Here is a 144,179-nt window from a genome sequence, read left to right as displayed (position 1 = left end):
CTGGACCAGATGAGAGAGAACAGTTAGTTGTCACATCCATTTGCTGCCTAGAGCAATGTAGAACAAAGCTAGGAGAAATCTTTTGAGTGTGTTTGAGAAGAAAGAGGAAAGCAAAGATCAATAGCTCAGTCTCTGTTAAAATAAGGCTGGTCTGCCAATTTCCACATGACATTACATTATAATTGTTCCATCAGTTAAGGGGAAAGAAAAGAAAGAAAATCTCATATGAGCCCCAGGGAGGTCCTCGGGCTCATGGCATTTGGATACTGGGGCATTTGGCACAAAGTCCGTGCTTGAGCTGAGCTTGGCTTCTAATGAGAACTGGGCTCTTAGCCTTTTTCAAATGGCTGGGATTTACAGAGAGCCGACAGAGCAGCAGGCTCCATTAAATGATCTCCAATTATCAACTTCACAGGCAGGAAGGTGATTAAAATTTAATGACACATCCCAGCTTGTTGACATTCAATAGAGCTGCTGTCATCTTCCTTTCAGGGAGAATAAAGACGTGGGAAATGTTGAGAAAAAAGAAAAGGAATATTTTTAAGGTAAAATTCTTCAACTGACAAGTTAGGAGGATAAATCAGCCACAAAAAGAAATAGATCAAAAGTGATTTGCCTTATAATTACTGATTTAGAGTCCTCATGTCAAATGGTTGCTATTTTGGGATTTAATAGGGAAAGAAATTTTCAGTATATGCTTCAACCTCTAATATGCTTAGTCAGGACATTCTTATCAATTCTCCACACATTAAAATGCCCATGTTTTATACTTTTCTTAGTTAAATGGGCTCTAAATAAAGTTTTGCTGTAGTTTGAATGTGATGTATGACAAGGAAGTAAACAATGTGCCCTATGGTTCAAACTGAACCTCTGCAAACTTGTAAGAAGCAATGCCTGGACTGTTTGGGGCAGTTTTTTAAAAAAATATTTTTTATTGATTTCAGAGAGGAAGGGAGAGGCAGAAAGAGATAGAAACATCAATATGAGAGAGAATCATTGATCAGCTGTCTCCTGCACACCCCTACTGGGGATGGAGCCCGCAACCTAGGCACATGCCCTGAACAGGAATCAAACCCTTGACCTCCTGGTTCATAGGTTGATGCTCAACCACTGAGCCATGCCTGCCAGGCTGAGGCAGTTTTCTTCAGCAGCATCACTGGAGGAAGACACAGCCTCCAGGGTCAGCATCACCTTTTGCTACATCACCTTTTTAGAGGCAGGAGTTACCGCTAAAGCCATGAAGCCCGGGGCCCCCACAGTGGGAAGGCACAGGGGGCCCTAAGAAAGCCCTGAAGACAGGATACATCAGACTCTGGAGAAGAATTGGGATATGCACACATACATAAAGAGTCAGAAGCAAAGTGGCATTTCATTAGTTATTTTAAACATCAATGTGACAAAACCAGTAGCTTTCCCTGTATAATCACACCATGCAGGCTACAAGATATATTTTTTTCAAGTCCTGATTATACTTAATCTTCATGCCAAGTTATCACAGAGACAGATCTCAAGGCAACATCTACCTACAGGGAGCCAGCACCAACTGGTCTGAGGAGAACATCCTCACCCATCCCATGTGGTTGGTCCCAGATTGCTGCTCCAATCAGTGGGGTACCTCTTTTTTTGCTCTCTCCCACCCTCAATCTCTCTCTTCCTCCCTACTTCTGCCAAAGGATACATAAAGAATCCCATTGGTTAGCTATAACTGCTGCCTGGGCATTTCAGGATCCTTGTGCCAAGGGACCAGCAGGCGAAAAGAGTCACCATTCTAAGCAGGAATAATTGTACCTGATCATCGGTAAGTGGTGGGGTTGCTATTGCACAATAGAAATAGAGAGGGCTGTTTGGTGTCCAGGCAATCCACCAGCGTGCCTTTTGGAACTTCCTTACTTAATTTTTTTTATTATAATTGAGCAAGTGGAGCAACCAGACCTTAACAGGGGTGGGCAAACTTTTTGACTCGAGGGCCACAATGGGTTCTTAAACTGGACCGGAGGGCTGGAACAAAAGCATGGATGGAGTGTTTGTGTGAACTAATATAAATTCAAAGTAAAGGAGCAGAGGGGAGAGCAAGAGAACCCTCCGCTCTTTCGGCTCCGCGGGCCGGATAGAACAGCCAAACGGGCCGGATCCGGCCCGCGGGCCGTAGTTTGCCCACGGCTGCCTTAGAAGAACGTGATGATCAGGGCTGATTCTTGGGTGATAAGGGTCTGGGTTCGGCCACCAGGTAAACCACTAAGATGGACAGAGGTGCTAGCCGAATGTAAGAGGAAGAATGGGTACTAAAGAAATTGCGGCCCTGAGACCAGCTCCAGCAGTGAAGTTATGGTCTCATCTCACTCATAGTCCTCCCTCAAGTTCCCCCCAGGAAGAGGTCCACTGGAATTTTAGAACAGCCAATCCCAGAATGAATAGGAAAAACTGGATTCAAGCATTGTCAGGAGTGAATCGCCCAAATCTCCTTGTAGGAAATAACTCACTTGATGCTGAGAGTGCTGTCAAGCAAACTATTCAAGAATTGCCATAGAAACAGAGTGCTGCCTCATCCAAGGAAGGTCACGGCCCTCCTCAGAGTGGCCTGCATCCAATGACTGATCGATGGCCTGGCCATCTCAACCAACTCGGGACCAATCTGAAGGGCCATTCTAGCTAGAGAGCTCTCCGTGGGGTCAGCCTAGGCTGTCACTGGGCCTGTATCACACATCAGCAATTCCCTCTGTCCAATCCTGCTTCTGCCTACCCCCTTCTACATGTATTCATTCTTAAAAAACATGCTGCCCACTAAATTATGCCTGTGTCCCAGAAACCAACCAACAGGAGTCATCTAACCTCAGTGTCTTCAACTCTAAAATGAGGGAAATCCCTGCCCTGTTCATTTCATAGGGGTGAAAAAGCCAAATGGCACAATCTGTATTTTTGAAACCATAAAGACTTATAAAACTATAATGCTACAATTACTATTGTTATTATCTAAATAATCATGTCCTCAATTCTTCCATTTGCTATCTTTTTTTTTTTTTTTAGTATAATCCAGTTTTCTTATAATGCTAAAACTTAAAAACTATTAGCTGGTTCTAACTGAAGAGTAGATTTACTCCACTGAAAAGGAAAAAGGGTTTTGACTATAAACACAAATCTTATTTTTCCTTCACAAATTAAAAAGATACTGACTACCAACGTGTGTTTTTTTTTTCAGTTATGGACTTCTATCCTGTTGTCTGTGCATTGCTATGGCAACAGACAGAAAAAAATCCTTTATCTACCTTCACAGATTTTAAAAATAAACAAAACAAAATATTATCCAAAACCATTGGCCTTGATAAGACTGTTCTTCGCCATCAGTGTGAACCCAGTGAAGCAGAAGTGGTCACCACCTGTTCTCTCCCTGGGATGAGCAAACAGTCCAACTCCACTCTATTAATTAACTTGTGAGCAGGAATGGGTGTTAAGTAGGCTAACATCTTCCCACTGTGGACTCTAGTTTAAAAAGGTAGCCTACTGCTTTGCACATGGGTGCAGCTGCCTGAATCTGTTGCGATTGCTCTGGATAGACGATGAGGCAAGAATTTTCTGGATGAGCTAGTTATTTTCAAAATACCCAGTAGCCCCACTGATCGCCTATGAAGTATGCTATATCACTCTACTCTTCCCATTTGATTTAACTGTATTTGTTTAATGCCAGGTCCTGAGGTCATAGACATTTCCTAAATTTAAAATAAGCTGAGACTAGAGACTCAAATACAATTCTACCCATCTGCTAGGTCACTTGATATCGAAACACCCCAGAAAACTCATCAATACTTGCCCAGCCCTGCATCACATACAGGCCAAGGGCATCTGTGATGACAAACTCTGGTCATCACCCCTCTCATTTGCACAGTGCAGGGTAGCAGCCTGCCATGCAGAACAGCGGCCAGTGGGAGGATGTTACTTAGAAAGCTCAGCAGTACCCAGCATGGAGCCTGAATCACGTAAGGGTGCACATAAGAACTTTCCACTGGAGGTCAAGAATACAACCTCCATCCTCTTGTCCCCAGATCTTCTGAAATTTTTGGTACATACCTCATTAACTACTCTTGCAAAAAGTTTGAACCAGGTACAAATAACTTTTGGGTAAGTAATGTTAATATTTTAGATAACGAGTTTTTCAACTGTGTTATGTAGAAACTTAGAGTCTTGGAATGTGCTCCAGATATTCCATACAGGTTTAAGAATATATTTTCTCAGTTCGCACACTTGTGCTTTTTCCTCTTTGAATCCTTGCTTCTGATTACTGAGCCCAATACATAGGATCACCCAGTTGGGGACACCCTAGGAGACTCCAGGAAAAAGTTGTTTTTCTGGAATCTGGGGAACAGAGCAGGGAGTGACCATCGGAGAACCAGCTCTGGGGCAGCCCACTCCCACAAACCGGTATTGAGTGGAACAGGGAAAGCAGGATCTAAGCACAGGCTAGAGAGGACCTATAGACCCAGAGGTCAATCCAGAAACACTGCCACCCAGGGGCTAAATCACAAATTGACTCTTGTGTAATCACAAATAAAGGAATACAAGAAAGTAAGACACACCGCCTGCTTAAAAATCAGGACTGGCTTACAACACTGAGGAGCAGTGGAATGCAGGGAACTGCAGTACTGTCCTGACTGGGAAACAGGCGTGCCAAACAGAACAATAGAAGAAGTGAAAGACCTTCACTACTGCACATTTTAGTTTTATTTTTTTTTTCATCTTTTACTTAAGAAACTAATTTTTTTTCTTTTTTCCTCACTTGATTTTACCTTTTTAATTATTACATTTTTATTTTCAATCAGTGTTATTACTACTACTATTTTACCTTTTTTTTAAAAAAAGTATTTTATTTTCTCTATATTTGACTTTGAGATTAGTGTTCTACATTCTATTTTCATCTTTCCTTTAGCATCATTCTACTCTATCTCAACTCTACCTTTATGCCATCGCTCTCTTCCTAAATTTTCCCCTTTTGTTTTCCTGTTTCTCTTACCCTTTTCCTGCTTTAGATTTTCCCTATTCTTTCTTTTTACCCCCTGTTGAAATTTCACCCTACTTATATATCTCATTTCCAATCCCCTGCTCTGTGTTCATACACACCTCCCTCTTCTCTGTCTTCACTATCCAAAAAATTGTATTTCTCTCTGTCCTTTTCTTGTTGTTTGCTTGAATGTTGATTATATTGATTTTTTATGCTTGTTTGTGAGATTGTCTTGCTTATTCTTTTTTTGTTTGCTTTGTTTTTGTTTGTTTTTTGCATCTGTTTTCCCATGCCTCGCTTGATATTAGTTGTTGTTTGTAGTTTGTATTCATCTCCAGGTACTTGTTGCTGGCATTTGCTGGGATTAGTGGCTGTTCTATTGGAGTTTTCTCCCTATATATATAGTTTGTTCCCCTCTTCTTATTCTCTTTCTTTTCTCTCTTACTTTTTTTTCCTTTTCCCAATTTCATTTTGGCACTCCTTTCTTTCTTTCTTTTTTTCTCTTCTTCTTTCTCTCCTATCCCCTAATTTGCCTTTCTCTGGTGGTCACCTTTATTTGGGGTTATTAATATCGTGAATACATTTCTGTTCAGTGGCTTGTGTGTTGTACCTGGTTGTGTTGTATTTTGTGCCTTTAAATCAATGCAGGAGAGAGAGAACTACATAACCAGACACCCGGAGAAGAGAGACCATGGGGAGACAAAGATACAGCCCGCATATGAAAGAAAAGCAGGCATCACTAGAAAAAAAAGTAAACGAAATGGAGGCAAGCAACCTGCCAGAGAAAGAATTCAGAGAAATGGTCATAAGGTGGCTGAAAAGAATGGAAGACAAATTTGACAATATGTGTAAGAACCAAGAGGAAATGAAGAAGAACCAAGAAGAAATGAAAAAATGACATCGCTGTTGTAAAGAACTCAATAGAAAGCATCAAGGGTATACTAGAAGAAGCAGAGGACCACATCAGTGAGCTAGAAGACAAGGTAGGAAAAAATACCCAAGTAGAGCAGCTTCTAGGAAAAAAAAAAAATAAAAAGCAGGAGGAGAGCCTAAGGGAACTAGGGAACAACACAAAACAAAACAACATCCACATAAAGGGGTTCCAGAAGGAGAGGAAACTGAGCAAGGAATAGAAAACCTGTTTGAAGAAATAAAGACAGAAAACTTCCCTGATATAGGGAAGAAAAAAACCACACAAATCCAAGAAGCTCACAGAGTCCCAAGCAAAATGAACCCCAAAAGACCGACGCCAAGGCACATCATAATTAAATTGGCAAACACCAACAACAAAGTAAGAATCTTAAAAGTGGCCAGAGAGAGACAGAAAGTTACCTACAAAGGAACCCCCATCAGACTAGCCACTGATTTCTCAACAGAAACTCATCAGGCCAGAAGGGAATGGAATGAAATATACAAAGTCATGCAAAGGAAGGGTCTGAATCCAAGAATACTATACCCAGCAAGGCTATCAATCAAAATTGAAGGTGAAATCATGAGCTTCACAGACAAAAGAGGAATAAGGGAGTTTATTAACACCAAACCAGCAATGCAAGAAATGCTAAAGGGTCTGCTGTAAAAAAAAAAAAAAAAAAGAAAGAAATAGGAAGCAAAGAAGGAACACAGGGGTAAAGAATAAAAATGGCGACAAATAAGTACTATCAATAATAACTTTAAATGAAAATGGATTAAATGCCCAAATCAAAAGACATAGGGTAAGGGATTGGATAAGAAAACAAGACCCATATATCGGTTGTCTACAAGAAACCCACCTCAGAAAAAAAGACGCACACAGACTGAGGGTGAACGAATGGAAAAAGGTTTTTCAGGCGAATGGAAATGAAAAAAAAAGCTGGGGTAGCAATACTTATATCTGACAAATTAGATCTCAAAGTGAAGGACATAACAAGAAATAAGGAAGGCCACTTCATGATACTAAAGGGAGCAATCCAACAAGAAGAAATAACTCTGGTAAACATATACACACCCAATACAGGAGCACCCAAATACATAAAAAAACTGGAGGATATCAAAGGATATTGATTGACAGCAATACAATCATAGTAGGAGACTTTAATACCCCACTATCACCATTGGACAAATCTTCTAAACAAAAAATCAGCAAAGAAACATCAATCCTAAATGACTCACTAGACCAGATGAAATTAATTGACATCTTCAGAACATTTCACCCCAAAGCCACCGAATATACATTCTTCTCAAGTGCACATGGGTCATTTTCAAAGATAGACCATATTTGGGACATAGGCAAAGTCTCTTCAAATTCAAGAAGATAGAAATCGTATCAAGCATCTTCTCAGACCACAGTGGCATAAAACTGGAAATCAACTACAATAAAAACAACCCAAAGAAATCAAACACATGGAGACTAAACAGCATGCTATTAAACAATGACTGGGTTACCAGAGAGATCAAGGAAGAAATAAAAAAACATCATGGCAACAAATCACAATGAAAAGACAACAATCCAAAATCTATGGGACACAGCAAAAGCAGTCTTGAGAGGGAAGTACATAGCTCTACAAGCCTACTGCAAAAAACAAGAAACAATGGTAATAAAATACCTAACCCTACAACTCAAAGAGTTAGAAAGAGCAACAAAAAAATCCCAGTGTAAGCAGAAGGAAGAAAGATCAGAGCAGAGATAAATGACATTAAGACCAAAAAAACAATACAGAAGATCAACAAAACCAAGAGCTGGTTCTTTGAAAGGATAAACAAGATTGATGAACCTCTAGCCAGGCCCACCAAGAAGCAAAGAGAGAGGACTCAAATAAACAAAATCAGAAATGAAAGAGGTGAAATAACAACAGACCCCACTGAAATACAAAGGATTATTTAAAAATACTATAACAACTCTATTCCAACAAACTGGACAACCTGGAGGAAATGGACATATTCCTAGAAAAATATAACCTTCCAAAACTCAATCAGGAAGAATCTAAACATCTTAACAGGCCAATAACTATGGAAGAAATTGAAGCAGTCATCAAAAAGCTTCCAGCAAACAAAAGGCCCGGGCCAGATAGCTTCACAGGGGAGTTTTACCAAACATTCAAGGAAGAACTAAAACCTATCCTCCTCAGACTATTCAAAAAAATTCAAGAGGAAGGAACACTTCCAACCTCATTTATGAAGCCAGCATCACCCTAATACCAAAACCAGATAAAGACAACACAATGAAAGAATTACAGGCCAATATCCTTCATGAACATAGATGCCAAAATCTTCAACAAAATTATAGCAAATCAGATCCAGCAGTACATCAGAAAGATCATACACCATGACCAAGTAGGATTTATCCCAGGAATGTAAGGATGGTATAATATCGACAAATCAATAAATGTGATACATCACATAAACAAATTGAGAGGTAAAAATCACATAGTCATTATCAATTGATGCAAAAAAAGCATTTGACAAAATCCAACACCCTTTCTTGATAAAAACTCTCAACAAGGTGGGAAGAGAAGATCATACCTCAACATCAGAAAAGCTATATATGATAAACCCACAGCTAACATCATACTCAATGGGCAAAAACTAAAACCATTTCCCCTAAGAACAGGAACAAGACAGGGATGCCCACTCTCACAACTCCTGTTTGAAATAGTACTGGAAGTATTAGCCTTTGCAATTAGAGAAGAAGAAGAAATAAAAGGCATCCAAATTGGAAAAGAAGAAGTAAAGCTGTCCTTATTTGCAGATACATGATATTGTACATAAAAAAACCAAAAGACTCCATCAAAAAACTCATAGACTTAATAAATGAATTCGGCAATGTAGCAGGATACAAAATTAACACCAAGAAATCTATGGCATTTCTATACACCAATAGTGAACTTACAGAAAGAGAGACTAAAACACAAATCCCATTTACCATCATACCAAAAAAATTTAAGATACCTAGAAATAAACTTAGCTAAGGAGGTAAAAGATCTATACATGGAAAACTACAGGACACTGAAAAAAGAGATAGAGGAAGATGTAAACAGATGGAAGAACATACCATCTTCATGGATTGAGAGAATCAACATCATGAAAATGTCCATACTACCCAAAGCAATCTATAGATTCAATGCACTCCCCATTAAAATACCAACGGCATATTTCACAGACCTAGAAAGAACTCTCCAAAAATTCATCTGGAATAAAAAAAGACCCCGGATAGCTGCAGCAATCCTGAGAAAGAAGAACAAGGTTGGTGGGATCTCAATACCAGATTTCAAGCTGTATTACAAAGCCACTGTTCTCAAAACTGCCTGGTACTGGCACAAGAACAGACATATAGAGCAATGGAAGAGAATAGAGAATCCAGATATTGACCCAAATCACTATGCTCAATTAATATTTGACAAAGGAGGCATGAACATACAATGGAATCAAGACAGTCTCTTCAATTAAATGGTGTTGGGAAAATTGGACAGATACATGCAAAAAAATAAAACTAGACCACCAACTTACACCATACACAAAAATAAACTCAAAATGGACAAAGGACTTAAACATACGATGAGAAACCATAAAAATACTAGAGGAATCCACAGCCAGAAAAATCTCTGACATATGCCAAAGCAATTTCTTCACGGATACTGCTCCTAGGGCAATGGAAACTAAAGAGAAAATAAACAAATGGGACTACATCAAAATAAAAAGCTTTTGCACAGCAAAGGAGACCATCAATAAAACAACAAGAAAGCCCACTGCATGGGAGAACATATTTGCCAATGATATCAACGATAAAGGTTTAATCTCCAACATTTACAGGGAACTCATGCAGCTTAACAAAAAGAAGATAAACAACCCAATCAAAAAATGGGCAACTGATCTAAATAGACACTTTTCAAAAGAAGACAGAAGGAAGGCCAAGAGACATATGAAAACCTGCTCAAAGTCACTAATCAACAAAACAACAATGCGGTACCATCTCACACCTGTCAGAATGGCTATTATCAACAAATCAACAAATGACAAGTGCTGACGAGGATGCGGAGAAAAAGGAACCCTCGTGCACTGCTGGTGGAAATGCAGACTGGTACAGCCACTGTGGAGACAGTATGGAGTTTCCTCAAAAAACTAAAAATGGAACTCCCATTTGACCCAGTGATCCCACTTCTAGGAATATATCCCAAGAAACTAGAAACACCAATCAGAAAGGATATATGCACCTCTATCCTCATAGCAGCACAATTCACCATAGCTAAGATTTGGAAACAGCCTAAGTGCCCATCAGCAGATGAGTGGATTAAAAAACTGTGGTACATCTACACAATGGAATACTACGCTGCAGTAAAAAAGAAGGAGTTCTTACCATTTGCAACAACATGGATGGAGATGGAGAGCATTATGTTAAGTGAAATAAGCCAGGCAGAGAAAGATAAATATCACATGATCTCACTCATTTGTGGAATATAGTGAACAACATAAAATGATGAACAAAAATAGATCCAGAGACAGAGAAACATCAATCAGAACGTCAAACCTCACGGAAGGTAGAGGAGGGTGGGGGTAAAGGGGAGAGATCAACCAAAGGACTTATATGTATGCATGTAAGCCTAATCAATGGACACAGACAGCAGGGGGGTGGGGGCATGAATGGGAGGTGGGGGTAATGGGGGAATAAGGACACATATGTAATACCTTAATCAATAATGAAATTAAAAATATATATATATTTTTTTTCTCCCTAGCCGGTTTTGCTCAGTGCATAGAGCCTCAGCCTGGGGACCAAAGGGTCCCGGTTTTCATTCTGGTCAAGGGAATGTTCCTTGGTTGCAGACTCCTCCCCAGCCCAGGACCTGGTTGGGGCTCGTGCAGGAGGCAACCAATCAATGTCTTTCTCTCACATCGATGTTTTTCTCTGTCTTTCCCTCTCTTCCACTCTCCCTAAAAAAAATCAATGGAAAAATATCCTCGGGCAAGGATTAACAGAAACAAAACAAACAAAGAACGTATTTTCAATTTTAAAAAGTGATGATAAGAAAATAATAAAGGTATTCGAATGTATCATATACCAAAGGAGACCATCAATACATAAACTAATGCTCTGCCAGGTCATTAAAACCCCCCAAGCCTCCTCTGGGTAAAGCTGAACTCTTGGAAATGTGTCATTAATTTAGAGGCTATATTTTGCCTAAATCTTTATAAAATTCAGACTTGCCCATATTAGCTCGAGGTACAAGGAAAATATATAAGCAAGTGCAAGCTACACATAGGCATTCAGCTCAAATACCATGACACAAGGCTCAGAGGCACTCTCCACTGTTACAAGTAGTTGTCATTATTATAAATTTTCAGTGCTTTTTTACCTGAAAATCCACGGATATAATTTTACTTTAAACTCCCTGAGTTCATGGCTCAGTGAGCTTTTACTGGATATTAAACCACCCCCAACATCTAGTGGCTGAACATTTTTTATTTAGCACAGGATTGTGTTGGTCGGCAATCTGGATCTAGTTCTGCTTAGTGGTTCTTCTGGCTCTGTGGGCTCACTCAGTGCATCTGTGGCCCACAACCACATAGGTACTACTGATTTGGCTGATCTCTCTCCCATGTCTGGGGCCTCAGCTAGGACAGTTCCTTTGTGCTGTGTATGCTCTCTCCTTATCTCATCCTCCAGCAGGTGACCTGGGCTTGTTCACATGGTGACAGGGTTCAAAGAGGGTGAGCAAAGTACAGTATGCACAAAACCTTTTGTAGCCCAAGCTCAGAATGTCCCCTACTGCATCCATTCTATGGGACAAAGCAGGGCATGACACCAGCACAAATTCAAAGGCTGGAGAAGGAGAGTCCCCTCTTCATAGTAAGGGAAGAATTTGTGGTCATTTTTGTAATCACCTACTTGGTGATCTGATCTGTACATATAAGAAACTTCATACAAGTATATTAAATAGGATAACATGCAAAATTCACAGGCTACATTAGAAGTGTACCACAAATATCAGTGTCTTTCTCTCCTCCATTCCCTTTAGATTAAGAAAGGGGGGCCACAAAGCAAGGAGAAAAGTTTTCCTGTGTAGCTTATAGACATCATCTTATTAACTCTAAGTTTCATTGGAGGCTTTTTTTTTGTTACCTTTATTAACTTAATGAATATATTAATTATAAATCTATATAAAATCAGCTTAATTGTATGTGCACATATGTATTGATATCAAGTCACACACAAAGAGAAATTCTATACCAACATATACCATCATGAAAGCTTATCTCCAAAGAGATCTCAGTGTGCCAACTCTCCCCAGTATTCAGACCTGAACCTGAGCTAGCCCTGGGACTCACACAGGGGTGGGCAAACTTTTTTACTCCAGGGCCACAATGGGTTCTTAAACTGGACCGGAGGGCCGGAACAAAAGCATAGATGGAGTGTTTGTGTGAACTAATATAAATTCAAAGTAAAGGAGCGGAGGGGAGAGCAAGAGAACCCTCTGCTCTTTCGGCTCCGCGGGCCGGATCCGGCCTGCCGGCCGTAGTTTGCCCACGGCTGCACTAGGACTTACTAAATATGATGAAAGTAGTGCCGGTTCCCAGGCCCAGAACATGAGACTGGCAGCTTCCATCCACTATATCTTGGAAACTAATTCTTAGAGCCTGGGACCTTTATGTAAGAAGCCCAGCTATGCCCCCACTGCCTGTAGTCATTCCAGCCTTCAGCTATTTAAAGCAACACAGATGAGGCCTCAAGAGATGAGGCAGAGATAAATCATCCTTCCTATGCTCTGAATTCCTGACCCACAGAATCACAGATACAGAATAATAATAGAATGTTTTTAAGCCACTACACTTTAAGTAGTTTGCAATTCAGCAATAGATCATTGGAACAACCAGGAAAACTCTGTGCATAGCTGAATATTTTCACTGGGAACAGAGAACTGAAAGCTATTATAGTGCTGCTGCTAGAACACACAGTCCATTGATCCGTGAATCTGAGAGAAAGTGGAAATCAGGAAGGCCGGCACGATTTAAAGGAGGCGGGCAGGGGAGGGTGGTGTCACCGTGGTGTCAAGACCAGCTCCAACTCACAGTCTGTAAGGCCATGATTGTGAGCAGAGCAGCTTCAAGGCCCAGATCTGCTCCGTGTGCACAGGGGCTTCTTGAGCACTTAGCTCCGCATCACCTACAGGGCCTCCTGAAGGTTAAACAGAGAACCAGGCTCACCAGCAATGAGATCCTGGAGCAAAGCCAGGAGCCTGGGTCTGGATGAACATTCACTGCACATGTGGACATACAGACAACACCATGACCTGCAAGTGCTCCTGGGTGTAGCAAATTGGAATGAGGCGATCACACACTGGGCAAGCATGGCTCATGCTTTAGTGACATCCTGAAGCACTTCTCGTCACTTCACAGTCCAGTCAGGCACTACTGGGAGGCCAGGGCATCCGCACAATGTGCCAGCCCCACGAACCCCACCATAAAGACTGTAGCATCCCCAGAGCAGAGAGTGACAGAGGAAAAAAGTGTCAGAGTTGCGAACGCTGATGCCAGTCTGAAAGCCAATTACCATAGGAGTGAACACACTGAGAAGGGCTGTCCATCTGGCCTCGTCAGCCACCTCACTTCACTCAGACACAAGCACCAAGCATTGAGCACTCACCTGTGCTGCATTCTTTCTGGGTCCTCTCAGAGGATGGAGTCAGATTTCTGAAAAACAAGATGCCAGCAATCAACCACTACTAGCAACCACTATATGTCTACATGAGGAACACACCATGGTTCCATTAGCCAACTCCAGCAGTTCAACAATAGTTTTACTCAATGAACAAAAAAAAAATTTTTAAATACCACCTATTTGTCAGGTACTATGCAAGGAGTTTAAGATCCGAGGGACAGTCAAGACACCTGGAAACTACACACACTTTAATAAAGAGAACTAAGTGCCATGGGAAGACACTGAAGAAAGGGGGAAATGTAGACTGAAGACTGGGAAGGCTTCTTGGAAGAGCTGGCCTGTGAGCTGAGGACAGAGGAGGAGGATTTCAAACAAGCAGAAGTCAAGGAAGTATGCATTCAAGACCAGAGAGAAAAAGGTGCATTCTAGGCAGAGTGAGAAGGGGAGCAAAGGAACACGTGTCTACAATACGGGGTGTTTCTGGAAGGGGAAGCATAGGTAGAGTGACAAGAGAAGCAAGCGAATGAAAGGAGTGAGGGAGGATCACAAGAGGCAAAGCTGGAAGGGAAGTTGGGGCCACACTATGGAAAGTCTGGAATGCATGCTGAGACACGTGGAATTGATTGTATTAAAAGAAAGTGCTCAATTGTGAGGTGCTAGGAATCGCAGGAAGACCAATTCAAGATGATAAAAAAAAAAAAAATTCATGTAATGGGGCAAAAGTACTTCTGCTTCAAACTGCAAGCTACTACCACTAGGGAGCCTTCACATGCCCCTCTGGGGATCAGTACCACCAGGAGGGCGGGGCCAGGGTCCATCTCTATGGCTGCATCCCAGCTCCCCTCGGGGCTGTCTGACTTGTAGTGTGGATGTGAATACTTGTGATGATAAGGGGTAAATGAATTTCTCCCGTCTACCCAATTTTAAAGTTGTTTCTTTTGTTTGTATCACAGCGTACTGCTTGTTCCTGTAGCCATTTATAGGCTTCTGTGTTTTTCTCTGAGACTGTGAGCAATTGATGGGCAGGAACTAGGCTGTGGCTATTCACACCCCCTGACGCCTAGCAGAGTGCCTTAAAACAGAAGTTACTCATTATTTGTTGAGTGTATAAATAAGGTGGAAGATAAAATAGTCTAATTATGTCGTATCAACATGTTCATCTATGAAAAAAAAAAAAGTATTTAAATCTGCTGTTCATTTCTGGGTATATAGCCAAAGGAAATGAAATTACTATGTTGAAGAAATGGCTGCACTCCCATGTTCACCACAGTGTTATTTATAATAGCCAAGACATGGAATCAAGCTAAGTGTCCACCAATGGATAAATGGATAAAGAAGATACACGATGGCATATTATTCAGTCATAAAAAATGAAACCCTGCCATTATGACAACATTGATGGGCCTTCAGGACAGTATGCTAAGTGAAATAAGTCAGACAGAGAAAGACAAATACTGTATGATCTCATTTATATGTGGAATCTAAAAAAATTGAACTTATAGATATAGAGGAGACTGGTGGTTGCCAGAGATGAGTGTGGGAAATTGGTGGAAGTGGTTAAAAGGTAAAACCTTCTAGTTATAAGATACGAACTTCTAGTTATAAGATAAATAATTCCTGTTTATGAAAATTACAGTATGGTGACTATAGGTAACAATACTATAATGTATGTATGAAAGTTGCTAGAAGAGTAGACCTTAAAAGTTCTCATTACATGCCCTAAATGGTTTGGCTCAGTGGATAGAGCATCGGCCTGCAGACTGAAGGGTCCCGGGTTCGATTCCAGTCAAGGGCATGTACCCTGGTTGTGGGCACATCCCCAGTGTGGGGTATGCAGGAGGCAGCTGGTCGATGTTTCTGGCTCTCTATCCCTCTCCCTTCCTCTCTGTAAAAAATCAATAAAATATATTAAAAAAAAGTTCTCATCAGACAAAAAAATTGTAACTACCTGAGGTGACAGATATTAACTAAATTGTGACAATTGTTTCACAATATATACATATATCAAATCATCATATTGCACAATGTTGTATGCTGATATATCTCAATAAAACTTTTAAAAAATGATAGATTTTGCCATTATTTTTGTTATCATTTATGAATTTTGGTTTTTGTTCAGCACTTAACAATGAAGTGATACTTCCCATTACTCCGTTGTGTATGTGTATGTGTGTGTGTGTGTGTGTGTGTGTATACTTTTCCATCCCTTTGTCATCCATAAAATGCATCTTTTTTCCTATTTAATATTCTCCTTAGAAACCTGAACTGGAGTCTACTTAAATGAGTCTCCTCTTTTTCATTTCCTAGTGTAACTTGATTCCTCAAACAAGTTTTTTCACCTCCTTCCTACACCCCTCCCATCTTCTGTGAATGTAAATGGCCTTCTCTAACATTTTCCCCCAAGTAAATGTCCAACTCTCCAAGTACTTTGCTCTTCTATCTTGTTTCCGTGGATTCTTTTCTATTAGTGCCAAAGTGTGTTGAAACCTTTTTAAAAGGTCATTTTACTAATAGGACATTTGCCTTTCTTAGTCTTCAGTCTAAATTCTATCAGCTTGTGATCATATAGCCCAAGTCTTCCAAGGTTTAATGCACTCCCTCTCTGCAAGCTTTGACCCAGAGAGTTACCTGCCCTATTCACTTATTCTTTCTTCCAATAATTATCCTCACACTACTATTAGCTCATATTTTAACTAGAATAAAACTGTGTATGAGCTCTACTTTAAAAATAGAAAGACACTGCCTACAGAGAATGTCATGGGACATTCTATAGAACTTAAAGCATGGGTCTTGGGTCTTTTTTCCTCATGTATTTCCTAAAATAATTTCTTAAACTGTATTCAATTTCACCTTTTGAAATCAATACCTAAATTTTTTCATCATCGTTTTAATTACTTGAAAGGATGTTATTTCTAGTGTATCCTAAGTGCTGGTATTATAAAAGTGATATCACCTTATCACATGTACTTCATGAGATCTAAATGCAATAACAACTGAAGCCCAAGATCTTCTATTTACATAAATGTTAACAACCTCATTTTATATCCTTTTTTCCCCCTGAAAGTTATATTTCCACTAAAGGCCCGGTGCACAAAATTCGTGCACGAGGTGGGGGGGGTGTCCCTCAGCCCAGCCTGCACCCTCTCCAATCTGGGACCCCTCGAGGGATGTCCAACTGCCCGTTTGGATGTCCAACTGCCCAGTGGGATCGGGCCTAAACGGGCAGTCAGACATCCCTATCACAATCCAGGACTGCTGGCTCCCAATTGCTCGCCTGCTTGCCTTCCTGCTTGCCCCTAACTGCTTCTGCCTGCCAGACTGATCACCCCCTAACCACTCCCCTGACAGCCTGATTGATGCCTAACTGCTCCCCTGCCAGCCTGATTGCCCCTAACTACTTCTGCCTGCCAGCCTGATTGATGCCTAACTGCCTTCCCCTGCAGGCCTGGTCACCCCTAACTGCCCTCCCCTGCAGGCCTGGTCACCCCTGACTGCCCTCCCCTGCAGGCCTGGTCACCCCTAACTGCCCTCCCCTGCAGGCCTGGTACCCCCCAACTGCTCTCCCCTGCAGGCCTGGGTCCCCCCCAATTGCCCTTCCCTGCAGACCCAGTCACCCCCAACTTCCCTCCTCTGCCAGCCAGGTCACCCCTAACTGCCCTCCCCAGCAGGCCTGGTCCCTCCCAACTGCCCTCCCCTGCTGGCCATCTTGTGGTGGGGGGGGCAGGATCTTTGACCACATGGGGGCAGCCATCTTGTGTGTTGGAGTGATGGTCAATCTGCATATTATTCTTTTATTAGATAGGATAGAGGCCTGGTGCATGGGCGGGGGCCAGCTGGTTTGCCCTGAAGGGTGTCCCAGATCAGGGTGGGGGTTCCCTTGGGGTGTGGGGCAGCCTGGAAAAGGGACCTGTGGTGGTTTACAGGCAGGCCACGTCCCCCGGCAACCCAAGCAGAGGCCCTGGGATCTGGGATTTATTTATCTTCTACAAATGAAACTGTAGCCTGGAGTGGAGCCAAACCTTCTGCTCACTCCATGGCGGCAGCCATTTCTGTTGGGATTATGTATCGTCTATAATTGAAACTTTATAGCCTTAAGCAGAGGCCAAAGCAGGCCAGGGCTGCAGAAGCTTGGCTTCCTGCATCACCGCGGGCAACCCTAGCCTCCTGCTCTCTCCAGCTCCGTGGCTGCCACCATTTCTGTTGGGCTTTATTTATCTTCTATAATTGAAACTTTGTAGCATTGAGTGAAGGCCTGGACGAGCAAGGGCAGGTGGAAAGCTTGGCTTCCTCCATTTCCAGGGAAACCCAAACCTCCCTCCTGCTCTCTGTGGCTGCAGCCATCTTGGTTGGGTTTATTTGCATATTCCCTCCTGATTGGCTGGTGGGCGTGGCTGGTGGGTATAGCGGAGGTACGGTCAATTTGCATATTACTCTTTTATTAGATAGGATTTATTAGATAGGATTACATTTCCCTCTTAGCATTTTTTCTTACTGTAACATATTTTCATGCTTGAAATTCTTTTGCTATTTGTCCTATTTCTCTGTATCAAAATATGCACATAATTTTTTTTTCTTTTGACCATAAGGCTTTATAATTGTTAAAAATTATTTTGGATGAAGTTATCATTGCTGCTATTGTTAATACACCATCAACTTAACATAAATATATTATAATCTTTAAAACTAAGTGTTAAATATAAAATATGCACCTTTAACAAGATGGAGGTGGCTTTTGAATGTTTTGGGTTTGGTTTTGTTTGTTACTTCTTGTCTCTGAGATCACTATTACTTAATGCTGGAAGTAGAGAGCGTGCAACATCAACTCTACTAGTTCTTGTCTCTATAGATTGTTCATATGAACTAGTGAAAGTAGGAGGGGTTGTGTTACCGCAATGACTTAATTCTTTGAGCTCTTCCCATGTTATATGCCAAAAATTATATAATGGTCTATGTTCAAACATATATTTGTTAAGCTATCAGGTAACAACTCAGTAGATCCCCATTCCATTTGGTTGAAAGTAAATGAATGGAATCCACCATACTTGCTACACTGTTCTTAGATTCATTCACTTTTCAGATTCTGGGAAGTCCATAAAAAAAGCTTTGCCAACACTTAAGAAAATATTATCACTCACACCTGTTATTCTTTTATATAAAAGCACCTTATTTAACCAACATATTTTGGGGGAGGGGTGTCTCTAAATCTCTCCTGAGGAATACACTATCTCTAGCTTCCAAGGCTGTTTGCTATCCAAACATTTCCTCCACTCAGAAGGCTCAGATTCTGCTGGAATATAAACTATTCAGGGGAAAGTGTCTCCCTAACATGTACTTTGAATATTTTCATAAAAGCTGTTGAGCTGTAGCAATAATGGAAAATATTCTCCATACAATATAACAGGCAAGTCTTTCTTCATTATCAAATCAATTGGCCAAATAACACTTCTTGCTGTGAAAAAAGAAAGCTGACTTCATTTTTAAATTCAAATAAATGTATTTTCATAAGTCCCTATAACAACCAGCTCCCTTCTGAATTTCATTCATGCCAACACTGAGATGGGACAAACACAGGCATACCCCTTTTTTTTGTATTTCACTTTATTGTGATTCACAGATGCTGCAGTTTTTACAAATCAAAGGCAAGACCCTCCAACCCTAGATGGTTTGGCTCAGTGGATAGAGCATCAACCTGTGGACTTGAAGGGTCCCAGGTTCAATTCCAGTCAAGGGCATGTACCTTGGTTACGGGCACATCCCCAGTGTGGGGTGTGCAGAAGGCAGCTAATCAATGTTTCTCTCTCATCGATGTTTCTAGCTCTCTATTCCTCTCCCTTCCTCTCTGTAAAAAATCAATAAAATATATTTTTAAAAAGGCAAGACCCTCCATGTGCAAAACCATTATGACTCACATTATTGTGGTGGTCTGGAACAGAACCCCACAATGTCTCTGATGTGTGCCTGGATCCTATTTCCAATGCCATGCTTTACCCTTTACAGAAACAAGAATATAGTAGGGGATACAAAGGTGTTGTTGAAAGGAGGGCTTCAATAAGGGAGTAATGGGAAGTATCACTTCATTGTTAAGTGCTGAACAAAAAATAAAGATCATAAATTATAACAAAAATAATAGTAAATGAAAGGAAGGTTTGCTGACACCACTATTTCAAATTGTGTGCTTGTCTGGGGCTACCACAGTGTTTACACTTGTAGCACAACACCACTCTAGGTAGAGGCATATCTTACATTTGTAAACTGAGATCAAGGCAACTGTGGAAGAGAGAAAAGAAAGAACTAGTCCAATGTCACTGTTGCGGGTCCACATTCAAACAATTATAGGAAAACGGACATTGAGGCACTAGAAATATGTTCTTTTACAACTGTATCCCTTATAAAGTCTTTGTGTTTTCTCAACAATACAGGTACCCCAGCTGGGTTAGTGTAAATTAGCTGTGGGTACTGTGACAGGAAAAAAAAAAGTAGTCTCATAACACTGTCTTGGTGTATGATCAAAGGAAGGTCATTGATCTAGAATAATTATACTTTCTTATTTCCTTTTCTATCTTTTCTCTCTTTTCTTTTTTTTTTTTTTAGGTGCCCACTTGAATATTTTTCCATAGAAAAACAGCAAGTGGAACCAAAAGTAATATCTTGTCACTATTAATACAAAACTTAGCACTTCCAACATTTGTGAATATCGTTGAATCTTGGTAAGGAATAAAAATTATTCAATAATTTTAAAAGTTTAGCCCTGGGCTAATTTGACATACCGGCTTTTATATAAGTCTGGTTAATAGGAATGAATTATTTGATGATAATAGTAAACAGTTAATGCTTACTAAGTGCCAGACACTTTACATGTGTAATCATTACAACATCCCTGTGAGACAGATACCATTATCATCTCCATTTTACACACAAGGAAACCAAGGCATAACAAGTATAAATTAATTTGTCCAAAGTCACACAATTGCTAAGTGGTAGAGAGGAGATTTGTGCTTTCTAGACAAACAGGTCACATAATTTTTTCTGTCTTTCTCATTTGAAGAATGCCATGTCTACTTTCTTTGGTGATTACAGAGAATTCATGGTTCTGCATTAAAAATATTATAATTATAAAGGAATAGTGAGAAAAAATGCATAAATTTAAGAACAGGAATAATAACCCAGCATGATAGACAACTCAAAGGATGCTTGCTGCTTAAAACACTAAGGATCATGAAGTTTCTGCAATAAAAACTGTAGCCTTTGTTCTTACTTATAATGATAATGGTGGTTAATTAGAAAAGCAGTTGGTCCTGGGAGTACAATAAATGCAATTTTGAACACTAATAAAGGGAAGCTGTCAAGTAGATCCAGCTAATGATTTATTAAAGATACAGAAACCAGTGGAATTTTTGTTCTCTGCTCATCACATGTTATTTCAATTCAAGTGGAACATTTGATTTTAAGAGGGGGAAAGAGATAAATTTCATTTTTAGTGTATTTTGGGTCTACTATTCCATATTCCAATTATACTTACCACTTCAGTATGAACAGAGTAAATAGCAATAAGCAACACCATTAACAAAAAGTCCATGATTCTTGCAGCCTATTTTGTCATAAATGTGTGTCAACACAAGAGTCACTACACAGTGGAAAGTGATATTTGCTGCACAAAAATACATGTTTTGAATGCAATGTGATTCTTGCATTCAAAACATTCCAAACAGGGAAAGCAGAGGGAATCTGTTATTTATAAGGACAGCTATTCAATTAATAAGAATCACTCTAAAATCTGTTATTCTATATATTTGAGAAAATATCACTTTTTGTTCTAAACCAAATTGCAGGAAATAATTGCAAATGCAGTACAATACTATTTCAGGAAACTCTGATTCCAGATACACTGCACGCGGCAGATGCTGACCCAGTTCCTTCCTCATCCCACACATAGTGCACTCCCAGCCCTCCCACTCCTGAGCTTGCACTGTCAGGCTCTTCCTAACCTGCTGAATTTTCAAAGACAAGTCCTGTAGTGCTTCTGGGTCAGAGTCACAGAGACCAAAGATGTGGGGGGAAATCACTGAGCTTGTCCTGCTGTGATATACCTGAAACTGGGACAAACCAGGCGTGAGTGTGTCCTTTCACCCAGGGTTCCACAAGGAATCAACCTTCCAGATTATGCATCTGTACACACCATCTAATTACTGCCCCATGAGGGAATCCTCAGGCCATCAGAAGACTTATCAGTAGATTCTGCTGAGATTTAAAGAGATAGGCAAAACCATAACTATCTGAAAGTTTTATTAAAAGACTAGAGGCTTGGCACACAAAATTCATGCATGGGTACAGTCCCTAGGCCTGGCCTGCAATCAGGGCCATCTTCCCTGGCTGCCAACAGCTGGCGCCACCCCTGCCACCACCCATCCCGGCTGGGGGCAGCTCCTGCATTGAGCGTCTGCCCCCCTGGTGGTCAGTATATGTCATAGCGACCGATCATTCCACCATTTGGTCAATTTGTATATTACCCTTTTATTATATAGGATTACTAATATAAATCCCTACTGAACTGAGTAGCTGAATTATAAGATTACAAATATACTAATGAAAAAGAGAAAGAGAAACCTATTGTTCACTCTTAATAAAAAGAAAATCCTGAGATAGAAATGTTGAACAGAAACTTCTAAATGTTATCTTTGATTTTTTCTTTAAAACGGGCTATAAATTCCCAACTAAGAAATGTACATGCAGATGATGAAGAGCAAAGGGTAGAAGGTGTGGAGGAGAACATAGACACTCTCATTAAAGTTGTTTATACTGTCTAGACTCCAAACCATTTTATCAAAACAGTAGTATATGTCTTTATTCTCATGCCCTTGACATGCTTCTCTCATGCAAACACTTCCTCTGTGCCAAATGATTTGAGAATCTGGAAGTCTAGAATTTATATATGCTATATGCTTATACTAAATATCTATTATGCGGATAACGTGCAACCTACAGAATTTTGAACATCCCAGATTATAGTTTAGCAAGTCAATCTAATGAGAGTAGTGAAGGTCTTGGTTATCCACTTCATTTCCATTCCCACTGGCATACACTGAAGTAGTCATGTGTCCACCAAAAGCAGAAAAATTAAGTGTTGGGAAGGATCTAACAACCCCAGTGCTCTATAACGAGGCTTGACCCACTTGTATGTTGGAACAGCTTCTGTGTAACTCAGCTTTCTTCGGAGCCTCGATATCTAAGATGGAGGAAGGTGAGCCAGATGAAAGCCCAGTAAGGTAGACTGGTAGGACTTGTAAAGAGCAGTGACTAATGGTCCATGTCATCTGAAATGGAAACCTCAAGTATGTGAGTAAAGGGCTTCAGAACATGCCCCCCAAAATGAGCCACTGAGGCATGTGTACTATTTGGAGCCAAAGGCAATGGAGAACCTGCAGGCTGGAGAGAAACTTTTACCTCTCCCTTCAAGAACTTAAATTGGGGCCTTGCCCATAAGAGTTATCACCAGAAATAACTTTTTGTGACCTAGTTATAAGGCAGGGCAAACTTCTAATGAATGAACATCTGCTCTTCTCGTCCTCCTGCAAATGAGCTAGCTCTCTCACCTCTGAAGCTCCAAGGTGCCTTGCTTACTTCATCCTGAGCTCAGAAGGTCATATATACCTCATTTTAACTCTCTGTCTCTGTACCTCTCGTGTATGTAGGATCTCTGGCTGTCTCACATATATAGGGTTCCCATATGTGCATATGTAGTTAAATGTGTTTATTTTTCTCTTGTTAATCTGTCTCATGCAGATTTAATGATTAGACCAGCTGGAAGAACCCAGAAAGGCAGAGGAAAGTTTCTTCCTTCCCCCTACATGGGTAAGTGGATAGATGTGTGTGAGTGTATGTGTGTGAGTGCATGGATGTGAGTAAATGGATAAGTGTATGTGTACATATGCATGGATAGGTGAGTGGGATTAATGAAGAGTTCATGCAAACACACACATACATTGTGTTGCAAGTTTTCCTCAATTCCTCTCTTTTCCTGACCCCCTACATTAATGCTTTGTTGGATCCTTTTAACTTCTCCAAAGCATGTCCCCAATTTGTCTCTACTTCTCACCATCTCTATTACTGCCACCAGGTTGAAGCCACCATCACCTCTCACCTGGACCCAGCAGACACCTCCTAGCCAGTTGTATATTTTTATTCTCACTCCCTACAATTCATTTCCACACAAAGTCACAATGAATGTTTAAAACATAATTTAAATCACTCCATTCTTCTGCTTTAAATCCTCCAATGTACTACAACTAAGTGAAAACTCCCTGTCTGGCTTCCATCTTAATGCCTTTGAACTATCTGCACCCTTTGCCAGAATGGCCCTCACACAAGCACACACTTTTTGTCTTTTAGGTTAAACAATACCTCTGCTGAAGCCTTCTCTGAACACTCAATTTTAAGTTGTGATGTCTCACATCGCCTGATTTTAATATCTGTATGGCCCTCAGAAGATGAGACCGCCAGGAAACAAAAGCCATGCTAAGTATTTTAAGAGAGAATTTAAAATTATGTTAACCAGGTCTGAAGTTGTTTACTAGGTCAGTGATCGGCAAACTCATTAGTCAACAGAGCGGCAAACCACGGCTCGCGAGCCACAGTTTGCCGACCACTGTAATTAGGTAATTAGAAAGGGAAAAAAAGATACAACTGAAACTAATACAAAAGAATATTTAATGTAAACTGTAATTGGGAAAAAAATTTTAAGTAGGGGAAACTGAGTTGGAAGGAAAGGAATTGAAATAGCCTAGCCATTTATATCCCAAAAGTATAAAAACCACTTTTTTACTTTTTATTTTTAAGTTATGTGAAAATACTCCATAATAATAAATTACATAGAGAATAATATGATAAACTTTCTCTATCCCCATAACCAACATAAGAAATAAAATATGTTCAATACCAAAAACAATGGGGGAAAAACATAATGTATCAACTACTGGAAGCAGGTTCTAACCTTAGAACATAATTCATAGGGCTGAACAAAGAAATGAAAGAGGTTGGAATTATTCAAAAGAAGAAGCTCAGAATAGGAACCTGGCAGAGCTGAAATTAAGATCTCCGAGGAGGCAGCTGTGATTCAGCTGCTGCTACAGGGAGGCACCATGGCTGCAGCAAGAGGCCTGCTTGGGGTGACTGATGTTCACAGCAGACCCGAAGGTGAGGAAGCAGACAGGAAAGATGAGGCCGTTCTCCAGCATCGCAGGCTCACTCTCTCTCTCTCCTGTCTCCATTGGCACATCTAAGTAGGGATCCAGCTGGCAAAGCAGAAGTGTGGTTTGCACAGACCCATCCTCCACAACACAAAGATGAGTAGAGAAAGGTAGAGGAGGGTCCAGAGAGCAAAACAAATAGCTTGATAACAGGCACAAGTGTGTCTCACTTTTATTTTCCTTATTTATTCATTTATACATTTGTTTGTTGTCGGCCGCCCCCTGCTAGGAAGTTGAGCCATATGAAAATGCCATTTCTGAAATTCAAAAAACCTTTACATGTTAGCAATTTCATATGGTTCAACCTAATACGTAGATTATTAAGTACCTGTGGGCAGGAACTTCATCTGTCTTACTCAATAGTTTGTGCCCATCACCAAGATCAGTGTGTCAGCCTTAGAGTTGAACTACTTTTGCAAGCAGATAATCTCAACCTAAATTTTGGAAAAGCAATAAATACCCTCATGAAAGCTCCTCCCTGTTTTAATTTCAGGTGCCACTTATCAAAATTAAAGCTCTCTCAAACTTTTGCTGTCAAAACAAATGACAAATCCATGTTTTTCCATTCAAAGTTGATTTCACCACATGCTCGCTCACATTTCACAGGCATAGAGGGCCTTGAGTCACTCATTTGCCTCTGTTTAAAAACAAAAGGCAAAGATAAATTTACCTTTGATGAAGGGGAGGGCAAACCATCTCCCCTGCTGTTCCACACCATAAGGCCAACAGGATTTCAGAGTTAACTATCCTCAAGGAGACTGCCTGGTGTGGTTTTAAGAGCATGGAATTAGGAGTCAGACTGTCAGGTGAGGGCAATCCTGACCTGACCCTTCTTATTTGTGTCAATTGGGCAAGTCACTCAAATTCTCTGTGCCTCAGTTTCCACATGTGCTTATTTTAAATAATAATAGAACATAATCCATAGGGTAGCTGTGAGCATTGAATTGAATTAATACAAGTGAAAAACGTCAAACTCTAAGTGCTACATATACCCCACGGTTCTTAAGTTTCTAAGTATCTGAGATTCCCCAGGAGTTAGTCCTGTGACTGCAGATTTCCTAAACCCCACTCCACAAATTCTAATTCACTGCACCTGGAAGGGAGCCCAGAGATCTGCCTGTTTACTACGCATCTCAGTTAAATGAAGGCAGGCAGTTCCAAGACAATAAGCACAGGTCTACCAACTTAAGCGCAAGGTACAGAGTCAACAGCCACATTTTCCAGCCAAACCCAACACACATTCACTGCCATTTAAGCTAAATTCCAGCAAGAAAAAAGAAATATACTCTTTTATCATCTGTTTTTAGTGCCTGAAATGATGGGTTCTACAACACTTCCCGAGCGAGCTTCCGCAGCCCGATACTAAACACACAGCACATCCCCCTGTCTTTCTCTAAAGCCGCTGGTCTTTCTTCTTCCCCTTTTCTTGCCATCATCACAGCTCTCAGATGCTTATAAGTGGTTTCTATGGTCTCCTTAGAGCATTCAACCAATACATAACATCTGGTGCTTCTTGTTTTTTCTCTGAGGAGAGTCCCTCCGGCCCTCAATCATTTTGATTGCTCTTCTTCTGCATCCCTCCCAGGAATCTGTACCAGGAAAAATCAGCAAATCATCTTCACTTCATGTATCTGAAGTACAAAAGGATATGACTCCCAGGCACCAATACAAACATACAGAGCACTTGGAGGTGAAAGCAAAGTTCATGGTTGTGATCCAACTTTAATGCATGACACCCTCACATGCCTTTAAAGAAAAGGGATGGGGGAGCATCAGGAGGGAGAAAGGGGAGCTGGTGGAGAGGTGCCCATACTCATGGCCAAATTCAGGGGCAGTTACTGTCACTATTGTCACCTTAGTATTTACAATAACAACTACATCAAACAAGAGGTGTGGAAAACAAGGACAAGAAAGATCACTAACTCCATGTAGATTCTACATTGTAGAAGGTGGCAAATCCCAGAAAAAAAAAACAAGAAAAAAAAACCTCAGAAAAGGAAGTCAGGCCCTGGTCGTCTTGGCTCAGTGGATAGAGCGTTGGCCTGCGGACTGGGGGGTCCTGGGTTCAGTTCCAGTTGGGGGCACATGCCCAGGATTGCGGCCTCAGTCCCCAGTAGGAGGCGTGCAGGGGGCAGCTGATTGATAATTCTCTCTCATCATTGATGTTTCTCTCTCCCTCTCCCTCTCTGAAATCAATAAAAATATATTTTTTTTTAAAAAGAAAAGGAAGTCAGAAAATAATACCAGTTACATCAGAAAAACATTAAGAATCCTCTTTTTTTTTAATATATTTTATTGATTTTTTACAGAGAGGAAGGAAGAGGGATAGATAGCCAGAAACATCGATGAGAGAGAAACATCGATCAGCTGCCTCCTGCACACCTCCTACTGGGGATGTGCCCGCAACCAAGTCACATGCCCTTGACCGGAATCGAACCTGGGACCCTTCAGTCCGCAGGCCGACGCTCTATTCACCGAGCCAAACCGGTTTTGGCAAGAATCCTCTTTAAAAGTGATTGCAGGGTTGATGGGGTTTCGCAAAGGTTTGTTTGTTTGTTTGTTTGTTTTTCTCTTAAAGGTTGGTGATTGGTGGAGTGCTGTCAGGAGCAGGGATTCATGTTCATTGCTTTGAGGAGAAGCTATTTTCTGTCCCTTGTACTCTATTTAATCCAAGAGGAGGGGACATTCCCTGGCTTCCTGCATGTTGACTGAGAGAACAAAGAAATTTTTGACCCTCCACCATAAAGCAGGCTACCAACATAGCAGGAATTTAGTTCAGACTGAGTGGGGTAGGATTAAAACTCCCTGTAGTTCTGGGTTTGCCCTTAGGGTATTTATAGACTTAAACTTTAAAGCAGGATCCACCAACAGTCATGCTTCAATATGCTGGCCAGGAGGAAGTGCTGAAGACCCTCACCCTCCACGGAGAGTCACAGCCAGAACAGGTTCCAGCTGAAAGCCACAAGTGCCCTCCTGAGAATCAGAGCTTGCTCCTTCACTGCACAGGAACCAGGACTCTGGGATGTCCAGAGACATCCTAGTTAGGAACTAGTACCAAGGTAACTTTATACCAACAATTTAAAAAAAAAAAAAAAAGAAAGATAGAGGCAACCTTATTAATTATCTGGAAAAGTTCCTAAATATTCACAAAAGTAATCATTCATTCACTAACATTTAGTGAGCATCGATTCTGTGTGCAAGGACCTGTTCCAGGGCCTAGGGACACACCTCATGGAGCTTACATTATACTGGGGACAAACCTGGAGAATATCTGGGGGAAGAGAAAGCAGAACGTGCAGGCCCTGAAAGGGCAGTGTGCTTGAATGCACTTGGAATATACACGGAACAAGGGATCTAGAATGCAACAAGAGTGTGGAGTGAGCAAGTTGGAGGTGCGTAGAAAATTACATCTCAGAGGTCACCAGGGGTCAGATCAAACAGAGTCTATTAAACAGCCTATTAAACAGAAAGCATGGATTATCATGTGTGTGTGTTTGGAGGTGGGGGTGGAAGGAGATGCCATTGGCACAACCAACCGAGTGTTCCTTTTTTATTTTTTAAGTGGGATAACTGAGTGCTCAGAGTTAGGAAAAGTATAAATACTGCTCCCCAAGGAAGTGATAAAATTACTTACTTGATAAAAAGTAGATGGCTCCAGAGGATGCCTTCATCCAGAGCCTCACCAGATGATACACAGGAGCATCACCTTATCCAGGAGTATCACACTCCCATTTTTCTCCTGCATATGAAAGCTGAAATCTAAGGCATACACATTCAGTCTCCAGTCATTAACTCATCATCTCTGGATACCTCAGGTAATAATTAATTTTTCTCTGTAAAACTTCCATTGCCTTCAATATTGCTTTACCTGAGCTATATTACTGCAGACCCTTACCCCAAGGGCTAGAAGAATAACTAGACATAAAGTTATAAGTATCATAAGCACATAAATGTTATAAATATTTCTTGAATGATTGAATGAATGAATGAACAGTGTATTTGTCCATCTGTAACAGGGAGATGTGGTTCCCTGGGCCCAGTAAGATTTTTCTGATAACTGGGGGATGGTCTATATGCATTTAAGGCAAACAACCTAAAGGTCACCTACACCTTCCATAATTCTTTCTTCCTGAGGAAGACTTCCCTTTCCATATATATATATATATATATATGCCTAAGCAACTGGAATGACAGGACAACTGGAAGGACTGGTCACTATGATGCGCACTGACCACCAGGGGGCAGATACTCAACTCAGGAGCTGTCCCCTGGTGGTCAGTGCGCTCCCACAGCCAAACTCCCGGGCCAGCCAACCTCCATGGTCAGCTCCCCCAGGCAGGCTGGCCCAGATGGCACGATCGGGGCCTGCTGGCTAACCTCCTGTGGTCCCTCCCCCTCAGTGGCCAACCTCCTGTGGTCCCTCCCTATAGCCGGCAGGCCCTGATCGCCCAATTGGGACCCGCCCCCAGGCTGGGCCAGGGAACAGGGGGTGGATGGAGGCAGATGCGGCCCCTTTCCCAGGGGTGCTGAGGGCCAGCTCTCTCCTTGGGGCTGGCAGCCAATCTCCTGTGCTCCATCCCTCCTCCGGCTGGCATGGGCCCACTGCCCGCCAGCCACAGTGGGGGCATGGTGGTGAGGGAAGGAGGAGGGGGGGAGGCAGGGAACCTCGCTATGGCAGGTTGCCCACAATGGGGGTGTCAGCATCTGGTGTCCGTTTCTTCTGCGCCCGGCCCAGCTACCATCGCTTTCTTTCTAGCCTGGCCCTGATCGGCCTGTCCCTGATTGGCCCTGATTGCCAGCCAGGCTTAGGGACCCCACCCGTGCACGAATTTCGGGCAATGGGCTTCTAGTTGGTATATAATGGCACTGCTAACAGTCCAACCAGGACTTGTCATCAAGACCATGGCGGGAGCCCTAGTTGGTTTGGCTCAGTGGAGAGAGAGCATCTGCCTGTGGACTGACTGGTCCTTGTTAGATTCTAGCCAAGGTCATGTACCTGGCTTGTGGGCTCGATCCCAGTAGGAGGCAGCCGTTCAATGATTCTCTCTCATCCTCTCCTTTCCTCTCTGAAATCAATAAAAATATTTAAAAAAAAGACCATCATGGTTGTTTTATGCACTTGTAAATTATTCACACTAAAAATGCTGGACCGTGACAACAGAAATGCTGAAACAAAAATAATCAAAAATTATTTCGATTGGGAGGCCAGCACTAGGAAGCCTGCATGCCTCTGTGTTCCTTTACTACTTTGCATCTATTCCAGTCTTGATGGCAAACTTTTCTGATGGATTGGTGAGCCCCGGAGTGCACCAAAAGGTCGGGATCCTCTTTTCTCCAAAGTGCTTCCTTCTCAGCATCTGCAATGTTGCCCAGGAACCTACAAAAAATTCCCAACTTGGAAGCAGCGCCCCCACCCACCCAACCAAGGCCGAAGCGACCACGCAGGTCCTCTGCCGCCGTAGGTGGGGTCTGGCGGGTGGGGTGGGGATGTGTCCCAGCGCAGTACCTAAGGAAGAGCCGCGGGGATGCAGATTCCAGGGAAAACTCATTCCAGCTGCCCGAGGGGGCCCTCTGGAACTGCTGCAGGCGGGGCGCTAGAATCCGCCTGTGAAAATACAGGGCGTCTGTGTTTTGCCTGGCAAACCTAGGCCCAGACGCCCAGAGAAGACGGCGCGAGGAACTTACTGGACCGTGGCTGGCAGCGGGCATGGAGGGAAGGAAGGCAATAAAGGAAAAAGAGAAAGTGTGTGGGGGGGGTGGGGGGGCGGGATCCAGTCCAACAACTTGCTGGGAGAGAGAGAGAGAGAGAGAGAGAGAGAGAGAGAGAGAGAGAGAGAGAGAGAGAGAGAGAGAGAGAGTCCAACGCAAGCAGTTCCGCCAATTCCAATTCGTAGTGGTGCTTAGACCAAGGATGCTGTGCCCTGGCAGCCAGCAGCAAGACTTCCCGCGCAAGTGGAGCGAGGATCCTGGCACAGGGCCATCCAGAGAGGCAAAGAACAGGCACCAGGGTTCCCGCCTGCCCTGCCCGGCTATGCTCACCCCATCCCCTTTCTCTCCTTCCCCTAACGGGGCTGGGGAGGACCTCATCTGGCGGCACCTGGGGCCAGGGCGGGCTTAGCTGGGGCCGGAAATCCCCGCGCCCCTCCCTCAGACAGAAAAGTGGCCGCTGCCTCCCGGGAAGCTCCCGGGTTTCAGCACCCCGGACAACAGCAGCGCCTGGGCTGGGGACACAGGGACACCATCTCCCGCCTGCACCGCCTCGCGTCCCTTCGCCCTGTCCGCATCCCCTTCCCAGGCCCTTCTGTCCCCCACCCGGCCCTGCGTCCAGCGGTTGCAGCTGTGGGTGGAGGGGACCCCGGGGAAATGAGTGTCCCAAGCCCTTTTCTGAAAACCAGCCCTGCCCTGGTTGTCCTGAGGCTCCACTGGCTGTTAAAAAAAGACCCAGTTTCGATTTTTGGTTTGGGTCTGAACGCTGAACTGGCTTCTGCAACATATCCCATTTATTTTTTATTTAAACTCTTGAGGCAATCTGAGAGATGCCAGGCAAATTCCTCTTCCGTCTCCAAATGATCACTTGGGACTGATTGTTATTCCCTGGGCTTTGCAGGGGTTTGAACTGTTCCTGCTAACCATACCCAAAGAACTGTGGGAGTCATCTGGCTTTGGCCCCTAATCTGTCTTCTTCAAAGGTCGTTTTTCTTTTTAAAATGTGAGTTATAAGCTGTCAATAATTTGATATCCCAGAGTGCCTTGCACTAGATAAGTCTCTCTGTTGGAAAGTCTGTAAAGGACCTCTGCTGCAGGTGAATAGTAGTGGCCCCTGAGGAGTCCCCCAGATCTTCCCTCAGAGCTGCAGGACTTGTTTCCCCAGTTCCTGAGAGCCCTGAAGGCAGGAAGCCCTCAGGTGCCAGTTCTCTTCAGAGTCATCTCAACCAAGGTCATCTCAACCAAGGTCTTCTTCCCCTTCCAGGGGTAGCATGTATCCAATTGACCCTGGTCAGGAGGATAAGACAAGGCTGCTCTTCCATAAAGAAGCAGAGGGGAACATGTGATAAAGTCGGGTGATGCACTGGGTGCCTCTTGGTATTTCCTTGCCCAAATGTAACTGTAAATGACATTCACAGCAATGCTGGTCTAAGAAGGAGATGGTGATCTTTTTCCACACTATACTTTCCACTTTTGACCACCAAATGTGTGTGGGTTTTTCCCACACCAAGCAATTCTTCAACACCAGCTGGGTATCTATAATAATAAAAGCATAATATGCAAATCGACCAAATGGCCGAAGAGCAGAACAACCATCTAGACGATCATGTTATGACATGCACTGGTGCCAGGCCAGCCAAGGCGGGTGTGATGCGATTGGTGGGGGGCCCCACCATCGCCCCACAGAGGCCCAGGCTACCTGGCGAGGCGCTGTGGTGGGTGGGCGGGGCCTCTCTCTACGGGGCATTCAATTGCAGGGCTCCCGGACTGCGAGAGGGCACAGGCCAGGCTAAGGAACCCTCCCCCACGAATTTTGTGCATGGGGCCTCTAGTCCTATAATATAACTCAATCCTGACACTATTACCTAGAGACAGCATCAAACCCCACAAGTTAAGGGCTCAGTCCCACAAGACTGCCTCCACCTCAGAAGCCAGTGCAAGTCCAGGTTGTCACCTGTGCTTCTAACTTATGGGCTATAAATGGGAGGGTCCCACAATCCCCTCCTTGGGTTTAATAATTTGCCAGCATGGCTCCTAGAACTCAGGAAAACAGTTTACTTACTAGATTGCTAATTTAATGTAAAAGGATACAACTCAGAAGAGCAAGTTATGGTGGAAAGAGTGTGGAGTTTCTATGCCTTCTCCAGGCAGGCCAGGCTCCCAGCACCTCCATGTGTTCACCAATCGAAAGCTCTCTGAAGTTCAGTTAAAGGTTTTTACAGAGGATTTATTGCATAGACTTGACTGGTAAAATTATTGGTCATTGGTGATTAATTCAACCTCCAACCTCTCTCCCCTCCCTGGAGGTCAAGAGAGTGGAGCTGAAAATCCAGGCCCTCTACTCACTTGACTGGTTCCCCTGGCAACCAGTCCCCCATCCTTTGGGGCTTTCCAAAATTCATCAACATAAACTGAAGTGTGGTTGAAAGTCACTTATATATGGAATCTAAAGAAGAAAATAAAGGAACAAGCAAAATAGAAAAAGAATCATAGATATAGAGAACAGAGTGATGGTTGCAAGAGGGGAGGGAGGTTGGGGATCTGGGTGAAAAAGGTAAGAGATTAGGAACTACAAATTGGCAGTTACAAAACAGTCACAGGGATGTAAACTACAGCATAGGGAATAAGTCAATAATATTGCAATACCTATGTGCAGGGCCAGATGGGTACTTGAAATATCAGGAGGATCATTTTGTAAAGTATATGATTGTCTGACTACAGTGATGTAAACATGAAACTAATACAAAATAATATTGAATGTAACTGTAATTGAAAAATAAATTTAAAAGGGGGGGGGCTTGTTTTGAATAACAAATGACACTCTTTTCACCTTTATATCTCTTACTAGAGGCCCAGTGCACAAAATTCGTGCACTGGGGGGGGGGGTGTCCCTCAGCCCAGCCTGCACCCTCTCCAATCTGGAATCCCTTGGGGGATGTCCAATTGCCAGTTTAGGCCCCAGCCCGGTATACCGTCAGTCAGACATCCCTCTCACAATCCGGGACTGCTAGCTCTCAACTGCTCACCTGCCTGCCTGCCTGATTGCCCTTAACCACTTCTGCCTGCCAGCATGATCACCCCTAACCACTCCCCTGCCAGCCCGATTGCCCCCAACTGCCCTTCCCTGTTGGCCTGGTTGCCCCTAACTGCCCTCCCCTGACAGCCCAGTCCCCTCCAACTGCCCTCCCCTGCAGGTCTGGGTGCCCCTAACTGCCCTCCCCTGCCGGCCTGGTCACCCCTAACTGCTCTTCCCTGCCATCCTGGTCACCCATAACTGCCCTCCCCTGCTGGTCGCCCATAACTGCCCTCCCCTGCTGGTCGCCCATAACTGCCCTCCCCTGCCAGCCATCTTGTGGCAGCCATCTTGTGCAGGGGTGTGATGGTCAATTTGCATATTACCTCTTTATTATATAGGATCACTTAGGGATTTCCACAGGTTTTAGAAGCTCTGTTCTGGAAAAAGACTATATATATATATTCATGCACTGAAGGGTGGGTCCCTCAGCCTGGCCTGCCCCCTCTCACAGTCTGGGAGCCCTCAGGGGCAGGGGCTGATCTGGCAATCAGGGGAAGGCAACACCCCATCACACCTCTGCTGCTGCCACTGCTGGCAGCGCAAGCCTTGGCCAGCCCTGGTTACCTGAGCCTCAGGTGGCCCTGGGCAGCTGGGAAGCTGCAATATGAGGTTTGCCAGCACCTCAGGCCAGCCCTGGGCAGCTGGGCAGCCGCCATCCGAAGCTTGCCTGTGCCTTGGGCTGGCCCTGGGCAGCTGAGGAGCTAAGGGGACTGGGTGCCACCATTTTGTGGCTGTGGGTGCCGCCATCTTTGAGGGTGGTGCAGTCAATTAGTATATTCCCTCCTTATTAGCTGTGGGCATCCCCATCTTTGAGGGCGGGGCAGTCAATTAGCATATTCCCTTCTTATTGGCTGTGGGCGCTTCCATCTTTGTGATGGCATGAGGATCAATTAGCATATTTCCTCTTTCTTAGATACGATATTTATTATTATTATTATTACTAGTGGCCCAGTGCACGAAATTCATGCACATTAAAAGGGGGACCCAGAGTCAAGTCCCCGCCTACCCACATGCACCTCAAAATCACATGAGACCCAGACCTGGCTGCCCCCGCACCATTGGGTTAGATCCAGACCCAGCCAGTCCCACCCTTGTCAAGCCCCGCCAGGCAGGGGGCTTAGCCTCAGGTCCCCTGGCCTGGTGCCAGGAGGGGGGGGGCATGGCCTGAGGTTCCCCAGATGGGGTGGGGTGGGCATGCCTTGAGGTCCCCCGTCAAACCCCGCCAAGTGGGGGACACAGCCTGAGATCCCCTGTTAAGCCCCGCTGGGCGGGGGGCGCGGCCTGAGTTCCCCTGTCAAGTCCCACCAGGTGGGGGCACAGCCTGAGGTCCCCCAGCCTGGCGCTGGGGCGGGGGGGAGCAGCCTGAGGTCCCCTAGCCCAGCACCAAGATGGGAAGCGCATCTTGAGGTTCCCTGTCAAGCCCCATGGGGGCAGGGGAGGGTGTAGCCTCAGGTCCCTGCTGATTGCTTGTTAAGGCTCCTTATGGGAACTTGGCCTCAGCTGTGGGTGCAGCCACCTTTGTGATGGAGTGATGGTCAATTAGCATATTCCCTCTTTATTAGATAGGACTGGTGACCCGGTGCACGAAATTAGTGCCCGGGGGGAGGTTGTCCCTCAGCCTGGCCTGCATCCTCTCCAATCTGGGACCCATGTGGGATCAGGCCTAAACCGGCAGTTGGACAACCCCCTCACAGTCCAGGACTTCTGGCTCCTAACCACTCACCTGCCTGCCTGCTTGATTGCCCCTAACCACTCTGCCTGCTGGCCTGCTTGCCCCCAACTGCCCCCCCCCCTGCCAGCCTGATCACCCCAAACTGCCCTCCCCTCCTGGCCTGATCACCCCTAACCGCCTCTGCCTCGGCCCCGCCACCATGGCTTTGTCCAGAAGGACGTCTGGAAGGTCTCATGGTCTAATTAGCATATTACCCTTTTATTAATATAGATAGGATATGACATACTGCCATAACTATAACATATCTACCAGTATTACTCTATGAGAATACATACTTCACGCAATAGGAAGGCATCTAATACATTACATTGTATATGTTGTAAGTAGTAGGATATAGTGTATTCATAGCAATAATATACACCCTGTGACTTCCCTTCCTGATTTGGGAATGGTTCCCCAGTTCTTTGAACATTTCCTGGCCCCTAATGTATTTTTTTTTTTGTCATTCAGTGTAACTTTATTTACTGTTTATTGCACATGATTTAATTTCTAACCACCAATGATTCAAAGGACTATTTTTTCCATGAAGTTTAACATTAACATTAGTGAATTTATGTATTCATCTGTTTTTATTGTAAACATCTGAATTATTCACATTGTTATAGATCCTGAACTCATAAGCATGGACCATGCACAGACTGGCAGCAAGCCAGGAAGCCATTCTGCAAGAAAACAGTTACTCTGCATAAGAAGAAAAGCCATAGCACAACATTTAATGTCCAACTGAGTCACCTCAGAATGTTATATATATTGACTTCTTAATTCATATAGTATCAGGAACTCAACTGCTTGGTTGGTGACGGGATTGACCTGGTTTCAGGAGGATTATTCCTGAAATAATTAAGGAAAGGGGGGCTCAATCTTTCTTCTTGGTTGCTTGCTCCTCCCCAGCACCTTCATCTTTCTTCTCATCCTCAGCTTCTTGGGCATCTTCTCCTTTACCTTCACCTCCTTCTTCCTCCTTTGCATCCTCAAATTCTTCCTTGGCAACTTCTTCCTTTTCCTCTCCTTCCTCTTCCTCAGTCACTTCCTTCTCCTTCTCCTCCTCTTCAGCTTCTCCTTCAGAGGAGGGCTTCATCCTTAGCTTCCTCAGCTTTTGCAGCCTCAACGGTCTCCTCCACCTTGATCTGCTCCTCCTGGACGTGGCTGGTGTATTAAGAATGGAAGGAGCAAGCGGACATCAAGTAGGAGCTGGTCTGTAAACCACCTTAGGCAGATTGACCAAAGATCTGGGAACTCTGGGAGTAGCCACTGGCTATGCTTCCCACGGTGGTGAAACTGAGCCGGGTCTCCTCACCTTCCAAGAGTTTCCTGTAAGCTGTAATGTCAATGTCCAAAACCATCTTCACGTTGAGGAGGTCCTGGTATTCTTTTAAATATCGTGCCATTTCACTCTTTGTAGTTCTCAACTCATTTTCTAATTTGTTGATTGTGTCCTGCATAGCACTAACGTTGGCATTCTGCTTATCCTCCAGCTCTTGCAGCTGCTTTCCCAACGCTTCGTTCATGCCCCAGCTTGCTTCGATCTCCAGGGTCTTGGCCTTGAGCAGGCGGAGGCTCTCGGACACCTTGTCCTTGGCGGCGCGCACCGCGTAGGTGTTCTTGTCAGCACTCTCGGTCAGCACGGTGAAGCAGCTCTTGTACCATTCTTCAGCATTCTGCATGTTCTTGGCAGCCAGCTTCTCATACTGGGCGCGGATGTCCTTGAGCGCGGCGGAAGGTCGGACTTGGAGAACACATCCATCTCCATGGAGATCTGAGCGTACTGGATCTGTGCCTGCAGCTTGGCGATCTCCTCTTTGTGCACCTTCTTCAGAAAGGCGATTTCGTCTATCAGGCTGTCGATGCGCTTTTCGAGCTCAGCGCTGGTGAGAGCCGCCTCCTCTGCACCTTTGTGCGCCTCCATCAGCCAGCCCTCGGCGTCCTCATGGTTCAGCACCTCTTCCTGGTAGCGCGCCTGTAGGTTGCTCCCAGTCCCTTCCCAGCTCCGGTGCCTCCTAACTGCCCACTGCCCTCTCCTCACCAGGGACGGGGCCCGGTGGGGCGGTGCACAGGCATCCCATTTTCATTAATGTTCAACCCGGGTCTGCTCCACCGGTGCCCACAGGTGGCCCGGGGGCAGACAGTGATCCCAGAGACGCTGCAGGCGGCATCAGGCACTACCCGCCCGGCCTGCATATGCAAATTTACCTTCCATCTTGGTGGGTTAATTTGCATATCACTCCTGATTGGCTGGTGGGCGTAGCGGAAGTACGGTCAATTAGCATCTTTCTCTTTTATTAGTGTAGATTATTATAACTCACAATATCCCACAGGTTAAACCACCAAGACATGTAGAAGTGAAAGGTGAAGGTGAGGATTTAGAATGGATAATGGAGGAGTTAAGACAATGAGTACCAATTGCAGCATTAAGAATAACCACAAAAATAAAAGCTGTTGTTTATCCTACACACATTCCACTGCCTCTCTTAGGAGAACCCTTTAATTGCATTTAGTGCTCACCCAGATAATCTAGAATTATTTACCCATCCTAGATCTTTAACTTAATTACACCTGCAAAACCCCTTTTTCTAAATAGTTAGCATTAACAGTTTCCAGGGATATCTTTGGGGCCATAATTCAACCTACTTCAAGGGGCAAACCAGCTGAGCAGGCTCTTGACAACAAGAATATCCAGATAGCTGTCAGATTCTCTCACATCACTTCCAAGCTAGAATTCTATAAAAATTGGTATTCTTCGAGTTACATATTATAGGAACAATATAACAGTCTTTTGTGATCATTTATTATTGTTTGGGGGATAATTTGAAAACTTTAACAACAAAGTTTATTGTTAAAATCTGAAGTGAGAAAATAAATAAGAGAAGATGGAAATAAAAATGTAGACATTGAGAATAAGAAAGATAATACAGAATCAGGGGAGTAAGAAAAAGGAGACACAGGTAATATGAAAAATTGTTTATACAATAAACTGAGGACTAAAGTTTCTTGAGATGGTACCTGTGAATACATTTATTTCCCTGTGGAAGTCTTAAAATCATCACCTCAGTGAATACTAAGTAATTGGGCAAATTGAATCTCCATGTTATGTCATGGGACCATAAACAGTCTACAGATCACAATTAGTCCACTTATAAGGAAGGCTCAGTTTTCTATGATCACACAGAGCAAATAACAAATTATGTAAAAAGTTTTCTTAATACAGGAATACAAAGGAATAAATCCCTCCCTATCTGCCTGTCTATCTCTATCTCTCTGTGTCTCTCTCTATCTCTATCTCTTGTTATACCACTGACTCAGTGAACGAACTTATGCAAGAGATCACATAGGCCCCAGTTGCTGGCCCAGATCCTCCCTCAGGGCCCAGTAAACTGGAAGAGCAAATTTTGCAAGTGCTCACCTGAATAGACTCCTAACCCTTATTGTCACAGCTCCAGAAGTGCCTCACTTCCTCCTAGAGCGCAGTTCTGACATTAAATTGTTAGGGAATATTAGAGTTAATAATTGAGAAAATACACCTGGTGAGATGGTTATTAAATAAAATATTACTCATTAGGTTGCTTTAATCTCTCCCATTATGTGGCAAGTAGGAACTGAAAATGGCTTAACTCATAAATCTGTTTAATATAATTTGTAACATAAAAGCATCAAATTTCATTCCACATTACAGTAAGCATTTTGGTGCAAAGCTTTGGGCTGAGTACTGGGCCAATCAACAGAGGCGAGGCCACACCCTGGAGTTGCTTAAATTTTACCTGAAATTAAAAAACACACTGGTATACAACAAAGGTCTGTGGTCCAGGGCAAAAAACCATTGACCTTGAAGATGGAAGACTCTGTTTCCAGAACTACCACTGAGGAACTCTCACCTCCCCCACCCCTGTGCCTACACTTCTAAATGTGTAAATGAGAGAAATAATAGAACAGTTTCTAATATCTCTTTCAGCTCAAAGATAAAATGGTTTTGTTCTATACATAAACCAAATGCTCTAAATTAATCAGGAAAGACATGGTAGCAAGAAGGGTAGCTAACTTTTGTTGCGTTTTATTATATGCCAGGCAATGAGCTAAAAATCTTCACAGGCTTTGAACCATTTAAGCCTTACAACAACTATTTAGAACAGGTACTATTATTATATTCTGTTGTCAATGAAAGAATGTCCAGCCTAAGAAAAAGTCTTCTAAGAGTTTATTTGAGCCAAACTGATGACAATTGCCCAGAAGCAAAATCTCAACAGATTGAGAAAATGTTCTGGAGAGTGGAGGTTTTGCCGCTTAGTTTATGCATTAGAATCAAAGGAGGAGATGTAAGGAGGGTTGCATGAATTCATTGTTGGTAGATTAGGGAATCAGGAGAAAGCAAATCAGGAATATCTCTGCAATTGGATAAATAGTAAAACAAAGAGACTTACACTTTTCTTAGGTTGGTGGGTGCAGGATAGTTAACATTTCCAGCACATAGAGATGGTATATGGGCAACAAGTACAATGAAGGGTTCTGTGGTCTCCTGCTCTGGCCGCATGTGGTTCCGCCTTCGAGGAATCTGGGGAAAACACTATTCTGAGACTTCAAAGATATGTTATTTTAGAAGCACAAAGACAATAGGCAATTTCAAAGGCCTTTGTCAAGGAAGCTCCAGGCCTAGACTGTGGCTACCCACCATGAGCCACTTTTAGTTAGATTTTTATGTTCATAGCACTCTGTGTGGTTACTTTTGGTCTCTGGGTTTGTCAGGCATCCCCTGAGCATGTCAGGTGTAGTGTGTGGCCCCTTTTTATCCACATCTTTTAGAAATGGGAAAAAACAAATTAGTAATAGGTTTTGGACATTCACAGCTAGAGTGGTGGGTCACATAGCTAGACATGGTCATTCAAGTGGGAATTAAAGGTAAACAAACTGGTAGAAAACTTAGGAACAATGCATTTCTGATAAGTGTGGGGGATACCCACCTCCTAAATTGATTGCAGAATTACTTATTTTAACTCCATCTCCATGGCCAAGACCCTGCTTTAAGCCCTCATCATCTCCCACCAGGACGCTTGCACAGGCTCCGACAGACCATCATTGATCTCTATTCTCAGTCAGAACAGATACACAAACATTACTTGAATCTCATACTGAATCAGGCAATGTTACACTTTGGTAAACAGTAAATGAGATGGAGTTAAAATAATTACTTATTTTAACTCCATCTCCATGGCCAAGACCCTGCTTTAAGCCCTCATCATCTCCCACCAGGACACTTGCACAGGCTCCGACAGACCATACCACAGCTTCCCTTGGACACCCAGCCCCAATCCAGCATGATCTTTCCAAAACTCTCATCTGATGTTGCCTTTCCTCAATAAATATTTGCTGAATTAATCTGTGAAACTTATAGATCACTCATGTTAAAAATTAGGAACTGATTGTTGATGAAAAGAAAGTAGTGATGGTCCCCAAGACAGGTAGGAGAATTGGGACTGAAGTAATAAAACAAAGGGAACCTCTGCAGATCCCCAGCCCAGGAAATGGCATGAGAAAAGCCCTTTGAGGAACTCCATTTCTCCAGTGGGTAAGGAACACAGTGAAGGAAAGAAAGAAAGACCAGTCGGGGGGCTCTGGAACAGCAGCCGTGACACGGTAATGCCGCAACCTTTTGCAGCAAGGATTCAGAATCTGGAGAAGGGGCCATGTGCAAATGGATATACTAGATAAGAAATATAAATTTGCAAGGCATTGGGAGAACCAGGCAGAGGCTCTTCTCTAGTGGAATGGCTCCCTGAATGTCCAGACCCATAGCTTTTTATTTACTAGAATATATCTTTGCCCTTTAGCAAAGCAAACAGTCATTTCAATGGGTTTGGTAAACAGTAAAGGATTATCAGGTTAGGGGATTGCCTTCAGCCATTCAGCCAACAGCAGGATAATACAATGCTGATTCTTAGCCCTGGCTGATTATCAAAGTCCATCAGCCTTCTGAGGACTTCTCGCATTTATATGTTAACTACTTGTTGGTCTTAGCCTTCAGTACCATAACACCAAGTTTTTCAATCTTTTCACAGTTACAAGGTTTCTAAAACCCCAATATGTAACTAGAAGTCCTTTCTAGGAACAAAAAGAAACCATAAAAAATTTTTTTTTATTAAACGGATAGCTCATTGATGATGAACATCTTCGTCTATTTCTAACGTTTTATTATTTCAACATAGTAAGTACATATTCTTGGAGTAAACATTTGCTGGAATTAGGTCAAGCACCCAATTCTCAGTCTCCACCTATATTTTAACCTCCATAATATTATATTAATACCAATGTGAATGACACTTTATCTTATTTTTAAAAATAATAGCAACATATAAAACATATTCCCTTAATTCCTAACCTGTTCATTCCAAGAAGAAAGTTATAATGTTTTCTTCATCATTGATCTCTATTCTCGGTCAGAACAGATACACAAACATTACTTGAATCTCATACTGAATCAGGCAATGTTACACTTTTCAGTATGTGCTATTTTGGTTCAGTGAATTTCATTTCAATTCAATTCTTTTTCTGCTATGTCTGGTTTCACAATATGATTAATGACCACACTTGTCTTGGTCTTCCAACAATTGCCTTGAGAATCTGCAATACTGGATTTATTCACTTACTATAAATTCAAAACCAAGATGCAATTTTCAATGTAAATGTTGCCCTTAGAATACACAGATATTTATCATAGACTGTTTTTTTAAACCAGTTTCTTACCTTTTTGCACACAGACGTGTTCTATGTGGTAACCATTAACTTTTTAAAATAAATATCATCTGTGAAAAGTATCAGATTAACATTTGCAAATTAAACTCTATTTAGTTAAGACAGCATCATGGTAGAAACCTGTCCACCCACTTAATATGTCCTCGGAATTCTACCTCAGAAAGACCAAGAATTATTTTCCCAGAGGTGGGGAATATTAATTAGAATTTTAATAATAAAGTAATTTATAAAGTGAATGTCATAAGAAAATTGACATCACATTATTCCAATGATCAACGTGAGAAACCACTGGACTTTTTTCCCCTTTGAATTCTCTTACCAGAACCCACTGGCATTCATTTCTCTGAATCCTCATACATAGGTGCCTGTGCAGCATCACTGCCATTCCAGAATGAGCAATATTCAAAACCCATTCCCAACTGCAGGCTTTTGCAGTGGTTCTGGTCCCAGCTCAGGCACAGCTGGGCTCAGCGGGTCCCCCTCGGCCTCCAAGTCTGGATTTCAACTACACAAAAACGTTACCAATTCCTCCTCCTTGCCAGGCCTTTCACTTCCAGACCGGCATACATGTTGTTCACATGGGAACATTTCTAGTACCTTTTCTGGTGTGGCTAGCTCCCCTTGGCCTTCAGGTCCCTGCTAAAAGGTCAATTCTTCACCTAGGTCTTAGTTGCCCCTGAGACTAGATTTGGTCCCCCTGATATGTGTTCTCATAGCTCCCCGTTTTAGCATCACAGGGATCATACTTTCATTAATGTCTGCCTTCTCCTTAGACTATAAGCTCCTTAAGAGCTGGTAGTCATTAGGTGTTCAATAAGAGGTGGTTTGCATAACTATTTTAAGAATAAAATGAGATATGTTATAACATGCACAAACACGTAGAGTAAGGATTTATTAAATAAAACCTGTTTTATTTTTATTATAGCAGTTTACATGTTCAGTGACATTTGTTAATATGATAGCAAATCTGTAAAGCCACTAAACCAAACAAAGGTCACTTCCAAGTACCCAGCTTATGAAGAATGGAACGGCCATATCCCTAGGAAATTATCAAAGCCAAGCTCGGTTGCCATGGCATCCATTTGGCCCAACTTTTGCAGCCCCAGTTGCCCTTTAAAAACATGACTTACTATACATTTCCACCTTTCAGTTAAAAAAATAGTAAGAAATATGATCAGAACAAGGTTAATGAACTACAAGTTAATTCTGAAATAATTTGTGTGTTTCACAGGATAAAACAAATACAGGATGGGGCAAAAATAGGTTTACAGTTGTATGCGAAACAATTTATTCTTGTATTATTATTTATTATTATATTATTTTCCATACGAACAACTGTAAACCTACATTTGCTGACCCTGTAAGTTAATCACATCAATGTAGATGGGAAAGAGGACTTCCAGGATAAGAAGACAGAGATTATTAACTGCAATAAAGTGGAACCAACCACTAACAAATAAAACGATCCAGGTGAAATTTCAAATGCGTTATGCAAAGTGATAAAAGATACAGAATACAGCCCTAACTGGTTTGGCTCAGTGGATAGAGCATCGGCCTGCAGACTTAAGGGTCCCAGGTTCGATTCCGATCAAGGGCATGTACCTTGGTTGCGGGCACATACTCAGTACGGAGTGTGCAGGAGGCAGCTGATCGATGTTTCTCTCTCTCACCGATGTTTCTAACTCTCTATCCCTCTCCCTTCCTCTCTGTAGAAAATCAATAAAATATATTTTTTAAAAAGATACAGAATACATAATACATAATTTCGTTTGTATGAATTTCCAGATGAGACGAAACTAATCTATGGTGATAGAAAGCTGACTGGTGGTTCTATGGAACAAGAACAGTTGGGCAGAATGTAGACAAGCATGAGGGAACATTTTGGAGGTTATGCAAATATTCTGTATCTTCATTGGAGTGGAGTTTACATGGGATTTGCATTTGTCATAACACTGAACTATACCTTTAAAGAGGTACATTTTACCATATGTAAACTATACAACAAAAAGTTAAAAAATTATTTACAAAAGAGACTTCATGGTGCTGAAAGATACTATCACGTGTTTTTTTAGAAACATAGAGGTTTAAAGTAATCGCTGTAGAAAATTTCACATGTGTGTAGTGTGTGTATGCATAAGTATGTAAGTGTGTGTGTGTGTGCACATATGTGTTTCAGTTTGCTATTATTCCTGAACTGCAAAACACCCTGTATCTCATTAGTAACTTAAAATGTATTAAGTCACCCTAACCAGTTTGGCTCAGTGGATAAAGCGTCAGCCTGTGGACTCAAGAGTCCCAGGTTTGATTCCGGTCAAGGGCATGTACCTTGGTTGTGGGCACATACTCAGTGGGGAGTGTGCAGGAGGCAGCTGATCGATGTTTCTCTCTCATCGATGTTTCTAACTATCCCTCTCCCTTCCTCTCTGTAAAAAAAAAATCAATAAAATATATTTTTTAAAAATAAAAATAAAATGTATTAAGTCAATTAGGGCAATGTGACTCTGAGGCCACTCATGGCCCTGTTTTGCACTACCTCAGCTTTTGTTATCTGAATGCCTCAACAACTCACATTATCTAAAGAGTCATAGCTCAGTAACAAGAGGTGCTAGTGGAAGCTGCTCTCCTGATTGAGCCCAGGTCCTCTCTTGTATGTAGATCAGAGAAACTTACCGTAGCTCGAATAGAACTAGGCACAGGCGACTTTCCACTGTCTTTCTCATATACCACGTGAAAAATAGACCCAGTACATGTGGGAAATATAGGAACACCTCTAATACCTCCAAAACAGCTGGGAAAGGTTTCAAAGCTTGTCAAGCCCCAAACACTTCTTTGACACCACACAACTAGAGCCATCCCAACCTGTCTCTCAGCTGGAGCAATGTGGGCCGTGGCCCACCATATGCTGGATTCTAAGCGGCATTGATCTTCCTCGTCACTTCCCTTCAAGTGCAGATGCAACGGAAGTTTCAAAAGTAGTGAGAGAGTCCTAGTTCTATTGAGAGTATCATTATAAGACAGGCATTCTCCTTAGCTTCATATGATAAAAATCAGATGTGATGTTTTCCTATTTATATAAATAAAGTTTCCACTGAAATCCATGACTGAGAGATTAAAGCAGTTAACAGTTACACAGAAGTTTGGCTTTGCTGGAACTGAGGTAAGTCAAGAGGACGTTACCCAGCCAGTGCCTCATTCTAAGCTTGCTCCAGAGGCTCCTGGTACATACCAGAGGACCAAACAATAACAGTAATAATAATCTCAGTGGAAAGCAGATGGGTTACTTTGCTGGCTTAGTTCCAGTCACTGGGAGAGGCACAAACCTTCAGGGTTCTCTTAGATACATCTGGTTTGCTTAGGAAATCTAAAGCTCTCTGAATCTCACTACTCCCCCCATTTTTAACACAGAAAACGTGATCTGAAAGAAAAAGAGGAGTGCATTTGAAGCTTAGTTGAAATGTAGCTGCAGGAAAATCATTCAACATAAGAGAAAAAAGGCTCTAAAACACTGTAAGCTTTCTAATTGTTTCTTAGTGTTAAATTATAAGATGTATTGCATTGTTTTCCGAAGCTACTAGTATAGTCATAGTTTAAGTCTTTCAAGGTCCTGGATTCTTAAATATTTCAAAAGCAATTTGTTAAATAACCTGACCAATAGAATTTTAGCAGGAATTCTGTATCTGCTGCTCTCTGGCTCAATAAACCTGAGCCCTCGGCCTCTCCAAATGTCAGTGCTTTTATGATTAAGAAATAGACCTGGCACATTCAGGGGCATAGGACCTGGCTTGAAAACAGCAAACAAAAGTATCTAGGAGTTTACCTGCATTATCCCTCTTAATCCTTCAAACAACTATGAGGTAGTGCTTAGTAACTCCATTTTTACATATGAGGAAACGGAGGCCATGAAAAGTTAAGTGACTTTCTTGTGGCCACAAAGCTACTAAGAGGAGGGGCAAGGTTGCTACGAAACACAAGCCTGCCTGTTTTCAAAGCCCTTACCCTGCCCACTTTCTCCTCCTGCCTCTCTCCTCCTCTTTTAATAAGGACAACGAGGCCAACATGCCGTATTTTTCACTTTTCACAGTAGCCTCATATACGTGGTCTCATTTGATAATTACAACTCCTCTAGATGATAGGGAAGGACAGTGATTTTTGTTCGGTAATACAGGTGTGGGAACAGGGGCTTAGAAACTTCCCAAGGTCACGACACTAAGAAATGTCAAATTAGGCACTGAATTCAGTCTCCTAATCTCATGTCAATGTGCTTTTTTGTTGTTGCTGTTGCGGTTTTTGTTAATCCTCACCCAAGTATATTTTTTCCATTGATTTTTTACAGAGAGTGGAGGGAGGGAAAAGGGGGCAGGAAGGAGAGAAAGAGAGAAACATCCACGTGAAAGAGACACATCAATTGGTTGCCTTATACACACACCCTGACAGGGCCAGGGATCAAACCTGCAACCTGGTACATGCCCTTGACCGGGAATCAAACCTGAGACCTTCAGGTGTGCAATCTGATGCTCTAACCATTGGTAATACTGGCCAGGGCATTTCGATGTGCTTTTCATTACATCTTATTTTTAAAAATAAAATTGACCCTAAATATACACTGAGTGGCCAGATTATTATGATCTCTGAATGCATAATAATCTGGCCACTCAGTGTACTTCTCTTGAGTACCTCATTTATTCGATATCAAAGATACTATATATCGTGCACCTGATCAGTTTTCCCTTTTGCACTGGCTGATAGAAAGCTCAGGGCAAATAGGTGGTTGATCTCCAACAAAAGTCTAGAATACCTTTGGTACCCATTTAAGATACAAATACACTGAGTGGCCAGATTATTATGTGTTCAGAGATCATAATAATCTGGCCACTCAGTGTATAACACCTATACATTTCTCATCTATTTCCATACTCTGTGAATTCTTGAGCCCTGTGTGATCCTTTAGCAAAAATTTGCTTTTCAGTGGCACCGAGATTCTTGTGTAGAAGAGTACAAAGTTCTTGGCCCAGCACTTCCAACTCTGAGACATATCAGAGCCAGCTAGGGTTAAGGGCAGTGTGAGTATTCAAGTCAGAAAGAAATCTGTGGCAAATGTATCTGTACACACTTTAATGTCTTAAATGTTTGATTCCCACAGTATTTTTCACTGGACTTTCTGGTTCTTCCCATTCCTTGCTTTCACTATTCTAGGGAGCAAATCTTTTAGCACATCTGAATCATTTCCTTCCTGATGTTTTGGAAGAGAAAACCACAAAATAAAATACAGCCCTTGTTTATGGTGTTTGATTGCATTTCCCAAGACACAGAGGACTGTGGCTACTTATCATTTATGAGAAATTCTAAAAACCCTTCTCTCCTGTGCTCATCAGTAACGCCAAGAGGTAATAGCACCATCTCCTTCCAGGGTCATTTCCCATCTCTGTGAAATACAGTAAGTGATTGGGAGGTTCACTGAAGATGCTAGGCTAAAGAAGTAAATAGGAAATACCCAGCCACTCCTGAGTCATGTCCTAGCCAAACCTTATTAGATGCTTTTAGCAAGGCACTTTTCTTAAAGCTGGGACTGCCATCACTCACCCCACTGGCAGTGAGGTACATGAAATGAGAGTGGGTTGTGGAGAGCTTATGAACTGTCAGTGCTTACTATTCACGTGCATCACTTTCGTGATCCTCACTACTTACTCCTCACACTGCATGAAAAGTATTTTTCCTCCACATTTTTCAGATGTGGAAACTGGGGCTTGGAAACATTAAGTAATGGGCTCAAGATCATTCACCTAACATATGATTGGACCACAATTTGAAAAGTAAGCCTGTGATTCCAGAGTTGTTGTTTTAACTACTATGCAGCTCTGTACTGTACTGGACTACTCTAGAATATATCACTCTAATATATACTTTATATATTACTGTATGCCCTGCTGTACTATATCATATCACACTATGATATGCTATACCATAATATACCACTCTAATATGTAACATACAATGTAATATAATATACCACAATATATTATCCGTACATGGATATACATCCATATAAGCTATATGAATACTATAATATGTTACACTATGCTATAGTATTTAGCATAAGGCATTTTAACAACTTAATTTAAATTAAATTAAATTAAATTAAATTAAATTAAATCAGCATCACTGTAGCTGGAGCATGCATACATGGAAGAGGTGACTAACGTTCCAGAATGGTTTACTGATCACATGGACAAGCCCACAGGATACCTGGATGAGGTGGGAAAGCTGCAGCATCAGAGAGTCTATTACCTGGGAAATGTTTCTTGGTTTTGCTCAGGAAATGCCACCGCATTTGGCTAATTGGAGATCCATTTTCACTTTGGGCTCCCAACTGAAAGATTTGGGAGGAACATTTTTCCCTAAACAGATTGTAAACACCCCTAATTTTCATAGTCATGGAAGAATATATCCTATCGTGGAATATATAAGAGAATGCTGCATAAAGAACTCTTTTTATAATGTTAAAGAAAATTATTCTAAAATAAAGAATAATTTACCAAGTTATACAACCTTAGAAAATCAGCTTTTCTTATATTTTTCCCTTCAGCTTGTGCTCAAATGAATATTTTTACATGTTCAAATGATAGCACAGAACTGATTTTATATTCAGCCTTCATTATACCAAGCTTTAGTTTTTTAAAGTATTTTAATAGGAGGATAAAGGTGCTTCAGGGGTCATATCAAAGATGAAAAGCCTGGTGAGGAGGCATGCCCAGAACTTGAACACGTTCAGTACCTAGCAACCTCAAAATACAAAGAAAAGAAAGATCAACCTCATCTAATGGTTTATTTCCTTGGATTTAAGCCACAAATTTAGAACCATGTTTACACTGACAGTGAACGAAAGCAAGCAAGTAAAGCCCAGGAAATAATTCCTGTTCTTCGGCCATGAAACCTTTGGCTTGTTCAAAGTTAAATGTTAGCCACCTGTGTGGAATTCACAGTCCTTCAATAACCTGCTAATGTTCATAAAATACCCGAGAACTAGCCAAGAAGGTATACTAAAATCTGAAGCTTCTGTCTGTAGAAAAGGCACATCAATAGACAAGTGTGAGTGCTGGGACAGCATAAAAAGCAGAGAGAGTTATAGCTGACAAACGTGAATGAATGAATGAATGAATGAGCCTGCACTGTGCACTTTGTGGCAGCTAGAATGTCATGGTTATGTATGTTGTGCTATGTATCATGTGGCCATCTGTCCCTTCACCCCCCACCCCAAATAGGAGCTTCTTGGGGAAACATTAATAGCTATGTTTCCAAAAGTGTTTAAAAATTAGTTAACAAAAAGTGTTAAAACCAGCTTGGGATAATGAAGGCACATGTATGAGAGTGATGAATGCCTCCCCGGGGAGCTCTCAGAGAAGCCAGCATGGAGTCGTGAGAATTGGTATTAGGTCCAGTCAGAACTTGACATCTTCACTAACGATCTGGAAAAGGGAGTGAATGACTCATTAATAAAATTCGCAGTTGAAGTGGAATGATTAATTGGATGCAAGAAAGCAGAGAAATTAGTGATGTTAGTAAAATGAGATGCAACTAAGGAAAATGCTCACTCATCTATGTAGACAGAAATCACCATTTGAAACTCAGTTAACGGGACCAATCAGTCTGGAAAGTGCGGCTGCCAGCAGAGGCCTGGAGGTGATGAGGGAAGAAGGTTAGACAGGAGACGGGAGGCCAAGCCAGTATAATCTGAGCTTCTCTCTGGATAGACCTCATGACAGCTGGCCAGGATTCACGTGTCTCTCACAGGTCCTGACCCCAAGCCAGCCTCTGATGTCCACTCTGCCTCTGCCTGGTGGCCAGCCTGTCCTCTGACTTCTAGCTCTGGCTTGGAAAGATGACTCCAGATGGGCTTTCCATCACTGCTCTGCACAATGAGAACTTCCTGGTGACCAACACTTTGTTGCTTTGAGGCAAGTATCTAGGTCAAGGGCAGAGGTATGGACCCAGACCCAGGAATGAAGGTTAGGGGTATTCCTGGGTAGACCTGGAAATTGTGTCTTCATCAGTGGCCTATAGCTTATTACAAGTTTTCTAAGGTAAAGGTGGAACCAACCAAGGCTCAAACCACTTTTCATTCCAGCATTCTTAGCAAGTACATCATGGACTATCTGCTGTTTGCTGCTGGGTATCCCATCCATCAGCTTCTAGGCAAACCCAAGTTATTCTGAATAAAATTTACATTTGGATTTACACTTGCCTTCAGCTCTATGCTGACCTTATTCCTTTTAGCTACCCTATTAGTGGCCACTCCTGCTCAGGTCCTGCAGTGATTGCTGCTCATTAGTTAAGAAACAGTCATTTTAGCCATGGGACAGGAAAGTGGGGAAGGAAACCACTAGCTCCTCATTAATATGTATACTCTCTCTCTCCCCAGTACATGGGTACACAAATCATTGTACTTAATTTTTCCAAATCAAGTCAAATCTGCATGTATTGGGAAGATGTCTAATATCTTAATTGACAAGAAGCTTGAGGGATGGATACAATGCAGGAAAATTAAAGGGGTGCTTCTGGTCTCAAGTCCATTATGGTTGCCACCAAGAGGGTCACTTGATGTTAAAGCTCATGTCCTGCCTCAAAGGTAGGTGTCATTGCTATTCACAGTCCTGTTACATATGGCACCCACTGCTTCTGTGACCACATGGCTTGGCTACTGGTCCTACTAAGACCTTTAAGGCTAAAGCACCGTGGGTTCACCCTGAGACAAGGGAACTTTATGCCTCTAGACCAAGAGCCTTCTCACCCTCTTGAATGAGAGAGGGGGTGGGGAAATTTCTCCTTTCTCATTGTTGAGTGAATGTCTTCATTGTGCTATCATATCATAGGGAATTCCTTATGTTATCCTGCCATATGGCTATATATACTGACACTGAGTTTAATGCTTATGATTTTTAAACCCTAAAAATAAAAATAGAAAGTTTCAGAATAAGATCTGGTCCATTATTTAATCAAAATCCCATTGAAAGAAAGTATCCTTATTTTATTAAGTCATCCATACAGCTTATTTTAAATTTATGGTTATTTAACATTTGGAACAGATAAGGATTAACCGTGCGAACATGAATATGAAGTAGTATATGCCAAAGTTTAGTTTGCCAAAGAAGAAATGGTAATGGTAAGCAGAATCAATATAGTTCTATGCATCTTAAATCAGAAAGCATCTGACAAGCTGTGGACTTGGATGGGGCCTTTCAGAGTTAAGGTTAAGATTAATTGGTTACTGGTCCAAAACTGACTTGTAGGACAAAGACCCCTAGAAGCTCCTCACATCACTTTAGTCCAGACCTCCTTCTGCTGAGTGTCTCTTTAGGGCGCTGTGTCCAGGACACACATCCCTTCTTTTCTTGAACATTAAAAGACCCCGTTTGAAGGCACAGCCCTCTGAGAATGCAGTGTGTGGACAATGCCTGGACCAGCTCTGATGGACTTAACTATGGAGGAGCCTTCTCTAGGTTCGTAGTGGCTACTGGAGCCAGAAGCATTGCTTTTTAAATCATCACTAGATGCCTCCGTCCAAGGTTTCAGAGGAAAAGACCTGACACTTCTGAATCCCTGCAGCCATGGCTTCTCCTTTTCTGACAGGAAGCCTCCACTGTGGCCGGCCCAGAGCCCAGCTCCAGTGGTCCTTCCCTTGGAACCAGTACCGAGGCTGCTGCTGAGAGTACATTGACTGTCACCCTCAATTAACCTGACAGGATACAGCCTGCCCAAACCCTCCTGGGACCGAGAGAAAAGAAGAGGCTTGGGGTGGGAAAGTAAAAAAGGTTTTTGTGTTCCTGGCTTTTCTTGCAGGTAAACTCTTAGAAAATTGCTGTCTTTATTGTTTCCAGGCACTTGGCTCATGTTATACCAACACAAGTCTAGAAGGCTCTGTCAGCCCATTCATCAGCTTTCACGGGATGAAGGCCTCTGGGAAACGTGGAAACCACTCAACAAATTGGGAATGTTAATGACAGGGTCCAAGGACACACCACATCTTGGACATTTCCTTCCTGGGCCTCCCCCCACAGCGTAAAAGGATATGGAACATTATTGCGAAGGAAAGTTTTTTTTTAAAGCACATGTGAGTGTGTGTGCCTGTGCATGTGTACACGGGCTCAAAGGGGAGGACAGCCAAAGCCACGGGGGATTTCTAAAGGAAGTGAATCTTTCCCAGAGAACCATTTTCCCCTCTGGAAATGGACAGTACACCCCCCCCCCAAATTATTACAATCTTTCCTGCAGTGATCGGTCATCATATATTTCCCCATATGTAAATGAGTCTTATTACTTAATCACTTTCTACTTGTTCTCCACACATCTGAATTTAGCTGAAAGATAAACCCTCTTCTAATTTTAGAATATGTTGAGCATTTTTACAATAAATTTACAATTTATAATTATTTCCCTGACTAATATCAACCATCCCAAGGTAGTGAGTCCAACCAACTTCACCTAACCGGCTCTTGATGTAAGTCGCACATCAGTAGTCACACAATGCTCCAGCTTGCCATTTAGAAGTTAACTGATGGTTGGCTTTCAGTGAGGAACACAGCTGGAAAAATTGGGAAAGACTGAATTGTGGCTATGTTGTCACTGTTCTTCCAGGTTGGCATATTTACTTTTGCTGCTTTTATTCCAATAAATGGAAACTTTACCCTAATTCTGTAATTATGGGCCTAAATGTTTTGTTCCTCTAAGACTTCCTGTCCACAGTAGGCCTCTTACTTGCTCCAACGCAGCCACAGTGAGCACACAATGAGACAAATATCTGAAACAAGAATTTCATGCAAACATTTGGAACTGACTCTAGCTGTTGTAATTGTGACTAAACGCTAGTTGTTGTTTTTTAAAAATAAGTTGTCTACATTAAATAAGTGACATTATTGTATCTTATATTGTTAAGAAGGGAACCTTGAGTTTGATTTGAAGTACATATTCTCATTTTTCTTGGGAAGTTTTCAGCAAGTTGTCTGTAGGCCTAAAAATTTTGATGTTTTATTTACACTCAGAAGTAGAGGAAAATACATATTTTTTTTACTCATAAATTATTATTAAAATCGGGTTCTAAGAAGTTTCTGAGGATATTTTACTCAGAATATGTGGGACATATGTGGTAGGAATAAGGAAACACCAAGTAATAAAAACCTAAAAATTATGATAGAAATGGCACTCAAAGATTTTTTTTCCAGTTTCAATTACCCATCAGTAGTTTTTAAGAGAGTGGGATACTGTAGGGGAATGAATATATCTGTAGTTTGAAAATGTTCTTCCCATTAAGATACAGATTTTACTGAAGCTGTTGGCAAGCATCCTCTTTCAAAAATGAATGGAAGTGATTATAAAAGAATATAAAATATCTCAGTGATTTTTTTGATGTTGATTATAGGTTGAAATACTGAACATACTGAACATATTGACTTAATTAAAATACATTTTAATATTAATTTTACTTCCCTCTTTTTATTTTTAACAAGATTACTAAAACATTTACAATTACATATGTGACAACATACAATATATTTTTTTGGACAGTGCTAGTCTAGACTTGGACTTCCAGAGGCAATTTACCAAAAAGGAGGAATTTGCATAACAGATGTAAGTGAAGGTACTAGGATAAAGACTAGACTACTGTTTTGGTGAAATGCTTTAGTGTATAGACATTAATAGACAATATCTGTTAGGGTATATGTCCCCCCCTCCCCCCACTACCACCACCATGCTTTCTATGTGTGTATTTTTCCCCCTGCAAAAACATTGATTCAGTTGGGAACGTTATGACTTGGTAATTTAATGCAAACTTCAGAAATCTCTTTTTTTCTGGATCTCTAGCTCAAGAAATGTTTAAAGACATTAAATATTGTGCTTCTTTCTTTCTTTATTTGGGGGGAGGGCTGGTTTGACAACTGCAATCTTACAATTCAGGGTCTCAGATGAGTGGGTATTTCTGTAAAAGGGCCTTTAGTGAAAATTCTGAAAGTTCCATGTTTGCTCATTCCATTTACTTCAGCTATAACTACCAGGAAGCTCTCTGATGCCCTGAAGTGTGCTGGTGAGGTGGGAACTACTAGCAATAGTGCTTCCATATGCATCATTCCCCTCCCGCTCTGCTCCGCAGGACTTGCCTTTTGGGCTGTCATTGGCTCAGGAAGAACCCAGCAATGAGAGAGGAGAAGTAGTTGGGGTTTGGGTTGCATTACATGTGGAGTGATGAGGAAAAAATGGCTCAGCACCCTTCTTCCTGTTCCTTCCATGACACCCACAATTTTTGAAAATTGGTACCCAGAGGTGTTTTAAGCAGCAAGTATCACATGAGGTGCCTAGTAACAGGCTGACTCACTACTGTGTTTGCAGAGATCTCCCCACCATTATGGGATACAGAAAAATAATACATATTCAAATTTATAGAATAATTGGACGTTGGGAATAATTTTCACTGACCCATTGAATAGCTTATCTTTATAAATGATCGAGTTTTTTCTGCTTTTCTCGTGGCATTTTAATGGTATTTATATCTCTTTATAGCTAATGCAGATTCTTTATTTGGGGGTGTTTCTCCTGCTAAAAATATTTTTGACAGGCATGAACCCATCCTACTTCTATTCAGTAAATATAATTTTACACTGCCTTGTGGCTCTTGAGCTGATATATAACTGTGAAAAAGCTGTCAAGAATTGTGAACTAGCTTTTGTTACGTATTGCTTTTCACTGTGCACTCCATTCACACCGAGGAACTCAATAACAGACAAAGCTAAATTGATTTTTTTCTCTCTACTTGAATTCAAACAATACCTGGTGAACAGGAATTAAAAAGCCACTAAAGCATTCTCCCTATCTTTATAAATGATATACTACATACCTGCTTGCAATTTATCTTTGTGAGCACAATTGCCTTTATTGAACATACAAGATGAACAGGTTCTTTAAAGTTATTAAACATCATAATCATTAGACATATGAATGAAGGTCCACGGTCTTTTATTGCAGAAAATTGGTACCCTAAGGTGTTTTAAGCAGCAAGCATCATTTGAGGTGCCTACTAACAAGCTGACTCACTATTCTTGGTCTAAATTTATATTTTACCTTTTCCTCACCCTGCCTTTCTGTTCATAGTATTTATGATGCAGACTTATGAATGCTCTGAGAGGACCATAAAAAAGTTAGTATGGCAGACTATGTGACCTAGATATTATATTCCAAGTTACTTTATATAACAATTCCAGTTAATCTGGGGGAACAAAAATGAAGTTATTGATTTCTAAGGTAGAGAGATTCTATCTTTAACCTTCTGCTGATGATTCAGTTGGGATAATGTTCCCAGCTGATGGAATTGTCTGGCTCCCACCCATATGCCCATCACAAAAACCATAGGCAGTCTATGCTAAGCCAGCTAGAAAAGCTACCTGTACATCTCAAGTAGGACAAAGACTTCCCTGGGGACACATAGGCATGACACACTAGGAAATCAGTTCCCAGAGCCTTAACTTCCATCTGTATGCTTTCTAAAATTGGCCAGCCTCAGAACGTACCATAGGCATGGCACCATGATGATTCTCTGCTCCCTCTTCCCTGTTCACAGAGAAATATAATGTTATTGATTTCAGAGAGGAAGAGAGAGGGGGGGGGAGAGAGAGAGAGAGAGAGACATCAGTGATGAGAATCATTGATTGGTTGCCTCTTGCATGTCCCCTACTGGGGACCAAACCCACAACCCAGGCATGTACCCTGACTGGGAATTGAACCATGATCACCTGGTTCATAGGTCAATGCTCAACCACTGAGCCACACCAGCCAGGCTAGAGAACTTCTCTTCTTTATAAACATAATTCAGCATTCTCACTCATCCAGTATTAAGTCCTCTCACTCACCCAGTACTAAGTCCTCACTTACAACTCTGATGCAAAAACCTGAGGCACCAGCAAAAGGACAATTTGAAGTGCTTGGGTCAACAAAACCTCCCTTCACCAAGGCCCAAAAATACCAATGTGCACCTCATCTCTTTCTCCCAGTCTCTTTCTCAAAAGGGTAAAGCATGGCATTAGAAATTGGGCTTTTTGGCCTGTGTTGGGAATGTTCTTAATTCAGAAGGGAAACAGTTATCACAAAAATGGGTATCATAAGTTTATTAGAATTAAAAATATAAAACTAGACTTAGTGACAGAAAGCACATCCGATTTGCAATTGGTTTCATAATAAAAACTGACTTTGTTCATTAAGCTGGTAGATATCCTTCATAAATTGAATGAGTTAAGTCTCCATGTTTTAATAAGAATCTTTAACGCATAATATTTGTATTATATGCAAATTATAATAAATACTAGGGGCCCAGTGCACAAATTCATGCACCTTGAAAGGAACTGTGGGCCACGAGGCTGCAGTGGGTACAGGGGCAGGTCTCAGCCCATCCTTTACACCCCAGCCTGGCTCCTCCCACCATGGCCCCCAGGCCCCTCTCTGCTGGCAGCCCTACTCCCGCCATTGCAGCTCCCACGTGCTGATGGCACCAGCCCCACTCGCACCCGCTGATGGCTCAGAGCAATTGGGGCCAGCACCAGCAGTGGGTGCAAGTGGCAGTTGCTGCCCCGATCACCCCTCAGGAGCAGGGGAAGGTAGAGAAGCCCTCAGGGGCAATCAGGACTGGCAGCCACTACTCACACCCACTGACAGCGCTGAGCGATCCGGACCAGTGCCAGGTGCCGGCAATGGGTGCAAGCAGGGCTGTCACCAGCAGTGGGTGTAAGAGGCAGCCACTGGCCCCAATCACTCCTCAGAAGCAGGGGGAGAAGGAGAAACCTTGAGGGGTGATCAGGGCCAGTGCTGGACACTGGCATTGGATGTGAGTGCCGGGCAGGCCCACAGTGTGTGGGAGCAAAGAATTTTCAGTAACCACCAGAGGCTTGCCCTGATGACAGCAACTGGCGCCCTGCCTTGGCCTGACACCCCCGCTCACCTGCTCCACCATCCTGCCGCAGCCGATACCTACCATGTTCCTACTGGGGATGTGCCCACAACCAAGGTACATGCCCTTGATCGGAATCAAACCTGGGACCCTTCAGGTTTGATGCTGCCTGCTGCCAAAGCCCACCATGTTATGCGCATGTCCCCTGGTGGGCAGCGCACGTCATAGTGACCAGTTGTTCAGTTGTTTGGTTGTTCTGCCGTTTGGTCTATTTGCATATTAGGGTTTTATATATATAGATATTTTTAAATGTTTTATTTAAAATATTTTATATTTTTAAAGTATTCTTTTAAAGGTGTAGGAAAAAAACAGTATTTCCATTTTACAACCCATTCTAAGTTTGAGGGATTAATCAAGTTGACTCTAAGTGACAGATATTAGATATAAGTAAAAATTCTTTTGCTAAAGGTAAAGCTTTATGGAATATTTCTCATAAATTGGGCCAATGAATGACTCTAATAACAGTTACAAATCATTTTGCATCAGGTGGGTTCCACTTATTTGCTTTCAACAAAGGAATTGAGCCGAAACCGGTTTGGCTCAGTGGATAGAGCGTCGGCCTGCGGACTGAAGGGTCCCGGGTTCGATTCCGGTCAAGGGCATGTACCTTGGTTGCGGGCACATCCCCAGTGGGAGGTGTGCAGGAGGCAGCTGATCGATGTTTCTCTCTCATCGATGTTTCTAGCTCTCTATCCCTCTCCCTTCCTCTCTGTAAAATATCAATAAAATATATTTTAAAAAAAAAACACAAAGGAATTGAGTTGTCAGCTGCTACAACATTAAAAACAATTTTTGATGATAAACCACTATGTGAATTTTGGCACTATGAAAGGAGTTCAAAGAACTGAGTCATTGCTAGCATACAATTCCTCCCATTCTCTTATGCATGAACAACCTGTTAAAAAAAAAAAAAAAAAAAAAGGAAAAAATTGTTGATACTGCCCACTGTTTTGTTCTGCCAATAGGTAATATTCATCCACAGATAGAAGATCAACAGCCCCAAAAGTGCATCTCTACATTTAATATTTCATTCTCAAAACGTGTTGTGTGTATGTGTGTGTGGTTGGATCAAATATGTATTAATAACAAAGGTAATGACAACTTAAGTCAAATTAAACACTGTTTAAACCATTACAGCCTTACAACTACAGGAAATTAAAATTGTTAAATTTATATACATATCTATGATAAGAAATAAAGCAATTAATACAAGATTTTTCCAATATAAATACATATTACAACAAGATAAAGTAGGAATAATGGAACAGAAATATTTCTTTCAAAGAAAAAAGGATATCCCAGTTATTAAGTAAGAGTTTCTTCACATTTGTTCAAATGAAAGATGAAGGAGTTTCACATCCCTGTGGCATTTAGATTCCACTGAGTACATTTAACACAGGGATATTAAGGTTTTATTTTAAAATGTCAGATATACAATGAACTGAAAATCCTTTCTATTTAAAATTATTAGGCATATTTAAACATTTATCTAAAAATGAGAGGTTTTCTTTAAATATATTTTATTGATTTTTACAGAGAGGAAGGGAGAGGGATAGAGAGTTAGAAACATCGATCAGCTGCCTCCTGCACAGTCCCTACTGGGGATGTGCCCGCAACCAAGGTACATGCCCTTGATCGGAATCAAACCTGGGACCCTTCAGTCTGCAGGCCGATGCTCTATCCACTGAGCCAAACCGGTTAGAGCTAGATGAGAGTTTTTAAAAATTCTTTTATGAGCCAAAAAGGTAAATTGCTTCTGCTGTAAACTCTAGAATTTCTGACAAGTGTTTTTTTTTTTGTTTTGTTTTTTTTTTTAGTCGAGTGGAAAATAGTGCTCGGGGTACCTTAGAACAATTAGTAGGAGAAGGAACAAATGAGTAGGGCAGGTAACCATCTTAGTACAACACGTGCTGAGTGTGCATGAAACTTCAAGTAACCTTGGGCAGAGTGATCTCAAGTTCATAGGGTGTAGGTTGGATTCTAAGGAAAATCCTATCAGTAAAATAGTCTGTTTAAAAGTTTCAGCAGGTTTGGGTACTAAATGAAAAGAATCTATGGGCATAAGAGGAAAGGGCCAAAAGATCCTGGGAGCAGATATTCATTTAGGGAAGAATGTTGGAGAAGGCCATTTGCATGCATAAGACGGGAGAAGGGTAAGAAGAAGTCAGAAAATTGTTGAGAGACCAATTACACTGGGAAATGAAAAACAAGAGATTTGTTTTTAAAAAGTAGATCTCAGTTCAGGTTTCTACAAAGGAAGAGAAAAAAAGGAATAGATGCACTTTGTACAAAACATAAGGATAAATTATATTTTAAAATGTTTAAATCATGCAGGAATAAACGGGTAATGAGAAATAATTTCCCTTGGTTAAATGAGGAACAAAAAAAAAAATAGGCCATAGCTGAGAAAAGAAAGGATGGGAAATTTTTTTTAAAAAAATCTCTTTTTGGTATTCATCTGACTTCACTAAAGTATTTTAACTGACATACTGTTGAAATGATTCAGTAAGTGCCCATTGGATGCAAGGCACTCTTTGGGTACCAGGAGGGTATGTGAGCAAGTACACATTGGTCCCTGCCTACAAGTTGTTTAGAGTTCACAAAAGCAAAAGAACATAAAAATAACTAAACTAGCAGATTGTTGTGTACAAACAAGAACCTCAGCAGGGAGAGAAATTGATTCCAACTTGGGTAGGCAGGGAAGAATCTATTCACTTACTCATTCTTTCCATAAATATTCATGCACATGCTCCATGCCAGCAGAAACTGCTTGGTGCTTCAGGGACCCTGTCCCCACCCACACATCAGGCCTGGTGACACAGAGGTGTCTCCTGAAAGTGCAGGTGGCATGTGAAGTTTGCCCAGCTCCATCCACCTCCAAGGCCATGAAAGCCTGCAGTTTGAAGCAGAAATATATGTTGCCCATTTACATGCATTTCTCTTTGACCATGAGTTGACCAATTCTTTTTTTTATTCCTTATAATTTAGCATTTTGTTATAAAAGAATGAAGTCCACTGTCTTACTGTGACATTCAAGGCTTTTCCCATTCGAGCCCCAATTTCACTTCCAGCTTTGCCTCTCATCACTATTCCTCAATACCTACCCCTTCATTTACTCAATGCCCTGTCCCTTTGTGCCTCCCCCTCTGGAAACTCCCCATGTTGCTTTAGATCCCTGTTCCTTAGCCACTCTTGTTACCTCTGCCCGGAATGCATCTTTTTCTTTCTGGCCTTGAATAGATGTTGCCTTCACTTCTGCTTCCAGAAATCCTCCTTGTCTGTCTATTATTCTCAGTTCATAGGCCAGCTCTTCCATGAAGCCTTCCCAGATCCTCCAGTCCAAACTACTCCCATCACTTCTTCTGCCTGCCTGTGGCAATCATTTCTTCTCTTGATGGCATGTGTAATTTCCTGGATAATATTAATACCTTCTTTTGAATCCCCTCCAAAGTACAAATTCCTCAAGACAGGTTGTATCCCTCGCATTGGCACAGTAACAAATAGGAGGGATGTGGGGAAAGTTAGTTTACTGAAATAAAACACTCAATTACTGAACATGGTGTGTAGACTTACATTTGTTGATTACCAGCACCTTATCTGTCAGAACCCTAATCTCTCCATCATTCCCATCACCAGCTGGGACATAGGGTAGATGCTCATTAAAGGCTTGGTGCTTGTGTCTGAATGTCAGGAGTGGCCGAAGAGGCCAGATGAACAGCTCCTTCCCAGTATGTTCGCTGACATATAATTGGTTTTAGACCTGGCGTCAGTGCCATCAGCTCTAATGCTATTTTCTTCTCTGAGCCTCTGCTACATGAGACATTACAGTCTTTATGCAGAAAACATTCGACTGGTGCTTTGTGCTGCTGCAGCAGCTTCCCATTAGCTCCTAACTGGACTGTGGGATGAGAAGCAAGTCTCCGGGGCATCATTTAAGCATTTACCATGCTTGCCCAATTCATGATTGCCTTGATCCAAGTAGCTACTCCCTGCAGTATTTGCAGGTCACCGTGTTCCCTGCGTTTTGCATGTGTTCATTCATACTGTGATGATGTCACTCTAGGTCAAGGCCCTGGCTTTGCTCCAGGATCTCATTGCTGGTGAGCCTGGTTCTCTGTTTAACCTTCTGGAGGCCCTGCAGGTGATGCGGAGCTAAGTGCTCGAGGAGCCTCTGTGCACACGGAGTAGATCTGGGCCTCGCAGCTGCTCTGCTCACAATCATGACCTTACAGACTGTGAGTCTGAACTGGGTCTTGACACCATAGTGACCCCACACGCCCCTGCCCGCCTCCTTTAAATCGTGCCGGCCTTCCTGATTTCCACTTTCTCTCAGATTCACAGATCAATGGACTGTGTTCTAGCAGCAGCACTGTAATAGCTTTCAGTTCTTTGCTCCCAGTGAAAATATTTGTCTGGGTTCATGTTATTTTTGGTGTAAGTCAGTAAAAAAATTTTTATGTGACTTGCTGTCAATCTATATGTATGCATATAATTAAATTTATTTTTATTTTTATTTATAATAGATTTAGTACACTGTAATAAAGTTAATTTATAGCAACATCCACGTGAAGTTTTATTTCCTTTCTAATTATTTTATTGATTGACTTTAGAGAGATGAAGAAGAAGAGAAAGAGAGAGAGAGAGAGACTTACTGTTCCACTTATCTATGCATTCATTGGTTGCTTCTTGTATGTACCCTGACTAGGGATCAAACCCGCAACATTGATGTATCTGCACTCTAACCAACTGAGCTACCTGGCCAGGGTTTATGTGAGTTTTAAATTAATAACATAATTTCCCAAACACTCAATGAAGCAAAGTCAATGTTTGTGCCCCCACCTCTTTCTATGAAGTGGAAAGGAGAAGAGAGCGATCCATCAAGATTTATGGAGCATCTACTTTGTGTTCGTTCTCTCACTGAATACAACAATCACATGAAGTGGGAGGTGAGAGGTGTTCTGCTCATTTTAAGATGACAAGCTGAGGTTGAGAAAGTTTAAGAAGCCACTTGTACATGGATAACTAGAAGGTGAAGGAGTGTGCATTTCAATCTTGGGTGATCTAGCTCTGGCACCCATGCTCATTAAACTTCCTCTCAAAGCAGGTTTATTATGAGGATTATGACTAACCTATTTCTCAGAAAATTATTATCTGCTCTTAAATGGTAATCGATTCCCCATCTGCTCTTTTGTCTGCTTTAACTGTGACCCCTGCTCCTTCCCTTCGTGAACTCTGGTTCACCATTTAAGAGTTCGCTCAAAATGTGACTTCATCTTCGAAGCACCGCCTGAACCATATCCCACCTCTGCTTTTGACAGAATTATTCTGTTCATCGCTATGCACGTCTCTGAAAATGGGCCTTAATTTTAGCAGTATACTACGGTTAGTCTTTCCTGCCTCTCTCTTCTCAACCACTTACTTTAATCACCCCGATATCCCAGGTCCAGCATGGTGGTTGCATAAGCCTTTGCTCAAGAACTACTTATGAAAAAAATAGTTGAGTGAATGAATTTTGATCATGCAAACTGACTCTCCATAGAAGGAAGTTGAAAATTAAATTAAGTATTAAAGTCCTGTGCCACCCCTCCTGAACTCCTCCCTCTGTAAAGTCATTGTTAAATCGCTGTGACCATGAGCATCTACCAAGATAGAGGTACAGCTCCTCTGCAGGGAAAAGCTTGGGATTTTCCTGTGGACCGGGGACAGGACATGAGAACAGAAGATGCTGATGTGCTCACTGAAGGGACGCCTGATTCCAGTTTGTGAATTCTGGTCTTTGGCTCAGTTTATTGACCAGCATCTGTACAAGATACTCTCACAAATGATCCAGTGACTCTGTTTGAGAAACACTGCCCTAAACCAGTTTAGACCTTGTGAAAACCCATTATATTCCTGATTATATGAAGTGGTGCTGTGGAAGTCTTAAATCAAAGTAAACTTAAAGTCCCTGATTAGCCTGGCTGGTGTAGCTCAATGGTTGAGCATCAAATTATGAACCAAGAGGTCATAGTTTGATTCCCCATCAACATACATGCCCAGGTTGAGGGTGCGATTCCCAGTGTGGGGGTGTGCAGGAGACAGCCAATCAATGATTCCCTCTCATCATTGATGTCTCTGTCTCTCTCCCTGCTCCCTTCCTGTCTGAAATCAATAAAAATAAAATAAAATAAACATTTAAAGTCCTTGATTACAAAGGAGGATCAATTCCCCACTCTTTGGTCTAATCTTGTTCCTTCATGCTTTCCCAGTGGGTAGTTATTATATTGTAGGGGTGCCATGGAGCCTGTATGTTGTGAAGTATACATGCCTACACAATTTTATGTGCACTGATATGGACAGGCCTGAGTTACAAAAAGATAGAGCCAGAACTCTACATGTTTTCATTTGCAGTTCACATAAAGACACTGAGGCTCATTGAGTTTAAGTGACTTGAATTAGACAGTGGCCAAATAGGAATGGATCTCTGTCATTGCACTTTGAGTCCTGGATTCATTGTACCTCTTTATGGCTCCTCCATGTTAATCCTGCCACTTGTTGGTTGGTCATTTGTAGTGGCCTACTCATCAGGGCCTCTGTGGCCCCTAGTCTGAGCACCGCAAAAACTGTTAGCTGCAGAGTGAGCAGCCTCCTGGTGAGGTTGCCAGTGAGCTTGCCCAGGCCCACAGGTGTTGCTAACAGTTGAGTTGCACAAGGTTTAGTAGAGTGGGTAGAAGAGAAAGAGGTAGTGGGAAAAGAACACTGAGTCAGTCCTATTGACTGGAGCAGTGATCTGGCGGGCAAGCATGACATGGTCTACCAAGGCCAGTGATACTAATCCCAACAGGTGAATACTGGCCCCGATACCTGATTTTGTAGTAATTCAGCATGAGAAATCGGTATAACCATGTCTTTCAAAGATCCATCTTGTATCCTTGATTGGACTTCAGGCAAGCGATCATAAAAGGAAAGAAAGTTCTTGTGTTGTCTTATGCCATAATTGCATGGATACATTTTATAGCTGAAGATGGATCAATGAGAAGAAGCCACACATCTTTGGCCCTAAATCTTTTCCTCATTCCCAGACCTGTGCCCCACCTTACAGCCTCTTAGCCCCTCTTCCTCCTTCCCAGTGTGGAGTCCCTGCTGTGACTAGAAGGCAATGAGGCACATTGTTGTTGTATCAAAGACACCAGGCATTAAGCCTGTTAGAACTCATGACACCAGTAATTAAGCTTATTGGAATTCCATAAACCACACAGGAAGATCAGTTGACACTTTTTAGGCACAAGTTATATTCAAATAAGAGCTTTATTTAGTAGTCTATTTTCATTTTTTTTTAATTAAGCCTATGCATTTTACCTGTTGGTTATTGATGATAAGAACGGCTAAGGCATATTAGAAGTTTCAGCACACACTATGATTTTCTTCCTCTATTAAATCTATAAATAGCAGCCATTTGGCATGCAGACTTTAATAGCAGTAATTATAAGAACTTATCTCTACTGAATTTTTTTTTAACAGGTGATTTACTCGCCTGTCTTGTCAGATGAAAATTTTATCTGAATTATCTGATTTTTAAATTTTTCCTATGTCTTTATTCTCCTTGCCAAGAAGATGACAGAAGTGCTAGTGAGTGGCAACAAGCTGAGATAAAAAATTACCTTCTGATCACCTTCCTGCCTGGGCACGTGATCATTGGAGACTGTTTAATAACTGGCACCCTATAAATACCAGGGTGTGAAAAAGAGGCAAGGAGCCCCATTATCACTTTGACCCAAGCTCATGCCGAGCAAGCATTTTACTACAGAGACCCAATGTGCCCTGAATGCCATGAGTCAGAGGACCTCCCCTTGGCTTAAGTGAGAATGCCTTTGCTCGACTGATGGGAGTAATTGCACTACCCACCGTCCTTTTAGAGACTGAGCCTATAAACCCTACTTGCTTCCTGCCTCCACCTTGTCTCTGCCTCCTAACTTCTTTCTGCTCTGCCTCACTGACCGCAAAAGGATGTGACAACTGACTGCAGATATGCTCTCTCATTGGTCCAGTCCAGAGCTGTTTGAATGTCCCCCTTGAAGTCTTGTCTCCACTGGTCTCAGGACTCCCCAGCCCACTGTGACCTATACTCCTTTCTCTTCTTTCATCCTGTCTCTGTTGAGCCAGGTCTTTCTCAAAAAGGATAATTTTCTCTTTTGTTCCACTAAAATCCTACTTGACTTTCTTCATAATAGACTCAGAGAAGTCCCATGGAAGGAATGATACTGCTGACATGTAGCTTAGAAGGCCCATTACTCATAATTTCAAATTCTGTGCTTTCCAAAACATTTAACACATCCAGCAACTCCACATACACAAAAGCAGCCATTCACTCAATGTGTGCCCTGTGTGCCTGGCGCTCTGCTGACATTAGGAGTAAAGCCAAACAAAAGCCAGATAAGATTACTGCCCTCTAAGAGCTTAGCAGGGGTGGGCAAACTTTTTGACTCGAGGGCCACAATGGGTTCTTAAACTGGACCGGAGGGCCGGAACAAAAGCATGGATGGAGTGTTTGTGTGAACTAATATAAACTCAAAGTAAAGGAGCGCAGGGGAGAGCAAGAGAACCCTCAGCTCTTTCGGCTCCGCGGGCCGGATAGAACAGCCGAACGGGCCGGATCCGGCCCGCGGGCCGTAGTTTGCCCATGGCTGGGAGTCTGATGGGAAGGCAGACACCTCATGCTAGCTACAGTACAATTAATTACAATTGTGACAAGTGCTACAAAGGGAAAGTTCAGAACATCATGAAAGTGTCTAATAGTGTCGAACTGGCCAATAACAGTGAATGTTTCTTGAGTGCTGACCATCTATCACTCAAGCTTCATACAACCCTACAAGATAAGGGCTGTTACTACTTTCACTTTACAGAGGAAGAAATTAAGACTTAAGGAACAATCAGCCTAAAGTGAAACAGCTAATGAGGATGTACTCAGGGTTTGGACCCACATTGGTGTGACTGTAAAGACAATGTCACTAATCCACATGTACCCCTGCCTCCCATGGAAGGAACAGCTATGTTGAGAGAGAGAGAGATCCTCAGCCTGCCTTAGCTGGGAGAGCCACCCAGCAGCTGATTGAAAATGCAGACTCTCAAGACTCAGGCTCCACTGCACATGGGGGATTGGAGTCAAGGCCCCAGCAAGGGTTAGCTCAGTGAGTCACTCTTTTCCCACTGCATGTGTGACAGGTCTCCTGTTAAACTCGCAAGGGTGGGAAGCTGCTTAGGATCATGTTTGTGTCCACTAACAGCTCCATTTACCAAATGATTCTTAATAGCCTTCTAGGTGGGACATTTTTGCTAATACATGAAGCGAAACAAACATCAATAGGTTGCTTTTTCTTTTTAATCTTCAAGCATTGGGCTAATTTGGAGAGTAGCCTGACTGGACAGCATGCCACAGCCCTGCTAAAGTGTACCAGATGTTTACCAAGTGAGTGAAGAGGGCAGCTTTCCCTCTTTTGAAAAGGAAGTTTTTGCCTGGTTGGTATGGCTCAGTGGTTGAGCATCAGCCTATGAACCAGGAGGTCATGATTCCATATGTCCAAGTTGTGGACTCGATCCCTAGTAGGGGTGTGCAGGAGGCAGCCTATCAATGATTCTCTCTCATCATTGATGTTTCTCTTTATCCCCCTCCCTTCCTCTCTGAAATCAACAAAAATATATTTTAAAAAAGAAAAGAAGCTATCAATATTAAAATTATTTGGGGAATCTATGCTTGTACTTTCAAAGTAGGACATGGGTTACATAAGCTTAATAAAACTTTTAAGGTATAGGGATATAGTCTATGACTATGTCATATATTTGATACTGGGCATTGCAAATAATGGTGGAGCCACATTTTACAAGCTGGGAAGGGGGTTAAGTAGGAATTTTGTTGTTATTAACTTTGAGAGTGGTTCATGACAAATAACTTCACATGAATCTGTACTGGGGGCATCGTTAGAAGGCTGAAACAAATCTGCCAACAAATCACCAAACTTAAGGAAAAAAAATATTTTCCTACCAAATATAATTTCCCATTTAGTGATTGTGTTAAAGGAGAAAACTCATAATATATTATGGAAACACTGAACTGAGGATATACACCCTGTAATCAGATAAAATTTAAGTTGACTTTGCCTTTTCATTGTATTCTACATTATACACCCCTTCCTACAACAAACACCAAATTCAAGCCCACAGATTTTACATTTGAAATCTCAGTAAATTCTATGATGAATCTTATCTTAATTATAAATCTATATATTTACTTATAAATAACAAACACATTTACGTATAATATATAATTATAGCATGACTTGTTATATATTTATTATGTTTGATATATAGGTATAACATAACATGCATACTATATATGTTATGTTTAGTATAGTCTCTAGATAGTCTCTTGCTTGATTTCCCTTTTATTTAATAGTGACCAAAATATGCAATGAGGATAGTTTTTGTCTCAGGAAATTCAAGGACATTTTTTCTCTTCTTTTTTTTCTGCAGTAGCTCAGCCAGCAGGGTTTGTCATGTTCAATCATTTATTCAATAAATACTTATTGAGCACCTACTACATGCTAAGCACTCTTCTAGGTGCTGGAGGCTACAGAAAACCACAAAACAAAACCCTGCCCTAACCCCGAACTTAGCTGTGACTATGATGTTTTTGCTCAAAATATTCTACCTTTTGTGGATAAGGCATGGCTTAGATGTTCAGTGAATCTTAAAAGTCTTTCTTGTAATTGCCTTTACATAGGCAAGTAAATCAAGTAAGACAGGTTTGGGAGTAAAGTTTCATGTTAGGCACTAAATTAAAACCACAAAGTATTAATTTAAGTCCCCTCATGGGAGCATATAAATATTATGACCTTCACTGTTGGAACGGTTAACCAGTCTTTTACGTGTCATTTTAATGTTTCATTTTCACATTATACTTTCATCTCACAAACTAAGAATCACTGCAAAGATTTCCCAGTCTTAAAAGGAGGCAAATGTAATACTTTAAACAATAAAGAATTTTAAATAAATAAATAAGTAAAAATAAGTTAATTTGACCAGAAATAATCCTCTCTGTTTAAGGCAACATTTACTAGTGAGATAATCATATGCAGTTAACAGAGGGCTTGCATCAATGTACCTTAGAAGTTTTCATGAGGGAGCTAAGGTAAAAACAAGGATAAGCAAGGAGGAAACTAACTTTCACTGAGTACCTATTATATGTCAGACCCTATGCTAGGCCCTTTGCGTTCATTAGCACAATGAATGATTTGCCACAACCTTATGACTTGAGAAGGAGAAAGCCAACATTAGGCTCAGAGAGACCAATGGCTTCTCTCAAATTATAAATTCTGATTCTGTGATCTTGTCTCTTCTAATACACTTCTCAGCTTCAACAATGTACTTGCCTCCATATCTAGTTACTTTAGAATAATGTCTGTTAAGAAATTGTGTTCATAATCTTACCTAGATGGCTTTTGCTAGAGAAAATGAATGATTTTATGAATTTTTCTCTTCTGGAAACTAAGTGCTTCTATAAGTTTAACACAAATGCAACCTTAGAGGAAATAAAAAGTCTGGTCTTCTGATTTAAAAAAAAAAAAAAGATTTCATCGTCCTAAGATGGACTTCTGAGTTTTGTGTTGCACACACATTGTGCTCTGAGTAGACCAATTCATCACAATCAACAGCAAATCCATTTTGAGAGAAACTCGCTGAGTTTTTCCACACCTTTCTTATTGATTGGTCTCAGGCCTTTCTCAACTTTCCGGCTGCTGCCTTTGATAAGTCACCAAATGAATCGAATGTGGAGGAAGTGGGACCACCAGTTACAAGTGAAGTTTGTGGATTCATATTTGTGGAATAGATACCCACACCCCCATCTCAGTCACCTATGGCTAGGTAACAAGCCATCCCAGGTCTTAATGGTGTGAAACAACAACCACTTTATGATGCTCACAGGGTCTGTGGGTTTGGCATTTAGAAAGGGCGCAGTGGGGAAGGCTCCCCCTCTGCTCCACTGTCTGCTGGAACTTCGGCTCAGTGACCTGCAAGGCTAGAGGTGACCCGAGAGACTGGGACTGGGGGATCCACTTCCAAGATGGCTTCTTAGCTCCCATGGTCAGCACTGGGCCTACAATCCTGAAGGATGGGCTCCACTGGACTGGAAAGCTGACACGTGGTCTCTCTGACATTGCATTATGGGATAGCCAGACTTCTCTCACGGTGGCTCAAGACTCCAAGAGAAAATGTTCCCAGTGAACACAGTGGAAGCTGCAGCCTCAGAATCGCACGGCATCCCCTCAGTGGCACTGCATGGGTTGGAGCAGCCACACATTCACTGAGGGTCAAGGGAAGGAGACCAGGATCCCACCTCTCAATGGAAGGTGCTTTGAGAAGTGTTCAGCCATGTTTTAAAACCTCTACACCCCATCATTTTAAATGTCTTCATGAAAATCTAAAACCTATTGAATGAGTAAATGTCAATTATTTAAATATTAATAGATGACCAATTATTTACGGACTTTTCTTAACTCAGATGGCATTTCAGGAAAGTGGATATCATTTAACATTTTGTTTTAAAGATTATTTCCAATGTTTATAAGAGTTCCTCTTCTTTTCCCCCACTCTGCCTTCAGTTCTTTCTCCCATGAATTTTCTTTACCTAGTGATGTGCTGGGTCACATATTGCTATGGAATTCTTCCTCTTTCTTGGGTGGTAGAAACACTGCAGTCGTCATCGATGATGGCTACAGTTAGACCATTGCAACTTGACTTGTGATGATGCTGGAACCTGAGGAACAGAAACTTTCAAGCAGTATCTGGTACTAAACCAACAATCGTAATTCTTGTAAAACGGTTTTTTTATTAAAACAATTCCATACTTGTTTACACTAATGATCATATACTAAATATACTTCAGATTTTTTCATGCTGTTTTCATATTTTCAATTCCACATGCATCCAAAGCTTTTACAATATTGATAAAATACATTTTTTTTAATATCATGACAGAAAAATAGCTTCTGCTACCACTTAGTACTCCCTGGTGTTACTGGAGTGTAGGCACACTTAGTGAGTGTTAAGGCACTGCAGACAGAGGTGAGTAAAGGAAGTATTTTGCTGGGAAGAGTAGGCAGATGGCCTTATTTTGTCATAGGAGAAACAAAAATGGTTTTAAAAGTTTTATTGTAAAACCTTTAATAAAACTGTTTGAATTAGTCTGGTGTTGTTAGTTTCCTTAATTAGGTCTTTGTTCCTTGGGGGCGTGGCATTGGGGAACAGGGTTTTGTCCTATAGAGCTCTCCTGATTTTAATGTTCTTTACGTTAATTGATTTTTCCAAGTTGGATTCTCAATTTTCTTTATAATGGCTTCATAGAAATATAGAGATTTCCAGAAAATTATCCCTTTTTGAGGCTAAAGGGTAGGAGAGAGGCTTTTGTTTTTTAAAAGCACTATCAGTAGTTCCTAACCATTAGTGGAGAATGTTGCTATTCATTCGAGCCCAACCCCAGAGTGTGTGGTAGAAGAGAAATTACCCCCAATGAGTTCATCTAAAAGCTCACTGAAAACTGCTTTGGTAGCTTGAACTGGGCTCAACATCAAAATGGATCATTACCGTCAAACACTTCTTGGCATCTTTCAGAACTTAGCACTAACAGCTTCTTCCAAATAATTGCATGACAAGGAAGCAAAATTTTAATTTTAATTTATGGACAGCAGTTGGTGGTCCCTAGTTGCTGATGTCCCTGGATCATTTTGCTTACTGTTGATTGGGAACTGGTGCTTAGGGGCTCTTCATTCCCCCATGTGAATTTCACTTAGTGGATAATTAAGTTCTTTCCTTTCTCAAGCATGGTCCATCAGACCCATGGTTTTTCTCCTCCTTTGGGGCCCATACTTGGTAACCCAGTCAGGCCATGAAATCCTAAAAAATCATGTGTCAGTGTAGATCTGCCTAGGAAGACTTATTTGGTCTTGTAAGAAGTTAGAGGTCAGAATGGAATTCATCCCCCTCCAAAGGCAACCTGTTACCCTGATCCAAATGGACTTCCTCCTAGCATCACTTGACACATGCTTGCACTGAGGATCATTAGTATTAAGAGAAAAGTGAATAACATTTTGAGGGTTTTTTTAATGGGACCTGACAAAGTATGGACTCTGAGTGATACTGATGTGTCAATATAGGTGTATCATTTGTGACAACTGTACTAATCTGGTGGAAGATGTTGATAATTGGGGAGGCTAAGCATGTGTGGGGGCAGAGGATATATGGGAAATCTTGAATTCAATTGTGCTATAGACTTAAAACTGCTCTAAAAATTGTCTATAAAAATGGGGGACCTTACATATTGTTTTCAGACCACCCCTCCTGATTCTGAAAGTCATTTCCTATATACTTATGATGACTTTGAAATGTTATACGAAGATGAATTCTACTTGCACGTAATAGGCTATTGTGAAATAGCAGACCAAATGAACATCTTTATAGAAATAACAAAAACCTTTATGCTAGAGCAGTGGTCAGCAAACTCATTAGTCAACAGAGCCAAATATCAACAGTACAACAATTGAAATTTCTTTTGAGAGCCAAATTTTTTAAACTTAAACTTCTTCTAATGCCACTTCTTCTAAATAGACTCGCCCAGGCCGTGGTATTTTGTGGAAGAGCCACACTCAAGGGGCCAAAGAGCTGCATGTGGCTCGTGAGCCACGGTTTGCCGACCACTGTGCTAGAGCATCTTGCCTCCACAGGGAATTCAATTAATTATGAGCTTGGAATAAATAAGACTTTTTATAGTACCTTGACATTTATCTGGGTGCATTGTTTTATAAACAACATTATTCACTCACAGTCTTTCGGTTCTATCTTTATTGCATGGTGATCCTATAATTCTAAATGATAAATTTCCACATGAAGAACTTGGCAGGTTTACAATTAAGTTTTATAAAGATTTAAAAATTTAACTCACCTTCTTTGGTTTACCCTTCTCTATTCTCTTTTGTCCACTTTTTTACTCAATTGTGTGTTAAATATTCAGTGGACAAGAAAGAATTTTAGTGGAATGTATATAAAGTTCAAAGAATGGCAGGCAATGAACACCTTTGTATTGTGTGTTCTTTCCCAATTCTATTTCCTTCTCAAGCTCCGTGGTTTAGAATTGAATTAATTATTCACATTTTCATTTTTATTGTATTACCATGTGTTTGTACCTCTAAACAACATATCTTTTAGTTCTGTGTGTTTTTTGAAGTATATATAGATTAAATTTTACTATAGGTATTCTTGTAGACTTGTTTTTCTCACTCAACAGTATACCCCTGTGATTCCTCCATGTTATTCATGTAGCTGAAATTAAGTTCTACTTCTATATAATGTATTCAACAAATGTATGGCAACCAGTATTTATTTATAATCATATAACTAAACATTGAGGACTCCAGGTTTTTTGCTATCACAGACAATGCTATCACAAATAAGATTTATAAGTCTCTGATGCACAAGACTTTTTTCTGAAATATTCCTATTCAGGAGTGGTTTTTCAAGTTACAAAAAATGAATTTCTTCAACATCACTATGTAAGCCAAAATGTTTCCTAAAATGGTTGTACCAATCTATATTGCATCAGCAGAGATGTGATCAAATGGTGTCAAATTTTAAAATACACCAATTTGGTTGATACAAAGTGATAAGTACATCAGTGATGTTTTAATTTTTTTTTCCCGTATTTTAATGACAATAAGAATCTTTTCATATGTTTGTCATTGGCCATTTAACTTTCTTTTAAATATGAAGTGCCTATTTTTCTATTGAATCATTAACAAATTTTAACAATAACTTTTATTGCATGAAATGCACAATTTGTACAGTTTGTGCATTTTTTACAATGTATATACCACTATAACTACACCACTACAATATGCTAGTAAAGAATATTCTATCATAGTAAAAATTTCCTCTCTTCTTCTCAGTAAGCTCCCCACCTCAGAAGCAACCACTGATCTGACTGCTATCATTGTATATTAATTTTACCTGTTTGAGAATTTCAAATAAGTGGAATCATTATATGATAGGTACATTTTTATGTCTGGCTTTTCGCACTCAGCAAAATGTTTTTGAGATTCATTGGTATTGTTGTATCTCTTCAAGAATCATTCTCTTTTATTACTAAGTAGTCTGTTTATCCATAGTCCTATTAATGGACATTGCAAAAATTCCAGCTATGGCTATTATGAATAGAGTTCCTAGGGATATTCTTGTACAAGCTTTTGGTAAATAATAAGTGTTTCAATGTCCTCCTCTTCTGATTCTAACATACATCCTGAGTTAGTTTCCATTGACTGAATAGTCTTCTCATTATGAGTTGTGTTTTCCTGCATACTTGGTAATCTTTTTTTTAATTTTATTTTATCGTTTCAAGTATTACAAATAGTAGTACATATGTCTCCTTTCGGTTGATCTCTTAACTTCCCCCTCCAACCCTCCCAGTGTTCCTGCTGTAGTTTGACAGTCTGTTTGATGCTTCTCTGCCTCTGTATCTATTTTTGTTCATCAGTTTATAATGTTCTTTATTATCCATAAATGAGTGAGATTATGCGGTATTTTTCTTTCACTGACTGGCTTATTTCACTTAGAATAATGCTCTCCAGTTTCATCCATGCTGTTACAAATGATAATTCCTTCTTTTTTACAGCAACTTAGTGTTCCATTGTGTATACGTACCACAGTTTTCTAATCCATTCATGTGCTGATGGGCATTTAGGCTGTTTCCAAATCTTAGCTATTGTAAACTGTGCTGCTATGAACATAGGGATGCATACATCCTTTCTGATTGGTGTTTCTGTTTTCTTGGGATATATTCCTAGAAGTGTTATTACTGGGTCAAATGGGAGTTCCATTTTTAATTTTTTGAGGAAATGCCATACTGTTTTCCACAGTGGCTGCATCAGTCTGCATTCGCACCAGCAGTGAAGGAGGGATCCTTTTGCTCCGCATCCTCTCCAACACTTGTCATTTGTTGATTTGTTGATGATAGCCATTCTGACAGGTGTGAGATGGTACCTCATTGTTGTTTTCATTTGCATCTCTCGGATGATTAGTGACTTTGAGCATGTTTTCATATGTGTCTTGGCTTTCTAAATGTCCTCTTTCGAAAAGTGTCTATTTAGGTCCATTGCCCGTTTTTTTATTGGATTGTTTATCTTCCTTTTGTTAAGTTGTATGTGTTCCCTGTAAATGTTGGAGATTAAATCCTTATCGAAGATAACATTGGCAAGTATGTTCTCTGATGCAGTGGGCTTTCTTGTTGTTTTGTTGATGGTTCTTTTGCTGTACTGATGCTTTTTATTTTGATGTAGTCCCATTTGTTTATTTTCTCTTTAGTTTCCATTGCCCTAGGAGCTGTATCAGTAAAGATATTGCTACAACAAATGTCTGCTATTTTGTTGCCTATGTCGTCTTCTAAGATTTTTTGGTTTCCCATCTTAAGTTTAAGTCATTTATCCATTTTGAGTTTATTTTTGTGTATGGTATAAGTTGATGGTCTAGTTTCGTTTTTTTTTTTTTTTTTTTTTTTTGCATGTATCTGTCCAGTTTTCCCAACACCATTTATTGAAGAGACAGTCTTGTCTCCATTATATGCTCTTGCCTCCTTTGTCAAATATTAATTAAGCATAGTGGTTTGGGTCAATTTCTGGATTCTCTGTTCTGTTCCACTGGTCTATATGTCTGCTTTTGTGCCAGTACCAAGCAGTTTTGAGAACAGTGGCTTTGTAATGTGATCCCTCCAACATTGTTCTTCTTTCTCAAGATTGCTGCAGCTATTCGGGGTCTTTTTTTATTCCAGATGAATTTTTGGAGAATTTGTTCTAGGTTTTTGAAGTATGCCGTTGGTATTTTAATGGGGATTGCATTGAATTTATAGATTGCTTTGGGTAGTATGGACATTTTAATGATGTTGATTCTACCAATCCATGAACATGGTATATTCTTCCATTTCTTCATGTCTTCTTCTATCGCTTTTTTTAGCGCCCTGAAATTCTCTGAGTACAGGTCCTTTGTCTCCTTTGTTAAGTTTATTCCTAGGTATCTTAATTTTTTTGTTGCAATGGTAAATGGGATTGCTTTTTTCATTTCTCTTTCTGTGAGTTATTGGTGTATAGAATAGCCATAGACTTCTGGGTGTTAATTTTGTATCCTGCTACATTGCCGAATTCATTTATTAAGTCTATGAGTTTTTTGATGGAGTCTTTGGGGTTTTCTATGTACAATATCATGTCATCTGCGAATAAGGACAGTTTTACTTCTTCTTTTCCAATTTAGATGCCTTTTATTTCTTCTTCTTGTCTGATCACAATGGCTAGTACTTCCAATACTATGTCAAACAGGAGTGGTGAGAGTGGGCATCCCTGTCTTGTTCCTGTTCTTAGGGGAAATGGTTTTAGTTTTTGCCCCTTGAGTATGATGTTGGCTGTGGGTTTGTCATCTATGGCTTTTATTATGTGGAGGTATGATCCTTCTATTACCACCTTGCTGAGAGTTTTTATCAAGAAAGGTGTTGGATTTTGTCAAATGCTTTTTCTGCATCAATGGATATGATTATATGGTTTTTATCTCAGTTTGTTTATGTGGTGTGTCACATTTATTGATTTGTGGATATTGTACCATCCTTGCATCCCTGAGATAAATCCCACTTGGTCATGTTGTATGACCTTTCTAATATAATGCTGGATTCAATTTGCTAGAATTTTGTTGAGGATTTTGGTGTCTATGTTCATGAGAAATATTAGCCTGTAATTCTCTTTTTTGTATTGTCTTTATCTTGTTTTTTGATCAGGGTAATGCTGGCTTCATAGAAAGAGCTTGGAAGTGTTCCTTCCTCTTGAACTTTTTTGAATAGTCTGAGGAGGATAGGTTTTATTTCTTCTTTAGAATGTTTGATAAAACTCCCCTGTGAAGCCGTCTGGACCAGGGCTTTTGTTTGTTGGAAGTTGTTTTTTTTTTTTTTAATTACTGCTTCAATTTCCTCCATAGTTAATGTCCTATTCAGAATTTTGATTCCTCCTGGTTGAGTTTTGGAAGATTGTATTTTTCTAGGAATATGTCCATTTCTACTAGGATGACCAGTTTGTTGGAATAGAGTTGCTCATAGTATTTTTTTACGAATCTTTGTATTTCTGTGGGGTCTGTTATTATTTCACCTCTTTTGTTTCTGATTTTGTTTATTTGGGTCCTCTCTCTTTGCTGCTTGGTGAGTCTGGCTAGAGGTTCATCAATCTTGTTTATCCTTTCAAAGAACCAGCTCTTGGTTTCATTGATCTTATTTATTTATTTAATTTATTTATGGTCTCTATGTCATTTATTTCCTCTCTAATCTTTATTATCTCCTTCCTTCTGTTCACACTGGGCTTTTCTTGTTGCTCTCTTTCCAATTCTTCAAGTTGTAGAGTTAGATGGTTTATTACCAGTTTTTCTTGTTTTTTGAGTTAGGCCTGTAATGCTATATACTTCCCTTTCAGGATTGCTTTCACTGTGTCCCAAAGATTTTGGATTGTTGTGTTTTCATTGTCATTTGTTTCCAGTATGTTTTTTATTTCTTCTTTGATCTCTTTGGTAACCCACTCGTTGTTTAATTCTATGTTATTTAGCTTCCAAGTGTTTTAATTTTTGTGATTGTTTTTACTATCGTTGATTTCTATTTTATGCCATTGTGATCTGAGAAGATGCTTGATATGATTTCAATCCTCTTGAATTTGGAGAGACTTTGCCTGTGTCCCAATATGTGGTCTTTGAAAATGTCCCATGTGTGCTTGAGAAGAATGTATATTCTGTAGTTTTGGGGTGGAATGTTCTAAAGATGTCAATTAAGTCCATCTGGTCTAGTGAGTCATTTAGGATTGATGTTTCTTTGCTAATTTTTGTCTAGAGGATTTATCCAGTGATATTAATGGAGTATTAAAGTCTCCTACTGTGATTGTATTACTGTCAATCTCTCCCCTGATATCTTCCAGAAGTTTTATATATATATATATTTGGGTGCTCCTGTATTGGGTGCATATATGTTTACCACAGTTATATCTTCTTGTTGAATTGCTCCCTTTAGTATTATGAAGTGGCCTTCCTTATTTCTTGTTATGGCATTTACTTTGAGGTCTATTTTGTCAGATATAAGTATTGCTACCCAGCTTTTTTTTCATTTCCTTTTGCCTGAAAGATATTTTTCCATCCCTTCACTTTCAGTCTGTGTGAATCCCTTGTTCTGAGGTGAGTCGCTTGTAGACAGCATATATATGGGTCATGTTGTTTTATCCATTCAGCCACTTGATGTCTTTTGATTGGAGCATTTAGTCCATTTACATTTAAAGTTATTACTGAAAGGTACTTGTTTGTAGTCATTTCTATTTTTGTGCCTGTGTTCCTTCTTACCTTTTTATTTCTTCTTTTTACAGCATTCCCTTTTATTTCTTCTTTTTTAGCATTTCTGGCTTGGTAGTGATAAACTCCCTTAGTCTTTTTTTGTCTGTGAAGCTCCTTATTTCGCCTTCAATTTTGATTGATAGTCTTGCTAGATTGAGTAGTCTTGGATTCAGTCTTTTGCTTTGCATCACTTTGTACACTTCCTCCATTCCCTTCTAGCTTGATGTGTTTCTATTGACAAATCATTTGATAATCTGATAAGGGATAATTTGTAGGTAATTCTCTGTCTCTCTCTTACAGCCTTTAAGATTCTCTCTGTCATTAACATTTGCCATTGTAATTATAATGTGTCTTGGTGTGGATCTTTTGGGATTCATCTTGCTTGAGACTCTCTGTACTTGTGTAACTTTTTTCTTCCCCACATCAGGGAAGTTTTCTGTCACTATTTCTTCAAATAGATTTTCTAATCCTTGCTGCTCTTCTTGTCCTTCTGGCAGCCCTATTATATGTAAGTTACTTCGTTTTGTTTTGTCCCAAAGCTCCCTTAGGCTCTCCTCCTGCTTTTTAATTTTTTTCTTCAGTTGCTGTTCAGATTGGGTTTGTTTTTCTACTTTATCTTCTAACTCACTAATTCAGCCCTCTTCTTCTTCTAGTCTACTGTTGAAACCTTCCATGGTGTTTTTGATTGTAGCTATATCACTTTTGATTTATTCCTGATTTTTGCATAGGTTGTTGATTTTCTTGTCCATCTGGTGTATGAACTGTATGACCATTATTCTGAATTATTTTTCTGTCATGTTGCAGCCCTCAGTTTCACTTATTTCCTTTCTTGATGATTCCTCTTTTTCTTTCCTCTGGGGATTGTTTCATCGTCTCCCCATTCCAGCTATCACCAGAAGGTTCAAACACCGAGTTGCTGGGGCCTGGGCCATGTGCAGTGGTAGCTTTGCACCACCCAAGTGTCACTGAAGAGCTCTGACACCAAGATATGTGGCTGCCATGGGTTGGTGGGAGCCACATTCGCCCAGGATCAGAGTCACTGGTGTTCAGTGCAGTCTTGTGCACACACCTAGAATCAGGAACCCCTCCTGCGCCATGCTGATAAAGAGACCCTGCTGGCATGTGCTGAAAATCAGAGTCTCCTAGCTCCCCCTGTGCCCACACCGAGAATTGAGTATCAGAGTCTCTGTTGCTTGGTGCAGCCTCACGCTGAGAATCAGAGTCACTGTGTGTGGATGCACCAAGAGTTGGAGTCACTGGCTTTTAGTATGCATGCACTGGGAATCAGGGATCCCCGGCATGCGTGATGGGACACAGAGTCAAGTCACTGGTGCTCAGTGCTGCCTCTTACACAGAGAATCAGGGTCCCAGGTCTGTTTGGGGGACCGGGTTGCACAGCTGCCCTGTGCTGGCAGGAGGTCCACTCCTGCACTGCAGAAAACAGACTTCCTTGTGCGCTTGCCCAGAATCAAAGTCAGGTGGCACTGCAACCTGAGGGGGCATGGGGTCTGGTCTCTGCAGAAAACAGATTCCCAGTGTCTGCGTGCCCAGGCTCAAATTTGGGCAGTGGAGCTGGAGCCACCCTGTGTGGGCAGGGGGCCTGCTTGCGCAGGGCAGGACCAGAAATTCCTATGGCGCTATAGCAAGCCTGCAGGGAGGGGGATGGGCTCTGTGACTCACAGAAATCTGTGGCCAAGATATCTGGATTCTTGGTGTCTGTGGGTCTGCAGCTGAGGTCACAGGTCTCTGTCCCCAGTGGCTGCAGGGTCCTGGTTTGCATCTGAGACCAGATTGGGTGGTGCTGAGGCCAGGATCCTAGTCTCAAGCAGGTCTCTTTTTCAAGATGGCATGGTCTCTGTACCTGCGCTGGCCATCCCCGGAGTGTCCATGGTGGCAGTGGGTTTTACCACCTAAAACTGCCTGTTTTGGCAGCCTCTTGGAAGACCTGCAGGGTCTAGCTGTCCCTAGTTCACACACACACACACACACACACACACACACACACACACCACACATTCCTCTATCGCTCCCTCACTCTCTCACATACTCTCCCTCCCTACCTTTCTGTCAGTAGCCATCTTTTCTCTCCTCTCTTTTTCTTTTCTCCCCATACTTGGTAATCTTGACTGAATGCCAAACATTACAAATGTTACCTTGTTGGGCAATGGAAATGTTTGCATTCTATTGCTTTTCTTGCGCTTATTCTGCTATGCAGTTAAGTTACTTGAAACAGTTTTCTCCTTTTGAGTCTTACTTTTATGATTTGTTAGGCAGACCTAGGCTAATTATTTCTCTACCCAGGCAAGCTCTCCCTAAGTACTTTACCCAAGGTCCTGTAAAATATGAGTGTTTCCAAGGTGGCAGGTGGAAACAGGCATTGATCCCAGTCTTACATGAGGACCAGTCACTATTCCCTTTAATCCTTTTGCGGGTTCTTTCCCAAAGCTACTGAATCTTGGGTAGTTTCCTCACATATGTGCTGGCTACTGGAGCAGAGAGCTCTGTAGACTTCCTGGAACCTGTCTCTGTGCAGCTCTACCCTCTAAACCCCAGATGCCCTGTGTCCCTGGCCTCAGCTCCAGCACCCCAGCTCAGGGAGTCTACCTCAATTTCCCCTCCCTACACCACAGCCTAGCAATTCTTGTGTGTTTCCCATCTCTCAGAGATCGCTGCCCTTATTCCCTGATGTCCAGTGTCTTAAAAACTCTTGTTTCATGTATTTTGTCTTTGGTGAGGGGAGGAGTTGTGGGGCAGGGGGAGGGAGGGGAGCGGGGCGAGGCGTGAGGATTTAGCGGAAAGATTAATCTGGTCCCTGTTACTCCACTTTGACCAGTCAGCACCAATTGTTGTATGTTTACATGACACTCTGGGAGGATGTTACCCTCCAAGGTAGGAGGCCATTGTTAAATTCAGGATATATGAAAAGTGTGCCTTTCTTTATAATGTGGAAAAGTGGGCAAGTGGGGGAAGTGGTGGAAAGAGAACCAGAATGACACCTGGATGGCACACTCCTCAGGCTACTCAAGGGTGAGGAGCATGCCCGGCTGCCTGCTTTCTCTGCCTGAGTCCGGGAAACCTCCCGCTCAGCATCTGCCAGCATGAGTCATTGTTCTGGTCCTCGCTGAGCTGGGGGGCTTTGCGGGTCCATTAGTTAAGAGCAAATATAGTTGGAAAGAGAGGATGTCTCATTAAAGCTGAGCCCATGCTGAGAGTTAAGCTTTCCTGGAGATGTTAACCTATTTGAATAACAATGCTTACTGGGTGTCTTTATGCAAAAGTGGCCCGTACACCCCACAGCAGTGTTGGCGGTGGTCCCACCTGATGTAAGAGGACGGGTTGCAGTGAGCAGGCAGGTGAATTGGGGGATTCTCTTCCACGTAGGCTTTATCGGAGAGGAATCCCTGTTCTGCTAGAGAGAAGTGGCCTCCCAGACACAAGTGGCTGAAGGAGGCTGCCCTGTTCGTGACTCGGAGCATTGGGCTGTGTGCACGCAGAACTCCAGCAGCTCTTTCAGTTCTGCCTCAGCCCCAAGTCCCTGACTATCCCACGGGGCCCCAACTCCTCATCCTCCTCACTCATCTCAGCAATGTTAGAAATATGTGCCACTTGCCCTTGACGGCTGAGTTAAACCAAGGACACTAGGATCCTAGTCAGTGTCCCTACCATTTTGTGTTAGAACATAGAGGACAGTGTAGACAGTATCCACTTGTTTAAGGGGGAAGGCGACCACCGTGCTCACACACATGCTGGACTCATGGAAACCATTTCATTTTCATGGCCCTGTGTCCTCCTTTCCAATCACCAGGTAAAACTAGTTCCTGTGTAAACACTTTCCCTTCCTACCTTGTAAAAACTTTACCTCTCACGCTTTCCTCTCTAAAAATGGTCTGTGAAGGATTCAGGTAGGTTTTGCCAAGGGCATTTGAAGTCCAGGTTGATGACAAACACTGGACATCAGCATCATTGGGTGTCTTAGTCACATGCTCCTGAGACGTCCCCGAAACAAGAGTGGGTCCCCATGACTGCAGAGAAAGAGCAGCCGGAGCCGAGCAGCCACGTGACGCCCAGGGACCCGCTGTGCCCTAACATACCTAACGCTTTTCTGCAGACCCGGCGAGGCGGTGCGGCTGTTTGGAGTAGCTCAGTCTGGAAGCCAGTTAGCAGCGTGACAGCTGCTTGATTCAAGAATGAACACTGTTCCGTAGAATGGAGGCATACAAATCAGCAAAAAGCAAAAAACAACTAAATTCTTCTTGCTTCTCTGAAGAGGGGAAAAGAATGTCATTGATCACTACACCAGTAAGAGGTCTTTCCCATTTGCTACCAAAGTATCAAAATTTTCTCCTTTTGGCTCATCCTATCCTACTATTGATGCTTCTGGTTGCAGCTTAATCTTCACATCTACAGAAAAGGACTGCCCCTCACACTGTGGATTATCTCTTTCTTCACATCATTTCTTTATATACATAATGATGGTGAAGCATTTTATATTTTAAATATATCTTATGCTTATTCACACTATATCATTAGAATATCATAGCAACCATAATTAACCTGTCTTACAGAAAGCTATACAGTAAAGAATTAAAGCTCAATTACTAAAAATGTTTCATAGTAACATTTTAATTTTGTTATAAAAAGGTATTTAAAAGTTTTTAAATTTCAAACACATTTCAGAAAGCAGATAAATAGTTCCAAAGGTGTCACTACTATGACTGGTTTCGTTACCGTCTGGTTTTTGAATTTCTCTAAAAGGAAGGACAGAGAACAAACACATAAACAGGATCAGGCCAGCGGTGAACTGCTCTGCTTTCTTTTCCAGGTTGTATTTTTCTGTCTCTTTTGGAAGGATGTGAAATTTTCTCTTAGGACTTTTTGTCCCTATGTACTTTATTGTGCTTGCACGTGAAAACATATTGTCCTATTCTTTCTTATCTGCCTCTCATGAGAAAATACTTTTTCTTTTTCCTTTGGGTTCTCTGGCTCAGTTCTTAATGTGCCAGATATAGCACTAAGCACTTCACATGGATGCTTTTCTTTAATTTACTTGCCTATCAAGTAAGTATTATTATCTCAATTTTACAGAAGACAAAACTGATGTTACAAGAACTCCAGTGCCATGGGCACAGGGTCACACAGGGTGAAATCTTCATTTGAAACTCAGAAGTCTGACTCCAAAGTCCATATTTATAAAATGGCATACTATAAATGTTGGAGTTTAAACCCTTATCAAGGATAACATTGGCAAATATGTTCTCCCATGCAGTGGGCTTTCTTGTTGTTGTGTTGATGGTCTCCTTTGCTGTGCAGAAGCTTTTTATTTTGATGTAGTCCCATTTGTTTATTTTCTCCTGAGTTTCCATTGCCCCCTAAGAGCTGTATCAGTAAAGATATTACTACAACAAATGTCTGCTATTTTGTTGCCTATGGCTTCTTCTAAGATTGTTATGTTTTCCCATCTTACGTTTAAGTCCTTTATCCATTTTGAGTTTATTTTTGTGTATGGTGTAAGTTGGTGGTCTAGTTTCTTTTTTTTTTTTTTTTCATGTATCTGTCCAATTGTCCCAACACCATTTATTGAAGAGACTCTTGACTCCATTGTATGCTCTTGCCTCCTTTGTCAAATATTAATTGAGCATAATGGCTTGGGTCAATTTCTGGGTTCTCTTTTCTGTTCCATTGGTCTATGTCTGTTTTTGTGCCAGTACCAGGCAGTTTTGAGAACAGTGGCTTTGTAATACAGCTTGATATCTGGTATTGTGATCCCTCCAACTTTGTTCTTCTTTCTCAAGATTGCTGCAGCTATTTGGGGTCTTTTTTTATTCCAGATGAATTTTTGGAGAGTTTGTTCTAGGTCTTTGAAGTATGCTGTTGGTATTCTAATGGGGATTGCATGAATTTATAGATTGCTTTGGGTAGTATGGACATTTTAATGATGTTGATTCTACCAATCCATGAACATGATATATTCTTACATTTGTTTATGGCTTCCTTTATCTCTTTTTTCAGCATCCTGTAATTTTCTGAGTACAGGTCCTTTACCTCCTTGGTTAAATTTATTCCTAAGCATCTTAATTTTTTTCTTGCAATAGTAAATCTTTTTAGTTTCTCTTTCTATGATAGGGAACTCATACAACTTAACAAAAAGAAGATAAACAATCCAATAAAAAAAAATGGGCAAAGGACCTAAATAGATAATTTTCGAAAGAGGACATTCAAAAAGCCAAGAGACATATGAAAACATGCTCAAAGTCACTAATCATCTGAGAGATGCAAATCAAAACAACAATGAGGTACCATCTCACACCTGTCAGAATGGCTATCATCAACAAATCAACAAACGACAAATGCTGGCAAGATGCAGAGAAAAGGAACCCTTCTTGCACTACTGGTGGGAATGCAGACTGGTGCAGCCACTGTGGAGAACAGTATGGCGTTTCCTCAAAAAATTAAAAAAGGAACTTCATTTTGACCCAGTGATCCCACTTCTAGGAATATATTCCAAGAAAACAGAAACACTAATCAGAAAGGATATATGCACCCCTATGTTCATAGCAGCACAATGTACAATAGCTAAGATTTGGAAACAGCCTAAGTGCCCATCAGCAGATGAGTGGATTAGAAAATTATGGTACATCTACACAATGGAATACTATGCTGCTGTTAAAAATGAAGGAATTCTTACCATTTGCAACAGCATCAATGGAACTTGAGAGCATTATGCTAAGCGAAATAAGCCAGTCAGAGAAAGATAAATATCACATGACCTCTCTCATTTGCTGGAAGCCACCACTTTCCCAATACTGTCATAAGAGTGCACCAAGGAACATGGAAGGCCGATGAACCTTGGGTGTTAGCAGGCTGACGCTAAGCACTGATTGTTCTGTGTTGAGATAGTGGTGGCTTGAAGCAATTTCCTGACCTAATAGCCTCAAAGTAAATGTTTACTGGACCTTACTGATCTTTATTGGCCTTAGAGATGGTCTGTCTGCTAACTGTTTGCTATGCTTTCTGAGGGCAAGATATGTATCTAAAACTGAATAAAAAGCGGATATGGCCAGGTTTCAGTGTGCCTCTCCAAGAGAGGTCTCCACCTGGCCCCCATGCCTTCTAAATTCATATTTCTTGTCTAGTGTCTTCATTTGTGCGTTGGCCCCTTCTTCTGATCCTGAACCCCTGCCACAAAAGGTTGTGGCACTCATTTGTGGGATATAATGAACATCATAAATTGATGAACAAAAATACAGAGACAAAGAAGCATCGAACAGACTGTCAAACCTCAGTGGGAAGGCAGGGGAGGGTTGAGGAAGTGTAAGAGATCAACCACAGGACTTGTATGCATGCATCTAAGCATAACCAATGGACACAGACACTATGGGGGGTGAAGGCATGTGTTGGGGGGTGGGGGAGACCGGGAGAGAGGTCAATGGGGGGAAAAGGAGATATATGTACTACTATTTGTAATACTTCAAACAATAAAAAAAAAAATTTAATGGCATACTAAGATCTGAAATTTTTCTGCAAGTGTTGAAACTTATTTCCTCCTTCATATCTGAAATTTGTATTTGTTATAGAAAATTGTATTCCATTACATAGTGAAAAAAGAGTAAATGCTAATTTTAAAATCTTTTTCTCCTGTTTCAACACTTGTTCTGTTGCAGAAATAAACTGAAAAATATGCTTTTGGGCAGACACAGCCATGTTGGTCTTATTCTTGTGTTTCTGTTTACAACAAAAAGAATCTTAGCTCATTTACTCAAGGGGAAATCTAGATAAAGTTTTGTTGGGATGTTAGTACTGATTTACAGTTCTAGTGTGATTTGCAAATATCCAGACACCTTGGATCTGTCTGGCTTTAGAAACCATTTCTATTATGCATCTCCTGGAAAACATATCAGTCTAAGGCTCAAGAGAGTACACTCTGGATTTTGTTTGACTTCTACATTTCTTTCAGATCAAATGTATCTTGTCTGGAATTTATTGAACACAACTAAGTATTTCAAGGACTGCCACGCTTGTTAAGCTGGAGCTCTGATTGGAAAATTCCACTGCAGTTCTGACTCCAAGCAGGCATTATGGCATTAGGGATCATTGACTGGTATCCATGGCCCCTAGTGGGTCCCATTTCCATTGTCTACATTTGTTTAATAGAATTCTAGAAGGATTCCCTACAAGGTTATGAACCACTGCTTGGATGACTTCTAAAGTCACTTCTAACAAAACCATTTGCTTATAAAACTTTCTTTACTTACTAATTTTCTCTCTACATTTTGTATGCATCTGTTTAGTTGAAAAGTGTATTAAATTTGTGGGAGCATTCTTATAGTTTAAGTCTTCATCTTTATCAATTAATTAAAATTCTTAGTGTGCTAGGTAAGACCAAAGAAATTAAGACCATGTCCTCTCATATTAAATCAGGTCACTTTATGTGCATCACTATAGCATCCTATGCTTTTCCATTAGAACACGCATCACACTTTGCAACTATAAACAATTAAGAAAATAGATTTGAGATCTCAGTTTATTTCTAGGAGCAGTGTGGATAGAAAGAGAAATACAATATGATCTCCATCCTCAGTATAGAAAGAAGGAAAATCATTCTTGAAACCACTCAGTTGAATATTGTGAGAAATAAAGAGGAGAAGGGAGAGTGGGCAACAGGAAAGGAAGACTCTAAGTGGACACTGGACTTGGGGGAAGATATGTGGGGAGAGAAAAATGGAAGTGAACATGTCAAGGTCCGTTGAAGAGCAAGATCAGCAAGAAAGACAAGGAAGAAAGAGCACATGATGCAAATATCAATCCAAGGATAGCATAAAAGTGGAGAATTTTTCTGGTTGTAGTCCTGTTTTCCTCTGCCTATCTCCTAGAGAAACAAAAACAAGTACTTTACCTAATGTCAGGAGTTGGGTGGAAGAAAGGTTAGAGCTGGTGCCAGGACCAGAAGGATGTTGGGTTGGATGTGTCATGGCTCTAGAACAAAACAGATCCACACAGCCAAGATTTATGATGAATAGGGTTTTTTTTAAAAGAGAAAGAGCAGCTCACAGATCCATAACAGCCTCTGAAACATAGCCTTTGAGCATGAGATGCCCAGGGGTGAAGAGCACAGGAGGACTAGACTTGTGTAGGGTCTAAGGACAAGATTCTAAAAAACATAATTGCTCAGCAATTGCTAAGCAAACCTTCTACTAGATGGAGATACAGAACATCTGTCAATCACTGTATCCACACTTCTGAGACCTTAGGAAAACCAAAATGAGGATGATCCAGTGCAGAAGCAGGGCCAAGAAAGATGCACAGATGAGGGTTCCTAAAGAATGCTGCTAAAACCAAGAGATCATAGCATTTAAAATTGAAGGACAGATAAAGAGCTTCCCAGACAAGAAAAGGCTAAAGAAGTTCATCACCACCAAACCATATTATATGAAATGTTCAACAGTCTTCATTAAGAAGAAGGAAAAGGTCAAAATTGTGAACAATAATATGGCAACAAATACATACCTATCAACAATTGAATCTAAAAAAAACAAAATAAACAAGCAGAACAAAAACATACTCATAGATACAGAAAACATTTTGCCAGTTGCTAGATGGGAGGGGGATTGAGGGAATGGCTGAAAAAGGTGAAAGGATTAAGAAGTCAAATTGGTAGTTACAGAATAGTTATGGGGAGATAAAGTATAGCATAGGGAATATAGTCAATCCTATCAAATAAAAGAGTAATATGCAAATTGACCATCACTCCAACACACAAGATGGCTGCCCCCATGTGGTCAAAGATAACTGCCCCCATGTGGACACAAGATGGCCACCACAAGATGGCCAGCAGGGGAGGGCAATTGTGGGTGATCAGGCCAGCAGGGGAGGACAGTTGGGAGGGACCAGGCCTGCAAGGGAAGGCAGTTGGGGGCGATCAAGCCTACAGGGGAGAGCAGTTGGGGGGGACCAGGCCTGCAGGGGAGGGCAGTTAGGAGCAAACAGGCTGGCAAGGGAGCAGTTAGGCATCAATCAGGCTGTCAGGGGAGTGGTTAGGGTGTGATCAGGCTGGCAGGCTGAAGCAGTTAGGGGCAATCAGGAAGGCAGGCAGGCGAGCAGTTGGGATCCAGCAGTCCTGGATTGTGAGAGGGATCCCAGATTGGAGAGGGTGCAGGCTGGGCTGAGGGACACACACCCCCGTGCACAAATTTCGTGCACCGGACCTCTAGTATTTTAATAACTATGTATGGTGTCAAGTGGGTGAGAGATTTATGGGGATGATCACTTAGTAAGTTATATAATATCTAATCACTGGAGTATATATATGAAACTAGTATAATATTGTATATCAACTATAACTGAAAAATAGAAAATGGTTTTTTAGAAAGTAATACACAAGTCATGAGTTAAAAAGATAATATGTTAGTTTCTGATTGGAGCTGGTTGTACTAGCTCCTTCCTCCCAAATGCAACTAGTTTTGGAGTGATTCCAAATGGCTTCCTTTCTGCTTAAAAAAAATGCTATGCTATGCCAGCTTTTCAAATACTATGTAAACAGTTTACTCTCAATATTGACTTGAATTCCAATGAATGAAAAGGCAAAGGGTGACTATCAGTTTTCATTTGGAATGAATATGTTTTGAGAGGGGACAATATTCTGGGTAATCATGACTCTATAGCATTAAAGATGTCCCTTTTAATTATATTTTTACTTTCTTTTTAAATCCTTTTTGTTTTGCAGAAGCAGCTGTTTAAAACCTCATAATTCATATATTTTATTTAAAATGTCTATCTAAATAATTTCATTGAGCTTGTAACTTTAAAAAATACTATTTTTATATATTTGCCTTTTTTTCAATAAGACCATGTAAATTTAAAACGCAAACAGAGGCCAAAGATAGCATACATAGCAAGACCAAAAGAGAGTTTAAAATCAAAATGAATAGTGTGGTACACCTGTAAACATCCCATGGCTCAAGCTGCAGCCAGATGCAAAATAGGCAAATATTTCTGTTGCAATTCTGTTTTCCATGCCCCCTGCTTTTTTAAGTGTTTATTATAGGAAAACATCCAATCCATACAAAGGTAGAGAGAACAGCATAATGAACCCATGTACATAGCACCCAGCTTCAACAATCAACACATGTACAACTTTGTTTCATCTGTGTTCTACCATCCCACCTCACTACTCCCCCAGGATTATTTTGAAGCAAATCCCAGAGGTCATATCATTTTATAAATATTATGCATGTTATTATGTATTTCTAAGACACAAGAACGCTTTTAAAAAGCATAATCTCAATACAACTATCACTTCTAAAAATTAACAATTTCTTAATATTATCGTATATCCAATCAATGTTTAAATTGCTCTGATAATTATTTTATAAATGATTTTCAATAGTTGTTTTGGTTCAAATCGGGATCTAAACAAAATCAACATGTTTCAGTTGCTTGAGAAATCTTTTAAGTAATCTTAAATCTATAGTTCCTCTTCTTTTTTCCTTGCAGTGCATCCATTGATGAAACTGGGTCATTTGTTTTATAGTTTTTCACATTCTGGATTGTGCTGATTATATCCCTGGGTTATCAGTTGACTTATATTTTTGTTTCCCGTATTTGCTTGTAAACTGGTAGCTGGACCTTAAGGCTTGTTCAAATCGACCTCTGATTGCTTTCTTGACATGGCTATGTCCTAGATTTTTTTTTTTATTTCCATCAGAAGAATGTCTGGTTTTCTGCTCTATGGTGCTAAATTTAATTAGTTGGTTCTGGTATTGTCAGCTTGATCCATTCCCATCAGCTTTCAACCTAGTATTTTCAGCAGCCATTGCTGATCATTGGCCTAGATCCAGCATTTCAAGAGGAAGAGACTGAAATGTTTTTAGATATTTTTTAAGAGCCAGGAGGAAGGTGCGATGAGTGACAAAGCTGTGCCATCTTCCTGCAAAGTTTGGTCAGCACAAGAGCCATCACTAAGATGGTAGCTACATAGCATCAGCCTGGACCCTATAAGCCAGCCTTACTACAGAAGGATGCAAGGACAATTAAGGTTCAAGCCCCAAAGAGAAAAGCAACAGTCAAGCTTTCAACATTTGTAATCTAACATTTTACAAACAACATTTGAAGAGGAAAGACTAAAGAAACACCACTGAAATATGCCCATCCTCATTTTCACTGTTTTCAGCCCATTTATCCACTGAGGCTTGAGAGTAGGAGGAATGAATAATCCTTCTCATTTACCTTCAACCTAATCATTATTGATTATTTTCTACCTCTAACCAATAGGAGAAAAGGGGCAGAAATCAAGTGGAAAGAGCTGGGAAGGCTGTTCCAGACCAATAGCTACTGGTACATTTTGTTCAATTGGATTTTAGTTGCCAAAATATTTTTAACCAAACTATATACAACCTATAAAAAGAACAAACTCAACAGCATCATAAAGTGTTGGAAATGAATATGAATTCTTAGAATCTGGCCTTAGCTCATGGTTTGGCATGACTGCTCTATTATAATTGATCTGTGGGAGCAAGCGTAATGGAGCACTGGGTTGTTAAGGATTTTTCTTGACTCCATCCCAACTAATTAAGGAGAGTGCCGAGTCCTTACAGGTTGTCATCTCAGTCAGGTATGTTAAATATGAACTCTTGTAATGGCAGCCGACGCCACACACAGGCAAGCCTGTCTCTCCCCAGAGTGTTTTTGATAAAGTGATGAATGAGTGAAATTTCCTCCTTGGAAGGTCATTTTTTTTTTCATGTGGAAATTGTTTCAAAGATTTTTAAGGCAGCATGGAAAAATCAAGAAAGCATTCCAGCTGGATTAATAGAAAGATTTAGCCCTTCTGTGGTAGCTTTTATTTTGAAAATTCTTTTCAAATAGCAACTAATCCATCTGGCAATCCTTTGAGGCCACTTACACTCTCTATATTTTGCTCTTTTAGAGTTTAGGAAAAGGGATTTGGCTTCTACATCATATTTTTATGCCTTGGCCTCTCTCTCTTTTCCTAGTTTGTTTACACACTGGAATTTTGAGAAGTCAGATTCTCCCACTAATTACCAACCTCTCAAGGCAAAGACAGATATTTGTTCTGTGTGATGATTATTTACAAAGGACATGATCTTGAGGGAGCTGATTCTGGGGCATCTCAACAGTGAAAGTAAACATTTATGAAAATAGAAACTGATTTATGACCATGTTTCTGTAACAAAAATGAACAATGGATGAGGTACGTGCAAAAATATCAATATAGTAATTACAACTATGTTGGCCTAGAATGTTTTCCAAGTGACATATGTACTATATTGATAAGAGTTTCCTTGAAGTGGTTTTATAGTCCTTAAATTTTTGTCCTTAAAGTTATGTCCTTAAATTTTTGAAAGAGTATATAAATAGAGCTGGTTACTAGAAAAAATTATGAATGAGCAAGCATATACACAGAGATATACACAGAGTTTGAAGAATAATATAAAATAATTATTTTATTTTCTCTAAGAGTAGACTCTCAGTTGCACGTAATTCACCTTGGCTGATGTTCTCTGTAGTCTCACTCTTCCTTTCTACCTGTCACTCAGTAGGGATTGAGTGCTTATAATGGGCTACACATTTTTCCAATTGATGAGACCACAGCAGTAAACAAAAGAAGAGGCCAGCTTTGCCCTGACCAGTTTGGCTCAGTGGATAGAGTGTCGGCCTGCAGACTAAAGGGTCCCGGGTTCGATTCCGGTCAAGGGCATGTACCTTGGTTGCGGGCACATCCCCAGTGGGGAGTGTGCAGGAGGCAGCTGGTTGATGTTTCTCTCTCATCGATGTTTCTAACTCTCTATCCCTCTCCCTTCCTCTCTGTAAAAAAATCAATAAAATATATTTTTTTTAAAAAAGAAAAAAAAAAAGAAGAGGCCAGCTTTTACTGAACTTATAGTTGAAATAATAAATGATTATAAAAACTTGTGTAAATATATATATTGCTAAGTGCATTTATAACATGCATTTATCTAAATATTAATTTATGTCTTTACATATACTTACATGATGTACGAATGTGTGTCAGGTGTTGATAAGTGCTATAAAGAGGACAGGGAAAGCCTCAAAAATACAATATTTGAGCAATGATACAAAAAAAAGTAAAGGAGTGAGCCATGTAGCTATTTGAGGAAAAATACTCCAGACAAAAGAAAAGCAAGTGCCAAGGCCCTGGGGCAGAAAAGTATGAGTGTTCACAGACCAGCAAGGAGGCTGGCTTGGCTGGAACAGAGTAGGCTGGAGTAGAGCCATATAAAGTCATATCAGAGAGGGGAGGGGTGGTGGTGGTGGTGGTGGTGGTGGTGGTGTGTGTGTGTTACAGAATCAAGCCTCCATCTTTTTAAGCCTCATTTCCTCTCCCCGCTCCTGCCATGCTTTTTCCACTTGGCTTGTGACTGTTGACAGTCAGGTGGTTGTGTCTGCTTTTCTTCTTGATGGAGCCAGGCCATGGGTGGTGGGGGACAAGACTAGGGAGAAAAATATTTAGGTTCTGTAGATCCTTCTCTGTGTATTTGCAAAAGTTGGGGGTGAGTATTAAGGGGGGGGAATAGCCTCAGTCAGTAAAGAGCCTATGAGACATACAAATCTTTCTTTTATTAATTCTGGCTGCCTTTAAATACCTTGTTTTGGTGCATATTCATGTTTGCAATCTTTGTCTCTTCTCCACATACCAAACACCTTCTTCTGCTAACCCACCTTACTATCAGTCAGGAGGTGAGGGGCTGGTAGAATGTGCTGTTACAATTATCTTTAATATTTTATTTCTTATATTTAAACTACATTTTTAAGAGCTACAGAGTAAGACATGTGAGAAATAAAACAGCAATTAAAATAAAATACCAGCTGCATTATCTCCCCTTCCCTAAACCTTACCCTCCAGGGGCCAGTATAGAACATTTCTCTTATACATGTTTACCCTTACTGGAAACAAGCACATACTCTATCTGTTTGAGAAGTAATTTGAATTAGACACCATTCCACATTGCAGAATATTTTAAGTTGCTTCAACATCGGGTTGGAGGATTCATGTCGCTAGATCAGTGGTCAGCAAACTGTGGCTCGCGAGCCGTGGTTTGCCACTCTGTTGACTAATGAGTTTGCCGACCACTGAGCTAGATGATTACAAAGCATACACAGATTTTTGCCAGTTTTGTCCAGAGTTGAAAAGAGTCAAGATTCAGAATGAAGCTTTTGTTATTCAGAAGAAATAATTACAAGATGAAATCAGTGATTGATTCTAGTTTTCTATTTTTTTTTTTCATAGCCTAAGAAACTTCGGCTTGAGTGGTAATTTATTATTTGCCATAAAAAGATATCTGTTTGTACTTCAGAGGAATGCAGCCCTTATTACTGTGAGAACAAGAACACCATAGAATTTGGTCCCTCCTGCTCCTTTCCATCATTTCCTCCTAATACTCACACCCACAGGGCTGGATTAAATCTTACTGATGTCGAGATCAATTTAGAAATTCAGTATTGGATTAAGTCCTTTGTCAATAATGATTTTTAAATGAACTAATTTGCTCTCGACATTGTGATTAAGATAATCATTCCATTGGAATGTACATACAGCAGAGATAAAGGGTATTGAAGCACTGAAGGCTGATTATTCCGTTCTCTTCCATGACTAGTTAATGCTTGTACCCCAGGAGGACTGTAGACTGAAAGTGCACTTGGGTTTTCCTTTATGATTCTTGTACATTCAAGCTGGACAAAGCATGTGGGCTTGCGATAAATAGAGACATAAATCAGGAAGATTGCCAGTCTAATTTTGACTGTTTAAGATAATTAATGCCCTTGATCTATTTTTATAGTTCTCTATTTCTAATGTCTTTTAATGTGGTCTTCCTGCACAACAAGAAGAAACATTACTGAATTTTATTTGAGTAATTTATTCTGTAATGGTTTTCATTACTATCTCACAGGGTGCCTTGAGATTTGGGGTTACTTTTATAATTATTTTAGTCATGTGTCATACTTGTAAATGGAAAACCTAGGGCGGGGTTGAAGGAGGGAGAGTCCTGACTTGCCTAATAATGAGAACAATGAGATGTCCTTCGTGCATGAATGTGAAGCAGTGGAGACCTCCTCAGAAGAGTGACTTGAAGACTTTTTCTTTTTCATAGAGGGAATCCTCTGTCCCAGTCTATCCATATATCCATCCATCTTTTCCCACATCAATCCTATCATAATCAACGCAAATCATAGCCCATAGCTCTTAGGATCTGAAAAACAAGCCAAATTCTCAGGTCCACATGGGGACAAATCCACAGCCTGACCATCCGAGGTGATCACCAGTAACAACTTGGTGAAAATGGAGGGGAGGTTGGGTGCGGTGGTACTAATGCATCTCCTCACTTTGGGAGGTGGCTGCATTTATCTGAGGGATTAGATGCCTGTTCTCAGCCTTCCTTTCAATTATTGTCCACACTCATTTGTATCCCAGCCCCCCATCAACCTACTCACCAAAAAAATACACAGATATCTGACCCAAAAAAACACAGATTTTCAAGCAAATCTCTCTCTCTCTCTCTCTCTCTCTCTCTCTTCTCACATCCCAACAAGAAAGGAAAAATAGAATGTAGGCCACTTTATCTATTACTGTGTGACAAATTACCACAAACTTAGCAAGTTAAAGCAACCCACATTATTATCTCACAGTGTCTGTAGATTAGGAGTCCAGGTATGGCTTAGCTGGGTCCTCTACAAGGCTACAATCAAGGTGATGGTCAGGGCTAGGGTCTCATCTGAAGTCTTGACTGGGAATGAATTCATGTCCAAACTCACTCAGCTCTTGGCAGAATGCATCTTGTAGCTGTGAGGCTGAGATCCCTAGCTTCTTGTTAGCTAGTGGCCAGGAGTCTCTCTCAGTTACTAGAGGAACTATACATCACATGGCCCTCTCCAGAGGCTTGCTCACAACATGCAGGTTACTTCTTCAAAGCTGCGAGGGAGAACATCTCTAGCATCAGTCAATTGGCAAGATGAAGACATATAATATCTTGTAATCAAAGGAATGGTTACATCACCTTTGCCATAGCCTAATGGCTGGAAGCAATTTCAGCTCAAAGGGAGGGGATTGCACAAAAACATGAACAATAGGAGGCAGGAACCAAGGGGCCACCTTAGAGCCTGTCTACCACCTTACTATGCAATAATTATTTGTTCATTATACCTCATCTCATTCCTTAAAAGATGTGGAGTAGATTATGGGTATAAGTACTATATGGCAAGCCATTGCTCTGACATGGATATATACAGTATACTAAATAGTAAACTGGACTAGAGAAATACCATTCCAGTCAGAAAAAAAAGAAAGTGAGCAAAGGCATGAAATTGGAATGGTTTGGATAAAGTAGGAAGCTGGTTTACTCAGGAGTTTTTACATATGGAAATGAGAAATGATAGAGTCAGAAAGATGGGGAACATAACTAAAAGAGTAAGAAGTTGGGATTTTTCATCTAAAAGGATACTATTCGAAAAGGAGATTCCTTTATGATTCCATTGCATGCCGCACTCACCTTAAGCTCTGTACTTCCCCTCTATCACATAAAAGTGATAGGAATTGAGGATCACATACATATGTAAACCTAAGTAATATCTGTCTCTTCCACCAGAATGCAAATTTCCCTCACCATGGAACCATGCATTGTCAGTAGGTTTATTTGTGTTTGTTTTGCAACCCTGACTGGCATAGTGACAACACTCTGTAGTGCTCAGTATGTGTTTGTCGAATAAATGGAAGGATGAATGAATGACTCTCAGTAAGTGTTGTACTACTAAGTGAAAACTCTTTGCCTGCAGAATACCTTTTTCATTTGAAATACATTAGAAAAGCCCTGGCTGGTGTGGCTCAGTTGTTGGAGCCTTGTCCAGTACACCCGAAGGGTAGAGGATTCAGTTCCCATTCAGAGCACATACCCAGGTTGCTGGTTTGATGCCCAGTCAGTGTGCGTGCAACCAATCAATGTTTCTCTCTCAATTATCTCTCCTCTCCTCTCATCTTCTCCTCTCCCTTTCTCTTCCCTCCCCTCCCCTCTCCTCTCCTCTTTCTTTCTCTCCCTCTCTCCACTCCCTTCCTCTCTCTCAGAAATCAATTAAAGTATGTCCTCAGGTGAGAATTTTTAAAAAAGAAAAAAAAACAATAATAAAATTGAGATACTTTTCAAATCAGCAATAACAGGACTCACAGGCTACTTTAGCAGATAGGTGTAAAACAGTTCTTTCAAGTCTTCAGAGATGGACCCTCAGAGCCCAATTAACATTAATTACCCATCTAGATGGTGACTGTGACTTCTGTTTCAGCTTCTTTAGAAGTGATGGGAGGATAAAATTTAGGCAGAAGAAAAGTGGGAGGGGCAATTTCCCAAGGACCACATGAAGACATTTTTTTGATGAATGTGAGGAATCGGGTGAGAAAGTGAAACCCAACCTGAGTGCCTACACACCAGGGGACAGGACAGGCCACCCCTTAGTCTGTGCTGAGTGAAGCTCAGAGGCAGAGCTTGGGAAAGTGTCAGCTGACTTTTCTGCAAGTTCTCCTTAGTCATCTGAAGGCTCTGGGCACATTCATCATCATCTTCCCTCCCACTGATGGCCATTACCGTTCTCCACAGAGTGATTCATTGCCAGGGTGAAAATCTTAGGAAATTGCCTTCACACAAAAAATATGCTCCGTGGCTCCAAACAGTCAATAACTCTGCCCCATGAGACACATGTTTTTTCTCCTAATCTTCGTCTTCTTTTTTTTAGTGATTTGTCTGGTCGTATACTATAAGTTATCTCAGAGTCTCTGCTGCAGTCTTCAACGTAGGGATTGTTGAATGGTTTTCCCCTCAACCTTCCAGTGAACAAACCTTGTAACTCAATCTCATTCTCTAAACATTACATTTGAATACTTAATGGCATTTAACTATTTGTTCTTTCCCCTCCTTCACTTTTATTGAGGGAGTGCATATTGCTAAGAAAGTTCTAGAAATCTCCCCTCCATCCAATTCAAACATTTCTTGATGCTGTCACTTTACTGTTGGGTTTCCTCAAGAGGCTCTGAGTGGCCGCACAGGTGGTGTTCAAGTCCTGAGATGAACACTCTGGGATGGAAGGGCGATGTCCAGGATCTATGGGCAGGGTTAATAAAGTCCATGGGAAGAAGATGGTAGAGAAAAGAGAGGATAAAATTCTGGGATTGGATATGTCAAAAAGTGGGAGTGGGGTGAACAAATCCTGGTAGTGACTAAAGGGAGGAGAATTTGTATGAATCACAAAGCGTTACACAATCTGACTTGACTCCAGATGGCACTCTTAAAAATAAATTTCTTATGTGTTCCATGACAGTTTTTAATCTAAGATAGGCACAAGTAAAAAGATATAGAATATATGCATTGAATGCCTCACAGCTGTTAAAATGAATGCATCAACATGCATGCATCACAAAAACATGTTGAGTGGAAAAAGAGGTTACAGAACAATATGATACTATTTGCATAGAATTTCAAACATACAAACTAAAACCACAAATTAAAAATAACTTTATTAAAAAACAGGAGATTTAAAAGAATTTATAAACTCATAGAATAATTTTTTTAATTGGGGGAAGAAAACTTAACCACTGGGTCCCTGTGCTTCTTCCATGCCCTTTTTTGCACATCTCCTCACCTCAAAGACCCTGACTTGTTCCTTCTATTCTTCCCATCCCAGTGGGATGTTTAACTTTGGCAAGTGAGGGTTCCCATTTCCTCAGCTATAAAATAGGGGGAATGAATGATTGTTGGCTCAAGTCCTTTGTTGTTTTTCAGTAAATTCATTTTATTATGACTGATGTCCCCTGTCAGATCCTCAGAATGCTAGCTTAGATTTCATACCCCTGATTCTCTAATGAGACCAAGAGCCAGTTTCCCCTACATGTCAGAGGCAGCCCACGTGTGCACGTGGAGGGGCACTGCCCAAAGTTCCAGATCAAGAGTCCTGAGGCTGGAGGAGGCGAGGCTGTGGGGTGGAGTGATTAGCACTGAGCTAAGGCTGAGGCGGGGCTATGCCCCTGACCCACTGTGAGTCACCTCCTTCAACCTTATTCCTGCACCAGAGTGTAGGGTCATCGTGAGGCTGAGCCAGGTGAGCCATGGAGGACACTGGACACAGTGGCCAGCATGTGGGAGCATTGAGAGCATGTCAACTGTCTCTGTAGTCTTTGTTGTCATCATCATCATCACCATCATCATGAAATTGTCTAAGCTTAAATCCAGGAGCACAATAAGGCTCATGTGTCTATTTTGTAGAAAAAAAAAGACTTTTTTTAAAAAGAAAAAATTGACTGCCTCTTTGGAGTCTCTGTATGTCAAGGTCCAGGCATGCTTCCATGATCAGAATCTGTGTCTGATGCTATGGCTGCCAAAGAAAATTAATCCTCCCTCTCCCCACCTCCTTCACACTCCACCTCAGCTGACAGGGAGCTTCTTTAAATTCTTGTCATAAGAGCTAAAGATAGTAACATACTTTTAGGTTTTTAATGCTTAAGCAGAGTTTGGGAAGTCAGTATATTCAAATGCAACAGAAGGGCAGACTCATCACATAAAACTACTCTATTAGTTAAAAATAAATGTTTGCCCTGGCTGGTGTGGCTCAGTTGGTTGAGCATTGTCCCATGCACCAAAAGTTCGCCAGTTTGATTCCTGCTCAGGGCACATGTCCGGGGTTGTGGACTCAATCCCTAGGGAGCGTACAGGAGGCAGCCTATAAACGTTTTGCTCTCATATCAATGTTTCTCTCTCTCCCTCTCCCTTGCTCTCTCTCTCAAAATCAATACCTTTTAAAAAAAATGAATGTTTATCAAGAAAAGCAAAGAATGGGAAAATTCAGTGGCTTATTTATAAACGAGCATTTCAGTTATCACCTAACTATGCAAACTACAAGAGGAAAACAATAGAGACATTTTTAAGGAGTTTGGAAATTTAGCAAACATGACAGGAAATAACAAACAAATCACTTTCTTGTGCTGCTGTTCATAAACCTCCTTCTACTATTGCTGATTTCTCCATTCCTCTCTAGGGTGGTAAATGGAACAAAATGGACACTAAAAATGCAACTATTTATTGTGCTATCTGAAAGTCAGAGGCCCTTGAACAAAGTCTTTCCCAAGGCATTCCTTTGTGTCAGTTATTCATCTGTCACCTCTGAAGTTATTCTCCTTGTTCTGGGCTGAATTTTATACAAATCCCTTTTCCTATGATTATATGTAATACAACAGACCATGGTACCCGAAGTGTAGTACCTGCTCGTCTTTTGACCTAGGTCTGGCAGTTCTCCCACCTCCTTGAATAATTTAACCCTTTTTATTTGTCTTCACAGGATAAATATATTTTCATGAGTCAAAGCATTTAATAACAAAATGACTTACCAAGGTTCCTCTCACGTTTATTCTTACTCCTTAAAGACCCCTAAAGTTCTGGTAGAAAAATTGAATAACTATGTTATGGAAAGAGTAGAGAACACCACCAGCTTTTGCTCTTTTTCTTGACTTAAAATTTTTTTTTTAATTTTTACTCTTTGTGATTCTCACCAAGATTTTATAACCGGTATTGTTATTTCAGTGTGCCAAAAATATTGCTATTTGTAATGGTGAAGTCAGTTTCTTAAGCCTAATGTACTTTTCTTAACTTAATGCTCCAAAATCTTATAACAGGAACTCATTACCACTTAGTCTTGCCATACTTCTGAATTTTCGAGAACTGTTTTAAAGGTCAAGAGTCATTTTTATAATCTGGAGCCATCCTGTCCTTTCTATTTCTGTTCAGGATATGAGATGCTATTTAAAGGAACACATCCTTTTCTGCCCTAAGAAAATCATGGAAGGTATAATTAGGGATAAAAGCAGCTAAAGCAAGTGCACTATACAGAAAGCCTGTTGGATGTTTTTTAATGCATTGTGTGCTGACCTGACTGATCCCCAGATTCTGACAGTGTTTTGATTTAGTTCTAAATATACTGTCTAAAGTGTCTATGAAAGTGAGGCAAACATGATGGGCACACCTTCTGGGGGAGAAAACACTGCCAACAACCAATCTCCAGAAATCACTGATAAGATGCAGTTGCCTAATAGGGGTTTGGTGCTTTGTCCCTGACACTTGGTAATTATATAACTTGGTAATTATATAACTTTTATATGTTACTTTTCACACTTGGACATCTTTCATCTTGAAATGTTATGAGTTAGTATACATGAGGGACTTGGGGTGTTCAGAAATAAAGGTGCAATGGAAACACATCTCTTCTTGAATATCAGACACATCACAGTCATCAAAACGGTGCTCCTGGTCTCCCATCACAGCCTGACCCCCAGCCACAGTCTCCTCCTTCTTGGTGATGGGGAAGCCATACAACCAGCTGGTCAGACCAAAATGTTTGGCATCCCTCTTGCTCTCAAGTTCATCACTAAATATTGTTGGCCCCTCCATGAAAATATATTCAAAATCTGGTCACTTAGTACCACCCTGGTTCAAGTTACCACACTCTCTACTAACTTATCTCCCTGCTTCTAACCTTGCATTCTCTCCCAGTCTGTTCTTAGTAAAGCAACCAAAATAACACATCAGATCAAGTCACTCCTTTGCTTAAAACCTCCCACAGCTTCTCATCTTACTCTGGGTAAAAACTTACGAAAACATACAAGCTCTAAGCCCAACTTCCCCATGCTATTACTTTTCCTACCACCACCCTGATATCCTCTCTGCTCACTTCGCACCAGCTACACTGTCCTCCTCGCTGTTCCACGAATACAGCACACACCGTCCCACCAAGGCCTCTGCCTGGACCCTCTGCCAGGAACACTGCACCCTGAAGATCCTCCTTCACATCCCTGCTGAGTTGTCCTCTTCCCAATGAGGCCTTCCCTGAACACCCTGTGTAGGATTGCAGCCAACCCTAAAGCTCTGCATTCCAGGTACCCTATGTCTGCTTCCCCTCCCCCCATAATACTTATCATATTTTTAATATGCTACCTAATTTACTTATGTGTTTGTCGTGTCTCTTGAAACCACACTCCCCATCCCAACTAGAATGTCAGCTCCATAAATGAAAGAAATATTTCTCTGGGTGGCTCAGTGATGTTTCCCAGGGAACCTAGAATCGTGTCTGGCACATGCGAGGCACTGCTTCCAAATTTGTTGGATGAAAGAATGGTGAGTGGCCCTGCGTCACTAGGAGAACCATTGCCAAGAATGGGGAAAAGGACCTTTAAGATGATTACGTGAATTTTGTCCAATTATGATACTTAACATAGCCTTACTTGGATTGTAGCTTTATGTGCTCTTGCCTACATCAATTTGGAAGTCTTTGGGAGCAGAGTGATGCTGTATTCATCTTTGTGCCCAACAGTCCCTCCACGCTTTGCATATGGTGGGTATTTGCTGAACGTTTATTAGTGTAACACAAAAGTTTTATGGAAATGAAATAAAACAAAATTGAACAAATTTACCCTGCCTGTATGTATGTGCATATACTGTGTGTGTGTATATATATGTATATATATATATTCATTCAAATTTAAAATATAAGTATGTATGCATTTACATGCATACCTATATATAAATATGTATAGGTGCATATATTTATCTTTTGAATTTGAATAAAAATGATATTGCCTAGGTAAATGTACCCAAATCCTTTATACTAGAACAATGAAAATTTTAAAAAGCAACGGGAGAGAGAAAGAGAGAGAGCAACTTAAGTAGTTCAGGTAAATTTGTGGCTATTGTCTTCAGGAAGTGTAGTTACAGGAGAGATCAGATGAGAGGGATGAATGTGTCCTTCTCTTGGGTGATCTCAGTTCCTGTGAGCCCTCATGGTGTGAGAATCTTGCTGTGGAGAATGGGATGCTTGTATTTAAAGATATGCATTTTTCATGTAACATGACATCTTTACGCAAGTCTTACTTTAGTGCTCAATCAAAGAACTAGGCATTTGTTTGGCTTCTTGACCTTATGGTACGTCATTCTCCAACATGGAGCCTGTCTACAGGATTTTCAAAGTAATTTTGACTCTTGAGTGATTTTTGCTTTATATGCTTACTTTGACTCTTTGCAGTCACTAAGCACCATGGCATTCCAAGTAGAGCCACAAAGATGATTATTCCTTGTTAGAGATTAAAACCTAAGATTTACTTAATAAATTGGACTCTTGGCTGTTGCAGTCGAGGTAGTCAGTGAACATCTCTAAATAACTATTTCTTACCATGAAAATGGTGACCTGCTGCTCTCACCTCCCCTGAGAATAGAAGAGCAGGAAACAGGTTTGAAAATTGCAAAAAGGAAGTATTTCATATACCAGGAAGTTTTGATAGATACTGAGATGCTTTCTTGAGAAAGCTTTATGTGGAGACCTCTTCTTCAGTGGAAACTTTTCTTTTTAAACTCATGCTGTCTGGGATAGGTCATTGCCACCTGCTCTCAAAGTGTGTACTGGCATTACACAGGGCATGGAGAAGCTTGACTCAAAGGAGGGATTCTGTCATCAGATACATTTCAGATCATTTGAGAAGTGTTGGTTTAGACCAGGGGTCCTCAAACTTTTTAAACAGGGGGCCAGTTCACTGTCTGTCAGACCGTTGGAGGGCCAGACTATAGTTTTTAAAAAAAAAAAACTATGAACAAATTCCTATGCACACTGCAGGCCCGGGATGAGTCGGCTGCTAAGCAGGACAGACAGCAGAACCCAGCGGGCCGGATAAATGTCCTCGGCGGGCCGCATGTGGCCCGCGGGCCATAGTTTGAGGACCCCTGGTTTAGACATTTAAAAGTGGTGGATCAATTGTACAGACCTGTAATGGCTCCATCAGTAAACTATTTAAAATTTTTCTAACCTGTCTTATCTCTACCTTCAAGAATAACAACAACCGAGAAACCATCAACAAATCAAGAGAGACCACTGCATAGGAGAACATATTTGCCAATGTTACATCTGATAAGGGTTTAATCTCCAAAATTTACAGGGAACTCATACAACTTAACAAAAGGAAGATAAACAATCCAATAAAAAAAATGGGCAAAGGACTTAAATAGACACTTTTCAAAAGTGGACATACAGAAGGCGAAGAGACATATGAAACCATACTCAAAGTCACTAATCATACGAGACATGCAAATCTAAACAACAGAGAGGTACCACCTCACACCTGTCAGAATGGCTATCATCAACAAATCAACAAATGACAAGTGCTGGCAAGGATGCGGAGAAAAAGGAACCTTCTTGCACTGCTGGTGGGAATGCAGACTGGTGTAACCACTGTGGAGAACAGTATGGAGTTTCCTCAAAAAAATTAAAAATGGAACTCCCATTTGACCCAGTGATCCCACTTCTAGGAATATATCCCAAGAAACCAGAAACACCAATCAGAAAGGATATATGCACCCCTATGTTCATAGCAGCACAATTCACCATAGCTAAGATTTGGAAACAGCCTAAGTGCCCATCAGCAGATGAGTGGATTAAAAAACTGTGGTACATCTACACAATGGAATACTACACTGCTGCAAAAAAGAAGGAACTCTTACCATTCGCAACAGCATGGATGGACATGAAGAGCATTATGCTTTGCCGCTCTGTTGACTAATGAGTTTGCCGAATACTGTGCTAAGTGAAATAAGCCAGTTGGAGAAAGATAAATATCACATGGTCTCACTCATTTGTGGACTATAATGAACAACATAAACTAATGAACAAAAATAGATCCAGAGTCATAGAAGCATCGAACAGGCTGTCCAACCTCAGAGGGAAGCAGGGGAGGATGGAAGGGGGTAAGAGATCAACCAAAGGACTTGTATGCATGCATATAAAAGCATGACCAATGGACATAGACAGTCAGGGGATGAGGGCATGTGCTGGGGGGAGGAAGCAGGTGGGGAGAGGTCAATGGGAGGAAAAGGAGATGTATATAATACTTTAAACAATAAATAATTTAAATTAAATAAAAGAATAACCACCAACAAACAGATCTTCACAGAGTTATCCTTTAACAATACCACCTAAATAAAAATCCCTTCGGAACCATTTGTTTTAAAGTTATAGCGCATTTCTAACCAGTCAACAGTAAGTGTAAAATGTCATGGGAGGAAATTCACCTGTTCACCTGGTTGACTATTGATTTAAAAAGAGGCACTCACGTATATAGAGAAGGACAAAAACATAGAATGAGGTATTAGAATGTCTGTGTGACAATTCGCTTTAAAAATGCACCCATGCCAACATTGTGTTGCCTCAATGTTGTGAGGTTCACTTCAATGTTTGTTTCAGAGGTAGCTGGTTAGCATGTAAAATACTATACTCAGGAGTCCGTATTTTGGGGGGGGACTCCACCTGCTCTTCCACCATTGTTGTCAAAATCCATGCCAGATGTTTATTCTTCAGTATAGGTTGTTAGAAAGCAATTTTATTCTGGTGCAGTGAGTGGTGGACACGATGAGTAGCTGGAAAGAGTGTACAGGCACCATCACCACTGAATGAAAAAGGTCTAAGACTGGTACTCCCAGCAGCCTTACGGAGCTAGAACCCGGGTCTGTTTGGTCCTGTGTCTCCCCCACTCCAAGAAGGCTCTGAGCCTGACCTTACCGGAAGGTGGGCTGCTCGGCCTCAGATTATTCTCACATTGTCCTCAGAGAAAGTTTTCCCTGTAAGATGATGTAGGGAAACCATAAGACCGAGTGGGGACTTCCCTGAGCTCACAAGAGCAGATGGCGAGAAAACTCTTTTTGTACTTGCTTGCTGGTAAATGTTTGTCTTTCCGGCTGCACTTTATCCAAGACCTGCTGTCAGTGTTACATCCCATCTGGCTGTAAACACCAAGGACGACCAGTATTTACAAAGAACCTGACAATTTTGAAGCAGCCAAATTGGCTTAGGTTAATTTCCAACACCAGAACTCTGGTATTTGGTATTAAAAAGCGACCCGATGAGAGAATAATTTTCATGCCAGCCTTCTGGAGTCACTAGAAAATTCTAGTCAATCAAATCTATCACAATCCTTATTGACATTAGTAACTTTGGCCCATGGATTCTAATTGTCTACATACAGATACTATATATAGACAGACTTAAGACCTTATTTAACAAGGTCCCTTTTTGGTAACAATTTAATGACAAATGTTCCTAGAAAACCATTTTAGCCAAACATTTGTTTTTATCATTTTGAACGAATTTTCTAGGAAAATAATAACTCCCAATTAGAGATCGTTGGGTTGAGTTCTTCCCATGTCTTTGCCACATTTTTTAAGCCTCATGTGGATCATTTATAAATTTTATACTGTTCTCTCCCTTGGATAGACTTTAAAGATTTAGGTTGATAGCACTTGTTGGAACACAGTCCCTGTATGGATGCATCTTCCATGTGTTGACGAATATGTATCTGAATGACTGCTGAGCTCTCAGAGATACAGGTGTCTAGTGCCATTTTTAAACTGGGCTTCCTTTTTTATCCATTGCTACATTTCATTATTCCATTACCATTGCCCTTTTAAATTATGGAGGCAGGCTGTTTGAATGTACATTTAATTAGGGGGGAAGTGAACTATTCTTTAAGTGAGTTATCTGTGAATGTAGCTTTTTAAACACCTCTTAAAACGCCAAATAATCCATCATGCTTTTATCGCCATCTGCCTCAGAAAGAGGAAATTGGGTTCTGTCCAAAGAAGATAGAAGATATTTTGCTTTGCATAAATGCAGCAAGGGTAGCAGGAATCAAATCTGTATTAATAGGAGTTCCTCCAGAAGCTGTTATGCAAGTAAATCTCTCTTTTATGTTTAGCTGCTAACATAGAAGCTTACTGGATTTACTGTTACTTTTATATGTCATGACGGGAGCCAGAAGACTCTCACCATATTTGCTTGACAAAGTATGATGAACGTCTGACTGCCTTCAGGACCTACAGCTCTAAAATATTTGAATCTTCACCAAGTGAGTGAACCTCTGGAGATTAGATTTGGTTTCTTTGCCTTATTGATCTCAGATTACAGTGCAAAGGCACCATTTTCTAGGTGGCAATCAATAATAAGTGGTAGAAGAATGAGAGATTATGTCTTGTAATTTTATAAACACGTGGGTTTTCATTTGCCTTCACTGGTCTATCATTGGGAAGAAAGTTTGGCCTTAGAACAAGTTTGGAATGAGTTGGGAGAAGAATGGAGTGTATAAATCTACTTTTGTCTCCCAGCTATTTCATTTCTTCATTCACATTTATCAGTGAATTTCAGAGCTTATGAAAGTCATGGAATGAATCACCGCCTGAGCTGCGTGGAGTGTGGTCTGGCAGCCAGGCTGCTGAGATCCTGAAACAACCCTTTTCTGTCCAAGGTCAGCTTTGCCTTGTTGCTTTCAGAGGAAAGAAAAAGCGAAGTGTGCCGTCTGTGTATGCCTGCATCGGAGATAGAGTCCTGTGCTCATGTCACGGGAGACCTACCCCGCTGTAGCAAGGTGTTGTGGCCGTCTCATCCTAAATCAAAGACACAGCCAAATGCAAAGTCCTTAAGAGATACAGAAGAAATGATTTGGCTTCTCAGAATCAGCTATTAACTTTTCTTGCCTTAAGACTGTCCCCAGCCCTGGCTGGTGTGACTCGGTTGGTTGAGCATCGCTCCATGCAACCCCATGCACCGAGCTCACAAGTTCATTTCCTGGTCAGGGCACATGCAGGGGTTGCAAGCTCAATCCCCAGTAGGGGACATGCAGGAGGCAGCCAATCAGTGTTTCTCTCTCATTGATGTTTCTCTCTCTCTGTCCCTCTCCCTTCCTCTCCCTCTAAAATTAATAAAAAGACATTTAAAATAAAAAAGACTGTGACCAGATTTTCTTGCCCATATCCTGGTGCGGGTCTATGTGTCTGTGTATGCCGTATGTGTGTGTCTCTGTTTCCCCTAGCTGGGCCCCATATTCTGAAAGCTGATGTAGGAGTAAAAAGAGCAAGGGACAGCCTGGAGCTTCCATTACACTTCTGTCCGGAGCTGGAATTCATCTGTGATAATTCATAGCATTGAGCAAAAACTGGCTGGGCTGGTAGCGGCTGAGTGACAGTCTGGCCTCTATTCAGTCACCTTGGAGACTCTTTGAGGGGTGTTAAGAGAAAGAATTTCTCTTTGCAGTTCAGAAGGAGACTTCCCTGTATCCTCCAAGCCAGAAAAGGAAAATGAAGCCCAGTAATAGCTGCCCCGGGAAATATATTAATATCTCACCTCTGGTTTTCACAAGTCTGTATGAGATAGGTCAGATAGCAACACCTTTATTTTTGACAGATCATCCAGTTAAAGCACAAAAAAGTAATTTCCCTGAAGTCACACAGTTGATTATGGATAAAATATGTGTGCTGTTGGTGGCTGTATTATTAGGTACTTTAATTCTAATCTCTATTCCTTCTCCTCCAGTAATTAGGAAGAAGTCAGTTTCCATTGCACTCTTTTTCTAAAAATTAAATTACTCTTTTTAAAAATCAAAGCATTTCCTTTGGAAAATGACACAAAGTCCCTCTAATTCCTTAGACTTTCTGAGTTTCATCCAAACCTATTAGGCTGAAATAAATACACATCATTTAGAAAATTTTGTCAGGTCTGTGATCTCCAAGGTCCAGAATTGGGCTGTCCACACAGTTTTTCTTACCCTTGGAAATTTAGCCATGTCCTAGTGAAAAATTTTTGCCTAACTTCCCCAATTTTCTGCTTGGCATGTTCATATGTATTTTAGAGAAATGTCTTAAAATATCTTAAATCTATCTGAGTTGATTGGAGGAGAGGAAGGACAAAAAGTATGGACAATTCAAATTTAGGTTGAAGAATCATTAGTGAATATTATTCATTTTCAAAATTACCTTCATAGAAATTAGATGGTTTGCACTGGTCTTAAGTGAGATATCTACATATATAAAAGCCTAATATGCAAATTGACCCCTCTGGAGTTTAACCGGGAGACCGATCGCTCACTATGATGTGCACTGACCAGCAGGGGTGGGGGGAGGGGGTAGAACAAAGGAAGGCCCTGGTTGGCAGCTGGCAGCTGGGGAAGGGAGGCCCAGCTAGCAGCCGGAAGGCCCCAATCGGCCCTGATCACCAGCCAGGCCTAGGGACCCTACCCATGCATGAATTCTATGCACAGGGCCTCTAGTTTTAAAATAAAGAGAAACATGGGCCTGTTTCCTACCTTTTCAGATCAGCACTCCCCACTAAGAATATAATGTGGTGGCCTGCACATGTCCAAGCTCACACTATGGAATCTCCACGTTCTCCTCACCAGCCCCCCAGTGACCTCACATCACAGGTTAACAATTCATAACACCGACTTTCAGAACTAGAGTGACCTTTGGAACCTGTGGGGAAGCACAGGAATTGGTTGGAAAGTCTGCAAGGAGGATTCTCCGAAAGGTCGGGGGCCTCAAGGGAACCTTGTCGAAGACAACAGGCCCTGCCTTGATTTTTCCAAACAAGTCTGAGTCCCTGGGTGTTTTACTGGTATCTTCATATTTAGACTTCAAAATGTTCTTGTTTTAAAGACACTACAGATACATGTGTTTTCTCAAGGATGCTTACCCTGCTGATAATATCTAATAATTAATTTTAGTTCAAGTTGTTGTTACAATAAAAGACTTAGGAGGCAGGTGAATGGAGCTGTTTGTTTCCTATAGCCAAGCAGTCCCTTAGGCCTCTCTTTCACAAAAACATATGTCAAAATAATTACTCATCTGTTGCTCAGGGTCTGCCAGTCAGCCCCAGCAGGAACTGAGCCCCACTGGGCTGAGCTCTGAGTATTAGGCCCCACTTGTCTCCTTTTAAAGTTGAGGCACTTGAAGATGGAAAGGTTAATGTGCCTGCCCAAGGTGACCAATGATGTATTAGTGGCAGGTCATGTCTTGAGTCTGGACATCAACTACTAATCTGAGGCTGTACTTTCTCTGCATGTGGAACCCTTCAGTAACCCTCTGTTGCCTTGATAAAGGCCAACCCCAAGGCAGGTCATAGCCAACACTCAAAAAGTCTCTCCTGCCCACATTGGTCTAATCTTTTCATTCCTTCAATGAGAACTTAAAAATGAAAGAGATGAATAAATACTGACGGAAGTGGATTTTGTCCAAAATTAATTTGTCCTTCATTATTGTGTGTTTCAAAGACTGGAGCACAAGGAAGTTTTAGTGGGCTTGTTCCTGGTTTTCCCATTCATTCCAGCCAGCAATCTCTTCTTCAGGTGGGTTTTGTGGTGGACAAGAGGGTCCTTTACATGCCCAGGTAATTATTGCTCATGATTTCGTCCTTATGAGGCCTGCCCTCTGTCACCAACACCAACAGTTCCAGAGAGACAGTCCTTTTGTGTATAACAAATAGATCCTGTGGAGCTAAGGTGCTCATTACCTCAGCTTCAAAACTAGCCACAGAGCAGGTTGAATGAGCTCATGTTTGCACTCACTCTATTTACAGTGGCTTCCCTCCAATTGGAAGCTTGACAGTTAAATGGGAAAGAGTGACTGGAGTGCATTCAGGATTTAGCAGCAATCATTTGCCATCACATCTTTGTGCAAACTGCAGAAATCCAGGGCAGTGAGAGTGCTTGAGACAGACCTCTTACACTGCTCTGCAATAATGAAGAACTAGCTAATGCATTAGTGCAGCCTTTTAGAGAACTAATACGTGAATGTTTCTCAAGAAAAGAATGAGCTCTCTATGAAAGTTAATTATATGGTTTACAATGCGCAGGGGGACACCATTGCACCCCCAAAGTAGCCCTGCTTCCCCACCCTGATTTCCAGCACAGGCAAAGCATCCTTTTTGTACATGCACTTGACTAAACGTATGTGGGGCCACCACCCTGACTGTGTACACTGTGATACAAGATGACATTTAGCATCAAGAGAGTCCCTATTCGGGTATGATTAGATGGGTCAAAGGGAATCTGTGCCCATTTATTTCTTTGTTGACATGTATCTATTTCCAAACAAATGAGGTAGTGTGGGTCTGAAAATATTTGTTAATCAAGCAAATTTAGTTTAGTAGAGCTCTGAATAGAAGATATAATATAATTGAGGTCTTAACTTCAGTTTTTTCAAATGATATTATACAAAATCTAACATGGTCTGGTCCTAAAGTGACTTTATGAAGAAAAGGCTTGTGGGAAGGTTTCGGTCTGTGAATTCAGATGAAAAGAGTATTGATGATGAGCTGGGCTACAAAATCAGCTATGAACAGAATGAAACAGAAGTCTTATTTCATTGTTTCGCCAAGCAATTGGCAAAGGTGTTCACACAGAAAGAAAGAACAACACGTTTTTAAAGAGTATTCTAGGACAGTGGTTGGCAAACTCATTAGTCAACAGAGCAGCAAACCGCGGCTCGCGAGCCACATATGGCTCACGAGCCGTGGTTTGCCGACCACAGTTCTAGGATGTTAGCCAAGTGTCCTGGGGTTTCTGCTTCACCACTTTTCCAGCAACAGGGACCTTCACCTGGTGTCTGCTTACACCATTTGAACTCCTCCCAGCTTCAGCAGGCTGCCAGTCTATCCCTTATTCCAGGCATTTAATCCCTGCTAAATTAGCTGTCTGTGCTCATGAAACCCAAATTGGCCAATTCTATCAACCTGGCTTTGCTTGCTTCCCTTTCCAGCTGGTACCCAGTGGTTGGTCATTTCAGATGTGTGCCCAGTATCCCATCTGTTACCTTTTACCTGCCTCTCTTGGTTTTCCTTGTGCTTAAGTCACTCATTCCCAATCTTGAAAAGAATCCTCTAATCTATGTTTTTTTTCCTATTAAAAAGCCACAACATTTGCTGGCTAATGTCTTAAAAATAGGCTGTTTCCCCATGAATTTGTTCTCTTTGTCCTCAACTGTGTGGTGACTGAAACTTGCTCGTCTCTAGTCCATGGCTCACGGCTTGTCCCTTCCCCCAGTGCTCATTGCAAAGTTTCTCATCCCCCATCATCTCACTCTATGGGTGACTGATTCCTCAATGAAATAAGCATTTGAGGTCCCTAAAGTCAGGGAGTAGGGTTCACAGGTGCCACCTCCGTTCTGCTAAGAAGGTCATGTGGAACGAGTGCCCTCAGCGTCTCTCTGTTCACAAGCTCTATTTCATTTTCTTCCTTCCCTATTGCCTCAGAGAAAGAGCTGTGCCTATTACAAAGCATGTAAAGTGTCATTTGATTATTCCTGTAAAGGCAGCTTTCATCGCTTATACAGATAAATGACAAAATTAATTCATAAGTGGAAGTTCTGAAGAATAAAATGTTGTTGGTAATTCCAGTCACAAGTCTCTCATCAGTTCATCCCAATCATTCCAGTCTCATCGTGTCTCTCTCACCAGCTGCCACTGAAGGGAGATTTTAATTCAACAAACTTTAGACAAGAGAAAAATGTTCTGAAAAACTGAACCTTTCTATGTCAAACTGCGCCACCATATCTGGGTTTACATAATCCCATGGGAGTGTCTGCCAGAATACACTACATTGGGTTTGCATTAGTGGCAAATAACCAAAACTGACTTTGGATAACTTAAATAAGAATAAGGATATACTGCAAGGGTTGGGGGAGCTCACAGAATTTAAGGGGATGTTGAGCTGACTTGTAGAAAACAAGAAATGAGAGATGTTATGGGCTAAATTGTGTTCCCCAAAAAACTCATAATGTTGAAGTCCTAACCCTAGCACCTTAGAATGTGACTGTGTTTGGGTTTTCTAAGAGGTGATTAGGTTAAAATGAAGATATTCTCAAGACCTTAATCCAATCTAAGAGAATCCTTATAAGAAGAGGAGATTAGGACACACAGAAGGACACCAGGGATGCATGTGCATAGAAGAAAGATCATGTGAGGACACAGCAAGAAAGTGGCCATCTGCAAGCCTGGGAGAGAGGCCCCAGAGGAAACCAGATCTGCCAGCACCTTGAAATGGACTTCCAGCCTCTAGAACTGTGAGAAAATAAATGTCTATTGTTCAAGCCACTCAGTCTGTGATACTGTGTTATAGCAGGAGCTTGGCAGTAAGCTCTGAGCATCGTCACTGAAACAAATGGGTAAACTCCCACCACTTTTGTCTCTCCTCACATCGAAGTGCTCGTAGAGGGAATCGCATTAGCTGAGATTGAATTCAGCCCCCATCCCCTCACCCCCACCAGCTGAGTGAAATGACTGGCTTGTTCTCCTCAGAGGACTCCATGATGGAGAGAGCAAAGAACCTGCACAGGTTGACTCTGCTGATAAGAGTGGCTACAAAGGGGGAACAGATTCTGGGGTGCCAAAAAATGACAACTATTATTTATACTCTACTCTGCTAAACCATTTTAAAATAAACTCCTGTGATTTTAAAACCTGACCATTTGACTTTCTTGATAGAAAATAAGAATTCAGTTGGGCATATATGCCTTCTGTTTTTTAATACACTAAGTAGTACTGTGTCAGAGCCTATGAAATTAACCTTTGCTTTTGGGTTCCATTCCGTCCCCATCATACCAGAGCAAGTTACCTGTGATATTGTGATTTGTAATAAGAAATATATATTTGGTCTTTATCCCAGGTCCTGGCACTGAGCTCCTAAACCCCTTAGATTAGAATCTCCTAGTGATGAGGATAAAGGTGTCTTTTGTTATGTCAATGAGGTAACTCTTAGAACACCTGGAGAGCATTCCCTGTTGCCTTGCCTTTGCATCTCTTCCATCTGGCTGTTCCTGAGTGATATCTATATATATAAAAGGCTAATATGCAAAGTGTCCCCTCGGGAGTGCCACCAGGAGTTCAATTGCTCACTGTGATGTGTGCTGACCACCAGTGGGCAGCACAGAATGAAGGAAGGCCCCGGCCAGCAGCCTGCAACCAGGGAAGGAAGGCCCCGGCTGGCAGCCTGCAACCAGGGAAGGAAGGCCCCAGGCCGGCAGCCAGAAGGCCCCAATCAGCCCTGATTGCCAGCCAGGCCTAGGGACCCTACCCATGCATGAATTTCATGCATTGGGCCTCTAGTTTCTTTACAATGAAGCGGTAAACAGTAAGCAAAATGTTTTCCTGAGTCCTGTGAGCTGCTCTAGCAAATTAACTGAACTCAAGGAGGTGGTTGTGGTAAATCTAAAGAACAGTTAGTCAAAAGCACAGATAACAACCTGGACTTGAGATTGGCATCTGAAGCGGGTGGTGGGACAGTCTTGTAGAAGTGCCAATTTCAACATAATGCACTTCACAAAATTAGAAGAAATGTCAACTTTTTGGGTAAAGATGATGTTTTGACACAGCCCCTGCTTCAGTTTTCTCCTTTATTCCAAACTATAAACCACTCGACCATCCCTAGGATGTATGGCTTCACCGAGGCCTCTCTAATTATGCGTGGTGGTTCTACTTGGCAGCACTAGAAGCAAATCTACAAATACTTTAGCATAGGTCTTAGTCTTAAAGAAAATCCAAATTCTGGTCAAGGTCCCACCTTTTCTAAATGAGCTTCTTTGCACAAAAGAGATCCCACTGACTAATATCAGGATGACACAGATGACAGCGCCTCCCCCACCCCACCCCAGCAGTTTCCAATGGCAAGAACCTTACACACGAGAATCCAGCACCCTGTGTCCTAATACCAGTAATGAGGTCTCCACTTACTGGAATGGTGTGCTCAATGGCTTGCACATTTTAACTCAATCTTTGCAATCCCATTTTGTACTAAGGACCCCGAGGTCTAGCGAGAGTGACTAACTGGCACAGGTTGACTCTGCTGGTAAGAGGAGAGGCAGAATTTGAACATGTGACTTAAAAGCCAAAGAATACTCAATCTTTTGTTTTTATATTTTTCAACCTAAACCAGGCTCAATTAAAGAAAAAAAAATCACAATTGTGCTGCAAGGACTTTTCTTTCATTCCTATTAGAAAGAAGCTGTCTGATGTCCAAACATGGAGACATCTCACCTGGGTAAAGCCCATGCCTTACATTTGTTTGGATTAAGACAACTACTGACATAACTTTTAAACTGATCAATTTTTCCTCCAGAGTCTTCGTCATACAGAAAAAGACATAATAAAATAACTTTTCTTTGAATTCTCTTAAACTTGCTTAAGCATGTCCATGGACCACAGTTAAGAACCCATGGCCTCAATCAGGAGAGACTAGGATTGGGACATATTCCCACATAGGATGCACAGTTGTCCATTTACTGGAAGAAAGTTGATGGGCTCCTAAAGGACTTGATCTCACTATAACTTAAAAATTAACACTTCAACCAGGGGTCAGCCAACTACAGGCTTTGGGTCAAATCCAGTCCTCCCCCTATTTTTGTAAGTAAAGTTCTATGGGAACATAACCATGCCCACTTGTTTCTGTATTCTCTATAGCTGCTTTCATACTACAACAGCGATCATATGACTCCCCCAAAAAATATTTACTCTCTGGCCCTTTACAGAGAATTTTCCAACTCCTCTGTTTAAAACATTCCACTGACTCATACTGCACTTCACATCAATCCCAAATCCTCCGGTGTGACCCCCAAGGCCTCTCAGGTCTCTTCACCCCCAGACTCAGCCTTCTAAGATCCAGCCACACTGAATTTCGTACAGTCCCTCAAAAGCCCTACACTCTCCATTCTACATGTACTCTGCACCCCCCACCTCCTTCCCCTCTAGCAGCTAATTTCAATCTATTCTTAAAGTCCCGGCTTAGCTGTCCCTGCCTTCCAGAAGCTTCCCCTGGCCCCCTGGTCTGGGATAAGCCTCCTCTTCTCTGCTCCTGTGGCTCCCTGATTACCACTCTAACAACCCGTTTAGTAATTGCCTAGATTTCCAGCCCTTCTGACTGTGCCCAGCCACCAGCACGGTGCTTAGCACATAGTGAACCCTGCATATATATTGAATTACTCCGATTTTCAAATGCTTGAAAATTCATTTGTCTGAACCATGTCACTTCTGAAATTTTCCCCTATTAACGACTCTGCTCTGGGCCACACATGCCTTTAGACCTTTTCCTTTCTCTTTGTTCACTTGGAACTCCAAGTGCATTTTGAACACATGGTACATTCTGGCCTGGCCGGCATGTGATAATTACCTCAAACAAGCACAACTTTACTACCCACCACTATTGGGTAATTAAGGAACTTCCAGTCCCATGAACACTCCTAGGCCTGGAATATGTTTTCCTTCCAACAGACACCCTAAGAACTGTGCATGTGAAGGAGGATGGGGTAACCCTACAGCCAGGGAGGGAGCGGGAGAGAGTCTTGTACACACACACCGGTGGCAGGGGTCCCCACACTGAAGGAAACCAGAATGGTGGGGAAGAACAAAGGGAAAGAAGGCAGAGAACAAAGGCACAGTAGATCTGATCTTTTACAGAGGAGGTTGTGGTTTGGGGTTATTCTCCTTTTATAAAAACCGTTTAATCTTTTCTTTCTTTGGCTCTCTTTTGAGCTTATAGAGATAACTGAGGCTATTTCCTCAAATCTCCATGATTAAAAAGTCTGCCCCCTTTTAGATGGATAGACATCAAAGGGAAAAAGGTTTGCTTAATGCCTGCCTCCTTCCAGCAGGAGGAGTGTCTGTGCTTGGCCCCTGCGGGTCAAGCTTTGCAGCAGCAGCAGCAGCATAGGCCCAGTGATGTCGCATCTTCTGCCCACTGCACCCCAAATTAGGAAAGCCAGACGGGCCTGGTATGTGAGGGTGTGACCCTGGTTATGCTGTGCCCTTGGGTCTAGAAATGGGCCCTGCTGTGCTCCCAGAGATGCCTCAGGTGAGATAACAGAGCCCCGGCCTGGCTCTCTGACACATGGAAACCCTTAGGTTTACATGCTAAAGGCATTTTGTTCACCTGCACGTAGCATGTTTGTTTAGATACCTTTTTCATCATGTTACATATCAGCATTTTTAGTGTCTCATACAATTCACAAAAATCGAAGGTCCTAACTTAGAGAAAAGAACTACAAATACAGATTCATGAAACTGAGTAAATGTGACAGAAACTGACAACATTCCTAAGCAATATTCTTTGTTGCTCTTCTTTTTTTTAATTTATTAATTCTAGGTCTGGAGTTCAAACTCTGCCCCACAATGCCCAGGGTCACTGCAACTACGCCAATGCCCTGAAGGATCAAGGTCAAAACAGAGAAGCGATCTACCACTACAGAATGGCCCTCAAGTAAGCGTCGTGCACCATATGGGTGCTGCTGTTGTGCCTTTCCGGCCTTGCATTTCACTCACCCACCCTCCCAGTATGTGGGGGGTTGGGCTGTGACAATGAACATCTCCCTGGAGGTGGTATAGGTCTTAGATTCCGAGTCTTATGGCTCCGTGTTTAAATCAGTTATACATGTAGTAACTCCAACTTGCTTTTAACTCTTAGTTTTTTTCTGCAACGTTTCCACTGCTACACTTTATGTAATGAAGTGACATTCTATTGAATACATATACGCAGGCAAACACTATGCAACTGTAAAAAAGAAGGATCGCCCTAACAGGTTTGGCTCAGTGGATAGAGCATCGGCCTGCGGACTGAAGGGTCCCAGGTTCGATTCCGGTCAAGGGCATGTACCTTGGTTGCGGGCACATACCCAGTGTGCAAGAGGCAGCTGATCAATGTTTCTCTGGCATCGATGTTTCTAACTCTCTACCCCTCTCCCTTCCTCTCTGTAAAAAAATCAATAAAATATATTTTTAAAAAAAAAAAAAAAAAGAAGGATCTATTACCCTTTGAGACAACATGGAGAGACCTGTCAGAGAAAGACAAATATTACATGATCTCACTTATATGTGGAATCTAATGAACAAAATAAACTGAGGAACAAAATAGAACCAGAGGCATGGAAACATGGAACAGACTGATGAATCTGAGGGAAGGGGGTGGGGGAAGAGATCAACCAAAGAACTTGTATGCATATATGCATAACCCTTGGACACAGACAATAGTGTGGTGAAGGCCTGGGGCGGGGCAGGAACTGGGGGGGGGGGGGGGGCAAAGGAGGGACATCTCTAATATTCTCAACAATAAAGATAAAAAAACACACTGGTTAGTTCTCAGATCATGTGTTCTAGTGAATCATTAAGGTTATATATATGAAAAAATCTAAGTCTCCACTGCTTGAGAAAGATGTCTATGGAGACATTTGAGAGTAATTCAGATGCCCTACCAGGTCATGTTAGATTAAGAGTATAATGAGGCAGCCGACACCGGTTTGGCTCAGTGGATAGAGCGTCGGCCTGCGGACTGAAGGGTCCAGGGTTCGATTCCGGTCAAGGGCATGTACCTTGGCTGCGGGCACATCCCCAGTGGGGGGTGTGCAGGAGGCAGCTGATCGATGTTTCTCTCTCATCGATGTTTCTAGCTTTCTATCCCTCTCCCTTCCTCTCTGTAAAAATATCAATAAAATATATTTAAAAAAAAAAAAGAGTATAATGAGGCAGTGCCCTGGGCATCCCCCTGCATCTGTCTCTTGCCTCAACAGTGTGTGGACATAGCAGACCTAGGGATGCCCCTTCTTCCAGCCTCCAACCACCCCCAACCTCTTTTCCAGTCACCACCTGCGGAACCAACTCAGTCATCCTCAGCCTCCGAAACCAGCCAACGCCATTTTTGTTTTTGTTTTTGTTTTTGTTTTACCTTATCTCCTTATTGCCGAACAACCATGAGCTCCCAAATTGGTCAGAATTATTATACTGAGGTGGAGGCTGCGGTCACCCGCCTGGCCAACCTGCAACTGCAGGCCTCCCGCACCTACCTCTCTCTGAGCTTCTATTTCAACCAGGACGATGTGGCTCTCGAGGGCGTGGGCCGCTTCTTCCGAGAGTTGGTAGAGAAGTTCAAGGGCAGGCACTGAGCATCTCTTAAAGATGCAAACCAGCGCGGGGCGCCTTCTCTTCCAGGATGTGCTGAGGCCTCCCAGGACGAGTGGGCAAAACCCAGGGCCATGGAAGCCGCCTGGGCCTTGGAGAGGGGCCTGAACCAGGCCCTGGGTTCTACCCGCGCAGACCCTCATCCTGTCACTTCCTGGAGAACCACTTCTGGGGTGATTAGGTGAAACCCATCAAGAAGATGGGCGACACCTGACTCACCTCCGCAGGCTGGCCGGCCCCAGGCTGGGCTGGGCGAGTATCTCTTCCAAAGGCTCACCCGCGAGCAGGCAGCTCAGGCAACTGTTGGAGCCCAGAGGCCTTTGAGGGGCCCTGGTGGTTGGCTTTTGCCTGAGCTCTCCTCGAAACCACGTGGCATCCTTTTAACCACCCTGCAGCCCTCTTCCATGCAGTGAACCAAATGGAAACAAGAAAGGTTTTTGCAGCATAAAAAAGGAGTACAATGAGAAAGCACTTTATTGCCATGTTTGGAATGTAAGGCTTTTTTAAAATGTATATACAGGGGTGGGCAAAAGTAGGTTTCCAGTTAGAGTACAAATAAATAACATAATAATTAATAAATACCACGTACTACAAGAATAAACTGTTTCGCGTACTCCCGATTGTAAACCTACTTTTGCCCACCCCTGGATTTATATTTTTCCAAGTACAGGGTTGGGATGCTCTGCTCACACCTCCCGCTGGGCTGCAGGATATCAAGCATGCTGAGACCCTGACTTTATTTCATTCTGAGGCAAAGCCCATTGCTGCAGTGGCTCTCGGGCCTTCTTCTGTATCTCAGTGCTGAGTTTTCATGGCTACCATCTCTCAAGATTCCAGATAAGTAATATATCTGACCTTGAAAATGTGGAGACTTGGCAAATAAAATATATGACAGTGCAGTAAAGCAAGGTGGAGGCTCGTTGAACACTGTGACGCTCATAGAAGCCTTTTCAGGAGGACGCTGTGCCCACAGGCTGGCCCACAGAATGTGGCTGAGCTGCCTAATACAGTTCCACTTCTGTAGATGCTTGAAACACATATACCAATAAGTACACATAATAGGATAATATATTTCTCTTAAGATATGGAGGCTCTGTTTTCTAAAGTTCTACCCAGATGTGCACTGTGTTTACTTGAAAAAATATAGGCTGAAAGGAAAGGTTTTAGTATTTTATTTTCTATTCTTAAAATCTATTTCCTGTCAGGTTCAAACAAAAATAATAAGGCAGACTCTGAGCCACTTGGGATAAGGATATAAAGTGAGTATGATTCACTGGTGGTTAATTTTACAGAATTATAGCAGTCAGTCGAACACTTTGAGCTTATCTCCAGTGAAACCATAAAAATAAAGGTTGTTTTATTAAATGTGCTTTGGTGAGAAACATGTTTCCTGAGAGATGAAAACAACTTACAAATACACTGCATAGTGATTAATGAAATGTTTTGTCCTCTCAGACCACCCTTAAACTGGCTTGTAGAGAGGCAGGCCCCTGTTAGGAACATTCAACAGATGTTGGTGTCTTTATCGGCGTTAGAAAGAAAGGGGGGAAATGCCAGGATTCTTCATTATTTGGGTGATCATTTACTCTAGGTCCCTGGTTGGCAAACAGCGGCTCGCGAGCCACATGCAGCTCGTGAGCCGCAGTTTGCCGCTCTGTTGACTAATGAGTTTGCCTACCACTGACCTAGACTCTCGATTCCAATAATTACAGGCTGTTGTTGTTCCTTGTGATTAAGCCCCTATCCCAGTGGTCGGCAAACTCATTAGTCAACAGAGCGGCAAACCGCGGCTCGCAAGCCTCATGTGGCTTGCAAGCCGCAGTTTGCCGACCACTGCTCTAGGTGATTGAAAGTTGCCCTTACTTTGATATTGCTAATTCTACATAAAAGATGCTGAGGAAAGAATTTCTTTTCTTTCCAAGTGCCTGATGCCCTCTCCCACCTCAGTGTATCTTATTCTTTCAATGTTTGTACACAGCAAAACACAGAGTAATGGGGAATTGCAGGGCTAAAGCTTCTGAAGTCCTCCCAACAATCATTGTTACAGGCATAACGAGTGGGCAGATCCCAAAAGCAATAGTGACATTAGTCATTTGAATTGTATTTATTGCCAGTCAATCACTTTTGGGCTGGCTTACATTTCTCCAGCTAGCCTAGTGTAAAACTGGTAATTATATACAACATGACCATTCTGTTTCTTATAAATTTTTCTTTTATTTTTACAATATTGAGAATTACCTCTGCCCCCTTCCCTCGGGGCATGGCCCATTTAGGTATAATTTTTTAAGTATTTTTGTTTTAAATATATTTTTTATTGATTTCAGAGAAGAAGGGAGAGGAAGAAAGAGATAGAAACATCAATGATGAGAGGAAATCATTGATCACTGCCTCCTACATGCCCCCTACTGGGGATTGAACTCAAAACCCAGGCATGTGCCCTGACCAGCAATGGAACTGTGACCTCCTGGCTCATAGGTCAATACTCAACCACTGAGCCACATTGGCTAGGCCATTTAGGTATATATAAATAGCATGGGAAATTTTTATCTGAAAAAATACCGCATTTAAAGTTACAGTTTCAGTTTAAAACCTAAATCATCAGGGGGAAAAAAGGAAAAGTCAAAACACTTCCCTTACATTTTTAGCAAGCAAGAATGTTAGCTTCGCTTTGCAAGGCAACTCTCGTGTTTATACCTGTTTTGGATTCCCTAAGGCTTGGGATTCTGTCTGCTGACCCTGGAGGACCTGCCATATTCCCCAAAGCTTTCTGATCACCCAGTTACCTTGGGAAGGTTTCTGCCATTCCACCTCATACAACCGGAGAGGAAAGACTAGACCACCCAGTGTCTCAGCTCTTCCTGCACGAGCTCTCCCAACACAGTGCCTCACCCCAGGAACCCAAAAGGAGCCGTAGGGGCACTGCCCGGGTAAAGTGCTGAAGATGCTCCTTCTTGAGCTGCTTGATTAATATAAAATATAAAAGGTTAATTTTAAATGGAGAACCATGAATCAAATAACACTTAACCTTAATCATTTTCTTTTAACCTGAACCATACAAATGTACATTGGCCCACATTTTAAAGTCAGGCAAAGGCATTTTAATAAGAGCCCATCGATTGCAAAACTGAGTCATCATTCTCACATACACCATACCCAAAATGCATCCCCTCTTGTTATCATCAGCTTGTGCATCTTTAAAGTGGCATGAGCATTTAAAGATGCACAAGTCAGTTGAGAACCCACAGTTTTCAGGATTTTTTTTCCCTACAGTCGTTCACAAGTTGTCTCATCGACACCTAATCAAACAACAGTTTTATATTTCTGGCAACTTCGCTTTTTTCCGTCTTTCCAAAGCACTTACTTGGTTTTCATAGAAATGGCAGCTCTTTTCACACTCAGATTTTATCCATCTATAGAATGTTTCACTAAATTGTATAATTACAATAAAAGGGCAACTGAATAAAATTGGGAATGAACATGAGGTGACTCTTGGCAAACAAACAGCTCAACCAGTGGGCGCAGAGGTACCCAGGCTTACTAAGGAGCCTGGCACTTCCTCGAGGGTTTGCTAGGGCACAGCTAACCTCCACTGAGGGCTGGACAGTGTCTGCTAACCTGGTGACTCTTTGAAGTGGAGATTATTTGAAAGAGTTTCTACTATAGGTGCAATACATAGGCTATAGGTAAAATAGTAAAAACTGTAGTCTACTACTGTTCAGACTCTCTGGATGACAATTATTGGTTCTTTTCAGCTGGTCAAAAACCCTGCATTGGGGATTACAGAATAAGGTTTGCTGCTTCCGTGTGAGTCAGCCTGGTCTCTCCAATGTCACCAGACTATTATCCCATTTTCCAGTGAACATTTGTTCACCTAGATGTCCCTCCTGCCACTCCACTCCCATAATGCTCCCGCAGCACCAGCGCCCGAAGCTTTGCTGATGTGCCCCAAGTGTTTAGAGAGCAGCATGTGCATGATTTAATCCTGAGGAGAGGCTGAGATCCTCAGTCACCCAGACAACTGTTTTCATCTTCCCATGTATGGTTTCAGCGCAAAATAAACAGTAAATCAACCAATATTGCAGTCGAACTGGAGATACATTACCCTGCCCTGTGATAGATCGAGTATGCCTGGGCCACCAGGGACCCTTAGAATGGCTTATATACTCCTAATTTAGGTGTCTGCTGTTGATATCCAGAGCAGAGACTCTGAAAGGAAAGAAAACTGTTCAAACAGAATTGCAGTTCCTGATGGTGTTCTTGGTATCACTGAAAAGAAAGGACCATACTTTTAATGATTCTATATGAAGGAAACCCTGTCCTACTTTTTTTCCTATATAATAAAAGCCTTATATGCAAATTGACCAAAATGTGGAACAATTGGTTGCTATTACATGCATTGACCACCAGGGGGCAGACGCTCAACGCAGGAGCTGCCCCCAGCCCGCAGGCCCTGACTGGTGGTAGTAGGGGGGCGGGGCTGGCACGCAGGCGGCGCCAGGCCAGCCAAGGCAGGTGCCAGTGGGGACCCCCCCATCACCCCGCCAGTTGCCCCACAAATGAGCCCTGATCGCCGGCCAGGCCTAGGGACCCTACCTGTGCACAAATTTCATGCACTGGACCTCTAGTATATACATATTTTTTATTGATTTCAGAGAGGAAGGGAGAGGGAGAGAGAGATAGAAACATCAATGATGAAAGTATCATTGATAGGCTACTTCCTGCATGCCCCATACTGGGGATCGAGCCGCAACCTGGGCATGTGCCCTGCCCAGGAATCGAATCATGACCTCCTAGTTCACAGGTCGATACTCAACCACGGAGCCACGCCAGCTGGGCTCCTCCTTTTCTTTTTTTTAATTTTATTTTATTGTTTCAAGTATTCACTTACTGAAACATGGCAAAGGAACAGACTGACATTGTTATTAAAACTCATTTAATGCACACAGTGGGGACTTGTTATAATAATTATGCCGATTGATATAGTACTTCATTATCCTTCCTGTGTCGACAACTGGAACTCCTCAAGAAAACTGCATAAGACTTGCATGTATATCTTTTCAATAAGAAAAAAAAATGTATTCCAAAAAGAAATAAATGGGTGAATAGTACAGAAACATATCATTAGAGCTGTAATGACATATAACAAAAGTTAATTGCAAGAGCAAACTGACCTACTTTTTTATAATATCAGAAGTGCATTTAAGAATATTCTTATAAAACATTTCTATGAAAAGTATGTTCGATAAAATGCATGTAGTTTGTAAAAACTAGGACCCAAATGAGGTACCATCTCACACCTGTCAGAATGGCTATCATCAACAAATCAACAAATGACAAGTGCTGGCAAGGATGCGGAGAAAAAGGAACCCTCCTTCACTGCTGGTGGGAATGCAGACTGGTGCAGCCACTGTAGAGAACAGTATGGAGTTTCCTCAAAAAACTAAAAATGGAACTCCCATTTGACCCAGTGATCCCACTTCTATGAATATATCCCAAGAAACTAGAAACACCAATCAGAAAGGATATATGCACCCCTATGTTCATAGCAGCACAATTCACCATAGCTAAGATTTGGAAACAGCCTAAGTGCCCATCAGCAGATGACTGGATCAGAAAACTATGGTACATCTACATAATGGAATATTACGCTGCTATAAAAAGGAAGGAACTCCTACCATTTGCAACAGCATGGATGGTCCAGGGGAGCATTATGCTAAGCAAAATAGGTCAGTCAGAGAAAGATAAATATCACATGATCTCACTCATTTGTGAAATATAATGAACAACAAAAACAGATCCAGAGACAGAGAAGCATCGATCAGATGCTCAAACTTCAGAGGGAAGGTAGGGGAGGGTGGGGGTAAGGGGGAGAGATCAACCAAAGGACTTGTATGCATGCATATAATCCTAACCAATGGACACAGACAACAGGGGGGTGAGAGCATGAGGTGGGGAGGGGGGCAATGGGGGAATATGGACTCATATGTAATACCTTAATCAATAAAGAAAGGAAAAAAAAAAAAAACAGGACCCAGTGAGCAGGAAAAAACACTGCCTTATTTACACGCCTATTTTGAATGAACTTTTAAAGTAACTCCCATAACTACAGATGGCCTCATACGCCAGCTGGCATGTGTTTCTGGAAGGAATTAAAATTCCAGCACCACTTGTTGCCGGGGTTTAACACACAGAGACGGCTCCTCTGCTGGAATGGGGTTATTACCACATTGCTGCTCACATTTAGAGAGTGGAATATCCTTTATGGTATCTCATTTGGAAACTTGACATTATTTTTTGTGTCTCCTTTTTTGATGGAATTACATTCTCACTATATGCATAGTGTTAAATCTGGCAGTCTTGATCAAAATTCAAGAAGCATTATTTTATTTTTTTTAATAGAGTTATTTTAGTCACACAGTCGTCACATGTCTAGATACATCTTAAAATCAAAGCACTATGATTTTCACCCAAAACTGTTTTTTGTTTTTTTTTGCCTCAAACCACTCTTGCACATCAAAAACTAGTGTAACGGATGATCTATTATGAGTCCATTAGGCAACTTTATCAAGGGGTTGTTTGGATTGTCTGTAAGAATGGGGATATTGGTATTAGCTAGCTTACAGAGTTCTTGTGAGAATTAAATCAGTTAATTCAAGTTAAGCACTTAACAATGGCTGGTGCCAACTGGTAAGTTCTGTGCTATTATTACATTTAGAATCTAACTACATCTCTGCACTCCACTGCTCCCCAATCTGTCCCCATTGGTACCACCATTCTCTCCAGCTTGGATCACTGTCTGATGCCTACTGGCCTCCCTGCCTCCCTGTCTGTCTCTGCCCCATCAATTCTCACCTGGCAGCCTCAGAATTCGGGATCTTTGGTTCAAGGCACTCTTCTGCTCAGAGCCTGGCACCAGCCCCACCTCATCCAGAGTCAAAGTCAAAGTCCTCACATCAGTCCGCACACCCCCTAGTCTGGTCCAATGCCCTTTCCCCACCGCCCACTGCTTGCATCTCATCCCCTCAGTTCTAGCCTCAGTGGGCTCTTGGCTGCTCCTAGAGCTCCCAGGCACAACCCTGCCTCTGGGCTTTTGCACTTGCTGGTCCCCCTGCCCCGAAAGAGTGCTTTTCCCCTCACATCTGCATGGCTCACCTCCATGCTTCCCTCAGGACTTCTGTCACCTCCTCCATGAAGCCTTCCCTGACCACCCTACTTAAGTCAGGACACACTCACACCCCAGCACTTCCTCTCCCTCTTCCCTGATTTATTTTCCTCCACAGCACTCACCACCCTCTGACAGTTTTACTTGCTGTTTGTTCATGGTCTGTGTCCCTCCACGAGAAGAGCAGATTCTTTTATGTTCCAGCACAGGGCACAGTATCAGGCACATGGCAGGCAGGCCTACAATAAATGCTTGTTGAATACACGAATATTCCATCTAGTACTGTTTTTTTTTTCTTAACATGGTATTGTCTGAAATAAAATATATATATATATTTCTTTTTCAATTATTTTACTTTAATTTTTTTCTATACTCTCCATTTCTCCTAAGGGTGTATCTGTTGTGTTTACTTGTTCCTGTGTTCCTTCTTGTTTAGAATTCATTTCTAAACTGACTTTTTTTTTTGGCTTTTATTTCTAATTCTTTCCTGCATTCAGTCACATCCTTTCTGCTTTTCTAATTCTGATTTATGATCCTCATGTCTTGCATCATTTTCAGCCCATTTTGAAATAATAAGTTATAGTTTTTATTGGGGTTGTGGACACATCTTTCTGGTTTGCATTCATTGTCTCCTACATGTCACTCTGTTTATGATTACTTTTTTAATAGCTTTGGGTGTGATTTGCCCTTGAAACTATGCTGTTCCCGTTTATGTGAAATTTGTTTTCCTGAACTTTCGAACGAGCCACAGTCCCGGGTAGCTTTCCCGTGCACAGAGCTTTCTGCGTAAGGCTTTCGCGTAGGGTACTAAAACCCCCGACCTCCCCTACTTGAGTGTAGATCTTTCTGTCTGTCATCCTTGTTGTCCCTGTCCCGGTGCGCCTCAACCCCACTCCCAGCACTCCCTCCTCAGTGTGGGCCCGTCCTTTCAGGTTCATGGGGCGTCACTGCTACAGCCTTTTCTTTACTTGTGTCTGCCTGGAATTCCATTTGTTTTGTTTTGTTTTGTTTTTTATTGTTTGAAGTATTACAAATAGTAGTACATATGTCTCCCATTTGATTTTAAGTGCAATGAAGAGGCATGGGGAAAAAATTGGTTTGGTGTCTGTGAGTGTCATCTGCTTTGAATGAAGAAGGATTGGCACACTTGGGAAGGCACTCCCAATAAAGATCCTTCCTGCCCGCATCCTTCACACCCAACACACAGCACCGTGGAAACGGATGGATACAAGATGATTCTAGTCTTCACTCAGTGAATGAAGAAATAACAGATGACATTGACTGAAGGGAGCAAGAATAAGGCTTGTTCTGAAGACGAGAACGTCACGGGGGAGATGGAGAGCTGACGTTTCAGCCTGGCCCAGGTTCATGAAGCCTGTGGGAAGGACTGAATCAGCCTGGAGGTTCTGCAGCTGCCTGGGCTCCCCTCCAGCTCTGCATGAAAGACCGAAGGACCCTAAAATAAATTGGGTGTAGGAAACAGGCTCAGAAGAGAAACAACCACACTGGTTAGAACTGAATGGAGCAGGGGTGGCCTTTGGAACTTTTACACAAGTCATTTCAGAGGTTCCCCAGCCACCTAGGGAGAGACTCTATTGGCTCTGCTGTTACAGGGAAAGAACCCAAGTTACAGGCACAAATCCAACCCACACAGCTAGAGAGTGTCATAGTTATAGCAGAGCCTCGGGCTTCTGACTCCCAATCCAGTTCTCTTTCCACTTCACCAAAGCCGCTTCCCACCCATCCTGGCCCCACAGCAAGAAAAGGCTAGGTTCTATTCACAACACTGTTCGCAGGAGCAGAGAAGTGTGATGGTGCTTTTAAGAAAGAATTTAATTAAATTCCCTACTCTCTGGGACTTACACAGTTAAGCCTCAACTCTCAGAACAGTCAGCTGTTTAGAGGACTCATTTTCTGATTCTTCAACCATGGTTTCGCTCTAAATCGGGTTGGCAAATAAACAGGAGGAAGGTTTTCTGGATCACCCTAGTTATACCATGCTGCATTTAGGGTAGGTTGGTTGATTATTACTTCCTGGGGATAAGGAAAGAAGGAACCCCCTAACCCCCCACCCCTACCCTCCCACCCGCCAATGTCTACCCCAACAGAGTAAAGAAAGACTAACAGTGATAGTACAGTGCCACCTGCTAACACTGAGTTTGTCTGGGGTAGTTTTTAGTCCTGAAAAATCCAGGATTTATGAGTGGGGTTTTTTGAAGGGGTTTGGTTGCTTTGTTGTTGTCGTTGTTGTTTTGGCAGTCATGTTTTTCTCTTTGAATTTTTTTCTCAACAGGAAATAGAAAATAAATCTCTGACCTTAAGAATAGTTAATCTCCAACAAATAAAATCTGGGAAAATAAATCAGGCAAGTAAATCTGGATGTATACACAGAAAAAGGGAAATTACAAACTATGACACATGAGGCAATTTTATTTTTTTTAATATTTTTATTGATTTCAGAGAGGAAGGGAGAAGGAGAGAGATAGCAACATCAATGATGAGAGAGAATCATGGATCAGCTGCCTCCTGCACGCCCCCAACTGGGGATCATGCTCACAACCTTGGCATGTGCCTTGACCAGGAATCGAACCGTGACCTCCTGGTTCATAGGTCGACCCTCAAGCAGAGCCACACCAGGGCACATGAGGCTATTTTAGTTCAGCATGGAATTACAAATCATTTGAACAATGAAAAACTGATGACATCCATACTCTTAAATAGATTGTGCAAACTCTAAATTCTTGATATAAAAAATCTAAACTTCACTTATATAAATTTTACCAATTGCTAACCTCTGTATAGACTAGTATATAATCCTCTCCTTTTTTTTTTTTTTTTTTGAGACTCAAGCCTATAGAACTTTGCTCAAAGACAGAGCTTAAAAAATAGTAGAACCAAAAGCATTTTGTATTTTAATTTTTATATAACACCTGGTAAGCCAAGTCTTACTCACTCGCTGAGTGTTATTGATTTTAAAAGGCTTTCAATTATGGCTATCGTGTTCAGAGATATGTTCATTTTGTGTGATGGGAAGCAAAATTTTCCGGTTAAAGAAATAATCTTATTGGCCCAGATTTTTTAGATATTTCAGTATTCTCTGAAATGTTACAGTTGAACAGATTGACCAAGGAGAAAAAGCAGCAATTATTACACATTGAAGATGAATTGGTAGCAGCATATTTACATATAGCACATGCTATGTGACTATTGAGCATTCTGACTATAGCTCAGAGGGCTGTAGTCACGGTTATATTGAAGCATCATTCAGTACTCATGTACAGAAAACAAACAGATATATCAGAATCATCTGCCTCTTAACACTTCAAGAACACAAGTGCTTTTGATATACTATTTTTGTTTGTTTATTATAATTTACTTAGTTTCTACTAGATTTGGTTTCCTCATTTGTAAAGTAGACAAAATATTTTTTTCCTGAGAAAAGGGACAAATAAATGAGATAATATATGGGAGAGTATAAATTGTAAAGTATAAGATAAATGTAAAATGTCATTACCACTATTTTAGATCATTTGGTCTTTATTATCCTTTATTCCTAAATTTTATTTTTCCCTTAAGCAAATACAATGGCTAGGAAGGAAGGAAATAATTTTCTTGCCTACCTACTTAAATACTTCTGCTCAATGAAATGCTGTTAGATGCAAAGTGATATCCCCTTAAATATATATAGATATACTAGAGGCCCGATGCACGAAATTCATGCAAGGGGCTCGGCCCTCGCAGCCCCGGCTCCATCTGGAAGGATGTCCAGAAGGATGTCTGGAAGGTCGTTGGGCTTTATGGTCTAATTAGCATATTACACTTTTATTATTGTAGATATACATATATACTGTATATTGTGCTTATCAAACATTTAAATTTTCCAATATCTAAGTAAAAATTTTTAATAAAGTAGAAGTCTTTTTCACAACAAATAATTTATTTTCTATGTCTTCCTTTTCTGTGCAACTCCTCCAACTATTTATCTTGTATTTATATTTGTATTTTAACAATAAGATTTATTATTTGAGAATACTACATAGGCTATTATAATTTTTAAAAAAATTAAGATTTTTCTTTATTGATTTTTTTTTTTTTAGAGAGAGAGAGAAAGAGAGAGGGAGAGAGAAAAAAATAACAAACATCAACTTGAGAGCAGAACATTGATCAGCTGCCTCCTGCACGCCCCCTACTGGGGGTCAAGCCCTCAACTGGGGCATGTGCCCTGACCAGGAATCAAACCCGCAACTTTTCCATGCACAGGACAATGTTCAACCAACTGAGCCACACCGACCAGGACATAATACAAAGCTTTAATTCATCTTAAAGGAAAAATGATGTTTTTAAAAGTTGGGAGCAATCAAAAGCAGTGGCTGTTCACAGCGAGTCTTCAAAAGTAGACTAAAAATCACTAGTATTTTCCAAGTCAGTGAAGTATTTGTTTTTTATACCAATGGGACTCTGAGTTTTTTTAGATCTTTTGACAATTGATGTGGAAACAGAGACACCTCTTAAATTATTCATCTTTCCAGTAGAAATGATCCCCACTTGACTTTTCTGAACATCTAAGCTCCCACATAATTCAAGGCCACAGTTAATTAAAGATAAAAACACAAAGTAGGTTTTACCATTGCATGGGTCTGTGGTAAGTAGGAGAAAAAGGTATGTTTTCTAAAACTAAATTTATTTAAAAATCAAAAGTGCTATCTTTTACCTGGTTGTGGAAGAATATTTTTAATAAAATACAGCTTTGTTTCCTAAATGATATAGTGCTTGCCTGTGGTTGGGTGAAGCCGCAGAAATTTTTACTAATCAAATACCTAGAGAGGGACAGGATATTACTTACAGGCCTGTGTCATTACCAGAAACGAAAAATGTCTGCACATTATCCAGATCTCCCTCCATGTTACCGCTACAGCTTGGTAATAGAATCAGTCGATTACAGTAAATGCCGGCAAGCCAATTCTAATTTGGGGGCTATTTGTTCAAACAAAGTCTCTACTCTGAGCAAAAGGTTTTCTGTGCTTACAGAGCTCATGATTTTTTTTTTCTTTCTCTTCTTGATGTTTGTGTCTGGTTTTGAGAGCTCAGGGATGAACTTATTTTCTGTTTCAGGTCAAAAAAAGAAAAGGAAGAGAAAAACAATTCCGTAGTCAGTGAACGTGATGATTTTAAGGACAGTGGGATCATATGTGAATATAAAGTCCCAGAAGGGGCTGAGAGCCAGATGGAGAGGAGAGGGCAGCTGCGGGGCAGTGGGGAGGGAGGGGGGGGAACTGGCATCTTAACAGATGGGTGAGCCCATTGGCCAAGCTCTCATCAACTTTGGTTTGAACTTTCCCCTAGTTAGTGACTTTCACCTCAGATGTTTATTTCAAAGACCATAAAACACAGAGAAATAAGGAAAAGACCAAGTTTTAAGAAATTACCTCTTCTGTGCCCTGGCTGGTTTGACTCAGTTTTTAGAGCATGTGCCAGGGGACTAAATGGTCAATTCCTAATCAAGGGCACGTACCTCGGTTGTGGGATTGTCCCCAGGCCTATCCGAGTGCCTAAGGGAGGCAACCAATCCATGTGTCGTTCTCACATTTCCACATTTCTCTCCCTCTCTCTCTCTCTCTCTCTCTCTCTCTCTCTCTCTCTCTCTCTCTCTCTCTCTCTCTCTCTCCCCACCCCCTTCACCCTCCCTTTCATCCTCTCTGGAAATCAATGGATAAAATATGCCCGGGTGAGGATTAAGAAGAAAAAAAGTTACCTCTTCTGTGATCAAAGGAGGGAAATGCCCCAAGTAGGCTTTCTATGACTACTTGTCATCTAAGAAACACCGAACCTAGGAATTGCCCTCAATGTTCACAGGACATCCCCTAAATCTATTACAGGTCACAGAGCTTTCCTTAAGTCAGTAAGTCCTGCCTGGGATATGCTCTTTATAATCACTTCCAGGGAGTAACAAAGTAGTTTTTGTGTCTAAGATACCCAGATCTTTCACAGGCATGGAACACAAGAGTATGTTTTGCCTCCTGTCATAGTTGCAATAACTTCTAACTCCTTTTAGAGACATCACTTGGGACCTGCTGTCCCTCAGTTACGGCTCACAGTGTGCTTGGGGACAGAGGAGGCCCGAGGACTGCCTGCCAATGAAAGGTGTGCGCACAGAGGTTACAGGGCCTGTTCCAGCTGCCTCTAATGTGTCCCAGCTGCGCGTGGGCCCTTTACACTTTTGCAACGTGACTTCCTTGGTCTTTCAAGAAGAACTCCTTCTGCTCCAAAATTAAATGGATCTTCTTAGATAGAAAAGAACAGGGGGCGAGCGCAGCATTTGTTTTATTCCTTGGATATCATCTCAGCTTTTCTACATTAAAGGCTGCTGCATAGTTTTGTTCCTTGGGTGATAGAGATGGAGAGAACCTATTAGATTGCCAAAGGTGTCCACTCTAAATGTAGCAGAAACATCTAAATTTGTAGCTGTGATCATTTTGGCTTTTCCTGTTTAGAAAGTAAGCAGATTCCCTTGCTTTCCTACATCAGCACAAATGTTCTTTAGTGCTGGACATCCAGCACTCCTTTGCATTTGCTTTTGAACTTTGGGAGTTGCAGGCTTTTTCTTTTTCTTTTTTAACATCATTATGCATTCTTTAATATTTTAAATTAAATTTATTGGGGTGGCATTGGTTAACAAAACCATACAAGTTTCAAATGTACAACTCAACAAAATATCACCTGCACACTACGTCGTACACCCATCGCCCCAAGCAGAGTCTCTTTCCATCCTCATTTTCCCCCTTTGCTTAATGTTTTTATTTTTATATTAGAGGCCCGGTGCACAAAATTTATGCACGGGGGGAGGGAGGGCAGGCCAAGCCCAGCCTGCACCCTCTCCAATCTGGGACCCCTTGGGGATGTCTGACTGCCGGTTTAGGCCCGATCCTGAGGATCGAGCCTAAACCGGCAGTTGAACATCCCTCTCACAATCCGGGACAGCTGGCTCCTAACTGCACACCTGCCTGCCTGCCTGATAGCCCCTAACCACCTCTGCCTGCCAGCTTGATTGCCCCCAACTTCCCCCACCCCACTGGCCTGGTCATACCTTACTGCCCCCCCTGCCAACCTGGTCGCCCCCAACTGCCCCCCCACCAGCCTGGTCGCCCCCAACTGCCCCCCACTGGCCTGGTCGCCCCCAACTGCCCTCCCCTGCCAGCCTGGTCGCCCCCAACTGCCCCCTCTGCCGGCCTGGTCACCCCAACTGCACCCCCCTGCTGGCCTGCTGTTCGGTCATCCATCTGGTTGTTTCGGTCATGACGGCCCCTGGCTTTTTATATATTAGGATGTTTTACAATGATTGTCATGCTGGAAATAACATCAGAGGAGGAAGACTCTCACAGGAGAAGGAGGGGAAAATGAGACAAAATAGTAAGGCCAGATGAAGAACCATTTTAGAAATAGAAATTATTTTTATTTTTATATGATTTATTTTATACTTAGTTTTATAAATTTGACATGCCTTTCCTTCTTCACAATGCTGCTTTTACGCATTGTAAAGACATTTACGTAAATCCCTCATATACAAACCAAAGAATTCCCACCCCCTTGTGTAAAGAGAGGGCACTCTGTGAGCAGGTTGTCAGAATCCCACCAGACAGAAACTCAACACCTCAAGAGAAGTCTTCTACCAAAAGAACTTGCAAATAACTCTATAAGCCATAAAAGGTTTGATTTCACTTTAATCATGGTAGCTTTGTGTAATGTTTCTAAATCTTGCATTACTTTGGGGTTATATTTATACTACTGTGTGGCAAATCTATACTCACCTGCCAAATTTGTGTGCCTCCAACAGAAAAATATACCACGTTAAATTGCTTTATTTTTTTATACAAAAGAAGTTAAATTGCCTTTTTATTTATTTTAGACCGTAAAGATTGGCATAGGCATACACATTCTGAAGAGAGGGTAAGGGAAGAATTCAATGTTTTCCTTGGGTTGGGAATACCTGGATTTAAAAAAAGAAAATTGTACCAAACTTAAAAATGTTTAAGCAATCATGGCTTAGCATTTATACTATTTCAGGCTGTATCCACACCATGCAACCACCCTGAAAAACCCTGGAACACTGACCAGATACACAGCACAGGCAAAGATGCACTATCAGAGGGCTCTCCAGCCACATTCTCAACACAACTAGGTTCTTACTACACCTCAGGAATCTCCTTAAGTAAGTGAACATCTACCATTGATCAGGTGGCTTTGTGATTCCTTCTCCACTCATTTAATTGTGGTGTCGAGGCCTCTTCATGGAGCTTATTAGGGCTTTCAAGCTTTGGGAGGATCATCTGAATTGATTCTATCCCTTGTCAATCAAGAGAAACATCTACCCCAATGTCTTCCTGAAAATACAAGTTCTGAGGGATGTTCATACTACTCATTAAGTTTGGACAGGGGTGAGTTCAATGGTCAAATAAACTTAGAAAATGCTGAGGTAAGCACAGATAATTAGGTTCCTTTGTTATGAGAGTCATGAATATACTAATTTACCTTTGTGACTCTTCAAAAAGGGAATAGAGTATTCAGAATTTCCCTAGAAACTCTTCTTTGGCACAATTTTCCCAAGACAAAATATACCATGAATATACATGGAAGACTGGTTTAGAAAAAGGAACAGTTACTTTAAGGTGTTGTAACTAAATAGCACGACTACAACAATTTGGACTAAGAAGTAGGAAATTAAGTGAGTACCCGCAGCTATTGTGGTAAACTTTGCCCTTATGAATGACTCCTAGACATCATCAATGGTGCTTGCTTTTCACTCACTGCTCTCTCAAGGATTGCTAATACAATCAGGGTCGCTGACGACTGGGTGACAAATAGAGTTCTGCACCTTGTATTCTTATCAATGGTGGCAATAGCCATGGGAGAAGTGATTTCTCAGGATTAGTGGTGAGAATAGGGGTTGAACTTCTGAACCTAAAAGTCACGTTAAAAATAACATATATGGCAAAACAAATTTAAAAATGGTTGGAATAAGGGAAAGTAATGATATGTTCATGTCTACATGTTAGTATGTTAGTAATTACTGCAGATGCTGAAATGGTTTCCATTTTGTAAACTTCTGGAGGCCGAGATACATACTTCCTCATTTTTTGTGCATCTTAAAGTACTTACCATGGTCTTTTGTTTAAATAAGTCAAAATAACTTATCAGAACTTTGATCATCCCATATCATGCAATTGTTACACCCCATTTTATCTACAGAGATGAAAAACTGAAATTAATATTAAACTTTAAAAATAACTTAAAGGGTTTGCTTTTAAAAATCACAATTTAATAAACTATTCTGAAATGGCAATAAACTAGGTTTGCCTTTTTAATGTATGAATGTTTATATCTTAATAGATAATTATTCTAGAATTCTTAATGTGTCTAAGGATGTATAGTTTTCTCAGGTGTGTACCTAAGCTTCTTTAGGAAAAATGATTTTGTTGGGTCCGTCTATTCCTGGGAAAGCTGTGGTTGCCCAGGTGAGCAGACAAATACATTGCTTGACACAGGTGCCTTCCTTTCTGTCTTTCATCACTACCCTGTCAATGGCTCCCTGTATGGCCTGTTACCTGCCCCCTTACCATCTCCTTTTAGGATACTGTGTAGCTGATGCTCTTTTTTTTCTTCACAGTAGTAGAATTGACTTAATTGCCTCAATATTTGAGTGTAATGCATCTTTTTCCTGCCTTTTTATTTATTTTTAGAGGCATATTCACTCAGAGGCTTCTCCCTCTTGCAATTTGTGTGTGTGTTTGTATATTTATCTTTGGCTCCATGTTAAGAGAAGCATTGATTTGAGTTAATCATGAAATAATCTTAACATACTAACTACAGGAGATAGATTTTATCATTTATGTTAAAGAATAGCTTCATCTATCTTGTTGGAGCACAAAACAAGGGGAGTACACTACACACACAAAAAATAAGATGCTAGTAAACTACTATTTTTGAAAAGTGGGGGGAAAAGTAACTCAGTACAAGCTAAGGAAGTTGAAAATTAGATGATATTGTTATAATTTGGTATCATCAAAAAATGATTAAATTGAATACAGAAGTACATGCTTTGAAAGCTCTACAATTTTTGCACCAAGAAATTCCCTAAGAAAATAAAAGGGAATCAAAGAATGGGAAGGAATGTGTGCTAGTTATTTTTTCCAGCTTTATTGAGATATAATTGACAAAGAGAAGTATAACTACTTTTTGCTTTATTATTTAGGTTTGATACCATATGATGCTTAATACTTTACTCTGCTATTTTTAAGTTATGGCCACTTACTTTTTTTTTTAATCACTGCAATATTTTAATATGTCCTGCTTATGGACCAAATAACATAAAAATTGGGAGGGAATTTTTTTTCAGTTACTTTTTGGGTTCCTGGACCATACATATTATATCATTAAAATATTATTTCAAGACTCATGTGAGTGTGTGTGTGTGAGTGTATGTGTGTGAGTGTGTGTGTGAGTGTGTGTGTGTGTGAGTGAGTGTGTGTGTGTGTGGACAATTCTTCCTAAAGCAGCTTTAATGACCTGGTTATAAATGCCACTTCATTGTAATGGAATATTTCCTTCTATTAATGATTATAACATTGTGCTAAGTGTGGCTCCAAATGAAAACAATAGCAAAGATCTCTTACATTTCATTCTGCTAAGTCCGAGGCAAGATAATGATACTGTGAAGTTTCCTTTTAAAATCACATATTATCTTTAGTACATGCAAATAAAATTTAGGGGGGAAATTTGATTATTTTGAGCATGGAAATGGTTATTTGTACAATAAAGGTTATTATTAGGTAGCCAGTAAAGGAAAAATGTCTCTAATTTCATCAGCCCCTGTTGTTTAGCCAAGCTACTGACAATGGCTTATATTTGTATGCTACTTTGTCGTTTTTTGAGTGCCAGTCATTATTTCACTAGAACATCACAATTAGTCTGTGAAATAAAAAGGGACAAAGAGGCAATGGAAGCCCTAAAGGTTCAAGAATTTGTTCAGAATCATGCAGCAAATTAGTTTCAGGGTTAGGTTTGCCAACCTGCTTTACCACCTGCCCCTCCACATATAGATTGTATTATCAGTAGCTAACTCAATCAAGTAGATTAAAACTACCATCATAGCTTACATTTTAAAATAATACTTTATATGTTTCTTCTATATTCATTATTTAATTTCATCTGTACAACAACCTTTTGAGATTGATGGAATTATAATCATTCCCATTGAAATATAAAGACTTTGGGGTTCAACAATATTATGCGACTTTGGTCTTGGTGGTAGAAGATTCAAGCTTGAATTCATGCCCTTTGATTCCTGCTCACGTCCTTATCCACTACTCCATGCTGCTCAGATTACCACTCCAATGCAGAAATTTATATTTACCTTTATAATAATGTATGCTTACTTCTTTGGAGAAAAGCGTCTTTTCTATATCTTTCTTACAGAGACAAAATTAGTTTACATTTCCTGAACCAGAATCTCTGAGAGGTGGCTGAGAAAACAGCAGGGATCATCCAAATAGAGATAACTCTGAACTTTAACACACATTCCTTAAGATATATGTGATTCTAAATCACAGCAATGGCCCAAAGGCAGAAAGAAAGACTTTTCGATTTGATTTTTATTTGCTCAGTTTTACTGATTTATTTAAGATTTTGTTTACCTCTCTCGGCAGCTAACTTTTATATTTTTACCCTATAAAAGCATAACCCTAGTATGTGTCCAGAAAATTGTGAAAGACTTGTAGAGATCTGATACAATGCAAATGATTCTCATCCGTGGAAATGCAAATTATTTCCAGCAGAATGCAAGGGATTAGTGCCCTATGGATACTGACCAGTTCTGCTTCCACTTGTAAATTCATCTCAACAGTCCCCTGAATTCTTCTCTGAACTGGTTATAACATGTCAGTGGTTCTCTCACTGATTCATGAGTTAAACAAAATCTTTAACATATGTTTAGTTTATATGTGTATCACACCCTGATTTAACCTTTAAAAAATCCTTTAAATCTGGAACTTAATATTTATTTCTAGAACCCATGCTAGCTCTTTAGAGGTGATGAGTTTAGACTAGATTGGAGCATCTCTGTGAGGCAGGTACTATACTATATAATAAAAGACTATGTGGTCATGATGCCCTCATGCCATGACGCCCTCACGCCGTAATAAGCAATCACCAGGAGGCTGCGTGGACAGCGGGCCAGCGCGGGTGGGCGGGGCTGCATGTGGGATGAAGCACATGCGGGTGGGCAGGGGCTTGACACTGCATGCGCAGCACAGAAGCGGGCCCCGTGGCTCCATGCAGTAAGACTGGGGGTCCTGTGGCTTCACGTGGCAAAGCCAGGGGTCCCACAGCTCCGCATGGCGTGGAGGCGGGACCCCCGGCTCCAGCCTACCTCTTTGGGGCAATCTATCGAGGAGCCCCAGATGGGTGGGCGGGGCCTACCTCTTTGGGGCGATCGATTGCGGGGCTCCTGCATTGTGAGAGGGCACAGGCCAGGCTGGGGGGACCCCCCCCCCCCGCCAAGTGCACAAATTTTGTGCACCGGGCCTCTAGTCATATATATTATGAGAATAAGAATACAAGAAAACTAAAATTGGAAGATGAGTAAAGTGCTCAAAGCTCAAGAGCAAACTGTGAGTGGAACCAGCATACTCTGCTGCCTTCCTGGGCCCCCTCAGAGCTGGGACACTGCTGGCCCTTCTTTATTAATGACCTGGATTTTGAAAGAACTGTAAATCTTTGTCCAACCCCAAAGTCTAAATAAGACATTGGTCTTCCAGAACATCCTAACCTTATACCTTATATGGGAATATCTGATAATATTGGGAATAAGTATTATTTGGGTCCTTGGAACCATATGGTAGACCAGCTTTGGGCCTTTTCAGAGCAAGTAGACCAAACTGAGTATTATTTAAATACTTTAGAATTCTTCTGTGACCATTTCACTGACCTTGAAACTAATCCATTCATATTCTGTGCAGCACAGTTCCAGTGTGAGGGGCTGATTAGGAACAGGTTTCCCTACTGGCATCCTTCATTTACACCAATTACTGCTTGTTATGGTTGGAAACAAGAATGTAAAAAAAATTCTATGTCCTGAAAGTAGGCAAGATTAGCATACACTTTTTATGGATGAGCACAAGTCTCTCAAGGATCTGAATATTGCAATAGAATTTTTAAATTTATAATTAATGTTACAAATAATTGTAACTTTATTCTGTAAATTCTTAGGCATAATATTTGTTATTTATTACTGAAACTGAAGACTAAACTTTCCTACTTTTCATCTGAAGCTCCCTAGAATCCATAAAGCCAGGATCACTCATCAATGAATGGGAAATACAATTCTACCCCAATACATTTTGTGGTGTTGAGAAATCGCTAATATTTTCATGTTCTGCACAGTCAAGTTTTCTTGAACAAAAATTCCTGACAAACTGGATTAAGGGAAGGCTGACCAGTAGTGACCATGCCGTGGAAGTTAGGAATAGGGAATTACTCCTGAGAAACATACAGGTTTATCTCCCCCTGAAGGCATTTATTTATATTTCAAAATGTAATAAAATTCTGAGCCATACATTTATATTCCAAAGAGTGTTAACACCTAGAAACCTGATTTTCTGTTCAAAAGAGGGTTTGTTCACATTAAAAAGATAAAGTTTTTCTTGCCCTACCAGAGTGGCTCAGTGGTTGGCCTACGAACCAGGAAGTCAGTCTGATTCCCAGACAGGGCACATGCCCTAGTTGCGGGCTCCATCCCCAGTGGGGGACCTGCAGGAGGCAGCCAATCAGTGATTCTCTCTCATCATTGGTGTTTTTATCTCTCTCCCCCTCTCCCTTCCTCTCTGAAATCAATAAAAAAATTTTTTTTTAAATGAAAGATAAAGTTTCTCTCCCTCTTTCAGTATCTTTAAGCTGCAGTTTCATCATTTCAGTGGTCCTCTCCTAGAGTATGGGCCCTGCACACACAGGGTGACATCCGCCTCATCACACTGCCCGAAGGAGAACTGGGGCATGGCAAACTCACACTAAGATGTTCTGTAAGCAGCTCATCAGCCTGCCTTTGATCCAGAAGCCTCATGCTTGCTGTCAGGAGAAAATAAGTCAACAGAGATATTCAAAATTAATCAAATAGAATGTTACAGAGAATTTCATTTACAAGTTTTTTGAAAAGTGAGAACTCTTCTAGTTCACTTGAAATATGCCTTCATTTGCATTTGTGTTTACCTATGCTCAGCTTTTTATATAAAACTGAGTTATCTGTAAAATGGTGATAAAAATGCTTACCTACTCTCTCAAAATTTGGACATTATTTCCACATAAAAAGAATTCTAATTCTTAAGATTTACTCTATCTTCAGTGATAACTTGAAACAACTCACGAATCAGGATATAAGTTGAGAAAGGAGTAATTCAATGAAAGAAGCAGAGAAATAAGGCATGTTCATTGGCCTGCACCTCTTGCACTCATTATCTTATTCTAGGTTACCAGACATAAAACCCCACGTCTACCTCCACTTCCTCTAGTTTCTCAACTTCCTGTCTTAAACTAGCCTGGGCTCAATTTTACCCTGCCCTGAAGGCTGAGCTTTGTATTTGAGACTCTTGAGATCATCAAAACACTTTCCAATCTAAAAGTGTTAGTTCTGCCAAAACCGGTTTGGCTCAGTGGATAGAGCGTCGGCCTGCGGACTGAAGGGTCCCGGGTTCGATTCCGGTCAAGGGCATGTACCTTGGTTGTGGGCACATCTCCAGTGGGAGGTGTGCAGGAGGCAGCTGATCGATGTTTCTCTCTCATCGATGTTTCTAGCTCTCTATCCCTCTCCCTTCCTCTCTGTAAAAAATATCAATAAAATATATTTTTTTAAAAAAATAAATAAAAGTGTTAGTTCTATGTCCACCAGGAAGAGAGACATGAATAAATTTAGATTGAGAGCCATGAGGGAAAAAAGAGCAAACCAGAAACTGAGACACTATAAACTCCCTTGGGTCACACTGCCCTTGGGGAGAGCTGTTTGCCTAGAAGGTTCCCTCTTTTCATAATGACTCCCCACCCTGTTGGGCAGCTATCTTGGGCAGGTCCAACCAACCTCCTGTTTTCACCGCCTTCCATGCTGTGCCACCTGTCTGCTGGGCAATGATGCAGGGCTCTCTGTCCCTCACCCTTCCCACTACCCTCCTTTCCCAAGTGAAAAGTGCAATAGTAATTGACACTTAAAAGTCCATTTACAAGGCACTTCCACTTCTCTCCTGCACCCAACCTCTGTGTTTGGTAGGACAGGGATCATCACCCTCATTTTTCAGAAAGGAAACAGGCTGAAGGTCATCCATGTCCTCCACTGCAGTTGAATAGCCTCGTGTAACTGACAACCTCTTTGACACTCAGTTTTTGCATCAGAAAGGAAGCTATTGACTGGGTGCGCTCATAGACCACTCTAGTTCTAAGAATCTGTGATTGTAACTAAGAGTCTAGGATTCTCAACTCCTAAATCCAAGGATCAACTAAAGAAGCCATATTTCCATTTGAAAGGTGCCTTCTGGAGACAATTCCCCCACCTTTGTAGGAATCTGTTAGTCATCTACTAGATGGAAATTTTAGGCCAGGTGGAAAGCTGCCTGGTTAGTGGGAAAGAAACAATGGTTTTAAAATTTATTGAGTGCTATCATATGCAGACACTCTGCCAAACATAATACCCATGTTAGCCTCTTAAACCCTTCAGGATACAGGTGCCTCAATACACTTTTCCTTAACTTTGCATTCAGTAAAAAAATGACTTTTTCTTTTGGTGTGCAATTCTATAAAGAGGTGAGGTTCAGGTTGACTTTTTAAGTCTTTTGCATATTGATGAAAAGATTATGGTTACTCCACTGAATTTGCATTATCAAAAATGAGTTGGTCACGTTTGTGTCCCTTTATTCTGTTCATTATTCTAAATGTTTACCTTTATACCAATACCACACTGTCTTGGTAACTGTAGCTTTATATTAAGTCTCAAAATCAAGTACTTAAGTCTTTCTTTTTTTAAAATTTATTTATTGTCTAAAGTTTTATATATGTCTCCTTTTTTCCTGATTGAAATCCCCCTCCTCAGCCATTCCCACCACAGGCAAGCCCCCACTGCCCCAGTGTCTGTGTTCATTGGTTATGCTAATATGCATGCATACAAATCCATTGGTTGATCTCTAACCACCAGCCCCTGCCATTTGTCTCAGGATCTATTCTTGTTCATCAAATTAGGTTGATCATTATATCCCACATATGAGTGAGATCATCTGATATTTATCTTTCTCCAACTGGCTTATTTCACTTAGCATAATACTCTCCAGTTCCATCCATGCTGTTGCAAATGATAAAAGTTCCTTCTTTTTTACAGCAGCATAGTATTCCATTGTGTAGATGTACCACAGTTTTTTAATCCACTCATCTGCTGATGGGCACTTAGGTTGTTTCCAAATCTTAGCTATGGTGAATTGTGCTGCTATGAACATAGGGTGCATATATCCTTTCTGATTGGTGGTTCTAGTTTCTTGGGATATATTCCTAGAAGTGGGATTACTGAGTCAAATGGAAATTCCATTTTTAACTTTTGAGGAAACTCTATACTGTCTTCCACAGTGGCTGCACCAGTCTGCATTCCCACCAGCAGTGCATGAGGGTTCCTTAAAAATATGGAACGCTTCACGAATTTGCATGTCATCCTTGTGCAGGGGCCATGCTAATCTTCTCTGTAGCGTTCCAATTTTAGTATATGTGCTGCCGAAGCAAGCACAAGTACGTAAGTCCTTCAAAATTGTTTGGCCATTCTACATATTTTGCATTTCCATGTATATGTTAGAGCCAATTTGTCAATTTTTATAAAAAAAAAAACTCCTCAGATTTTGATTGGAATTTCATTAACTCTCTGGATCAATTTGGGAATAATGACATCTCACCAATATGAGTTTTTCAACTTAAAAGCATTGTTTATCTCTCCATCTGTTTAGCATTTCTTTCTCTCAGTAAAGTTTTATATTTTCAATATAGAAGTTTTATATTTTTGCTAAAATTTTCCCTAAATAGTTTTATGCTACTTAAATGGCATCTTTGAAATTCCTTTTTTTTAATTGTTTAGTGCTAGTATATAGGAAGACAATCTTAGTATATTAATATTTTATCTGGCAAGCTTGCTAAATTGACTTGCTAGTGTTAGTAGGTTTTATTATTGTCTTGGTAGAGTGCTTGGGATTTTTTACATATACTATCATGCCATTTGTGAATAAAGACCATTTACTTCTTGTCTAATCTGTATACTTTTAAATTTTTTTCTCTTGCCTTATTCTCCAGACTAAGACCTCCAGCACAATGTTGAGTTTAAGTGCTAAGAATAGATGTCCTTTCCTTGTTCCCAATTTTTGCCTTTGATCATTAAGTCTAATTAAAGCTGTATGTTTTCTGCTGATGTGTTTATTGTTGATGCGCACTATTTTTTTAAATATATTTTATTGATTTTTTACAGCGAGGAAGGGAGAGGGATAGAGAGTTAGAAACATCGATGAGAGAGAAACATCGATTCAGCTGCCTCCTGCACACCTCCTACTAGGGATATGCCCGCAACCAAGGTACATGCCCTGGACCGGAATCGAACCTGGGAACTTTCAGTCTGCAGGCCGCTGCTCTACCCACTGAGCCAAACTGGTTAGGGCAATGATGAGCACTATTTTTAATGCTTTTCTTCCAGACATGGAATGGGTTAGCATAAATATTTTCATACATTTTTAAGTAATTTAGACTTGCGACTAACTTCTCACCTTGTCCATTACAAGTCACCCTTAACAGAACTGGCTCTACCTATGAAGAAAAAGTCCATAATGTGGCAGACAACTGCCTGCTGGGATTCAGAAGCAGTGGCCTCAAAGATCTAGTGAATACGAGGTATTTCAAAGTAGCAAATAAGGACAGGGTTGGAACTAAAATTATGGAGTACTTTCTCTCAGACCCCATGTGAGGCTTTTTATGTGTATCATCTCCACTTCTTTTCTTAACTGTGCAGAATCAGAACTTTTAAATAATTCTACAGACGATCCCCAGCTTATGATGGTTCAACTTACAATTTTCAACTTTACAATGGTGTGAAAGCAACGCATTCAGTAGAAACTAAACTTTGAATATTAATTGTGATCTTTCTCAGGCTATAAAAATGCAGTACAATACTCTCTCATGATGGTGGGCATGAGGTGATTTTGCCCAGCTGTCGCTCATGGAAGTGTTCTGAGCATGTTTAAGGTAGGCTGGGCTAGGCTATGAGGTAGGTATTAAATGCATTTTCGACTTACAATATTTTCTATTTATGATGGGTTTATTGGAGCCCCTGTATTCCTCCATCTTCAGCAGGGGAGAATGAAGTGCTCCAAAGCTTTCCTAATCACACCACACAGGGTGGGCTCCTGGGCTGCCTTTGGCTGCTGCTGCAGGGACCCAAACATGACGCTGTAACTGATTCTCCAAGCAAGGGAGGAACAACTATTTCCTCTCTTGAGTGATTTTTGACCTGAAAAAGTGTTTTATTTGTTACCACCATATAATAAGAATTTGTAGACTCCAGACAGTCCTAATATATAGCTTGTGTATAGAGTCTATTCAGAAGACTCCCCTCCTAAACTAGATGATATATTTCCATTGTATCTCCAAGGGATGCACTTAGGGTCTTTCTGCCCAACCCAATTTTCAGATGAAGAACAGAGGCTTTGAGCCAAAACCAGTTTGGCTCAGTGGATAGAGCGTCAGCCTGCGGACTGAAGGGTCCCAGGTTTGATTCTGGTCAAGGGCACGTACCTTGGTTGCAGGCACATCCCCAGTGGGAGGTGTGCAGAAGGCAGCTGATCGATGTTTCTCTCTCATCGATGTTTCTAACTCTCTATCCCTCTCCCTTCCTCTCTGTAAAATATCAATAAAATATATAAAAAAAAAAAAAAAAGAACAGAGGCTTTTGGAGACCACATGGCCTGCCCAGGCTTACACAGCCAGTTACTGACCAATCCTGGACTGAATCTCAGTGTTCTAAAAACTCACATGACTTGTCATTTTTACCCGGGCTAGCATAACTATTAAACCCACATACGTCATCATTAACCAGTCTATCACAGTTTTTCACTGACCAAACTCAAATGTTTCCATTCCAAATATGTTGACACCTAATCTAGTTACTCATAAATTATATTAAATTACATTTTTAGGCACAACCCTCTTGCCTTAAAAAGGACAAAAGATGAAGAAGGTACCATGACAAATTTTTGGAGAAAGTTGAAAGGTGATCATGTAGAACAATAGATGTTTTTTGCAAGTTATTGTAACATATTGAACACATAGGCTACACAGAATGTAATCAAATTTTCTTCTCTCTGTACATTCCAGGTAAGTGGTTATTCAGGCTGGATGGGGCCATAAAGATGGGTGCTCTAACAAGATACAAGAGTCTCTCATTCAGACTTCTTATCATTTAACTCTCAAAATTCTATTTTTTTGAAAGAGTCACAATGTCTAGTCTTTATGTATAATTCAATCAGTTAGGAAAAAAAGAAGAAACCACAATGTCTTCATTTGAGAGAGACATTGTTTGGTGATAAAAATAATAATAATAAAGAAGAAGAAAAGGCAACACAAAGAAACAGAAGTTGAGAAGCCCTTTCAGGAGTTCAGATTCAGACC

General features: G+C 41.2%; 1 pseudogene across 1 annotated transcript; it reads right to left on the bottom strand.

The window, feature by feature from the left end:
• Nucleotides 1-36,232: 36,232 nt before the first annotated feature.
• LOC308244273 (neurofilament light polypeptide-like) lies at nt 36,233-129,368 on the bottom strand (annotated as a pseudogene). Its single transcript has 2 exons — nt 129,310-129,368; nt 36,233-37,391 (listed from the first exon to the last, which is right to left on the bottom strand). The product of its transcript is annotated as a neurofilament light polypeptide-like (transcript).
• Between the last annotated feature and the right edge of the window lie 14,811 nt (nt 129,369-144,179).

Source organism: Plecotus auritus (genome assembly GCF_963455305.1).
Source record: "Plecotus auritus genome assembly, chromosome: 3".
NCBI classification, from domain to species: domain Eukaryota; kingdom Metazoa; phylum Chordata; class Mammalia; order Chiroptera; family Vespertilionidae; genus Plecotus; species Plecotus auritus.
This window is presented reverse-complemented; position numbering and strand designations above follow the sequence as displayed.